This window comes from Ictidomys tridecemlineatus, chromosome 10 (genome assembly GCF_052094955.1).
Source record: "Ictidomys tridecemlineatus isolate mIctTri1 chromosome 10, mIctTri1.hap1, whole genome shotgun sequence".
In the NCBI taxonomy this organism is placed as follows: domain Eukaryota; kingdom Metazoa; phylum Chordata; class Mammalia; order Rodentia; family Sciuridae; genus Ictidomys; species Ictidomys tridecemlineatus.
Window position 1 is genome coordinate 49698985 of NC_135486.1, and position 144179 is coordinate 49843163.

Consider the following 144179-nt stretch of genomic DNA (forward strand, 5'->3'; position numbering starts at 1 on the left):
AATAGGCAAATGCCATCTAATACTTCCTGAAAAGGTGAGTCAATAGATTTCCCAAACTCAACTCCAATGCACTGACGTTCTTCCTACTTGCCGAGTGGATCTTGCTGGCTACTTGGGGATTAGAAAACATGGGTATAATCAAAATACACCAGGGTGTATAGTTTTTCTGTTTAGCAGCACAGTTTTCAGGACAGAAATGATAGGGGAGGGGTCTTCTGATTAGGTACAGAGTGGGGCAGAGGGCAGGCCCCCACCAATCAGCAGAGGCTATACCAAAACTGGACTGTGATGGAGAACACACCCCTCTTGCTGGACTTTCATCTGGAGAGCTGACCCAGTGGACTTTACCATTTTAGTTGCAATAAGAGATAAGGTTTAAAAAAGAAATAGGGCATGTGCTTATAATAGCCAATTTAGAAAAGACTAAAAATGGAGGCAAAATGACCAAGCATCCTGAGCTTTCTCACCTAAGATTTGTCAATTTTATCTATTTTACAGGGGGGAAAATTATAAACAAAGTAAACCTTCCCTTTCTGACCCTGTACAAACTCACCCTGAATTAAACCCTCATGAATTGCAATACTAGGCCCACCTCAGTCCCTCCATCAACTATACTCACTCCCTGTCTTCAGTTTCTTTTCCTACAGTAAATGAACCTATGTGCTTTCCACATCCCAAAGGACATAGCCTACTCCCATCCCTCCATCTTTCCTTCAAACAAGCATCCTGAGTGGCTGCCCATATTAGACCTAGTTCTCTAATTGTTTCTCATCGATCCCTTCACTTGGTACAATGTGGCTAAATAGCCTTTCACTTTTTAAATCCACTTTTTTTTCTTTTTAAAAAATGTGTTCATTTTAGATAAATAAGACAGTAAAGTATATTTTGGCATATTATCCATACATGGAGTATAATTCTGACCATTTACTTCCTAATGTCAAATACTACAAACACCTACCAGTCCCCCATCTCTCTGGGCCTTTCTGCTGCTTTTAACTCCACTCTCTATTCCCTGTATAGAGAATCTGTATTCTCCAGGTTTTCTTAATGTCTGCTTCTCTGGCTAACTCTGATGACTCCTTTCATGTGACAACCCCAGGCCATCTTTCACTGCCCCTAAGCAAAATTCCTCAATGGCTCCAAGGCCTTTAGGACCTAAGCATAACCTGAAGTTTATTTATCTCCCCCCCACCCAAGGCATGGTCCACTCTCCAGTTGGTTTACTCCTCAGCATTTGCAAAAATCTAAAAATTCCACTATCATAAAAATATGTCATTATAGTAAAAACTATTATATGTATACTATTAATGTATAATAGTATACATTATAATATATCTGGAAAGCATTGACACGTGTTCATCAGATAAATAATTAAATTACACAATAAAGTATTATGTAGTCATTAAAAACCCTGTTGATACTTATCCAATGTCAAGCATAAAACAAGACATAACTGCTTAACATATGCTCTCCATAATTCAAGAGAAAAAAAATTCATAGACAAGACTACAAAGTAACACATTCAAGTGTAATAGTGCCTCTAAAGTGGCCTTCCCCCCTTTATAACTTTTCTATATTTTTTCTATACTTTGATATTTTTCTTAAAAAAGTATTTCTTAGTTGTAGTTGGACACAATACCTTTACTTATTTATTTTTATGTGGTGCTGAGGATCAAACCCAGGGCCTCTCACGTGCTAGGCAAGTGCTCTACCGCTGAGCCACAATCCCAGCCCTATACTTTGATATATTTCTATAAGCTTCAATAAGGATACTTTGATAATAAATTAAAAACCAAAATAAGAAAATAAAACAAATGTTCTAAATTTAGGATTAAGGAATATAAAACTGAGATCATCATTGTTTCCTGGTTTTCACATCTTCCCTTTCCATACATTTACATAATTCTTTTGGGGTGGGTACTAGGGATTGAACCACTGAGCCACATCCCCAGCCCTTCTTTATATTTTATTTAGATATAGGGTCTTACTAAGTTACTTAGTGCCTCACTAAATTGCTGAGGTTGACTTTGAACTTTAGATCCTCCTGTTTCAGCTTCCTGGGCTGCTGAGACTACAGGCATTTACCACTGCGGCTGGCTGCATAATTCTTTAGTTTACCAAGCACTTCTCATATAGTACTTGGTATGATTTCCCTTTCAGCTCTGAAGTATGCATGAGATAGGTGGGCTCTTGTAGAGACTAACTAGACCTTGGTAATGGAGACCCAGATCTTCAAGCATGATTGTCTCTTTCATTAGATGAATAAAAGCTCCAGTGTATATCTGTATCAGATCAAGTAGGACAAAAACACAAATGTCACCAGATTCAAACACAATGTACCCACAACTGATTTATAGTTAGATTGTTCAACCAAAAGGAAGCACTCTGAACTCCAAATAATAAATGGTTGACATGAGATCTGACTTTCACAAAAGCTTGCCTGAGAACCTGTACATTTCTTCCCAGGAACATCATATATATTGTCAAGAGCTCAACCCTGGGCAGGTGACTTGTCTCAAGAGGTATGAGGCACCTGTGCCCTGCTTTTAGAGTGTGATACCTCTGCTCTCCTTTAATAAATTTTTGCTTGTGCCTTGCTTTTGATACATCCTGAAATTCTTTTCAGCAGCTGTCAGGAACCTGTCTCGGTTGAATCGAGGTCCCACTGCCTCCTCGAAGGGACCTCCTCAGACTCATGTCAGTGACAATCAAAGGCAATGGCATTAAACTCCATTATATCTATCAGGAAAATAAGGCACAGGATGATCAAGTGCCCTGGGCATGGTCATTTAATGGATTAGTTAAGAAGTCCAGCAGCCCAGTTCTAGAATGCATGTTGAATTTATTTCCTATTGCTATAATAGCATTTAATACAAATTGTTTTAAAAATACATAATAATGCACAGTTCTGTAGATCAGAAGTTCAACCCCAGTCCCATCAACACTTTCTTTCGGAGGGATGGATTCATTTCCTGGCAGGCCTATGCAAGTTGGCAGAGTCCAATTCCATGTGGCTAAAGGACTGACCTTCCACATTCCCTAACTCATGATCCCTTTGAAGAGAAGGGTCTCTTCTTGGGAGACCCTTGGGACTCCTGGCTTCCTCTCCTACTTTTGATGGCTCATATGATTACACTGCCCATTGGATAATTTACCTGGCTAATCACCCTATTTTAAGGTTAGCTGATTAATGAACTTATTTAAATCTGAAAAGTCCCTCACAACAGTACCTACACTGGTATTGGGTTGAATTACCAGGGGATTGTGATGCTGGGGGAGGGGAGGCATTTTTAGAATTTTTGCCTACCATGTATATTTTGGAAGTTTAGTTCATGTTGTTATTTTTTTCTTCATTTCTCTGAAGGATGTGTATGTATGGCTTTCATCTATTCCTTGTTAGAAGTTAGCTATTCATAAAAAAGTATTAAGAAAAATGACCATGGTTTTTCATTTGTGTCTTCTCTTTAATTATAGATCCAGTTGAGTATAATAACATATGCTTGTAATCCCAGAGACTTGGGAGGCTGAGGCAGGAGTTCACAAGTTCACGGCCAGTCTTGCAACTTAGTGAAGCCCTAAACAACTTGGTGAGGCCCTGTCTCAAAATAAAAATGGCCATGGATGTAGCTAAGTGGTAGAGCACCCCTAGGTTTAATCCTCATACCACACACACACACAAAATTTTATTTATATATTTATCTCCTCTAAGTAAAATGATTTCCAAGCAACTCATGTATTTAGTAACATAGTATTAAAACATAACTCTATAAAGAGAGTGAAATAAATGAGGGCACAGCATATCAGAGGCTCCAGGTCAAAAGTACCCATAGGCTTTTATCCCCAATGATCATCAAGATCATTAAAAAATTTCAGTTCTGTACCAAAGACCATCCAAACACAAAACACAAAATAGTTTTCTGTAAGCAAAGAAATACTTCTTACATTAATCACATGTCTGATAAGTCTTATTACAGAACTTTTTTCACTTGAGTAAGAGATATTGCAATAATTTGTGACCTTCAGACGAAGCTGTTTAGGACATCTAAAATGAAAACCAGTAAAACAGCTTAGAGTCAAAAAGTTTAATTTTATTACAATGTTTTTAAAGTTAGCTATGATCTTGACAAATACTATGGGTAAGTCTATACCAACTCCAAGGTACAAAAGACAATAAATATAGATTCATATTCAGCCTAAAAACAAGATTCTAAATCTAATTTAGATTAGGTAGTGTAGTTTAGTTTCAATATTTAAAATCCATGTATAATTCTTAAGATGCTAGAAGAACTCATATATAATAGTTATTGCTCACTGACAAACAACCAGCAGTTCTTTGCTGACAATATACAAGTGTACAGCACATTCAAGCCCCCACACGAGTCTGAGGCCTGCTGGTGCTAGAGGACTGGGGATGGTGCCGTGATGGCACTGGTCCTTCTTGCAGGAGGACTGGTACAGAACAGTGCCAAAAATGCCCACTAAACTGGACAGGAAGCCGATTTCACAAAAGCTCAAGGAATGGTCCTCTTTCTTGCAGAAAACGAGACTGTCACTGTGTCTTCCTGAATGTTCCGTGGAACAGCTGGGCCCAGCACAGTATGGTCTGCTGACTTAGAAGCTCCATTTCCTCATGCTGAGTGTCCCCCACTAGCAGTGAATTCTTCAATCCTTCATTTTCTTCCAGAGCACATTCTTCATTGCTTTCAAGCTACATTGTCATTAAAATAAGTCTTGCAAAATTTCTGCCAAAAACAGCTGTATTATTTCTTCTTGGTGATAATTAAGACTAATTCTTCATTAACTAAAATTCTGTTAAGTTTCAGGCCAAGCTCCTTTGTCTTGGTTTAATTCTCGGGTACAGCTGTAAGAAAGTTTAAAAAATATTTACATACTGTACATAGGTATAAGAGCAGAGTGAAACTTCATGAAACACTGGGAAGAGGGGCAGAAATATGACAGGAAAAAAAATCAAACTAAGCAGAGGTACCCAAGTGCACAAGGTTCACAATTTAGCAATGTTCTCATCAGCCACCCCATGAAAGACATCAAAGGTCACAAGGGTCCATCCACTGTGACAATATCACAAAGCAATAAAAACCTTCAGCAGCTCTAGGCATTAACTCAATCTGCAATTTACTGAACTGTAAATGAAGTCAGGAAGACAAACTGCTGATGACAGTTTGCAATATGCTACATACTCCAACATTTAGAGTTTTCATTACTATGGAAGAAAGATGAGAGATTAAAATCTCTTTTAATTTGATTCACAGTGGACATAACATTGTGTGATGGAACTTGAGACTGTCAAGAACAAAATGCCACAAAGTCTACAGATGTAAGAAAGGCTAAGTGGAGTGTGGTTTTTGTGTTTTCCAAAACAAAAGCTGAGAGGCAAAGGCTGCAAAGTACTGTCTTGAATTCCAGAGCAAGTTCAACTAGTGATTCAACTAACAAACTAAACAAAAACCCTTCTCTCTGAAACAACAGAAAAACAGGTTTACTTAAAGAGATTCAGACTTCCAGCCCAAACTGAAAAACTGATGGGTCACTATTATTTAAGGATTATCATTCTTCTTTAGGAAAAGATATTCAATCAACATAATTTTCTAGACTCAGGCTGAGCCTCTGATTTAAAAAGTCAACTTTTACATATTTTCCTTTTTTAAAATACATTAAAAATATTGTGCAGAGGACACTTGTATCTAAATTTGGAACTAAAATGAAAATCTTTAGTCAGGTCAGCTAATTTTAGAACCTTCTGAAGCTCTATAGAAGGCTCAACTTAAAGTGTCTTTGAACAACTGCTTCATACTTGGTAACAAATTCTCCCCCAACACACAGGATCTTTCTGATAAAACTGCTTTTAAAGAAATAAAGGTTTATTCTCACTGCACATACCAAAAATGCTAATGACATGAGGTAAGTAAAAAAATACATGCTATTTTGATTTAACCATTCCACAATGTATACATATTTTTAAAGACTGTGTTATTAAATATATATAATTATTTGTCAATTTAAAGAAAAGAAAGAATATTAAAACAGAAGTTTAATAAGCACTTAGTTCTAAGCAGCACTTTTCCCAGATAAGAAACTACAATATGTAAACTGTGCTTATTCACTGTTGATGTTTTATTAGGCAAAGTAGCCATATGCAAGAGATTGACTTCTCTGGTGCTAAAGACTTTACAGAAGCAAATGTGAGTGTATGAAAGAGAACAGCTTTCTATTTTTACTTTCCTTTGGTAATTTGAAAGCTTTTTTTTTTTTTTTAAACAGAGCTCCACAGTCTAATTTTTTTTATTTTCATTATTCTTTATAATCTATATTATAATCACAAAAATAAATGCCACCTAAACCACCAAAATTTTATTTCATAGTAAATGCAGCCCTGGGAAGGCAGCAGTCCAGGTCTATCAAGTCATTTATATTGCTCATTAAACAGGCAACACTGAGAAGGAACAGTCATGAGAGGGATAGTGGTCAGAATCCAGAGAGCCAGGTCCCAGCAATAGAGTCATTTCAAGGAACTTCACCGAAAGAAATCCCAGTTGTAGAATACTTGAGACAGAATTCTGCTTATGGCCTGGATGCCAGAGTAGGAGATTCAATGCAGGTAGAGACCATGTTTCTCCGACACTTGATGAAAATGCCTACAACAGTATCTCCCATTGCTCCATATTAGACTCCTGCATGATCCTCACAATAATCTTAGGAGGTAAGCTTCTCCGGCATCCCGACCTTCCTTCCACCACTCAGTTACCCAGATAATAAGTGCTCCAGGTAGACCTGAAGTGATGTTGAAGCCAGGGCTGGTGATTTACATGCCATATGCTGTTCACCACTAGTCGCTCTTTCTTCCCTCAAGTCTTTGCTACTTTCTCATCAAAAGCAGATTTTTCAAGCATTTTTACCTTTAAACTTTATTCAATCTCTCAATTATCCTTCTCATTTTTCTTTCATACACCCCACATTTACCCTGTGCAAATATAACCATGTGAGTCTATACCTAAATCTATGAGAGATCAATGCAAAGTTTTGAAGTATATCATTCTTGTTTTCTCTGGCAAAATTATAAATATGCTCCTGAGCATAAATAAATCATCAAAACTGTGGCTATAAGTCAAAATATAAGACTATCCGAAATATAAAATTCCACGTGTAATTAACAAAGGGCAGTACGGCACACTGTATCCACAACAGGTTTTACAAAGTCCCTCTATGACACACATAAAAACATCATGAAGTACTGGAATAACTTACTCCTAGCAAGTTGCGTGGAACGTATCCCTCCTTATCATTAAGGCGTGCCCACCACCATTCAATTTCATCTTCGTCCTCCCTGCGGATGATGGTCATGCAGTCTCCTTCTTTCATGGGCAGTTCATCATCATTCTGAGGCTCATAATCCCAAAGTGCATAAATGACTCCTTTATTCATTATGCCCATTTTCTCCTGAACCCCTATGATTGTGACAGAAAGACACAGCAAGAACATATCACTCAGAGTATACCATTCTGAAGAACTTTTCTCTATAATGAAACAAAATGGCAAGAAATAGGCACAGGATGGAGTGTTAGAACTACTACATTAAATAGTTAATAAATAATTCTGCAAGGTCAGGGCAAAGAATGGACCAGTGGTATATATAAAAGATAAAAAAATAATCAGTTTTCATATCTAAAATAGCTTTAAAACCTAGCACCTTATAAGTATCTCTCAAAACTGGTCTTACTCAGAAAATAAAAACTTTTGCCAGCCCAGGAACTAAAAAAAGAATTGCTTGAGCCCAGGCTATTAAAAAAGTAAATGATATGCTTGTCAACTTTTGACCTATTTCTAAGTGTAAGGACCAAGGAACTATGAATACATCACTTCATTCTTCATTACCTAAAACACAGAGCAAACAGAGAAAAAGATCAGAAATGCTTATTAAGGTGGTCTTTATCAATTCCCAAATGGGAAAAGAAAATACATTATTAAATACATTAGAAAGCAGAAATGTGGCACTTTAGACGTGACATAAAAGTCTACAGTCAACTCCAAAATAACAAAAATCAGAATTCTGAAAGATGTTGAAATTCCATAAACTGGGGAGGGAAAAATCCTCAACACCCCACTTTTCACCAGTTCAAAATCAATTTGCAAATTAAATTTTGTCTTTCTCCATTTATCCTATATATTCCTATCCCTAAAGGGCAACACTAATAAATAATTACTATCAAACGGTAGGTAATAGAAAAAGAAGAAAGAAAACTGAAAAAGAAGGTTCTTAGCAATTCAGTTAATTATTATTTTTTAATTTAATTATTATTTTTACAGTCAGGAAAATATATGCTTGCTTTTGAATAGATTGTGAGCACTGCACTACTAATTACAAACTTAATATTTCTTATTAATTAATGTGACGTAGAATACAGTATCTCTCTTCTGGGAAGAAATGAATCAAGAAATTAAACTGTTCCTTTCCATAGAAGGCTTTGCCAATATAAAGGAACAGGTAAATTTCCAACTTTTGCTTATTTAAATAAGACATATAAAGTACAACAGAACAATAAAACTTGATGTAGTTATAACCTCAAGAAGTTTTAAAGTTGGTCAGGTGTGTAAACTGTTTGGGACAGGGATGACAAAGAGGTAAGAGAGAAATTCCAGATATTTTAATATGCTCATAATAACAGCCTAAGTCCCAGTTTCTAAGAAATCATTCATGGAAAAAAATTTCTCGTTACTTTGCTATTATGAGATTAAGAGTTACAAATTAAGCCTTTTACAAAATTTTTGAGGGGCCTCAAAACAAGCTCAACATCGTTGATAATTTTGGAAATGCAAACTAAAGCCACTATGAAATCCCATTCCAAATCCACCAAGGGTCATAAGATGTGGGGCAAAAGGAACCCTCTACTAGATGTGTGCTACTCTAACCTGCTAGTTCCATTTGTAGATATAAACCAGAAAACAAATATGGAAAATAGGAAGGAAGGAGCTGAGGGTATACTTCAGTGACAGGGGCTGTGCTTAGCATGCACAAGGCCCTGGGTTCAATCCCGAGCACCAAAACAAATAAACAAATTTAAAAATACATTTTTTTTTAAATGAAGGAAGGAGCCCACATGTCCTTCAAAAGTAAAATGGAAAGTTAAGCTGAGATTTAGTCATAAAAAAGAATAGTATGACACAATGAAAATAAACATAATATACAAGTGAATCTCAAAAACATAAAATGTTTAAAGAAAAAAGAAGCCTACAGAATCACCAACACAATTTACTTTAAATTTTTAAAAAAGAATAGGCAAAACTAAAAGCAATACCTAATAGGTTTCACACACAAAAATATATAACTATTTTTAAAAACAAGGAATGCTGAACTTCCAGAGTGTTTACCACAGGTGTGCGGGGAGCCACATCAAGGCAGTCCAGATGATGTCAGAAAGTGTTCATGTTCTGTTTTCCTAGGTCAGGAACACAGTTATCCACTATGTTCAACCCATTAGTGACCTAAACACTCATGGTATCCATGATATATTTAATAAGTTTTTTAAAATCCCTGACCAAATGTCCCTATTGTTTGTAAAAAGCATATATAGTCCTGATGGCCAATAAAATTAATACAGCAAAATACATGTTAAGATACTATAAGAATTTTAAAATAATGTCAATAAATCAAAATATCCTATGGCTCAGAGTTCAAAACATAAACAAAAAGTAATCTGAGTATCAATAATAAAAATTAAGGCAGGTGCAAAAATGCACTCCTATAATCTCAGTAGCTTGGGAGGCTGAGGTAGTAGGATCACAAGTTTGAGGCCAGCCTCAGTAATTTAGGGAGATGCTTATCTCAAAATGAAAACTATAAAGGGCTGTGGATGTAGCTCAGTGGTATAGCACCCTTGAGTTCAATCCCCATTACTATTTACACACACCCCCAAAAACACCCTAACAGTTTAGGGGCTGGGGATGTGGCTCACTGATATAGCACTTGCAAAAATGAATGAGGCCCTGGGTTGGATCTCCAGTACAGAAAAGGGAGAGAGGAAATGGGGAGAGGAGACAGAGAAAACAACTAACAATTAAGGTCTAGGGTTCTCACTGACCCCTCTTCCTTCTCATGGAAAGCCTGAAAATAGACAAAAACACCAAGAGAAAGTCATCAAGCAGAGATGAAAGACATGTCTTTAAACTCATGGGTCTATCAGTCAACAGGTAATGCTGCTTCTGAGTGTCTGCATAGTATGGAGTCCTGAGACTCTTTATTTTTCTGTTTTCCCTCCCTTCCACCTCCTCTTAAGTCATAAAGAGAAAAATTAACCTCAACTACGAAGCCTTGTAAAGTAAAAAATTTTCCTTGTAAGTAAAAATGGCATGCATCTAAAACTTCAAGTCCATTTTTCTCTAGGTGCAGATCTGATGTTAGCAATTAGACTCAAACTCAAAATCAAGAAAACAAAACAAAGCCCCAAAATATGTGTTGCCTTTATTTTATTTAATGACAAGTTTGATTTGCAGGAAAACATGGGTCATTTGGAATCTTTTGTCAATGCTGTTTTTCTTATGATCATCTTGGAAGAATGAGGTTCTGTTCACTTATTTGCAAAGACATGCTAGCACTTGGTAAATGTTAAAGCCTTAATGGGGGTCTTTTGATGGTCAAAAGCCCTTTAATACCACTAGATCAGAAGCTGCATCACTGTCTTCGGTTGCTGAAGATTTCCCTGACAATAGTTGTTTCCAGGAATACACACAGAAGCTATATTATTTGTGACCCAGTCTGTTCTATTTTCAGCACCCAAGACAATGTAAAACACAAGAGACTTTCTTAAACTAAAAATACTTATTGAATTAAACCCCAGAGATAGACAAGTAAGTAAATGCAGTAATCAACACATTGATTTCACTGGCTACATACCATAAAGAAACTGAGAGCACTGTGTGTAGCCCTCCTCCATCTCCTCACACTTATCTGCGGCAGTCTGCATGTCACTGTAGGTCATGGCGAACACAGCTGCTCCTGACTCCACCAAAAACTTACACACCTGGACATTGTTACATGAGGCAGCACAATGCAATGGAGTCCTGTGAATAAGACACAGCAAGGGCTAAAAATGTGTTTTCTTCTTTTTCTTTTTTTGGTATTGGGGATTAAACTCAGGGGTACTCAACCACTGAACCACATCCCTAGTCCTATGTTGTATTTTATTTAGATTCAGGGTCTCACTGAGTTGCTTAGTGCCTTGCAGTTGCTGAGGCTGGCTTTGAACTCGCAATTCTCCTGTCTCGGCCTCCCAAGCCGCTGTGATTATAGGGATGCACCACCACGCCCAGCCTAAAAACATGTTTCTAATTTGAAAGACACCTGCTCTGATAAGACACCTGTAAGAAAATTTCTTGAGTTTCTCATCTCCCAAACCCTTTCTTCTGAAAAACTGAAACAGTGTTAAGGTCTCCAGATATAGCTCAGTTGGTAGAGTGCTTGCCTAGCATACACAAGGTCCTGGGTTCAATCCCCAGCACCATTTAAAAAAAAATATTTAAATAAATAAGATTTTTAGCTGGGCATAGTGGCACATGCCTATAATCCCTTCAGCTCAGGAACTTGAGGCAGGAGGATCATGAGTTCATAAGCCAGCCTCAGCAACAACTGAGGCATTAAGAAACTCAGTGAGACCCTGTCTCTAAATAAAATACAAAATAGGCCTAGGGATGTGGCTCAATGGTCGAGTTTTTAAAAGCCAGTACAACACAGATGACTCAACTCATCAAAGAATTCTACCCGCAAAGGAAAACACCAGACTTATGAACCACAGCTAAGCTAGGAGCCAAGCAAAGAGTGAACAAAATCAAGAAAACATTCCATACAGTAATCTAACAAGAACAAGATAAAATCATTTCCTTCCATGTTTGGATCCCCAACTCTGGTTATTTCTGTCAAAGTAAAAGACCTACCAATCCTTAAATTATAGGCCTTCATGTAAAACATGTGCCAATTTTGAAGGAACCAAGTTGTATATAAGCTACCTTTATAGTATTTTTTAAAACTCAAGTAAATTTTAATTGAAAATACTTGTCAATTCAATTCAGACTAGAAAAATGACCATAAAACATTTTAATCTATTCTAAGTGGTTAATAAGAACTTATCAATACCATTCAAGAGAATTTTTTTCCAGCATCTCAAAATGTTTTATAAAATATGATAAATTATCTTGAGTTAGCACTAAAGGTTTAAGAGCTGGTACCACTGACCAAACTCAGAAATTGGGTCTGAGAATGTTAACTGGGTTCTGAAGTACATAAGGTTTAATTTCTTTACCCTTACCTCTCCCCTCTGTTTTATTTTACTGGGATACCCCCCACCTCTTTTAATATTTTTAGTTATAGATGGATACAATATCTTTACTTTATTTATTTATTCTTATGTGATTCTGAGGATCAAACCCAGTGTTTCACATGTGTCAGGCAAGCACTCTGCCACTGAGCTACAGCCTCAGCCCAGGATATATCATTTTCAAAAAGAAAAAATATATATATTTTCTGTCCCCCATTCCAGAATACTATTAACAATTTGGTGAATGTTACTAAGACTTTTCACTTGCATGGTTTTTTAATAATGAAAAATTATATGTAATCTAAACTCCCTAAATTTGGGAAACAAGGGATATTATAACATGGTAAAAAATTTGTTTTGCTTAAGCTATAATACTAAACCAAAACATTAGGCAAAAATATTATGTATAAAAAATACATGTTATGATTTTAACAACTTCTTTCTTTTTTTGTACTGGGGATTGAACCCAAGGGCACTTAACCACTAAGCCACATCCCCAGCCCTTTCTATATTTTATTTAGAGATAGGGTCTTGCTAAATTGCTTAGAGTCTCACTAAATTGCTGAAGCTGGCCTGAAGCTGGCCTTGAACTTTCGATCTTCCTGCCTCAGCCTCCCAAGCTGCAGTGATTACAGGTGTGCACCACCACGCCTGGCTGGTCTTAACTACATTTTTTAAAAAGTATATAAAAAATAGTTTGAGGGCTGGGCAAGGTAGATAGAATGTATGCTTAAGATGCATGAGGCTGCAGGTTCAATCTCCAGCACCAACACCAACAACAAAAGAAGCTTAAAGGAAATATATTGAAATATTAATGGTGTTTATTTGCAGACTGCAGAGGTGCAGACAGCTTATTTTCCTCTTCTCATTTCTCTATTTTGTATATTTTCCACAGTGGACACAAATTTTTATATATCATTCTTTTAAAATGCAACCAAAATGCTTCTCCAAGTATTATTTATAACATTAATGACCAAAAAAAATTTTTAAAACAATCTAAATGTCTAACAAGAGGAAGACAATCATAATAAATGAACATATGGTTACTTAAATCTCTTAATGGAATGATCTGAACCTAATTCAAATTTATATATATGTTCTGCATGCAATTTATACATGCATACTTAATACCATAAGCACACATGTATAAATTACACACACACACACACACACACACACACACACACACATATTAGTTGTTGTTGGACTTTTATTTTATTTATTTATATTTGGTGCTGAGAATCGAACCCAGTGCCTCATACATGCTAGGCAAGTACTCTTCCACTGAGCTATAAATTACTCCAGCCCCATAAATTTTTTTATAATAACTTGTTTTTGACATTAAAAGTCTTTAAAACTAAAACGCTACAGTAAATATGGGATGATATAACCTCTTAAAATCTTTTGTGATATTTCTTATCTTGATTATTTATTAAACTTCTTAAAACCCCATCTGCTTCCGTTATTGGAATGAGATGACTGTTAATAAGAACATGCTTATTCCTCAAAAATAGCACATTTCTCCAGCAAATGACAATCAGCTATACAATACAGAGGAATGTAATTTTTGCCTTCCAACAGCACTAAAACAGTGCTTTTACCCCCAACTGTAGTTTGGAGTTTAAAGGAAAAATCTTACCATCCATCACTATCAGCAGCATTTACATTTACACCAAACTGTACCAGGAACTTAACGATTTCTGTGTGGCCTGCACATACAGCATTGTGGAGAGCTGTGATGCCTTCATCATTGGGCAGGCTAGGGTCATCAACCTGTAACGTCAACAAGAGGGGGAAGCATCACTCCAATATGTCTTGTCACACTAACTGGCTCCTCAGGGTCAAGAGAACAGAAATAGACTTATATGGGATTTTTTTAAATCCTATTTAAAACCTACTACAGGAGCCAAGAAATCTGTATTAGAAAAAAGAATAGCCACATAAAGTAGGCACAGCACTCACTATAAAGTTTTTTTAAAAAACTGAAGTAGTACCAGAAACTATATCCTTACAGTCATTTTTGTTTATTTATAGTCCCAACTTCCCACCACAAATTAGTTTCTAAGTAGAAGCTACATTTGCTATGGAAAGAAAAAAAAAGTAAACTAAAAATATTTTAAATAGTAGGCTTCTGAAAAGTAGGAACATCGGTAATTTAATACCACACAGTACAAATCCATACGTAAGCAATTTTAAAGGAGAATAATGATCTCCCCAAGAAAGAAAAAGTACCCTAGAGAAAACAAGTGAAAATTGAACTTCTGCATTATCAAAATTTTAGTCATGCTTTTAAAACAGAATAGGCTATTTTAGAGCATACTCAAAAGTTCTTCCCCAGAGCCCCAGTCTCAAAAAGGAAATTTAAAAATACATTTTCTCCATTGTAGCTTTCTATTTTGAGCTTTAAAACAAGTCACATTTAGGAAATTACTAATTATAGCCATACCTCATAAATAATTCTCTGTACAAGGTCAAACTCTCCCTCCAAAGATGAATCTAGGAGTAAAGCAAGAGGGTTGAATTTCACCCTCATTCCATGAGCAATCCTCTCTGAGCCAGTTTTACGTAAGTTTGTCCTTTTGCCCTGCAAAGGAAATGCATGGAAAATTAAGCAAGATACACCACCAAAAGGGTAGAATGAGCTCAGCTCTATATGTATATATATATAAGCACATTTTATTCAAGTATAACATTATTATTCAGGAAAGTACACCAATCAATATATATAGCTAAATAATTTTTCACAAAGTGTGAACACCTATGCAATAAAGTGGGAGGAACTTAACTCTATAAAACCTAATGGAAGCACATCTGTAAATATAACATGAACTCATAAGCTAAGCACATAATCTGAAGAGGGTGACTTTCCTCAAGTTTAAAAACTAGCCAAGATTGGTCTCTTAATAGAGTACATCAAGACCCACACCCTTCAATTAGCAACAATGCAGCTCAGAAATATATCTGCTAACATATACATATATAAAAGAAAACTAAGGCACACAGCGAGCAAACAGCAGAGCTCGAATTCAAATCCAAGTAAGTTGTTTTGCTGCAACCCTTCCCTTTTGTGTGTGTGTGTGTGTGTGTGTGTGTGTGTGGTGCTGGGGATTGAACCTAGGAGCTTGTGTATTCAAGGCAAGCACTCTACCAACTGAGCTATATCCCCAGCCCAAAACCCTTCCTCTTGATCATTTCATACCATAATGCCTCCTCAGGCAAAAGCCTATTAGTAAGCTAAATAATAAAGATTAATAGTTATTATACATACCAAGGAGGAATCCTACAAGTCTTAAAATATTTTAATAGGAATATTTTTTAAAGGCATTTTAAAGACAAAAACCTAACATTCTGTAAAATAGGTTCCTTAAGCACATCCAACAAAATGGAAATGTTTCCTCAAGTGTGATAAATATACTATACATACTTCTCTTTCATTTTATCTCAGATGTGAAAAACCATTGAGTTTTGAAAAACATAGGAGGCAAACGCTGTAACTCTCAAAAGTGTAATGGATAAATGTTGTTCTTTAAAATAAGTGTCACCAATATGACTTTGTAAATACCCTTCATAAGTTGCACATTGCAAGTAGCTAGCTACTTTTAAAGAATGTACAATATAGCAATATCTACTTCACTTAAAACAAGAAGAAAAGGGTAAGTCCCTTTCCTAGGAAGAAAATAACAATCTTCTAAAGAAGTATGATACTTTTACAAACTTTGGTTTCCTTTCTCTTTCTCAAAAATGTGAATTATACTGACACAACAACAATAAGGAGAGACATGACAAAAAGCTGGAGTATGGGTTGGTTGGGCTTAAATCTGGCTTAAATTTCCTCTTCCTTTTCTCACATTTAAAGCTCAAATGAGAATTGAGCCTTAGAAGTTTGAAGGTATAGGGTTGTTTAAAAAGTGTTAACTTTTAATTTTTATAACTTTTTTCTCCTAACCTCTATAGTAATAAAAAAAGTTACTACATTACATGTTTAAGCAAATATTTATTGTAAAGTAACTTTTGACAAAGCTTATCTTTGAATGCTATCACAGCTAAAAGAAATAATAAGGGGTCAAACATAAAGAACACTTACAAAAAATCATTTTTAAATGCTATTTTGCTTTTAACCACATTTAAATTTATGGCTCAGCATCCTATTTATTCTGTGCAAACAAAATGACTTCCAATTAAACTATGAAAAAGAAAACTTTATTTAGACTTTTCTGGAACTGTTATTCTCTCTCCCCTACTTCAAAGTGACAAGAAAACTTCCAAACAAAAGCTTAATATTTGGAAGGCATTTCTAAGCCAAAACAGAGTTTTAGAATAACTTAAAAGAACCTAAGGATTCTGGTGTTTGTCAGGTTCTTAAACTATACTGAAAGAGAGAAAAAAGCTAAAGAGGTGGCCACCCACCCCCTCCCCAGTTTCCTCACTTCATACAACCCTTCAATCTTTTACTATAATGAGAAAGTTTTACTGTCTGCCAGATCTCACAGAGCTAAGCCAGTGATCAAATTCAAATTTAGGTCTTTCCAGTCCAGTGTTACTTCCCTAATATGTGGTATCAGCTACAGGAGAAATAGCAGATGTGGTATCTGTAGGGATAAAAACAAACAAACAAAAAAAAAACCCAAACAAACAAAAAAACTGTTTCCTTCACAAAGAAACATGTTCTAAGACATTAAAATGTTCTTTATTCTTAACATATTGCATTTTCATAAGATCCATTCTGTACTAAGGGATTAAAAAATTAAAAGGCAAACTGAAGAAAAATACAACCACCTAGAAGAGAGTGACAAGGTAAGACTCCCAAAATGGTCATGAGACACCACATTACTCACAGGAGGCAGAGAGACCTGCCCAGTGATCTCAGGTGGGCGCATGCTCACAGAGTCTTCTCCAGGCCCTTCGGGCTCCCCAGATGGGTAGGGTGGAGGTGGGTATGGGGGGTACTCCTCCAGATACACTTCAAGCAGATGGGGAGCCTCTGGGTTTGGTTCCTCCGCATTATTCTGGAGATTTGGGCTGCTGTCTGTGACTCCTTCAGGCGCATAATCAAGGGCAGGGGAAGGAGATGGCATGTCACTGTTCTCTGTACTAGCACTCCCCACATCATCTGGGGATAATGCCTCAGGAACCAAAGAGACCACCTCATTCTCTGGCTCCACATGTAAATATGGATTCGGAATCTCTGTGGGGCTTTCTGAGCCGGCAGTCACTGAGGTGGATGATTTAGATGGGTATGATGGGACAGAGATGGTCTCCATTGCAGCTATTGTGGTCCTCTGATACAAAAGTTTCTGAATATTTGGTCCATTAGGACCCTCTGGCTCTGTAATAGAGCTGCGTTTCTTTAGTGGTCTGGGTGCATTAGACAGTTTCTTTCGTAGGGCTTCTAAGTCAGCATCACTCTGGTTTCGGTAAGGATTAGATAAGAAAGGCAATAATTTGGTTGGGCTGAGTGGTCGAGGAATTCTTTCATTTTCATGGTTCTCCTGAACTGAAGAAACAGGTTCTGTTTCAGGTTCAGGACTGCCAGGCTTGCCCTGGCTGTTGGAATAAATGTTCTCTGGATGCTGCTGTGGATTTTGGGCAGTGGCAATCACAGGCTTGCCATATACTAATGGAAAAGGGAAAAAATAAAAATCCTGGTTACTATTAATCACACAGAACTGGCAAGTAACAAATAACAACTAGGCCTCTTTTAATTTCACAGTTACATTATATTCTCTCAAGCACAACTAATTTATTTAAAGAACAAAGGACAAAGCAAGGGTTTCATCTTTGCATAATAAACCTATTATAGAATCAAAATCCCCATTAACTATAACATGGACCATTATTTTACAAAACAGTAAGAAAGAAAATATTGCCAATTATAAGAAATCACTGACTGGCAGTCAAACCTAAAATATTAAAATGTGAAAAAAACTTAGAACCAATGAAAATCAGTAATCCTCTGTGTCCAAACTAACTCTTAACATATAATACCCCATCTTTCAAAAATGAACCAATGTGAAACATCATACTTAGCTTAAAAAATTATTAAGAACCACTGTGTTTACCAAAGATATTCCCCCTTTAACATACCATCAAATTTAGTTAATTCCCAAATTATCACATTAGCAGTCATCAACAAAGATTTATGATAAGAGTAAGACATAGCATATATACAGATTTTTGGCTAATTTTTGTTAGGACATCTTAGGCCACAATTACATGCTTATTTCATGACTAGAAAGCCATTTTCAATTAATTAAAACATGGTCAATTTTATTCTAGTCCTATAAATAATGATTTAGAAAGAATAAACAAATGTCCAGCTTGTGTATGTTTAACACAAACCATCTTATTTTGTTTTTATTTAGTTTATTTCCTTTCGGTACGGGGGTCTTGAATATGCTAGGCAAGGATTCTACAATTGAGCTACACTTCCCGTCCTTGTTATCTTTTTATATTTCATTAGCGGTGTGTCCTCATAAAAATAACTTCAAATACAGTAGTGTTTTTTAAAAACACAGTGTACGGGCTGGGGTTGTGGCACAGTGGTAGGGCACTTGCCTAACATATGCGAGGCATTGGGTTCAATTCTCAGCACCACATATAAATAAAATAAAGGTCCGCTGACAACTAAACAATAAAAATAAATAAAAATAAAAAATTTTAAAAACAGGGTAGTTGTGTCATCTTCAATGCACCAAAAGCATGTAGCCACAGCTACAGTGAAGACACAACTTTCTGCATGCTCTCTCCTGTGTGTATATGTCTCCCACTCTCCTCTGAGCTCCTTCAGAACTAGGACTGCCCCTCTCATCTTCAGTGCCTAGTGCAGTAACTGACATATAGCAGTCACTCTGTTAAAACTCCCAATTAACAGTAGGAAACACAATTACAACTCAGAACACCAGAGTCAGTCAAAATAGAGACCAGTTATTTTACTGTATGCTGACAACTGGCAGCTCTGGTGGAGGATACAAGCACAACATCTATGCAAGTGAAAATAAGACCAAGAACCTTACCACTTGCAAAGTGTGGGCCTCTGGTATGTGTCTTGGTCAGTGCACTCTGCACAGCCTGTTGGAAGTTTTTTCCTGGAGCCTGATGCTGTGTATACATGGAATATATAGAGCTGGCTGCCACAGTCTGAGGTTTTCTGAAGGCTGGAAGAAGGGTATCTTTGGAAGGCTGGGGAGTGAAGGGCCGGACGGCTGCAGCAGGTGGACTTTCTTGCTTAGATCCTGGAGAAAGGGTTTGATCTTGGCCAACTGAAGGTACGCTGGGAGACAGCAGCACCCTTGGCTGCTGCCCTGCTGGTTTGGGTTTACTTCCCATGGATGTAACAGCTGTTGGCAATTGCTGAGGATTTCCATCTGGCTTAATGTCAGAAGGTGATTGATTGGTTTGTCCAAAATAAGGCAAATTAATCTGTTTTGGTTTTGTAGGAACAGGAGGTGGTACTTTCACCACATTTTTATTTGCAGTCTGTAATATGCACACACACACACACAGCCAGTTAAAACATTGTAATAGCTGAGTACATATGATATTCTAGATAATCTAATTTTAGAAATATAAACATACACTGTAAAAATATTAACTCTACATTTTAAAATCATTAAAAAGTTTTAAATCTGTATTTGATCATATTTAATAAGGGACCTCAGAAATACAGTCCCACTCTCCATGACTTCCTTCTTATTTGGGCAACTGTAAGTGCCCACCTGAAAACTCTTACTTACCACCTTTCATATTCATAGGCTGAACCAAAAAATTAGTCATTCTTGTTCATAAGAACTGCATGCAATCTATGCTATTGTGGTTAAACAGCACCCAACTTGCAGCATTCATCAATAACCTGCTTATCCAAGGTTAAGACCTAGGGGGTTGCAGTAGATTCACCATAAAAGCACTTGATATAACCTCAGTTCCAAATTTCAAAGAAAGATACTTGAATTAAAAAAAAAAAAAATGGTGTTCTTCAACACAATTATGATTTTATAGAGAATTACACAAAATATGACCCAAAAGTATATGTCAGCCATCCTACAATATACAGGGAGATCACAAATAATTCAAGCAATAGAATTTAAAAAACAGCATGCTCTATTTTAATACATTTTATTTCTTCTGCTTTCTCCTTCTTTAAAAACAGGTTATAGAATTACCATTAAGTTTTAAAAAAACAGAACATTCCTAAGTACCTGAGCATCCCGCAAGATATCTTCACTGCTCTGGTTTTTCCTCAGTGTGCCAAAGGGGGGTGGGGCAGCACACTGGTCCACTGTGTCAAACATTGAGAAAGGACGCACTTTCTTCTCTTTTTCCCTCAGTGGAACTTCCCCATCATCAGCTGAAGACAGAAAAAATACATGGTGATCTTCAAACTGTTAGCAATAAATGTGCTGATAAGTATCTATTGCCTAGATTTCTCTGAAATTCTGTACCCACTAAATGCTTTCCTATAAAGAATAAATTGAACACTACAATGATAGTGTCTTGGTTCCTCAGTTAAATGATGGTATCTGGAAATAAACTAATTACTGTTAAAAGTGTCCCTTCTCACAATGCTAGAAAATGAACCATCTGGAAAAAAACACAGTACCTTTGACATGACCAAAACATAATGTTCAAGAGCAACAGAAATAAACTTTCTAAAACTCTTTCATTTTTTTCCTTCCATTACAAAACTCTGGCATGCACCTCCCCAGGTATCTGAGGACTACACAGAATGCAAAGATTATTAATACAAGAAGATTATTAATGCTAGTTTTACTTTTAACCAGCATGTTTACCTTGGTCCAGGGCATTCCCAGCACTTTGAGGTACAGAAGAGCCTTGGCTCAGGAAAAGATCTGCATTTGAAGGGCTCCAATCAGGGCCAGCTGAATGGATTTTAGAGCCTAGAATGTACAAAAGCAACTACAAATAACTCCAAATTCTAAAAACACTTTTACTGCTATGAGTTTTAATCTCTAAAAACAGCTTTAAATTCCAAACTCAAAACATTCCAGTAAATTTCTTCAGATAGTATTGCATTAGACTTTATATTTCTAATTTGAGCTTTTCCCACCTTACTCAAGCAATTTAAAATTAGTTACAGCAAATAAACAGTCTACCTTGAATCAGCAAGAACTCATTACTTTTTAATGAGGTAAGAAAACATCATCATCACTGAGAAGCCAATTTCCAATCCAGCAACTTAAGCATCCAAGATTCACCTTATAGGCAGTATCTTAAGTGATTCGTGCACAACAGAAAGGCAAAAATATGGACTTTTAACCAATGACTTCAACCAGTTTTTCTCAAATCAGTGTATTCAAGTTCCTCTACACTGACTGGCATTTAAATTTCAAATGCCATGGCTTTTATTGTTTCTTATAGAAACAAAACAAATATAACTCTTCCTACAATAAAATCCAGAGTACCTGGCACTATTGCTTCATAGCAGTAATTACGGCAAAATAATCAATAATTATAGATACTGTTTGCATATAACAAAGGTTAGAGGAAAATAAAAGACAACACTGGTTATTGCTTTTTGCTTCCATATATCTGAATGATAAAGATGAAGGATGTTTTTAATCCTACTTCCAACAACTCTGTTCATTTTTTCCTTTCATTATAAAACTCTGGCTTGTACCTCCCATGTGTCATAAGAACTACACAGAATGCAAAGATTACTAAAGCAAGGAGCCTTGTTATTTTTATTTTTGAACTCCCACCATGTTTACCTTCTAAAAACTATCAGCAGGCAAATACCCATGCAAAAGAACATATGGACATCTAACACCATTCACCAAGAGCATGAATTCAAAATCTCAAATTCTATAAAGATGACAATAGCATCTTTATATATGATAGTTTGCCTTGAAAAAAAAAAAAGTTCTTGAATTATTAACATCTGATCAAAATTTCCTCAGTAACATGAAGGAACTTCCCAAAACAATTCTAGGTGTTATTTTATTTCATTTCCTGAATAGAACTATATTGTTTATGGTTTAAAAAAAAAAACGTACTGTACTAGAAAAGAATACAAAGGGATTTTCAAACACGAACAAGGATATAGACAACTCTTTTTTTAAAACTTTGGAAAAACAAGAGTGGTGATGGGGAAGAGCTAAGTTGTGTAAGAACTTGAAATCATCCACTTTTACCTTTAGTTTGTGACAAGGTCCCAGATCTCATATTGGGCAGCGTCTGTATCTTCATTGGCCCCTCTGAAGCCTGCATGGCCAAGGAACCATCAGGAAGGGCTGGCTTCACAAGCAGTTCAGGCCTTGAGGGCATCCGTGGCATGGTAGAGGACTGGATGTATGGACCTACTGCAGCCACTCGACTCGGGGCTGACACTGCTTGCTGAGGAAGATTTCCGTCAGATGAAACCTTAAGGAAAAAAGCACAGGCGTTTCAGTATTAGTATCACATGGATCAAACTCAGAAAAAGCTGTGGAATTTTCCGAGTTTTTCTAAACGAGCACTCTCGGAATTTGGCCATAGAGTCTACAAGAATGTCATAAACAAAAATACTCCACAATGAACTCTCACCACATTTTATTAGAAGTATTAGCGGGAAAAGCAAGATACACAGGTAAAAATGTTAAAAAGTAAAAAAGCAACAGATTATCTTTTAGGAGTCCAAGAATACCATCTCTTTTCTGAGGACACACTGTGGAATGATTCCGAAGAAGTTGCTTATGAAAGACTGACCTCTCTTGCCTCGTCATCTTTCTCCTCCTCCCCCAGCCCACGTCCCAACAGCCACTCACTGGTAGATTTTCTTTCTGCTGCAGTGCTGCCTTCTTCTTCCACAGCCGGTCCCTCAGCTCATTAACACGCTTATCCATGACTGCCACTTCTGAGTTGCGCTTATTCAAACACTCCCTCTGTTGTTGCAGCTTGGCATTCTGCTCTTGATTCAATTTGTTCCTTAACTGAATAAAACACAGAGGAAAAATACAGACAGACAATGAATAGAAGAAAATTTCTCCAACAGGTAATCACATGGTTAACTATTATATAATTTCTAAAAATGTAAGGTCCTCCACTTCATCTCCTGGTTTAAAATTAAGTGACATCTGTGCTAGACCACTGGCTGTGGTTATGCCTCAAGTTTCCTGTCTGAGGTACCATAAAGTTTATTCTGGATTCTTTGGGGTTTAGGTCCCCCTCCTCCCCTGACTTAAGGAAAGCAGCTAAAATCTAACACTTCCTGCCACTTCTATAGACAACTCTGTTTCTTGAAAGGAGCTCATACTGCATTTAGTAAGCAGCTATGGTGTACCTGCAGTTCCTTGTAGAGGCGATCCAGCTCAGCCACAGCTGACTGGTTGTCATGGTGGCCGTCAATCCTGCCACTCTTGAGCATCTCTAGCTGCCTTGTAAGTTCCTCTACTTTTGACACTGCTAGAACGAGTTCCCTCTGTTTTTGCTGGAACAGACTGTTCATCTGTTCAATTTCCTCCACTAGGAAGAGAACAATAATCAGAGTTGAAAAGAAAAAGAATGGACAACTTCCCAGGCAATCAGTCTTTATAATAAATTTTCTAACAGTAAGTAATCTTTCAAAATGCCGTAAAGTCAACCTATTTCTTTTCGAAAGCCACCGAAATCAACACAGACAACTCTAAAAGGTCTATGCTTCTATCTCAGTGCAGACATTTGTAGAATTTGCAGACTTCAGGACTTTTATTCTCAACTTCGTAATAGTAGATGAAGCTCCTGGACCACAAACATTTTAATTAAAATGGTATAGTAATAGATAGAGCTAATATATAAACAAAATTCCTGACCTTCAACAAATTATTTTTTTCTTCATCAAATTCTTAGTCAAGAAATAAAGAAAAAAATTACTATATTTTCCAGAGGTAATTTAAAAACTTTATTGATAACATCCAGTGCTGGATTCAATTGAGAGGAGCTTGCAATATCAAAACTGAAGTGAATTATGCTTTTAAAAAAAAATTTCTTTTTAAGGTTATCTACAAAGATTTATTTACTACAAATGTAAGTAAACTTTTTACACCAAACTGATTTCTTATGCTGAAACAGCTTAACATGTAGCCTTTGGTATTAAAGCAACCCTACTGTAAACAACTCACCAAGTTTCCCATTGCTTAGCCTCTTCTGTTCCACATGGCCTTTAAGTGCTCTCACTTTTTTTAGCTTGGCTTCCTGATTCTCAGCTATTTCTTTTAGCCTCTTTAGTTTCTCTTGCTCCGCAGCTTGTTGCTGTTGACGCTGATCTTGTTGTTTTAAAAACTTCAAGCGCTGTTCCTAAAGATGATTGAAAAAAAACAACAATCAGGCATATCATTTTAAACAGGTATGCCACTAACTTCAAAATCATCTAACCACAATCCTTGGATGCTGAGATTAAGGTGTACCTGTAAGACTGTTCTACCCTTACTATGTAAACTATATGCTGCCATCAAAATCACCCTGGAGGTTTGTTCAACACAGACACTCTTGAACCCACCTCAAAATCTCTAAAAACAACATTTTTTAACCAAGTGGCTCTAATATAGCAAACAAGCAGTAATCTTTGAACTAGTTTTCATAAAGTTTTGTTACAACTTTAAGAAGAAACTCATGCTGAATGGGAAGGCACTAAAAGAAAGCAGTTAAATGCACAGGATGTGGATTTGAGTTTAGATTCAAACCCAAGCTTAGCCATATTACCTGGGCAAATTATATAGCTTCACGAAGAAAACAAATCTGTTTCTTTCTGTATATAATAGATATGATAGATAGTAACTAGTTACTGTACTGAGGATTAAATTAAATAGAAAGTGTACATCTTTTGACAACTGCCTTGAAGAATCCCTGGCTAGCTGGGCACAACAGTACATGCCTGTAATGCCAGCACTTTAGGAAGCTAAAGAAGAAAAATTACAAGGCTAGTTTGGGCAACTTGCAAGACCTTGTTCTGAAGAAAAAACAAAAAGGGCATAGATGTATATCAGTGGTAGAGCACCCCTTGATTCAATCCCTAGCACTGCAAAAGCAAAGAAAAAATTCCTGACCAGGGCTGGGGATATAGCACAGTGGTAGAGAGCTTGCCTAGCATGTGCAAGGCGCTGCATTCAAATCCCTCACTTCGGGGAGAAAAAAAATCCTTATTACTTCAAAGCCTACTAGGTAACCTTTCATGTCAAACTACCAACTATCAACTTCAGTCACTGAAAGACTGGCTGGCTAAGTATACTGAGTGTGTAGACCAGGGGTTTGCAAACTACAGCCTGATGGCCAAATTCAGCTTGCTATTTTTGTAAGTGAAATTTTACTGGCACACAGCCACACCCATTTGTGGTTGCTTGAATAGCAAAGTTGAGTAACTAGTACAGAGGCAGCCATAGCTTACAAAGCCTAAGATATTTATGTAGCTCTTTTTTTTTTCTTTTTGGGTATCAGGGATTGAACTCCAGGGCACTCGAACTCTGAGCCATGTCCCCAGCCTTATTTTGTATTTTCATTAGAGACAGGGTCTCACTGAGTTGCTTAGCACCTTGCTTTTGCTGAGGCTGGCTTTGTACTTGTGATCCTCCTGCCTCAGCCTCCCCAGCCACTGGGATTACAGGCATGTACTACCGCACCTGGCTTAACTGTATAGCTCTTTAACGAGAAGGGTTTGATGGTATCTGGTTTAGACTAGAAGCCTGTGCAGGAGAAGCAGCAGTGAAAATGGTTTTGATGGTAATGAAGAAACTTCTTAAAATAATTTTCCTCATTCAAGTACAGGACTAAGATTAGTTTGTGGGTAATGTCCCCAAATTAAGGAAGCAGTCTCTTATTGGTGCCAAGCAGCATAAGGGGACAGTGTCAGCATCTGTAAAACTTACTCCTGCTACCGGCCAGGTTAGATCCTAGTGGCAAGGTGAAAAGCTCTTTATGACTTTCCTATGTTACTGAAACCCACACAAGATGGTTAACTTTGATCAAAATTAGGGATTAGGAAGATCTTTAATAACAGGGATGACACAAAGACTTCTGCAAAATGAAACACTTTGGATTTAATAGACCACAAGCAGCTTTTCATACACATTAACAATGGTAACCTATTAGATCTTTGAAAATACTACATTACCTTCGTAGCCAGCATTTGTTGCTGAGCCTCAATCTGTTGCTGCTGTCGAGATGCCATTTCTTGAAGTTCAGCAAGAGTCAGGTCCATTCTAGGACTATGAACCTACAAATACATATAATCCAAATTACTATTAGATGTTCACAAAGAGTCCTCCCCAAACATCTATTTATAAGCTTCATCTGAACCAATCATGACAAAATCAGTTAGCCATTTTTTTCATAATGTTAAACAGACCATTAATTTTTACATTCATATTCACCACAATGACTTAAAATGTAAGGCATACTAATATACATACCAACAATCTTTTAAGTTAGGAAAATAAATGGAAAATTTAGAATTACTTGTTCTATAGTTAATTTATATTAGGATTGTAATGTTTGCTCATTTTAAACACAGTACAGGGACAATGTCAGCAAACCTAGAATACAATCATCAGAACATCACTTAAAAAATATATTAGCAGGAGATCCAACATGGCGGCGGGCAGAGAGGCAGCGTTTTCAATACCCCCCCAGTGATGGGGTCATAAAGACACATAGAAAACGCTTAGATTCTACCAACGGAGAATCTCCTAGCAAAATTCCACTGAAGAGAGACCGGCCGGGAGCTACTAGGATTTTTTGAAGCGACAGATTGCCCCAGATGAGCGAATCCCTGCCAGGAGACGCAGAGGTTCAGATCCGCCAGCCACAGTCCGCGCGCCGCCCGTCCGCCAGCAGCAAACGTGACTGGGTCCCGCTAGCCTCCGAGATGCAGCTTGGCAGGAAGAAGTCTTTAGCCAAGCCTTCATGAATTATCGAGCTGGGAACTGAAGCCAACCGGGGACAGCCCAGTCCCACCCCTCCCTTCGGACACTCCAGAAAGGAGCCTGGGGCCCGCCATAGCAGAGAGGTGACGTATTCGGAGTTTGGCCGACGGAATTCCTTCCCAGCAGAATCCACTTTAGCAGGTGTGTGACTCCCTCCCCATCCAGATACAAGCAGCCAGGAAACTTCATGGACCTCTCAGGGGTCGTGTCTGTAGGGAAGCAGAGGGGATCCCCGACCCCCAACCCCCCATATCACCAGCGGTGACTCGCAAGGTCTTAGCCGCCAGTTTACCACAGCACTGGGGCTTAAATGGGACACGCGGTAGGGCTGCAAGTGTAACTAGATCTCTGGGGAACCACTTCTGGTGAACAGGACCTGGCTAGCTGGCTGACAGGAGGAAGGGGGGTAAGGGCCAGAGAAGTGAAACGGCTCTGGACTGACAAGTCTGAAAGACTCCCAGGTGATGCCTTACAGGGATTACTATGGGCAGGTAGAGAGCAAAAGCTCCACTCAGAGGGCACAGCTCCGCCTACTGGAAGAGAAGAAAATGGATCTCTAAGACTTCAATATTTTTTTTCTTCTTATCTCTCTGTTCCTTTCTCCCCTTTTCCTTCTCTCTTTCTTTCCCGTTTCAAGTTTTATTGTTCTTTTCATTCTCCTCTAATCCATCTATCTCTCTCTCCTCCTTTCTTTTTAAGAGCACCTTCATTTCCCTACCCCCCAAATTTCATCCCAAGCATTAGGTCTTCCATTACATGTAATTGTCTAAATGCAAATAGGTGAATGTCTCGAGGCTATCTATAGGGCTCCTAAATACCTAGCTACTACCAACACCCTGATCCAATCGCCTGTTAGTATCCACCTTCAGTAGAGCAATCTTCTAAAGTAGCCAAGACATACTAACCCTCGTACCATCATAGCACCTAACCTAAACATATAGTCCTAAGAACAAACAACAAATCACTATATGCATACAGAACCTGGAAGCCTTTTATGAATTGAATGAATCAGCTTTAAGGTACAATAAAGCCCAACATTTCTAGACATAATCTCCCACCTCAAAGGAGAGACAACAGAGATATATAAAGCCAAAACAAATGTATAGGAGAAAGCAGTTACAAAGTAGTCAAACAGAGCTGGAAAGTAACGTGAACAACATGAAAAAACAAGGGAAAAAAGGACTACAAACAATGCAGGACAACTTAAATCTACAGGAGGACCTAGAAGCATCAGAAACATGGACAGGGAAAGAAATCAAGGCATACCTAACTCAGGTGGAACAGAATATTAGAGAAGACATGAGACAGCAAGTCCAAGCATAGAAAATATATTTTGAAAATGAACTAAACAAACAAATTCAAACTGCAAAGAATGAGCTTTACCAGGAGATAGAGATTTTTTAAAAAAACCAAACAGTAATCCTAGAAATGCAAGAAACCATAAACCAGATTAAAAACTCTAATGAGAATATTACAAATAGACTAGATCAAGTAGAAGTCAGAACATCAGATAATGAAGACAAAGTTTATCAACTTGAAAAGAATATAGTCAACACAGAAAAGATGCTTAAATCTCACGAGCAATCTATCCAAGAGATATGGGATCTCGTCAAAAAAACAAATTTGAGAGTCATTGGGATAGAAGAAGGCACAGAGGTTCAAACCTCTGAATGGACAACTTATTAAATGAAATAATCCTAGAAAACTTCCCAGAGAAGAAAGATGGAATGGATTGCCAAATCCTGGAAACCTACAGGACCCCAAACATCCAAAACCGTAATAGACCAACTCCAAGACATATAATTATGAAGATAGCTAACAAACAGAACAAAGAGAGAATATTAAAAGCTACGAGAGAAAGGAGGCAGATTACATTCAGGGGTAAACCAATTAGGTTAACAACTGATTTTTCATCACAGACTTTGAAAGCAAGAAGATCTTGGAACAACGTATTTCAAACGCTGAAAAATAATGGATTCCAACAAAGAACACTGTATCCAGCAAAATTAAGCTTCAGATTTGACAATGAAATTAAAATCTTTCACAATAAACAAAAGCTAAAAGAATTCGCAGCCAGAAAACCAGCACTGCAAAGCATATTGAGCAAAATACTACAAGAAGAGGAACTGAAAAACAGTGCTCAAAACTAACAGTGGGAGGTATCCCAGTAAAGGGGGAGAAAAATAACAAAAGAGGAAAAACTAGCCAAACTAAAATAAATAAATAAATAAATAAATAAACATGACTGGAAGTACAAACCATATTTCAATTGTAACCTTAAATGTTAATGGCTTAAATTCACCAATCAAGAGACACAGGCTAGTAACCTGGATTAAAAAAAAAAACAAATCAATATGCTGCCTTCAGGAGACTCATGATAGGAAAAGACATACACAGGCTGAAGGTGAAAGGTTGGGAAAAATCATACCACTCACATGGCCCTCGGAAGCAAGCAGGAGTGGCCATATAAAATCAACTTCAAACCTAAGTTAATCAAAAGGGATAAAGAAGGACACTATATACTGTTAAAAGGAACCATCCACCATTAAGACATAACAATTATCAATTTGTATGCACCAAACAATGGTGCAGCAACGTTCATAAAACAAACTCTCCTCAAGTTCAAGAGTCAAATAGACCACAACACAATAATTATGGGGGACTTCAACACACCGCTCTCGCCATTGGACAGATCCTCTAGACAAAAGCTGAACAAAGAAACTATAAAACTCAATAACGCAATCAATAACCTAGACTTAACTGACATATATAGAATATATCAACCATCATCAAGTGGATACACGTTCTTCTCAGCAGCACATGGATCCTACTCAAAGATAGACCATATATTATGCCATAGGGCGACTCTCAGTAAATATAAAGGTGTGGAGATAAAACCATGCATCTTATCTGATCATAATGGAATGAAACTGGAAATCAATGATAAAAGAAGGAAAAATCCTGCATCACCTGGAAAATGAACAATATGTTATTGAATGATCAATGGGTTACAGAAGACATAAAGGAGGAGATAAAAAAATTCTTAGAGACAAATGACAATACAGACACAACATACTGAAATCTATGGGACACAATGAAAGCAGTTTTAAGAGGGAAAATTCATTTCTTGGAGTTCTTTCCTCAAAAAAAGAAAAAAACAACAAATAAATGAACTCACACTACACCTCAAAAACTTAGAAAAGGAAGAGCAAAACAACAGCAAATGCAGTAGAAGACAAGGAGTAATTAAAATTAGAGCAGAAATCAACGAAATTGAAAAAAAAAACCACTGAAAAAAAAAAATCAATAAAACTAAAAGTTGGTTCTTTGAAAAAATAAATAAGATAGACAGGCCCTTAGCCATGCTAACGAAGAGAAGAAGAGAGAGAACTCAAATTACTAACATACGGGATGAAAAAGGCAATATCACAACATACACTACAGAAATACAGAAGATAATTAGAAAGTATTTTGAAACCCTATATTCCATTTAAATAGAAGATAATGAAGATATCGATAAATTTTTTAAGTCATATGATCTGCCCAGATTGAGTCAGGAAGACACACACAATTTAAAAAGACCAATAACAAAAGAAGAAATAGAAGAAGCCATCAAAAGACTACCAACCAAAAAAAGCCCTGGACCGGATGGGTATACAGCAGAGTTCTACAAAACCTTCAAAGAAGAATTAATACCAATACTTTTCAAGCTATTTCAAGAAAGAGAAAAAGAAGGAGTTCTTCCAAATTCATTCTATGAGGCCAACATCACCCTGATCCCAAAACCAGACAAAGACACTTCAAAGAAAGAAAACTACAGACCAATATCTCTAATGAACTTGGATGCAAAAATTCTCAATAAAATCCTGGTGAATCGAATACAAAAGCATATCAAAAAAATTGTGCATCATGATCAAGTAGGATTCATCCCTGGGATGCAAGGTTGGTTCAATATACGGAAATCAATAAATGTAATCCACCACATCAATAGACTTAAAGACAAGAACCATATGATCATCTCGACAGATGCAGAAAAAGCATTCAACAAAGTACAGCATCCCTTTATGTTCAAAACACTAGAAAAACTAGGGATAACAGGAACTTACCTCAACATGGTAAAAGCTATATATGCTAAACCTCAGGCTAGCATCATCCTAAATGGAGAAAAACTGAAGGCATTCCCTCTAAAATCTGGAACAAAACAGGGATGCCCTCTATCACCACTTCTATTCAATTTAGTTCTTGAAATACTAGCCAGAGCAATTAGACAGACAAAAGAAATTAAAGGCATAAAAATAGGAAAAGAAGAACTTAAATTATCGCTATTTGTGGATGACATGATAATATATTTAACAGACCCAAAAGGGTCTACAAAGAAACTGCTAGATTTAATAAATGAATTCAGCAAAGTGGCAGAATATAAAATCAACACGCATAAATCAAAGACATTCCTGTATATCAGCAACAAAACTTCTGAAATGGAAATGAGGAAAACCACTCTATTCACAATATCCTCAAAGAAAATAAGATACTTGGGAATCAACCTAACAAAAGAGGTGAAAGATTTATACAATGAAAACTACAGAACTCTAAAGAGAGAGATAGAAGAAGATCTTAGAAGATGGAAAAATGTACCCTGTTCATGGATAGGCAGAACTAACATCATCAAAATGGCGATATTACCCAAAGTTCTCTACAGGTTTAATGTGATGCCAATCAAAATCCCAAAGGCATTTCTTGTAGAAATAGATAAAGCAATCATGAAATTCATATGGAAAAACAAAAGACCCAGAATAGCAAAAGCAATTCTAACTAGGAAGTGTGAATCTGGAGGTATAACGATACCAGATTTCAGACTGTACTACAAAGCAATAGTAATAAAAACAGCGTGGTACTGGTACCAAAACAGGCAGGTGGACCAACAGTACAGAATAGAGGACAAAGAAACCAATCCACAAAAGTACAACTTTCTTATATTTGATAAAGGGGCTAAAAGCATGCAATGGAGGAAGGATAGCATCTTCAACAAATGGTGCTGGGAAAATTGGAAATCCATATGCAACAAAATGAAACTGAATCCCTTTCTCTCGCCATGCAAAAAAGTTAACTCAAAATGGATCAAGGACCTAGATATCAAATCAGAGACACTGCGTCTGATAGAAGAAAAAGTTGGCTATGATCTACATACTGTGGGGTCAGGCTCTAAATTCCTTAATAGGACGCCCATAGCCCAAGAGTTGATAACAAGAATCAACAAATGGGACTTACTTAAACTAAAAAGTTTTTTCTCAGCAAGAGAAACAATAAGAGAGGTAAATAGGGAGCCTACATCCTGGGAACAAATTTTTACCCCTCACACTTCACATAGAGCCCTAATATCCAGAATATACAAAGAACTCAAAAAATTAAACAATAAGATAACAAATAACCCAATGAACAAATGGGCCAAGGACCTGAACAGACACTTCACAGAGGAGGACATACAATCAATCAACAAGTACATGAAAAAATGCTCACCATCTCTAGCAGTCAGAGAAATGCAAATCAAAACCACCCTAAGATACCATCTCACTCCAGTAAGATTGGCAGCCATTATGAAGTCAAACAACAATAAGTGTTGGCGAGGATATGGGGAAAAGGGTACATTTGTACACTGCTGGTGGGACTATAAATTGGTGAGGCCAATTTGGGAAGCAGTATGGAGATTCCTAGAAAAGCTGGGAATGGATCCACCATTTGACCCAGCTATCGCCCTTCTCGGACTATTCCCTGAGGATCTTAAAAGAGCGTACTATAGGGATACTGCCACATCAATGATCATAGCAGCACAATTCACAATAGCTAGACTGTGGAACCAACCTAGATGCCCTCCAATAGATGAATGGATAAAAAAAATGTGGCATCTATATACAATGAACTATTACGCAACACTAAAAAATGACAAAATCATAGAATTTTCAGGGAAATGGATGGCATTAGAACAGATTATGCTAAGCGAAGCTAGCCAATCCTTAAAAAACAAATGCCAAATGTCTTCTTTGATATAAAGAGAGCAACTAAGAACAGAACAGGGAGGAAGAGCATGAGGAAAAGATTAACATTAAACAGAGACGAGTGGGGGGAGAGAAAGGGAGAGAGAAGGGAAAGCATATGGAAATGGTAGGAGACCCTCAATGTTACACAAAATTACATATAAGAGGTTGTGAGGGGAAATGGGGGGGGGAACAAGGGAGAGAATTGAACAACAGCAGATGAGGTAGAGGGGGAAGATGGGAGGGGAGGGGAGGGGGGATAGTAGGGGATAGGAAAGGCAGCAGAATACAACAGTCACTAATATGGCATTATGTAAAAATTGTGAATGTGTAACTGATGTGATTCTGCAATTTGTATTTGGGGTAAAAATGGGAGTTCATAACTCACTTGAATCAAATGTATGAAAGATGATATGTCATGAGCTTTGTAATGTTTTGAACAACCAATAAAAAAATATGTATATTAGCACTAAAAAAAAATCCAAGATACAATGGGTTATCACTAGGTATCACTAGGTTATCTTTAGTTAACCTATCATGTCAAACTACCAACTATTTGGTAGTTAGAAATCCACTCTTTATTCACACTATCCTATAGTATCTAGCCTGTGCAATAGAAATGAGAAATAAACCGAATCCTGATTGGTAAGGAAGAAGTTTAACTGCTTTTACTGACAGACAATATTGAAAAAATTTAAATATCATTTACAGTAGCTTCAAAATGAAGTATACAGGGATACATTTAACAGAAGTACAAGACTTATACAATAAAAATTTCAACGCACTGCTGAAAGACCTAAAAAAATGGATATACATGTTTATAAACTGAAATATTCAGTATCATCAATATGGCAATTCTTTACAATTTTTTTTCCTTTGCTATACTGGAGACTGATCCCAGGAATACTCTACCACTGACCTATATCTCCAAACTTTTGTACTTTTTATTCTGAGGCAGAGTCTCACTAAATTTCCCAGGTTGGCCTTGAACTTGAACTTGCAATCCTCCTGCCTCAGCATCCATAGTTACTGGGTTTTATAGATGCGTATCACTGTGCCTGGCCCAAAACTGATCTTTATTTATTTTAAGAGAGAAAGAATTTTTTAATATTTATTTTCTAGTTTTCGGCAGACACAACATCTTCGTTTGTTTGTGGTGCTGAGGATCGAACCCGGGCAGCACGCATGCCAGGCAAGCGCGCTACTGCTTGAGCCATATCCCCAGCCCCCCAAACTGATCTTTAGAGCAACTGAATTCCAATCCACATGCCAGCAAGCATTTTTTTAAAAGTTGATAAACTGATTCTAAAATTCATATGGAAGTGCAAAGTACCTAGGAGAGCCAACACAAATTGGTAAGCAGGTTGGAGAACTTACACTACCCAATTTGAATACTTATGAAGTACCAATAACCAATACAGTACAGAACTAATGTCAAGACAGACAAGTAAATCAATGAAACAAATACAAAGAACAAAAACTGGGGCAACTGATAAAGGTCCAAAAGCAAATGAGAAAGGCTTTTCAAAAAATATGGCTTGTACAACTGAATATCCATATGCAAAAAGCAAATGAACACTGATGCTCATTCAAATATTAATTTTAAAGTGATAATAGATTTAAACATGAAACCTAAAAGTACAAAACTTCTAGAAGAAAACAAAGGAAAAATAACTGTAATCTTGCTTAGGTAAAGAGTAGGTACAACATCAAAAGTATGCTCCATTAAAAAAAAAAAAAAAGGCACTTTGGTAGGCCTATAATCCCAGGAGCTCAGGAGGCGGAGGCAGGGAGATTTCAAGTCCAAAGCCAGCCTCAGCAATTTAGCAAGGCCCTAAGCAACTTAGCAAGGCCCTGTCTCAAAATAAAACATAACAATGGCTGGGCATGGGGCTTGGAAGCGCCCCTGGGTTCAATTCCTGCTACAAAAAAAAAAGAAAGGAAATCAACTGTACTTCACCAAAATTAAGAACTTCTGTTCTTCAACAAGGCACTGGGGGGTTTGTTGTTGTTGTTGTTGTTTGTTTTAAAAAAAAGACAAACAACCATACTGGCATGCCCCTGCCGTCCCAGTTACTTGGGAAGCTAAAGTGGGAGGATCATTTAAATCCAGAGTTGAAGACCAGCCTGGGTAATAGCATAAGACCCCACCCCTGCCTCAAAAGGGGGATAGGAGGGCACAAGTATTTGGGTTTGATCAGAAAGCAGCACTATGAGAAGTGGGGAGAGGGAGGACAAGTCACTTGCTGGAAAAAACAAAATTGAAAATCAAACATCTGATAAAAATTTTGGATCTAGACTATAAAGAACTCTCAAACTCTCAAGAATATAAACAACTCAATAAGGAAAACAAATGAATAAAAGAGTTTAACAAATATTTCATCAAAGAAGATCTAAGGAGGGCAAATAAGCATATGAAAATATGCCCAAAATCATTATTCTTTAGAGAAATATAAATTAAAACCACAATGCAATACTATTACACATATATTAGAATGGCTAAAATTAAAGACTGATGATACCATTGGTTGGAATGTAACAAAATACAATCACTTTTGAGAACAATTTGGCACTTTCTTAGAAAGTTAATATACACCTACTATATGATTAACTATTCCACTAAGTATTTATTCAAAAGAATTAAAAGCATTTGTCACATAAAGACTTATACCCAAATATTCACAGCAGCTTCATGTAAAATAGCCCCAAACTGGAACAATCCAAAAGGATAAAAGAATTGTGCTATATCCAGACAACAAAATACCACCCTCAGCAAGAAAGAGGAATTAACTATTGCTACATACAATAATGTGAATAAACCTAAATTATGCTGAGTGAAATAAAAAAAGAGTAGATACCAGATGATTCCATTTGATAAAATTAATTTGTAGTGACAATAAACTGACCCACTAAAATTTCTTGAAGACTGAGATGGAAGCATAAGGAATGAATTATAAAAAGATATGAAGAAACTTTTGGGGGTTGGATACTTTCATTATCATCATTCTAGTGATGGCTTCATAGGTAATACGTATGCCACAACTTAAATTATGCACTTTTTTCAGCAGTACTGGGGACTGAATCTGGCGTCTAATGCATCAAATTGTACACTTCAAATATGTGCAGTTTATTGCATGTCAATTATATTTTAACAAGAGTTTTAAAATAATTTTTACATAATCTACATTCTAATGTAAATTTGCTATAAAGTGGAGAAAGGTAATTTTAGCTAATCCCTAATGGAATTAAAATTTTTGAGCTCTAAAACGAAACATCTTCCAGGTATACTGAGATACTCGCTTAAATTCATAAACAATAGCCAGAGCATTCTCATAAATTTTCTACTTTTCCAAAAGTGATTTTTAGCAACAACAACCAAAAAAAAAAAAAAAAAAATCAAAGGAAAAAAAATACTTCCTTGAACTTGTTCTGCATTTATTTTGTTAAGAATTTATAATATATTCAGCATCTAACTTATATGATAGCCATGTAGAAATCATTAAAAATTTCCATAAAATTTAAAATAACCTTTAAAAAGGCCCATTCTTAACCACTATTAACAAAGTAACAGTGATTAAGATTTAAAGGTTAAAAAAGTAATACTGTTGCATATATTATTTGTATAAAAACAACCACTTACGCCATTCTCCTTTCTTCGATGTTCCGCAGGAATTTTTACACCATTTCTTTTCAGACTTGGATCCTGAGATCTTGGTCCGATCACTAAGCACAAAATTCAAAAACTATGCATTAACACTAGTTGACAAATACTCTTTTGTCAGTATTTCATTTGAGAGTTCTATTATTGTTGTTCTTTGATACTTAAATTGAATGAACACTTAAAATATATTCTAATAACAATGGAGTTAAGATTTTACACCAGCCTACTTTGGAAAATCAATTACATAGAACTGTGAATAATTACTAGCACTAAGGAGTATCACACCTATTCACAAGACAAACAGTGGAAAAACAGATAAAATTAACATGCTTCAGACTATGGGTCATTCATGTCAACTGCTGATAGTTACTCACCTACTTCTCAATTTAGCTACTCAGTAGTGATATCAAAAAGGGCTTCACTCAAAGAAATAACTGAAAATTAAACTGATCCATCCTTGTACCTTAACAGTATTTATAACTCATGTTATAAGAATGCATCATAAAAGGAAAAATAATTAATTCATGTTATAAGAAATAAGATCAAAAAAGAGAACTTTTAAATAAATTAAGCTATACCTGTAATTCCCTGAATTAGAAAAATTATTAAATTACATTCCAAGAATTCATATTTCTTTGAATCAAATGTCTTTTGCCAAAAAGCTTAGCAAAAATTCTCATGTCAAAACATAAACATATTCATCCTCATAGTCAAGTATCACACACACACATAACTCTAACGTATTAGCTTTATTTTTTAAATATTGCTGATTCTCTAATGGAATAGCTCAGATAATCTATCACAATATTTCTGCAAGAAAAAATCAAATACAATTTAAGAATAATTATTTTCTTTGCTGCCTCAAAGAAGAAAGTACTTAACCAGTTTTTCCTTAACATAATCAGTTGTGTAATTAAAGTCAAAGCAAGAGCTTTAAAACTAATTTCATACACATTATAAGTCATAGGTCCAAGTTGAATTGAAAAAATAATAAACAATAACCATAAACATGGTTACAGTTTCCTAATCTTTAGTCTAGAAGTCAACAGGGTAAATTAACACCTTCTTACAGGAGAATGAAAAGCAATCCTGCTTTATCCCAATCTAAACACTGTGTGGCACTGGTGTTTTGCAACAAAGTGAAACATCTCTTTTATCTTCAGATTGCATGTCTCACATTACACACCACGCTGAAATTGCATATTGCACTATTGGGAGACTATTTAATAATTTACTCGGTACTACACAGCAAGATATTTCAACTGGAAGATGAACAGACAAAATTCGACTTATTAACTAGAAAAGGACATATGTAATAATGTAAATAATGAAAAAAATAAGATTCAAATGCCAATTAAAAAAAAAAAAAGCTTAAAGAAAACAATATGCATACAGATACCACTGAAAGGCATGTAAGTCAGCCTGGTCAAAGTGACTCAGGTTCCACTCCTGGCTCTGCCTCTAGGTGTATAGTCTCTGACGTCACTTAACCCCTAAGTATCAGCCTTCTCATCCAGAGTAGAGAAGACCTAGGTCAATTCTGTGCCCTCCTCTAAATGTAACCACTTTTAATAGTCAGGTGCCATATGGACACTTATATTAAAATAACAGTCCACTAATTAACATATTACCTACATCCTAAATCCCAAGAAAATTGTCCTTAACTTTCCATTTTTGTAAATTCTACCATTTTTGGAAATACTTAGTAATCCGGCTTTTACCCATGGATTCCTACTGAGAACAGTACTGCCTGATGATCCCAGAACTGAAGCTGCTCTTTTTTCCACAACCTACAAGACCTCCAAGGTCCTAGGGATGGCCATGCCCTCAATGTCTAGGACTATTTCCAGCCCCTATCTCTCTACCCAATGTATTATCTTCTACCCTCTCCTTCTTACTATCATCTGTAAACCCTGGTCACAACCCTTGGTCAATAAGTGATCACCTGACTCCACTTTCTTTCTAGCTTCAAGTTCTGCCTTTATTCTGGAACATTCTACTACCCCAAAACTAGCCTCTCAGTTCTATAGCCAAAAATTTTTCCATTCTAATTCAGGCTCATTTCAGGGTCCAACCCGAGATGATTTCACCTAAAAGTGTTGTACCTTTGAAATTTTAAATTCAAACTTTCTACCCATCTCGATTCCTTTCACTATGCCAGCTCATTAATCAAATTGAAACTTTCGATCTCTGGACCCCATCTACTCTTTCCCCACTGCCCCTCCTATTTTCACCTCTTCCCCACCCAGGTTAGATGTCACCTTGCCAATACCACATTCTCCCTTGTCCCATGAACTTCCATTGAGTTTGTCTGGCAAAACCCCAAATTTGGAACAATCAAACTGTCTTTTCCTCTTTTAAACCACTTGAGTTTTAAAGTACAACTAGAGAAAAACCACACATGGTCTCAGCATCTCTCATCTCAGTGGGCCTCAGGGCTGGTTTCCCAAGTAAACACACTCTTCTCTTCTCCACAATAGCTTCAATTGCTGCCCTAGGTCCACCACTGACACTTTCAGGTGACTTTACTTCTCATCACAGAGAAAAACCATTTTCAAGATGAGAAACCCCTTCATTTGCTCCCCCAAAATGCATAAATTTAACTGCAGCTGCCCCGGTTTTCTTTCTATTAGTGTTCAAGGGATCCCTCCTCTTGCCTAAGAGGAGTCTCTCCAGCAGCGCTGTGGAAGCACCTCCTCAGAAGTCTTGCTACCAGCTACTCCATCTCTCTCAGAACTTCAACCTCCTGCTCAACTGCCTCCTTCTCATGCACCTAAAAAACAATAGTCAAATTTCTCCCACCTTCAAACAAAACCATATCCTTTTGTTTTGTCTCCCCACTCACAGGTCTTAGAAAAGCAGTCTATCCCCACTATTTCAACTTTCTAATCTTTCCTTCATCTCTCAAATTAGCTGGCTTCCCATCACATGTCACCTCTCCCCCAGCTACTGCAATGCACAAAACACATGCTCAAATATCTGTTATGGTTCACAGAACGCTACCTACCCACGTCCCTGCCAGGGTGGCGTTCGTGACGAAGGAAGAAACGAACTTCACTTCTCTGACTTCCAAATCGTTGAAGAACATCAAACATTCTCTCATTATCAGCAACTGGACGTTCTAAAAGAAATGAGAAATCACATTTCTACAAGTAAAATAAAGATAAAACATACTATATATCATTGATACAAACTATACTTTACCTATATAGGAAATACCTGGCATCCTCAGACATTTTTTTCTTTCAGAAGCTCTTTGAAAATAAAGCTTCATAGATTTTCTACACTTACAATCAGTCAAGCCAAGATGAAAGACTAGAAAGAGGAAGGTATTAGGCCAGCTATCAAAAGCTTCAGTCTAATCCAGCAAGCTCTTATTCATTGTAGCTATGCCATTTAACCTCTGTGGATTTTGAACATTTCTGTAACCTATTAGAACAGGGTCCCTCCTAACATTAATATTTTGATTTCCTAAGTATACAAAGGTAAAATTTAGAAGCAACTTTCTAAAAAGCCTAGTCTTATTTTTTCAATTACAGTCTTTAATACAGGCTATTTCTAATTATAATTTAATGTAAAAAAGTCAGATCCATTTTCAAATAAAGGATATTCATTATGGTGAAAATATATCTATTTGGACCCTCTACTAGTGAGAATGCCAGTTTTCAGAACTTTTCTGGAAGCTTCCAGAGAACCCATCTGAGTTCACCTCAAAAAATCTTCACATCTCAGGAAAGGAAGCTGGATTAAAAAGGCAAATGTAGAGTTTGAAAAGACAACTGCTTACAAATCAATGGCAATATAATTTTTAAATATAAGAATGCTAAAATAGCCTAAAAATCTACACACACTTATCAGTAATCAAAGACAGTATCTCGGTGCCTTAAATAAATAACATGGACAGAGAATGGGGCACCCAAGCATTCAGCAGCCAATTTTGTGAATAAACCCTGAACTTAATCAGCCTGGCTGGAAAAAAACAACATGCAGTTCTAGTTTTACTTTCAGTAATGAAACATATCGAGTTGACACAGATAATCCTCTTCTAGAAACTATATAAATTCTAAGATGAAAACACCCACATCTGAGAAGACAGCCTCCAAAAGAAATTCTGAGTAGACTCTCCACTCTCCATCACAAAACACACACACACACACACACACACACACACACACACACACACACACCACACACACCTCTTAAGAAAGGAAGGAAAATCTTCAGGTCCCTAGAGCAAAGAGAGAACTCAGAGAAGTTAAATTAACTTCCAGGCCATATAGTACTGCCCTGGAGGATAAGGCCTTTTTTATGAGCTATAGGAACAAAGGTTCTGGTAGCCCTGTGACAGCAAAAGATCAGGTGCTAACCTGCCCAAACTAATAGAAACTTCAAAGGTTCTCAAAGCTCCCTATGAACACCTTTCACTCTATCTCATATCTTTGATATTTCTGCCTGTGTGACACTGGACATGCCATTCCTGACATGTCCCTGACACCCTGTTCAACAGATAGAGCACACCCATTTTGGCAGTTACTGAATTGTAATACAACTGTCATCTGATACTTCTTTCTTCTTCTGCACCATAAGACATTCAAAGGCAGAAACTTTCATCTTTGTATGTCTCAAAATTGCACACACAATAAGTATTGAAGAAATGCTCACTAATATATGAGTGAATAGTAAGAAAATGGAAAGGGAAGGAAGGAATCAAGAAGGGAGAGTAGGAGCTTTAACACTTACAGAATAAAATAATAGAGTACCTTTACAAATTTGGAGTAAGAGAGGTTTACTTCAAATTAAACACCAAAAAGCCTGAGATCAAGAATAGTTTTTTCCTTAAAGCCTACAATCAAGAAGGAAAGGCAAAAGCCAAAGGAATTATGAGCAAAATCTGAAAAAAAGAGAAACCCAAATGGCCAATAAACAAATGAAAAGATGGGCAACCTTACTGGTAATCAGAAAAATGCAAATTTAAACCAAAGACTTAGTATTCAGCTATCAGAAAAAATTAAAATATTGTAAATGTTGATGAGGAATAATTTTGAAAATAAGTGGAAAGAATATTCATGGAGGGAAATATGGTAATATATATTTCTTTGTTAAATATGTGAACCTTTAACCCAATAATTCCACTTCTTGGTATTCACCCTAGAGAAAAACTGGCACACGATCAAAAGAGTCTATTAAAAGGATTTTCACTGCAGCGTGTATAAAAACAAGAATAAAATTAACATAAATGTTCATGAATAAACAAACAGAGCAACTGTAGTTTATGAAAATTATGGAAAATTATGTGATAAAATAATGATATAAATTTATACATACTAATCTGAAAAGATCTTCCTGGCTATGTTATAAGGTAAAATAATATGCTAATACGTATCTACAAATGCTTATTTACATTAAAAAATAGAAACAACACAAAATTATTTCTACAGTTGCTTAATAAATGCAGAAAAAGGGTCTGAAAAGCTATCTGCTAAATCCTAAGTGATTACATCAAGCGAGCAGGGAGTAGGCTTGGGAGAACAGACATCCATTCTGTCTGTTCATTTTTCTCTTCTTATAAACAGAACACAGCCAGGTGTTCTCATTAAATTGTTTTAAATTAGGGTTGGAGCTAGGGCTCTGTGGTAGAGCACTGCATAGAATGCATGAGGTCCTGGGTTTCAACCCCAGCACTGCCCCCACAAAAACTCTTAAATTTTTGTAAAAAAAATTAATTAAAAAGTTATGAAAAAGAAGAACTTTACACATCAACATCACATAGCTATAGGTTACTCAACTCAACTGAGCAAGGCACCAGAGAGGAAAGGGAATAAGTAGGTAGAATTGAGAGCTTCCCCCAATACTTTGGAACAGAGAACACTTCTTCCCCTAAGATGTGAAGAAAAGGTGGGCACACATTCAGACAAAATCTGATATACCGAGGAAGGATGGTTTCAATTATCTCAGTAAAGCATAAAGCAAGGTTAAGGGAAAAAAAAAAAAAGGTATAAAGCAGCTGGGTGTGGTGGAGCACATCTGTAATCCCAGCAGCTCAGGAGGCTAAGGCAGAAGGATCATGAGTTCAAAGCCAGCCTCAGCAATTTAATGAGGTCCTAAGCAGACCCTGTCTCTAAATAAAATTCAAAAAGTGCTCGAGATGTGGCTGAGTGGTTAAGTACCCCTGGGTTCAATTCCCAGTATCAAAAAAAAAAAAAGAGAGAGAGAGTAATGTAAGGAGATTAACCAAGAGCAGTTAGAACTTCATTTACTCAATTAAAATATATTTAATGTGCTCCTACTAGGTGCCATGCATTCCCCTGGAGCAGGAGAAAAAGCAAAGAATAAGATAAGCCAGGTCTCTCTTCTCCAGGTAGTTGATACTCTAATATGTTTGGGGCTACAGAGATTATTAAGACAATAGACCAATACATACACACAAAAACTCAGACTGACATGAATTCTTTTTTGGGGGGGAAGAGTACAGGGGATTAAACTCAGGGGCACTCAACCACTGAGTCACATCCCTAGCCCTATGTTCTATATTTTATTTAGAGACAGGGACTCACTCAGATGCTTAGTGCCTTGCTTTTGCCAAGGCTGGTTTTGAACTCATGATCCTCCTGCCTCAGCCTTCCATGCAGCTGGGATTACAGGCATGCGCTACCATGCCCAGCATGAATTCTTCATATTAAATTAGAATGATATAACAGAGAACTAACTTCAAGGCTATTTTAACAGGATGTTCAGGAAAAGCCCCTCAGAGAAAGTCAACATTTTAGCTGGAATCAAAATGGCCATCAGAAGCCAGCAATGGCAAAATTGAGAGTAAGAGCAATAATGATGGTGGGCAATACAGGCACCTGGAGCCTACTGCCACTGGCTCTAAGGTGGAGTGGAGTTTACCTTCAAAGAGTATTTGAAAAGCTGCACGAGGGGACAAGAAAGGAAATGGCACCAGATGACAGCAAAGACAACAAATTCATAGGTCTTTACAATCTCAAGATAGAATTTGGATTTCATTCCAAGTGGAAAAGAAGAGACTAAAGAGCTTTAAGCAGGAATATGGTTTTTAGTGGGGGAAATGGGGAAGGGTACTGCTGAGGATCAAATTCAGTGACTTGAACCCAAGGCCTGTTGAACACTAGACAAGTGCTCTACCACTGAGCTACACCCCGCTCCCAACTGTTATTTTAATAAGAGATCACTTGGTCTTCTTTATGCAAATTGTCTATCTGGCTTCTATGTATAGGAAAAAAAAAGTAATTCAGAGAGAGGGCAGAAAGGCTTTTAGAACATGCAAATGTGGAAAAGTCAACCAAAGATGAATAAAAGGTCCTGCCTAATAAGAAGAGATGGCTAGGATGAATTCAGAGGCCATGAATGGAACAAACTCAATTAACACAGTGTGTACCTCACTCTGAGGACACCTGGCACCCCAAATAGGAGGAAAAGAAAAACCATGAGTGTTGACCAGGGCTGTGTAGGAACAAGGCAGAAATGAGGGAAAATTATTCTCATGGTTACAAATTCCTATGGGGCCAAAAGAAGGAAGGCTTCCCCATTTTAGAACTCCAAAGAACTACCCTGAAGGATTGATTTCAAGGCTTACAATACTGCCTATGAGATCTTCACTGCATCCTGCTCTACAGTTCCTCAGCACTGAATAGCTTTCCTAAAAATGAAAGAGAGGGCAAGATAATCAAGAAGTCTCAAATGTCTAAGTAAAGCCTAAACATGCAAAAAATACTTCTGAACACCATACATTTGACCAGAACATCCCAGAAGCTTTCACCTAGCATGTCAGCCATCTGTCCTATGACCTGTTAATTTTATACTGCAGTGTCTTCATCTTACTGCAGAAAAAGAAAATTTCAAAAAGACTAATATCACAACAAAGCTGGATGGAGAACACTACACCCAGAAGGACATGCTCTTCTACAGTTTATCTATGCGTGAACGTAAGTGTTCACACAGTGCCACTCCTAGAACCCCAAAATAGTAGACAGCAGAACTGAAGCACAAAGTTGGTCTCATACCGGAGCCACACCACACTTCAGCCAAATGGCAGTCGCTCTCGCCAGGCTCTTTGCACAGATCCACCACATCTCTGCATATCGTCTCTGGAGTAACTGGAACTTCTGTGAAGTGCTGCTCATTGTTACTAAGGTACACTGTCAGAAACATCTGAAAATAGAAATACAACAGTCACCAGTACTATCTACATGGGTGGGATTCACCTTAGAGTTCTTCTCTGAACAAATCCCAGTTGGAAACACAAATATGCAGCACAGCAGTCTGGCTGCTCCTTTGCCGAAGTAGGGTGGGGATCTGACATGGTCAACTGGATCCCCACCCTTCCACAGCAGTGCTTGCAGAACTCCTGGAACCCCAGATATAGTCAAAGCAATTCACACAAAACTTCAAATCAAATCTCTTCTGACAGTTCTATTTATACTAAATTGTTTACCCAATAATTAGATTTTGGAATGCCCCCAAACCATACTAAAAATAAATATTTTCATCAATTCTTTCAGAGTTGATTAGAAAATATCATACTTATATTTATTTATGTGCCTCTCTCTGGAAGAATACATTAGAATATATATAATATGTGCTGCTTCTGAAGGGAAGAATAGAAAACAGAAGACAGCCAGAGGAAAATCTAATCTTCCTATTAAGTGCATGTATTACCTATCCAAAAAAATTTTAAACTTAACTGTTTTAATCAAATTAAATACCTACTCTGGAGTATTAAGATTTCATTCATAAGTAGAAATGATGAGCTAATTATGCTTACCTGACCTTGTATGTAAACATTCAGGCCAACAGATGATTAAACATATTAAAAATCTTTCTTCAAGCAAAAATAAACACTGTATCTTTAAAACATTGCTACTAAACAACTATTTTCATACCTACTAAATCATCACAAATTTTAAAAAACCCGTTAATTCTCAATGCTGAAGAAACTAAGTAAAACATCAAATAAGCTTTTGATGGCAATTAATAAACCCTATGTTCATTCAATTCCATGAGTACCTACACTTCATGAAAACCAATATGTATCAGGATTAAAAATATATATTTTTTTGAAAGAATTATCACACGGTAAGAATTTATCCTGTAAAAATAATTACAACCAAAGAAAGGAATGCAAAGGCTATGGAACATAAACTTGATGGGCAGGACAGGGATTAATGAGACTATGATAGACATTGGGGAATGTGGGGCTTTTATGACTGCAAAAAAAGAAAAAAAAAGAATGAGTAGGATCTGCAATATGCTCATAATGACACAAGGATAATATATAGCAGTCACAGCATCTGCCAACAGTCACTCAATACCCCCTGCCACCTTAAACTTCTCAACCCATTACTGAGAACTGAGAAAGCTGTGTTAGGCACTTCTTTATGAAATAGCAGTGTCCAAGTAGGGATGATGATGAAAGAAACTATCCAAAACATCTGACTGGGGCCACAAGATAAGGTAAGAATAGAAGGAGACATGTCCCAGAGAAAAGCTAACATCTGTGGGTTTGGAGCTCCTCCTTATACTAAACCCAAATTTTCTTAAGGTGGTTTGAGTCTCCACTTTTTGTAACCAAATCTCCTCCATGCACACAAACATCTGAAACATACAAGGTAACCCAGAAAAATTAAGTAAATAGCATAACAACAAAAAATACAAAATACAGAAGAAAAGCTAGAGACTCCCATGCCAATTATCTCAGGTTTTTCACATTCTAATAAACTGTACTATATAGAGATACATAGTTCCAGGTCCTTCATTTAGCCAACAAGGCAGAACTTAAAACTGCTACACAAAAAAATCATAAACCCTTGATAATATCATTTGAAAAACTAAAGATTAACTAAGCTCACAGAATTCTACCCTTGCTGCTCCCCTGGTCAAAATACTTGGCATACCTAATGATAGAGACAAATAATTTACACACTGGTATTAAATAATACTTCTTCATACTCCCCAGCCACAAACTTTCTTTGAAGTTTATCACTCCAAAAATAGAAACTGTTTTCATTGTAAATATGAGACTTGAAGATGTTTATTAAATTACAGAAATACTGGACACTTAGTCCAAATACTAAACACGCTGTATAACAAATAAAAGGCTATTATGTAATATAATAGCCCCTTACCTTTGTACACTTCATCTTTCAGAGTACTTTCACACACAGTCTTACAAACTTACATCAACTCTCAGATAAACAGAGCAGGTATTATTTTCTCTTTAAAAATGAAGAAAAAGACTGAGAGAAGTGATCTCCCTAGCTACTGAAATGAAGAGGTCAGGGTACAATTCTGTTTTTCTGATCTTTCCTCTATTCTTTTCCCTTACAGCAGGAAATATTAGCCAAAGTAATTCAGACCCTAACAGTCATCTGGTCTTTTACTTTTTGGAAAACAAACAGCTTCATTTATTTAAAGGTATAATTACAAATAAGAATGATGAGAGATGCCATCCTACTTAAGGGTCCATTTCCCCATAGGATTAATACTGTTATGAACAGCAAGTGCACGAGCTGACCCGATTTCTTCTTTCATGTATGAGGACTAGCTCTGTAATGATTTTAGTAATTACACTGAAGTCTTCAATACAAGGCCAACAATGTGACATTTCTGTAGATTCCTAGGCAGATCTGACTCGAACCTCAAATCTGTTCATAATTTGACTGCCTCAAGGAAGTGAGATCACCTAAATAAGGCCACCACTCTGAAAGTCTTTACGACTTTTTCAGAGTCTTTTAAGTTCCATAATAGTTACCATTTATAAGTGTTTACCAGGTACCAGGGTCAAGGCAACATTGCAAGGTCTACAACAGACCCTTGGGGTCTGTCTACATCTGTCCACACCTGTGGCTGCCCCCCCCATTATCTTTCCCATTCCCACTCTGCTCTACCAGTGTGCTTCTTACTGTTCCACAAATATGCCAAGCATGTTCCAATCTTGGAGCTCTGCACTTGCTGTTCCTATTTGGAATGCTCTTCCCTGCATGCCAGCAGAGCTTACTTCCTTATTTGTCTCATGTCATTACACAGATGTCACCCTCTCAGGTAAGGCTTCCCTGCTTGCTTACTTAAAATTCCAGCACCACCACCACCCACACACACACATCCTAGTTCACTCTGATTTCTTACTTGACACAGTCACAAACATACCACGTATTTTATTTATTTAACTCATTTTTCTAATGTGACTCCCCTACTAGAGTATAAGCCCCATACAAAGGTCAAGGACTTCTTTGTTAAGTACTGGATCTTCAGCACCTAGAACTACCTGGCATATAATAAACACACAACATGTAAAGCCTGTAGACAGCATTGCATTTTACAGATGAAGACAATGAAGCACAAAGAAATTAAGTGGCTTACCAGGCCACATAGTCATTAAATGGCAAAGCCAATATTCAAACCTAAGTCTGATTTCCTCCATGGCCTGAGCTCTCAACCACTATTTTATCTTACCATCCTCTTCCTTAACAGCATACAGGCAAGGACTTTTCCAAATTCGGAGCACACAGTGCTAAGTGTGTCACTGCTACTAGTTCTGTCTTTAGGGTAATATTTTTGCCCAGTACATCATCTTATCTCTTTTCATTATAAGTTTTCTTTCAGGTATTGCTAAATGGTCTAGCATACAATCTACAGCAAAGCCATATACTCTGAAATCAGAGCATGTCCTCTAGTTTCTTCATGTTATACCCTGCTAGTTATTTTACTTCTGTTCAATGTTTTTTTCATTAATTTAACATTTATAAATTATATACTGCACAGTAGATAATTTTTGCTAAACAGCTATCACAATGGAAAATCCAAAAAGAGAGAGCTATGTGGAGGAGGGATGCAGTGAACACAGACAGAAGAGCCAGGGGAATAAACAACCCAACCTGGCTGCTTCTCTCTCATATCCCCCTCCTACTCCCCACTGAGCAAATCTGAGGTAAAGCCAGCTGGCAAGGGAGCACAGATGCAGTTTATAGAAGTCATCCTCCTGAGGCACAAGGCAAGGAAGGTAGATGAAGGTAGAAAGTAAATATGGAGAAGAAAAAAAAAATCAAAGTCTGCACAAAAGCCCTCCTCTCTGTACTATGCAGAAAGGGCTCTTGAGCAATGTGCAACTATCTAAATGAAATGATGGCACAAGCCCTGCTAAGTTACGGGAGAATAATGCACCAAGCAGAGGGAACAAACATGTAAAGGCCCTGAGAAGGGAACAAGTTTGTCACGTTTGTGGAAAAGGAAGGTCAGTGCAGAACAAGTCAGAGGGAACAAGAGGAAAGGATTACAGGAGATTAATTCAATGAGGCAAGTGGAAATCAGACCATGCAAGTCTTTATAAACCAAAGGTTCTCCAACTTTGGCAAGGACAGAGGGTTACTGAGCACAGACTGTAGGCCCCACCCTGAGAGGGTCTGATTGGGCAGGTCTGGGACAGGAACTAAGAATTCTCCATTTCTAACAAGCTTTCAGGTGCTGCTGGCACTGCTGGTCCAGAAACCATGCACTGAGAACCATTGTCTACGCCACAGCAATGAGTATGAAATTTAATAAATAAGGCCACTGCAGGTAAATCATCAGAGACAGAAAGTCAATTTGTGGTTAACAGGGGCTTCAGGAAGGGGAAATAGGAATAACTGCTAATGAGCACAGGGCTACTTTTTTAAAGTGATGAAAATGTTCTGGAAATAATGACAGTCACAGAACTCTGTGAATACATGAAAAGTCACTAAGTTGATACTTCAAAATGGTGAATTTTATATCGTGGATTATAACTCAATTTTAAAAAGAGGTTACTGGAACATTTAACAATATAGTGAAGCGATTCACATCATTAAAAAAAAACACTCTGACTACTGCAGTAAGACTACAGGAGGAGAGGCAGGGAAGACCAATTAAGGGGCAAATATAGCACACAGCATGAGTTACAATGGAATCCTGGGAAGATCGAAAATATGAAAAAGGGTAAGTTTGAGTTACATTTGAAGGTTGAGCCAATAAGAATCACTTGAGGGATAAGATGCGCGATATGAAAGTAGAAATTAAAGAGAATTTGGGTTTATTGCCTAATGGGTAAAAAATGGTCCAATTTACTGATGAGGAAGGAGGAATACACCAGGAAAGGGCCCACAAGACAGGGGCCTCCATCTCAACTTTGAGATGCCTGCCTATCAGACATTATGTAGAAGAATTTAAAGCCACAGGCCAGATGAGAGCAGCTGGGAACAGCTTGGGACAGAAAAGAAAGCTGAATTCAGTGCCTTGAGCTAGTCAACACCCCCAGAGGTCCCACAGAGATAAGGATCCATCAATTAAAATGGAGAGAAAGAGAGAGAGAAGCCCAAAGAATGGTGTACCAAAACCAATAAAGAAAGTGTTTCAGGAAAGAAGACACAATAAGCTGAGTCCAATGAGATTTAGGGATCTACAAAACGAGGAAGAATATTGGTGATTAGATCTGGGGAGCTGAAGGATGTCAACTGCTTTGACAAGCACTGAATAATGGGGATAAAAGTCAGATAGGAACAAGCTGGAGAACCTGAGGGGAGAGGAGACACAGTACAGATAACACTTCCAAGGAGTTCTGTTTTAATGCAAGTCAGAGAAAGTGGAGGCATACATGGAAGGAGATACACAGCAAAAGGAGTGTTTTGTTTTTATCTCAAGATGGAAGTTTCTACAGAATGTTTTAATGGGTGGGAATGACCTACTGAATCATATTATCTACCTCTTGTGTTCTAAATGGGTTTTTATTAACTGTCCGGTGCTAATACCTATCTGGAGAACCCACAAACACTTCAGTTAGTTGAACCCACAAACACTTCACAGTTGAATGGTCAAATGGTCACCAACCCACCTCACTTTTTTTTATTACAGTGATTAGTCTACATTTTTTTAATTACAAGGATAATTTATCAACTGTGATAATTTCTTGATTGGACACTATAACACAATGGCAACAATATGGTTAGAAAAGGTATCTGTAAGATGAGGCTATATAACATTTCACACAAAACTGAGGGGCAAAGTTCCACCTGTCCATACCACAGGAGGAAGTGGGGTAGAAAAGGGCCCCGTAGTGTTCCAAACTGATCAGTGGATTACAGTATCCGTAACTGCTACTTCTCCCCCCAGAGACATATGATTATAAGAACAAAATGAAGGCATTACACCTTTTGAAACAGACATTTAAAACTCATTTCATATACTCTTTAAGTTTATAGACATAAGTATGTCCTCAAGAAATAAAGGTTAAATAAAGCTTGCTTCAGATCTTTTAATTTATAATCTAGCTACAATAGTAGATTTTTCACGTGCTAACTTAAAATTATTTATAATTTTATGGAGAAAGTGAAACATGAATTTTTTCCCCAATAAATATCAATCCCCTTCTCCTTCCATTAATTGGAAGAAAACAAAAAAGGTAAAGAAGAAAAAAGAGAGAAGTGATTAAACTAAAGAAAACATGCAAGCATATGTTCTTTACATTGCTTCTTTTATGTTTTGTTTCATAAATCAGCTCTCCAAATCATAAAGAAATACTTCAAAACTGCAATTTAATTCCCTGAATAACAAAAATAAAAGCAAGAGGAGCAGCTCCTTCTTTTGGGTGAAGTAGTTTTATTGGAATATTGATAAATATAATTTACTTAAAAGAAATTTTAGGCTACTCTATTAACTAAGTCCTTCAGAAAACAACAATCTTGGCCTAGAATCATGACCTCTAATAATAAAAATAAACTAAACAATATCCATTATCTAACACCAAAACATTTCACAAGGAAAAAACAAACACCAAAACTTTCAAAAATGTATCCGTTTTGTTAAGAAATGGTACTCATCATATCCTACTATGCAAATGAAAAAGAACACAGAAAAGACACACACACACACACAGAAAAAAAACCTATATATTAAAAAAATATATATAGAACTCATATATGTAATACATGTAGAAAAAAGCCCGAAGTTATAACCATCAAATTAATAGTTGTTATACTTTAGAGGTGCGATTATAAAGTGAATTTTTTAAAATATTTATGCTTAAATATTCTAAAATGACTACATCCTACTATTTTTATGATCAAATTTATTTTTTAATATTTATTTTTTAGTTATAAGTGGACACAATATCTTTATTTTATTTTTATGTGGTGCTGAGGATCAAATCCAGTACCTCATGCATACTAGGCAAGTGCTCTACATCTGAGCCACAACCCCAGCCCATCAAATTGATTTTTTAATCAATCAGTGATAAAAACACTAAGATAAATATAAGGTGTCATTTGTATTCACACACATTAGTGCTTCCCTGGATCTTTGTTATCAGACAAATATTTGATAGTGCTTTTCCTGGGTTACCTTGCTGTCTCCACTTTAGTTAGGGCCAATAAAAACAAGCAATCAAGAAATGTATCTTCAAAGTACACTACTTTAGAATGTAATGAAAGTCATTACAAGATATGAAAGTACTGATACATGCTACAACATGAATCTTGAAAACACTGTACTATGTAATAGAAACCAGGCAAAGACTACATAGTTTGTGATCCCATTTATGTGCAATGTCCAGCACATGCAAATCCAAGGATACCAAAAAAAAAAAAAAAAAAAAACCAGATTAATGACTGCCAGGAGCTGAAAAGCAGAGGAAGAAAAGGAGTGATTAGTAAAAAGTGTGAGTTTTTAGGAGGTGATGAAAATGTTCTAGACTGAGGTTTCAACCAAGAGGAATAAACTAATGGAGAGCATAAAATAATATTTTTTAAAAATCTGTAGTAACCTTACTTCCAAAATACCATCTTGTCTTATTGATATTTTATATTTTTTAAAATGGCATATTCTCAAGAAAATAAAAATGACATCAGTAGCTGCTTTTCCACATGGAAACAAGCAAAATGGGGCTCCCTAGAGTTAAATCCTCTAAAATGCTGTGGCGAGAAATTTATTCTGTCTCAAACCACAAAAGTGCTTCTGAAAACCCATGAGGTAAATTATTTCTTCAAGAGTGCAGCAACCAAAGGTCAAAACAACACATCAGTCTTTATAGATGCACCCATACTGCAAAGACAATAAGTTGCTGGGACATCTGAAAATGCTTCCAATGTCTAGCTTAGATAGCAACAAAGAGACAGCTTTTCTTCCCTTTAATAGCAGCAGTGGATGTCAGATCAGCTCTTCTCCGTAACCATATAAACCAGGGGGAGGCATGGGAAAAATGGAGGAACTCTGATTGGGCAAAGGAGAGGGAAAGTTGGGAGGGTGGTGCATGGTAGCAGGAAAGATGGTGGAATGAGATGGACATCATTACCCTAGGTACACATATGTATGACTGCACATACGGTGTGACTTACAGTGCGCACAACCACAGAAGTGCAAAGTTGTGCTGCAACTGTGTACAATGAATCAAAATGCATTCTGTCATATATACCTAATTAAAATTAATTAATTAATTTGAAAAAATAAGTAAATAAACCATACATACATTAAAATGTTAACTTCTTTTCAAATTGTAAATTAGGAATGTCTTTTTATTTTTTTTCCCCATTTTTGGTATCAGAAATTGAACCCAGGGGCACTTAACCACTGAGCCACATTCCCAGCCCTTTGTATTTTTTATTTTGAGTTGCTTAGAGCTTCTCTAAATTGCTGAGGCTGGCCTTAAACCTGCTATCCTCCTGCCACAGTCTCCCAAGTCACCAAGATTACAAGCCCAGTAGGAATGTCATTTTTTGTAGTATGGTCCACAAGGAAAAGAGATTAATCAATAAACAATAAATTCTAAAGCATATTTCAGAGCAGTAGAGATAAAAGAGATCACACAGACAATACAAATGGAAAAATATGGGGAGAAGATGTAAATTAAAGCAAGGTACCACACTCACAACTATTCTCTTCAACTGAAAGATTAGATTAAAGCAACATAGGTGAAGTTTTAGGAAAGTGATTCACTCAAAGATACAATGGATAGTACTATAAACTGTTAAAAATTCAATTCAGAAAATGAAATGAACTATGTAACAAAAGCTACAGATTATGTAGCTTTTCCAGGAAATTTATCCCAAAGAAATACTGAAGTGAAGAAAAATTCTAAAGGCCTTAAATTTTCACTACAGTGTTAGATCTATAAACAATAAAGTGGAAAAGTAAATGTCCAGCAACATGGAACAGAGTAAGTTAAAATACATGTGCTGGCAAGAATGGAATGACCCAGCTACCAATTACTCTAAGTATAAAAAGTCAGATAAAGTTACATAACACAGTATTAAACTGTAAATTATAGCCCCTTTAAAACAGATGTACATATGAAATGACGTGAATGGAAAAAACAAAAATTAAATCAGTAGTATAAGAAAGCAACTGAAGTCTTTTAAATTTTTTCAAATTTCAAAGCTGAAATACATTTACAATAATTTACAACCTAAAAGTCTACTTAACATAATGATTACTACTTATTTCTACCTCGTACAGTGATCAATTTTAAAAGAAAGAAAACTAAGGTAAAGAAAAGGCAACCCCTACACATACTGTACAGTAATTCATGCCAGTCACATCCAAATGTAGACTTGCCCTTCCAAAAAACCAAGGACATAGATAACTTTTATTTAAAAAGAATGGGTTATAGATTTATTTTTAAGCACTCTATTGTTATAGAGTAAGTATTCACTGTAACTGTTATGTCATTGACATAAGAATGATTCTTTTTCAAAGAAGAGTTATTTTAGATTAAAATTTGAATGACTTTTACAAGAGGAAATTTAAAAAATGGCTAGGGCATTTTTACAAGAAATTTGCTTTGTCAGAGGCTTAATTATTCAATTGATTTTTTAAAAATCATATGAAGTTCCATAGAAAAAAAAGAAAGGAACCAGGAGTGTAAGATGTTCCTTATCAGAGACAGGAAATTAAAGCTCTGCAGTAACACCTTCAGCTTTCTAATTTACAAAAACTCAAATCCCCTAGGTTTGCCTAAGAGAAAAAAGGGCATAAGGCGAAAAAAGTATCTTTTAAAGAAAAATGAACTATCTATAAAAAGAGCAACAAATTCTCAAATATCACAACTCACAGGCAACTCCCCACAGATTGGCCAGCTAATTATCCTAGTAAAGAGATTAGAGAAACATCTGAAGGGTTTCTGGATTTGATAATTCCTCTGTGGAGAAATAAATGTGAACTATTTCTTCATTTTTATATTTTATTGTAAACACTCATGAAGGAAGGCCCCAGAACACTTCTGGAAGAGAAGGAAGCCACCAGGTATCCTTTAACCTGAGCAAGCAAAAGCAACATCAACCAAAGCCTCTCTGAATCTCAAACTCACACATTTAGCCTAACCATGACTTACTTATAACGCTGAAGGTGCTTAGAAACAAGATGCAAATCATTCTCATCTTCTGGGATATTGTGCCTGCTGCTCCATACAGACCTGGCTATATGCTCTGATGGCCACTCTGCTGGCAGACAATGCACACAGGGATGAGATGGTCAGTTTTGCTCTCTAATTCAGTCATTCCTGGCCCTCGTTGTGGGCTAAGATGCCATCCTTCTGCACACTTGTTCTGCTCAATACCTCAGCCTGGACTGTCCCACATCTCCCCAACTGCTTTCTGACAGAGCATTTCACAGGGTCTCTGTGAAGCCCGCCTCTCAGGAGCTCCAGTACTTTACCCCAGAGACACTCCCCAGCCTCCCAGATGATATGTTCCAACTTTATTAGTTATCAGAAGATAACTGCTTACAAAGGCCTTATATGATTTCTAAGCTGTTTCTCCCACCTAGAGTTAACTCTTGGGGTCATTAAACTTTTACAAATCTTCCATCAATTACCATGAGTTATGTCTACCAATGTTCTATTAAGGCCCAATGATAACTTTTATACCAAGTGTATCACTTTTTATTATGGCATTAGCCCATTAGCCATTATCAGTCAAATCTGAGTTAAAGCAAAAATCCTAAAATCATACCCAATGGGATTCTTTTTTACATCACAAACTATTTCTTTGGTCACTTTTAGCAAATTGGAATTTGGATATCAAAGTAGTCTCAGTATCAATTTCAACAATATTCTGCTAAAAAAGTTGATCACACATGGAATATTCTGGTCATTCATTCAGTAACATCTAGAATCAATCATTATCTAACATAATCAATATTCTGGGGAAAAAGGATACAGCAAAAAATGATTACTTTAATTGTGGGGGAAATTGTTTGCACATTAAAAATTAGTGTTCTAACAGCAAGTAACCTCTGGTCTTAGCTGTCTGGTAACATAACCACTTCATATGTGGTAACAGAAGCAACTGTCACTTCTACACTGTGACTTACAGGCATAATGTCTTATCAATGTCAGTTACTAATAAAGTTGCTCCTGGTTCCATGTCTTCCTCTCAATCCCAACTCTTTGCTGACATTAATGTCTTTGATTCACTCAACCATTAATATTTACTGAGTGCCTATTATGCAAGCACAGTTTACGTAATAGGAATAGTGATGAAAAAGCTTGCATTCCTTTGGGCACAGAGAAGAGACTGATAATGGCTAATTATGATTAAGGAGAAGCCAGCACTTGAATCATCTTGAAGACATTCTATGAAAAGGCCCTGAGGTAGGGATGAGCTTAGACTGTTGCACCACCAGAAAGAGCAACACATCAGGAACAGTCACATACCAATGAAAGCAGAGAGAGGGAACCAGGTCCTAGCTCCTGTAGGGCACTGTAGGTCAGAATGAGGGTGGGCTTTATTACAAAGGAAAAGTAACTAAAGTACTGATTCTTAAAGCATGGTCTCCAGACCAAGAGCATCAGCATCACCTGGGAACCTGTCAGAAGCACAAAATCCAGGCCCCAACCCAAACCCCCTAAATTAGAATCCCACCCATGCAAGCATACTTAAGCTTGAAAACTACTTCATTAGAAGATTTTATGTAAGCAACTAACATAAAATTACGTTTCTGAGTAAGTTGCTATAAATAATGTTCAGACAGTATTAGTGGCTTGATAGATAACAGCAGTGTGTGTGTATGTGTGTATTTTGGGGGGCAGTGTACCAGAGATTAAATTCAGTGGCACTCAACAAATGAGCCACATCCCCAGCCCTATTTTGTACTTTAGAGACAGGGTCTCACTGAGTTGCTTAGCACCTCACTTTTTGCTGAGGCTGGTTTTGAACTCTCAATCCTCCTGTCTCAGCCTCCCAAGTTGAACAGCAGTATGTATAAATGATATCTAATATAAGCTATTATAATGTCAATAGTTATCTCAATAACAATATCAAAACATCACAATCCACATCCACTTGTATTTATCTTTGCATTTCTGAATTTCAGAGAATTCCAATTCAATTATAAGAAACATAGAATGGGGGGCTGGGGTTGTGGCTCAGTGGTAGTGCACTTGCCAAGCATATGTGAGGCAGTGGATTCAATTCTCGGCACTGCATATAAATAAAGGAATAAAATAGAGGTTCATCAACATCTAAAAAATATTTTTTAAAAAAAGAAATATGAGTTTCCCTTATCAAAAATGCTTGGGCCGGGCACAGTGGTGCACACCTGTAATCACACCAACTTGGGAGGTGGAGACAGGAGGATTAGAGTTCAAAACTAGCCTCAGCAAAAAGTGAGGTGCTAAGCAACTCAGTGAGATCCTGTCTCTAAATAAAAATAGGGCTGGGGATGTGGCAATGCTTGGAACCAGAAGTTATTTCTGATTTAGGGGAATTTGGGGGGTTTTGTTTGTTTGGTGTTTTTTTTTTAAAAATATCTGCACATATATGTGGGAAATCTTAGAATCAGTACCCCAAGTCTAAACACAAAATTCATATGCTTCATATACACCTTATACACACAGCCTGAAGGTAATTTTATACAATAATCCTAAAGCACCTGTGTTTTGACTACAACCCATCACATAAGGTCAGGTGTAAAATTTTTTCTCTTTTGGTATCACAAGATATGCTGCAAAAACTTTTAATATATAAAACTTGCTTTACACACACACACACACACATACCCATACACATACACCAAAAAAAATAAAATAAAAAAAGTTTCAGGTTTTGGAACTTTTGGGTCAGGGATGTTCAGCCTGTACTAAGAACATATATTTTAAATTATATGTTCCATGTATAATTGGAACATATAATTTCCTCCTCCTCAAATCACCAAATAAGAAATCCCCAAAAACATATTTTTCCTCACTTCTCACATCAGAATAGGTTCCCTGCTCCCTAGACCCTGTCCCTTAGTGTTGAAGTCATCCCCATTCATCTAGAATAATTCAAAGAGCATAAAACTTGCCCTAGTCCAGGTCAGAATGAGGGTTGGCTTTATTGCAAAGGAAAGGTCATTAGAGTTCTGAGGCAAGAAGACCACAGAACACCCAACACTCCAGCAGAAGTAAATTTTTTTCTTTGCCACTCTGCAATCACTCCCACATAGGTGTCTGTATCTGTCTTATCTATCCCACTGGTCTAAAAATTTCTTTAAGACAAAGGTTTGGGGTTTGAAATACTTCCCGTTTTTCTCCTCCACCATTATCCCTCACTCTCCAAAGAGCACTCTGATTTTACACATAGTATATATACAACACATACCTGTTCAAGTAAACCAATGATACTATAAGTCAGGGATGCAAAGTTCCATGGAAGAAGGGAACAAGAACAGGAGACTAGAACATGACAATCAGTACATTCACATCAAGAAACATTCATTTATCCATTAAACGCATGGCATAACTTCAGAGCGTGCTTTTTCAAAAGGCAGACAATGGAATGAAAAAAGACAAAGCATTCTGCTACTCTGGGGAAAGTTAATAAATCTCTCCTTTTCAACTGTGCCTACAGCTAAATTTAGACAGATTTCAAATTCCAAACACATTTCCCAAAGCAACTCACCTTGAGGCTACTTCTACTTTCAAGAGTTTTCATAAACAATCAACAAATAAATTAAAAGAACTAAAAATATACTTAGTTAATTCTTCCCCTCTGCCCTTCTCCTTATAAAATTAAATTTTGTAAGTTTAATATTGGTAGGCTTTCTCCTAAAATTATCACTGCTTTGTGGGCCTGTGACTCATTTTATATAAAAATAATGTTATATATTTCACTTTTTTTTTAAATTTTTATTCTCTAAGCACTCTATTTTTAAGACCGTCCATGATGCTACGAGTACAGCCAATCCATTGCTTCTAGTTCTTTCCTTTCTACCTCACACTTTGCTATTTAGTGTAGGCAAGACCTATCCTCACCACAGAAAATTTAAAAATATTTATTCATTCACAAAAAGTCCAATGCTGTGCTAAGTGCGAGAAACACAGATGGAAAGGCATGGTGCCTACACCCTCAAGGAGGTTTATTGAACAAGGAAGAAGCACTGCAAACAATGACTCCAAAATGAGAGAACTTCCTAGTGGAGGTACACTTAAGGTCCAATGAGAACAGGGGGAAGAAAAGCCCTTCAGGGAGAAGATGACTTCACAACAGGTCTACTGAGCTGAAAACTGAAGCATGCGCAAGACAAGCAGGAAGAGGACCATGCAGATAGTGAAACATGTATAAAGCACAGAGACAAGAGAAAACCCAGCTTGCTGTCTTAAGTAATCCTCAATCCACGAGCCACAAATGTGCTACAAAAATTTTAAATGTATAAAATTTGTTTTACACACACACAAACACTCTCACACTGTTGGCAAAGTCCAATGGAGCAGAGTAGGTTGTGGAGAGCAGGATACAACGGGGTACAACTCACTGTGAACAAGAGGAAGCCCTAACATAAGCATAGGATCCTAATGAGATCCCCTGAGGACCCTAGAGGGGGAAATAAACAGATCTTCCTGAGCGGCAACACAACTCCAAGGAAAGCAGGGGAAATGCCGGTGACCAGGGGCAAGGCACACATACTACTCTTCTGCCTTGGCCAGTGCAGCACTTTAATCGCTAACACTGGTGTTTTAAGTCTTTTTTGATCACTTCCACTCTGTGGCTATAATTTCTGGGGAAATGTATTACACAAAAAGGCTGAAATCCACTAACTTAGACAACAAAGGAACTTGATACCTAAGCTAAGGAGTTCGTATTTAACGCTATAACAGAAGTCCATCTAGAGGAATTCCAGGGAAGGAAAAGATAGTGCTGCTCAGAGAGACAACCAGGGAAGCAGAGTATTGAATGAAAACACTAAAGGCAAGAAACCTAGCCAGCCATGGTGGCGCACACATGGAATTCCAGTAACTAGGGAAGAAGGCCAGCCTTGGCAACTTGACAAGATCTGTCTTAAAATTTTAAAAAGAGTTGAGGATATGGCTCAGTGGGAGAGTCTTGCCTAGCATATACAAAGCCCTAGGTTCCATGTCTGGGATCACTCTCTGATAAGATGGAAAGTTGTTTCTCTTCAGTCTCCCGGGAAGGAACTTAGGGAGGGATATGGCAGAGACATTCCACTATTCCTGCCTCTCTTACTTGCAACCCTGGGTAAGTGCTACTGTTTTTTCTCTCACCTTTGGGGATTCCAAATTGTCACTCAGACCAAGTTAGGTAAGCAAGTGGCAAACTCAGTTGATTGAATCCACCACCAGTTCCTACTATCAGCTGGCCCTGAATGTAATTAAACAATTACATCTTTTACTCTTTTTTGACATCTATCTGCAGACTTTCCTGTGGTGGAGTTTAAGGGGCAGGGGTGGAGGGTACTGGGGACTGAACTCAGAAGTGTTCTACCTCTCAACTACCTCCCCAGCCCTTTTGTATTTTTTCATTTTTGAGACAGGGTCTCAGGAAGTTGCCCAGGCTGGCCTCAAACTTGAGATCCTCTTTCCTCAGCCTTCCTAGTATTGAGGATTACATGTATACATCACCATACCCAGCTCCTTTGACAGAGTTCTAAACCTTCGTACACTTCCCACCTATCCAAGTCTTTATTGGCAGCACCTCTAAGATCCATTTTCCATACAGCAACAAAATCAATGTTTCTAGTTAATCAAATTATGCCATTTTTACTACCTAAAACTCAACTGGCTACCACATCCCTTCTCACACCACCTACTCTTGCCCTTAGCCCAAGAAAATCTATATGCTATCAAGTCCTCTCACTTCAGTTCTTGCCACTCTCCCAACTGCCCACTAAGTAATGGCCTGCAGGGCTTCCTCCAGGTCTCTGAAGGAGTCCCTAGGAATTGTGCCCATTTGAAATGTCAGTCTTAGGTATAAGCACATAAATTCCAGGATGTTTCCTTGCCCACAAGACGGCAAACACATCCATCTTATTTGAACCTTGATAAGAGACTGTTCGTTCTTTTTATCCAGTTTGGATTTCAACAGGGAAAGATGTTTTTCTTTTTCTACTCCAAAAATAATTATTCTCTAAATGGCAATATCTGAATTTACCATTAGCCAAAAGAATATTATGACTACTGTTTGTCCAATCGAGTATATAAAAATATTATAACCTAGACATTTACAATCTTGAACAAAACATGTATTTGTACATGAACCTGGTCCAAATCTCATTTCTCTGGAATGACCAGGAGCAAATTACTTAAACCCGCTGAGCCTCAAAGTCCTTATCTGCTGAATGAGAATGGGAAGATCAACTTCACAGTATAATAAGGGTATAAGATAGGATGAGGAACCTAAATTACTGGGCACTGTTAGAGTGAGGAGTTCTCAGTAAAAATCTCTTTGTCTGCCCTGGAAGGAAAGTAAGACAGCAGGGCTTCCAATCCCCTGGGTTTTTATATAAACTGCTCCTTCTACAGTGGAAAAAATGTTAATCGCCTTTATCATTTTTTATTATCACCACTAACAGTTTAAATTAGTGTTCTACAATAGTTTATTCTTATGGTTTTCTACTAACTTTTCTACGCTTTCGTACCCTAAGGAATTTTTAGGAATTCATTGAAACGTTTGAAATTTAAATGACATAGTACTAAGTTATGAATTTTACTCTAGAAAAACAATTGATGTATGTTTTGAAAGTTTGGTACTTACCGAACAAATGGACATTTTCACTGAAGATTTATCTATTATCATCCAAATAAATAATTTGTTTCATATTTTATGGAAGGAAAAAAACTAAAAATGACCACAGTTGCTAAGTCTGTGAAACTAGTTTTCCTAACCATCATCTAACAATGTGTGAATTTCCATTTCTTTGATAAGACAGTTTTCCTCTGATAAGGTAATATGCTATTTGTTTTAAGAATCTGCCTCCTTAATATTTCATGCTCTCTGAAAGGACCTTTCAGTAACCAAGACTGCCCCACTTTACTCCAGTAAAATGGAGGATTTCACCTACCACAACAACTTAAGTATATGCTCATGCCTACTCATATTACCTATTGTTTTCTTTTCTCATTCCAACTAAGAAAATGTTCTGTTAAATACCTAGCACACCATCAAAACACAAATATTTAAATAATGTTCAGCTTGATTAAATGGAAAGAATTGAAAAGAACACTCTGGATTCCTAAATCTTTATACCTCAATCTTCTTATTCTTTGAGACACTCCTTATAGAGAAAGCTGGGGAAAAGTTTATAATACACGACAAACCATACTAGCATGTGTTGGTATGCAACTATTCTATCTTAGCTTAAAAGAGACTGGAAAACATGCAGGCTTCAAGAATGGATGGGTGGGGGGGTTAAATTAGCTTTAGAAAGACTTTTGGAGGAGTGCCACACACTATGGTAGATCACCAAAAGAGATAAAGGTCTACCGTATTCCTTAAAAGCTCCAGAAGAGAAAAGTTTGTTTTATTGTTTTCACTGCTGGTAGGAGAAGGGAATGAAGAGTAAGGAAAGTAGTTCTTCCTAGAAGTAGAATATAAATAAATGACCCTCGGGGGTCCCTTCCAGATAAATTCTCTTCACTTTTTAAAATATAAGCAGGCGTATACTTGTACAAGTTTCTTTATAAAGTCTAAACCTGGTTTCTCCAAACCAGGTAAAAATACAGAAAATTCCAATGTCTTTTCATTAATATAACTAAAATCACAAGGCAACTAAATTAACTATATAGCACATGAAATGTGAGATGTTTTGCACATTTTTTAAAAATAGATGTTCTGCCTAACAGCCTTTCAGAATTACAATCTATAAAGACAGGAACCAGTCTTTAAGAACCTAATCTAAACTTGATTCTGGAATCAAATCTGATCTAAGTTAAGTTACCACATTATTATTCAATAGAAAGGAATTTTTTCAGAACATAGTATATCATATAAATCTAATGTTCCGGGCTGGGGATGTGGCACAAGTGGTAGCGAGCTCGCCTGGCATGTGTTCGGCCTGGGTTCGATCCTCAGCACCACATACAAACAAAGATGTTATGTCAGCCAAAAACTAAAAAATAAATATTAAATTAAAAAAAAAATCTAATGTTCCACAGCTATAGCTTCAAAAATTTTTAGTTTCAAAACACAATTTCAGACTGGAAAATATGTGCAAACAAAACTAGATAATACTAAGTAATAACATTAATATAGGCAATAATTTGATTCATCAAGTGTAAAACTGTTAAAGAAGACACTGCAATATCCTATTTATTTGTCCTAGATGCCCAATATCAGAAGCTTAAACAATCAGATTTTATTTTACAATATTACAAAATAACTAGAAATAATTATAATGTCTCTATAGCACTGAAAGATAAAATACCATAAGTTCAAAAATTAACACATGATCATTTCAATAGAACTTTTAAAAATTATTGTTTTCTTGACATATTACCTGCATGGGCCTAAGGGTATAGTTCAGTGGTAGACCATGTGCTTAGTGCGTACAAGGTCATAGATTCAATTCCCAACACTCCATCCCCCCAAAAAGAAAAACCGTATATTATTTGTAATCTGTATAACGCCTAAGTGATAACTTTGATTTGACTGCACTTCAGTAGCCATCAGGCACATACATGTGACTATTTAAACATAATTAAAACTAAATAATTATTTTTTAAAGTTCAGTTCCTTGGTCCCATAAGCCACATTCAAAGTTGAGTAGCCACATGTGCCTGGTGACTACCATACTAGACAATACGGATACAGGACATTTCTATCGTAGCTGGACAAATACACCAAATATGATGTGGCAACATTTACCACTAAGTGATACAGGCAAAGTCAAGCACCCTGGCCTTAATGTGGCACTGCCAAATAGTGTGTGTGGTTTTGGTATGAAGTTTTTTGTTTTGTTTTGACCATTTCAGCAGTAGGTACAGAAATTTTTATAAAACTGTTATATGAAAAGAGCAGCAAATGCTTTTAGAGTTAGCCAAGCTCTTTCAAAAAAATTTGAATATAACACTTCACAAATGAAAGTAGTCAATAAAAGATACCTAATGTGGTTTTAAAATGGTTAGAATTTTTGTTTTCGATAACTGACTCTATTCGACAATCAAATACAATGAGTGGATCACTAAAAAGCCAGTCTCTCCAAGTGCAAATAACCTATTTTTTAATAAAGGAAAAATAAGAATGTTTTAAGTACAAAAGATTAATCAGTTTTCTCCTCACCAACTTGTAGAAATATCATAAAAACATAGATATTAGCTATGGCAGGTATCCGAAAATGAGAGTAATTATCACTCCAATTTCTGCAGTACCCTATCATTATCTCTGTGATTCTCAGTGCTTGCCTGTTTATTTTTAGTTAGCCTACTAAACCCATCTTCCACTTCTGGTTGGGACCAATTATCACTTCATGTCCCACATAAAAGAAAATCACTTGATTCTGTACCATTTGGTGAGAAAACACATGAAATCCATTTATCTGCACATTTTTAATATGATGCAGTCTAAGAAGCAAAGTTATCTTTAGAATGCCCTTAAGAGCATATCAATTAATGTACTCTATGCCACAGAAACAATTTAACACTTAATGGTTATAATGATAAATTTTAAGTTATGTACATTTTACCACAATAAAAAAGTATATCAAAGCAACTGTCTACATTCTGATTATCCATTTTTATATTAGTAGGCATTATAATTTTTCCTGAAAAAAAAAATTGGTTTTAAATTTCCAAATAAAATACAACATGGGGCTGAGGTTGTGGCAAAGCGGTAGAGCGCTTACCTTCAATCCTCAGCACCACATAAAAAAATAAATAAGTGAAATAAAGGTATTGTGTCCAACTACATTTAAAAAAATTTTTTTTAATTAAAATAAAATACAACAAATCTTACTCATGTTGGAATAAAAATCCAAGCATATTAAAAGCTAAAGATGAAGAACACTTTTTAAGTTTTAAAAATACTTTTTAAGTAAAAACACTTTTTAAGATATCACAGTGATGGACTGGGGTTGTGGCTCAGCAGGAGTGCTTGCCTAGCATATGCGAGGCACTGGGTTCATCCTCAGCTCGACATAAAAATGAATGGATAAAATAAAGATATTGTGTCCATCTACAACTAAAAAGACATCACATGCGGCTAGTAAATGAAAATTTTTTTCATTTGTTTATGTATCTCAAGTTTAAGAGTCTTCTGTTTACTCAATATCACAAAATCAGTAGTAGCTTTTATCTTGCACCTCTTACAAGCTAAGCACTGTACTACTGGCTTCCATCACAAACAGTAACTCTAATCCTGAAAAACATTCTAAGAGCTGGATACCATTATCATCCCCAATTTACAGATGATGAAACTGAGAGACAATTTTTTTAAGTGACTTGTGATCACTAAAAGTGGTAGCTAAGCAAACACTGAAGGGTTAGTCTGATTTCAAAGTTGGTACACATGCATCATACAGTCTGTGAAAGATAATCAAGAGGAACCACACCTGCTAAACTGAATGTAATCACAAGAGCACATAACTTTTAAGAATTCTGATTACACAGTATGTACCTGGGAGAAGAAAAAACTCTCTACCTTTTGTAGAAACCCCAAAGGATACCATGACATAAAATTAATCTTTAATAAAGAGACCATATTGCAACAACCAACACCTTGTCTCTTTACTTCTGTGTTCAGGAAAAAACTCAGACACCTGGAAAAATTACTTAAAGACAAAGAAATGTAAATCCAAGGAATAAAAATCTTAAAATCCTTCACCCTTATCCACAATCCATATTTTAATACAGGACATTCACATTACAAACCTAACTTCATAAATAAATATCAAACTAAAATCAGATGCGAAATGCTATTAACATTTCCAATTCCTTGAATTCTGGCAGGACAACCTATCCCAAGCCATCTAAACCCAATTAAGCAAACTGCTATGTTTGTTCAGTATGTGCAAGTTTCGGGCGTCCTCCAGGAAACAAGTAAGGGGTCAGGGAACAGCATATTATATTCTGCGTGTGTAACTTCAGAAAACAAATTGTTATCACTTCATTCTTCAGGTTTTGCAAAAGCAAAAGAAAGGTTGTTCCTTTGTTTCAACACATGAAGCATAAGAACAAGGGATGACTGCAAGATGGTCCCGCTTCAGTGGGAGAGGAGCAAATACAACTTTCAGGAGGCCATGCCACATGCCTGCGAAGCTCCCAAAGAACCAGCTAATCCTCTCCAGAGGTCTTGCTTGAACAATCTGTGGGAATCAGAAGGAGCCGGGCACAGACGTTTTCCTGCGATCTAAAACTTTTGAGGTTGTATTTACTAAAACCCGATTCCACAAAGAGATAAGAGTGACTTGGTTGCTATCGCAGACATCAAGCTCGAAATTGCACTAAAAATAAAGCCAAAGTACCCTTCTCAAAGTGTGTTATGTTCCAATCCGGTAAAAAGTTTGATCAATCAAAAATAGAAAGACAAAGCAAAAAAACAAGGTTCAAGGTTTCCCTAGTCTTGACCTTCAAAGAATCGCAAAAAAGTCAGGTCCCAAAGAGTAAAAGTTTCGAGCGGCGGCCCCAACCAGCTGCTCAACTAACTCCGGAGCAGGTGAGGGACCCCTTCTGGCAGGGACGGTGTCCTCGGGCCCCAGGCTGGGGGCTGGGAGGATGGAGTTCGGACCCTCCCCACACCTCCAGAGGCTCGGGTGGCGGGGCCCGCGAGGCTGAGCCCCCGACCCACAAGCGGCGCGGACGCCCCCGCCCGCGAACCCGTACACTTCCGGCCCCGACGCCCCGCGCCCCCCGCACGTCTACCCACTTACCGGCATCATTTTGGACCCGAACCGCATCGAAGCGGGGGGGCCAGAATGCAGCCCCGGCAGAGCGGAGGCGCTCCGGGGGTCGCGGGCACGCAGGAGCAGAGCGGAGCGGAGGGCGAGGCCGCCAGCGACGCGGCGGACCTGTTGAAAGGCGGGGGCGCGCGGGTGCCCCCCGCAGTGCAGGGGCGCCACCGAACCACGGCCCACCCCCCGACCGGTCGCCGGACACGGCTTTGTCTTCTCTGCGCTCGCGGTGGCCCGAACGCCCTCCTCCGCTCCGAAACCAACTAATCCCCGGCCTGGCCCCCGAGCCCAAGCCCGCCCCGCCCCCGAGCCCGCGTCCGCCCCGCCCGCGACGCGCCGGACGGCCTGGGGGAGGGGAGCGCGGGGCCCGCTGCGGCGCGCGCCTGCGCGGACCCGCGGGGCGGGGCGCGCCCCGGGCGGCGGAGCCAAAGACCTTTTCTCGCCTCTGGTCGAAAGTGCAGTCGGGGGCGCGCAGTGGAGCGGCTCGAGAGCGCGCCTCTGGCGGAGCCGCGGGTGTTGGGAGGCGGTGCCTCCGGAAACAATAAACGTGAAAAACTTGCAGCGAGACGGAGGGCTGTGACTCGCACCTGCTTTGCGGCTCGGAATTGAGCAAGAGTCCAACCCTCTGCCTTCGGGAACGTGGGCTCGAGGTTCGACGCCTGGGCCGGGCGGAGAGGGGCGGCCCGTCCCGACAAAATGGAGATCCGCGTGTCGCCTGGGTCCGCAGCACAATCCAAAAGTTCCTGACTTCTTCACCCTTGGGCTCCTTTATGATTGTCCAGGCCTGTCCTGTGATACTTGCTATAATGTTAAAAAAAAAAAAAAGATGGGGGGGACTTCAATATGACAAAGGCAGACTTTATGTTACGTATATTTTGCCACAATCAAAATGAATAATTCAAAATATAAAAGCAACCAGGAGCCTGCGACTGGACTCGCAAGGGTAACGCAGGAGGATCGCAAGTTCGAGGCCAGCATGGGCAACACAAATAAAATAAAAAATGTAAGAAGAGCTGTCTCGAGCTGGGGTTGTGGCTCAGCGGTAAAGCACTCACCTTGCACGTGCAAGGCCCTGGGTTTGATCCTCAGCATCACATAAAAACAAATAAATAAAACAAAGGTATGGTGTCCAACTGCAACTAATAAATAAGTCTTTTAAAAAAAGAAGAGCTGTCTTAAAATTTAAAAAAAAAAAAGAACTGTAGATATAATTCAACTGTAGAGTAGTTGCCTAGCACGCTGGAGGCTCTAGGTTCCATGCCCAACACTGTAAAAGGGAAAAGGGGGAAAAAAAATGTCAAGCAGCATTCTGAAGAGCTTTTCGGCTTGTAACATCCTACAAACTTGCCTGATGGAGAGGTAGAATCTTTTTGTAGGCAGGGAAGCAAAGGCTTAGGAAAATTGCAGTGGCTTACTTTAAAAGAAAAACAACTGAACAGTTACCCCCTTCCACATTCTAGGAAGTCCTTTAATTTCTCATTAAGTTGTCCACTTAAACCCAAAATCACTTTCCTCTGTCATTATACATGAATATTCAGTGGAACACACCTAGGTTTATGTAGCTCCAAGAATGGATGGCTTTTTATTAGTCTAGCATATCCTTTACCAGAAAGTCCATTAAACTCCCTATTGCACCACCCCAGCTACTATATCTGGAAATATTGTTATGATTGTAACAGGGGTCTACTTCATGCTTTGAACATAATCCTTGCTGCTTTGCCACTGCAGTATATTTTAAAACTGGTGGATTTTTTTTTTTCTTACTCTTCTTCTTTTCCCCTCTTAAGGCAATTTATCTGTCCTTCAGCTCAGAGACCAGCAGAATGAAGGAGTCCATACTTCAGAATTGACACCTACAAATCTAAGAAATGGCTATCTTTTAAGGTTACAAATGAATTATGGCTCCTGACAGGGCAAAGCTGGAGAGTAGCCTTTGAATTACCTCTTTTAAAGCCTTCTGTTCCCCTTCACAGAATCATAGCCCCTGGGACAGGAGTTCCCTGTGTTTCTCCTTTACAAGCAAAGCAACAAAACTTCTTTTTGTTTTTATCAAAACCTAGTTCTCTTTATTCTATTGGCATTGGGACAAGAATCAAGCTTTCAGTTTCATGACCAATTGAAGTGGAATTAAGCTGTCTCAAAAAATAAAATGTAAAGTCTAGTTATTTTAATAAAATTTTCTTTCCAGGCATGGTGGTCCACACCTGTAGTCCCAGTCAGTCAGGAGGCTGAAGCAGGGGGATCACAAATTGGAGGTCAGCCTGGGAAACTTAAGGAGACCCTGTCTCAAAATAAATATTAGAATAAGGGAGATTGAGGATGTAGCAGCTCAGTGGTAGAGTGCCCCTTGGTTAAATCCCTAGTAATCAATGCCCACCCCACGCCACCCTCCAAAAAAGAGAGTTTTCTTTACTAAAATAAGGGAAATTCATCCTTTCATTCATTTGGTAAATATTCATCAAATACTTATCATGGGCTGGTTGTTCCTTACTGGAGATCCATTAATGAAGAGAATAAAGCTCAATGGACAATAAAGCCAAAAGTTTAGTAAGTTAATAATTAATATAAACTAATTATAGTCGTTGGAAAAAAATAGAAGATGGTAAGGGGATGAAGCTTACAAGTACAATAAGGTCATGTTTGAGCACAGACTTATAGGAAATGAACAAGTGACCTACATGAATATGTGAGAAAAGACTTCCAGGGAGAGCGAACAGCCAATGCTGAAATGGGAATCTGCACCATCTCACCCATCTGCAACAACAAGGAGGGCAAGATTGCTGGCAAAGACTGAATGAGAAAGAAATTAGTAGAAACGACAGGAAGGGTAAGATAATGCAAAGCCTTGTGGGCTGTTACGGTACGGACTTTGGCTTTTACTCTGAAATGGGATCCATGGAAAGATTTTAAACAGAGGAATGCTCTGAGCTGACTTATATTTTAGTAAAGTCACTCCTGCTGTTGTAGAAAACAAAATAAATTTAGAGAACCCAAAGGAAGCTCTCTTTCAATAATCTAGATGAAAGTAGGGGCTGGGGATGTGGCTCAGTCATAGAGTGTTGCTTAGCATACACAAGGCCCTGGGTTCAATCCCCAGCAACACACACACACACACACACACACACACACAAATGAAAATGGCTTAGGCAAGTGTGTAACCATGGCTGTAATGATTACAAAATTGGTTAGGTTTTGAATGTATTTTGGACAGCTGAATATACAAAATTTCCCAAAAGATTAGATATGGAATATGAGAGAAAGAAGTCAAAGATAAGTCCAAGATTTTTCACCTGATAAATGAAATTATTCACAAACCAAACTGGATAAGACCCTGAATGGAACAGTTACATGAAATAGGAGCTCTGTTAACTTTTAGAATTTTAACAAAAATAAGAGAAACTCTGATCCTGAAGTCTAGTACATTTGTGGAAAGCAAAAAAAAAAAAAAAAAAAAAAAAATCATTCTGGGAATTTGCAGTTCATAAAGAAACAAATTTGTACTAAAAAAAAAAAAAAAACAACTGCATAGGATATCATGGTCCACAGTCATCTAGATAAAGAATTTTGAACTTCAGTCTCTCCAGTTACCCCCGCCCACCAGAAAACTGCTCACACAAAATAGTAAATTATCTTTAGTATGAGCATTGGCATCCCTGGATTAACAAAAATATTATTACAATGGAACTGGAAACAAGGAGAGAAGAATTAGAATAAAACATTTCTGTTCTATTTCTTCACTGCCTGTTTTCATAAATGCCCTGCCCAAGGGAAGGGAGGGGAAAAGGGACAGCAGCTGGCAATTTGTCCTGAAACTCACTTCCAGCCAATTGAGAATTCTCAGCTGCCAAATAGCAGGTATGTTTATTTTAAGGTCTGTTTTGTTTTGTTTGCTTATTTGTTTTTTAATCACAGAAGCATGAAATCCAAGAAAACTTTTTTTTGCTCTTTTCCTCAAATTCTGTACCACTCACATATGGCTCTCAGATGGGTTGTCAGTTCCCTTCTAAGCTTCACTTTTTCTTTCCTTCCACCCTCACCTACTTGTTTTTTAAAGAGTCTCTACTTGGTTCTCCCCACCCTATAATTCTGTATTCCACTCCAAGAAAGATAAGTCAAATTACCACAAACTGTGTGGGGAGAAACTGTCTTCTCTCTTAGATCTCACCCCACCCCTAGGCACAGTACAATTAATGATATGTTTGGCTTGAGTTCAAATGTTCAAGTTCCCAACTTCTTCCCTATGTTACTCTTTCCCATTTCCCACAGATGTTCCAAACCCAGAATCCTCTCCCTACTCCCCAGAAGATGAACTCCCATCTTTCTTAGTTAATAAAATAAAGACAATTGAGCTTGCACTCACTCCTTGAGGCATTCCTCCAAAGCCATGAAGGATCAGTGCCAGGACCAATCAGATACTAATATCTGCAGATGTTCAAGTCTTTTATGCAAAATAGTATAGTATTTGCATATAATCTGTGTTCATCATCCTGTGTACTTTTTGTTGTTGATGGTGGTAGTGGTGGTTGTATCAGGGATTGAACCCAGCCACTTCACCACTGAGCCACATCCCCAACTCTTTTTTTTACATAGAGACAGGGTCTTGATAAGTTGCTTAGGGCCTTACAAAATTGCAGGTGCTGGCTTTGAACTCTTAATCCTCCTGCCTCAGCCTCTGGGACTGCTGGGATTACAGGCATGTGCCACCAGGCCCAACCATCTTGTCTACTTTTAAAAATCTCTTGATCACTTACACTACCTGAAACATTGTAAATACTTTGCAAGCTGTTATACTGTATAACGCTTGTTACATTGTATTATTTAGAGAATAATGACAAGGAAAAAAGTCTGAACAGGTTCAGTTCAGACACATTTTTTTTTTCTGAACATTTGATTGAAATAGATTGGCTGAATCTGCGTATGTGGAGCTCACAGATATGGAGGAATCAACTGTGCTCTTGTGACCTATGTTTTGTCAGAGACTGTTCTAGACTCTAGAAGCAACAAAAACTCATCCTTGAAGCTTATATTTTAGTTGGGAAGCTAGACAATAAGCAAATGAATGAGGTAATAATAAATGCTATGAGGGAAAAATCAAAAAGCAACCAAGTAAACCTAAAAGAGTAATGTCTATTTTAGAAAGGGTGGCCAGAGAACATCTCCCAGGAATGAAGCAGGGGAAGGAATCAGACTCTAGGCATTCGGAAGAAGGGCAAAGGGCCTGAAATAGTCTTGTGTTGACATCTTAAAGAAATAGCAAAAAGGCTAATGTGCCTGGAGCCAAATGGCCAAGGAGGAGAGTAATAAGAGACGTGGCGGTTGTAACTGGAGCCTGGAGCATGCAGCACCATTTAATGTGCCAATTATCTTCCCCAGATATTTCTTCTTTGAGCTTTATTTTTAAATTTTTTAAAAAAATTTTAACTCACATATAACAATTGTACATTTTTATAGGATACAGTATGATATTTCAATGTATGTATACAATGTGTAATGAATGATCCAATCAGGGTACTTGGTATTACTTGGTGTATCCATTATCTTGGACATTTATCATTCCTTTGTGATAGGAATATTCAAAATTCTCTCTACTGGCTACTTTGAAATATGTAATTAATTACTGTTAACTATCATTATTTTGGGCTTTCTTAGGCTACAAATTTATTCACTTCTCTTTTGCATTCCCCTCAAGTTAGTAGTAATCAGGAAAAAAGAGATGGAGGAGAAGCTCGTTTTTCGTGCCTTAAATACCTTTCCTCCTTAAGGTATGTGGCAAAATTCTACTCATCTTTCAAGTTCCTACCTAAGTCATGTTTGATATTTCTCAAGCAGAACTAATCAATACCTCATCTACATTCTGTTGCCCTGTTGCCACATGGTACCATATGACATAGAAATAAAGACATTGCCAGGCAAGGTGGTGCACCAATCCCAGTGGCTTGGGAGGCTGAGGCAAGAGGATCCTGAGTTCAAAACCAGCCTCAGCAAAAGTGAGGCATTAAGAAAGTCAGTGAGACTTGCTAAACAACTCAGTGAGACCCTGTCTCTAAATAAAATACAAAATAGGGCTGGGGATGTGGCTCCATGTTCAAGTGTTCCTGAATAATCCCCAGTACCCCCCCAACAAAAAATCTCTCCAACGAGATTTAATGACAAAAATGACTTCTTATTCATTTGTGTACCTTCAGTCCTAACACTGTGCCTAGGGCAAAGGTACCCAATAAATGCAAAATTGGCAGTATGCAATAAATGTTTACTATGCTCTCTTCTCTTTGCTAGGTTTGTGAGGTTTGGCTTCTGATTCCTGCAATAGCTTTGGGCAGTTCTTCCTTCGACTTCTCCTTCCAAAGCACTCTCTAAATTCACCTAGGGATTGGCAAACTAGAGGCCAAATCTGGACTTCTGCCTGTTTTTGTATTGCCTATGAGCAAAAATGATTGACATTTTTTTAATCGTGAAGAAGGAAAATCAAAAGCAGCAGTAGATTTTGTGACACAAAAAAATTCCATGAAATCCATATTTCAGAGTTTATAAATAAGATTTTACTGAAACACAGCCACACTTGCTTATTTACATATTGTATTGTCTGGGGCTGCTTTCTGGCTATAACAGCAGAATTTATCAGTTTTTTGTTTGTTTGTTGTTATTGTTGTTTGGGGATTTAACCCAGAGCACTCTACTACTGAGCTATATCCCCAGTCTTAATTATTTATTTATTTACTTGTTTGTTTGTTTATTTTTAAAATTTGAGACAGAGTCTCACTAAGTTGCTGAGGGTCTCACTACGTTACCCAGGCAAGCCTTGAACTTGCAATCCTCCTAACTCATCCTGACACCTGGCATGAATTAAACCATGGTGACAGAACCCGAGATCTTTGTTATTTGTCCTGGTGCTATGGCTCTTGTTTGTAGTCAAAGCTACAAGGCTGAGGGAGGAAAATCACTTGAGAACCTCCTGGGCAACATAGGGAGATGCCAATCAAAACAAAGTCAAAAAAGTATACATTTATTTTCTGGAAGTTTGCTATTGTATTTGCTCTATCCAGCAGCAAGAATAATCTGTTCAGCACACAAGTAATCATGTCACCTCCATGCTTCCAACTCTTTAGTCAAAGTGGAAGGGATGTAGATGGGGCAGGACTGAAGGTTGAAGGATATGAAAGCCAGGTGAGTAGTACATGGACACATACACTTTTCCATCTTCTTGTGTATACTCTAAATTATAATGACAAGTCTTTTAAAAAAGAAAGGCTATCATTTGCTCTCTGTTGGATTTCTTTTTTTTTTTTTTTTTTTTTTTTTTTTGGTACAAGGGATTGAACCCAGGGGCACTTAATCACTGAGCTACATGTCCCAGCCTCACTAAGTTGCTAAGGCTGGCTTTGAATTTATGATCCTCCTATATCTGCCTCCCGAGCCTCTGGGATTATAGGCTCATGATTTCTCATCTGCTTTAAAAAAAAATTAGTTGTAGATGGACACAATGCCTTTATTTATTTTTATGTGGTGCTGAGGATTGAACCCAGTGCCTCACATGTGCTAGGCAAGCACTACACCACTGAGCCACAACCCCAGCCCCATATTGTCTTATCTTCTATTGTCAGCCCTCTCCCTGGTTCCTCACCTCCCCCTCACTCATAATGCACCATTCAGGTTTCACTATTGACAAGCAAGAGAAGTCTATCCTAAAATACTGAAAACAGTCCAAGGCTTCCCAAAAACCTGTTGGTCACCAACTGAGTCTGCTGCAGCTTCCATTTTCCCTGGTACAATGAGGAATGTACATGTATTTCTTCCTGGACTCTTAAAACACACTGTGAATGTGTCTGAAGAACTTTGTTCTCATCATTTTTTCAACTATTTTTAAACCTGGGGTTTAAACAATTATTTTTCAAGAGTACTGATATAGTTTGGATCTTAAAAGTCTCTCAAAGACCCATGTGTAAAAGTTCAGCCCCCAGCCTGTGTTGCTACTGAAAGGTGATGGAACATTTAGTAAGTGAGGCCTACTGAGAGGGGGTTAGTTCATGAGTAGTGTGCCATTGAATGGGGTTATTGGGACCCTCTCTGTTTCCTGGGCACCATGAAGTGAGCAACTTTTTCCATGATGTGCTTCTGCCATGTTACGCTGCTTCACCACAGGCCCAAAAGCAATGGTGCCAACCAACGATTGATCAAAAGCTCCAAAATTTCTTCTGCGTTTATTATCTCAGGTATTTTGTCACAGTGACTGAAAGCAGGCTAATACAAATACCTATGAAAAATACACAGGTTCTATAAAAAGTGTACAAAATTCACTGGGGCAAAGGCCTAATTCTTAAAATTCTTGATATTCTCTGTAGCCTAGAATACAGTGTTTCACTATCAATTGATCATTAAATGAATATAATCATGTTGCTGCTTTGAAAAGTTTTTTTTTTCAAATAGCTAAAGAAAAACAGAGAAGAAAGAAGTTAATCATATAGTCTTCTATATTATCATTTAAATCTTACTTATGTGGAGTTCATAACTCACTTCTAATAGCTGTTATGTGTAACATTTAAGTTAGTTATTACTTGACAGTTTAGAATAATCCACCGCAACTTCATTATTGCCCAATGGGTGTTGAAGAAGAGTAACATCTATAAAAGTCTTGGATGAATACAAATTTTATTTCTCTAGTTAAAGCCCAGAGGGAGCTTTAAAAAAGTCCTCAGAGAAGGCAAATTTAGAAGACTACAAAATCAAAACAACAGAGTAGTATCTGTTAGGAAAGAATTTTCACTTAAAAATATTGAGTCCCTGAGCTGTAACCTGTAAAAGCTTTTGCTATTTTTTCCCCCTTAGAGAAATTTGTTTTCTGAAAGTGTTTCTCAATAGATTTGGGGGAGAGCATAAACCTAATCTCAAACATACTTCACATTTACCACAGCTAATAGAAGGATTTGGAATTGAAAAAAATCAAAATCAATTAAAGCATGTTTATACACATTACATGTGTATGTGACAAGATGACTTATGTAAAGTGAAATAAGCAACAAGAGAAATATATTATCTTCCATTCATCATGTTAAAATAGGAAGTGTATTTTTCTAAATTTTTTATTTGTTCTTTTTAGTTATACATGACAGTAGAATGTAGTTTGATGTATTATACACACATGGAGAATAACTTCCCATTCTTGTGGATGTACATGATGTGGAGTTACACTGGTTGTGTATTCTAGATATGCTGACTTAATTGATTGATTCAATAAATTCTAAAGTACTTATTTTGCATGTGCCAGGTACAATTCTAAGCTCTAGGGACACCATTGTGGAAAAGACAGATAAGTTCCTGCTCTGCTCATTAAAAGTTTTTATTCTTACTGAGATGAAAGGTGATAAGAAAAGTTTTTATTCTAATTGGGATTAAGGTGATAAGTGAATAAGACAACTGCTAAGAAAAAAAAATTAAGATAGTGTTGTAGAGATGGGGATGGGCATTTGGAAAAAGTGGTCAAGAAAGTCCTATCCAAAGATATGGCATTTGAACTGAGATCTGAATGACAGGAAGAACAATCCTCAGAAGAAGTGGATACAGAGGGACAGCAAATGCAAAGACACTGAGAGCAGTGTGTTTGGCATATTTGAGGAACAGAAGAAAAGCCAGAATGTCTAGAACAGAGACCCTAGCCCCAAATCACACAACTAATAAATAACAGAGAAGATGTTCAAATCCACATCTGCCTAAGACATTTGCCCGTATTCTACCACTGTGCAACACTACCTTAAAGAACAGAAAGATGACTTAGCTTTCATCTCCTTATGGCTTGGATGTGAAAAATCTCCCAAAGTCTTATGGATTCAGAGGAAGGACTTTTGGGGTGTGATTGGTTCATAAGGGCTCTGACTGCATCAGTGGAAAAATACATTGCTGGATGGATAGACTAGTGGGAAGTGGGACCTAGTTGGAGGAAGTAAGTCACTTGGGGTATGCACTTGAAGGATTTATCTTCTCCCCAGTCCTCTCTTATTTCTTTGTGATCCTCCTGACTCAGCCTCCTGAGTTGCTGGGATTGCAGGCATATACCACCACACTCAGCACTGAGTGTGTTTTAAAGTTAACTTGAGCAACATATAAAGAAAGCATGAAATAAAAGAGGCAAGTCTCACAAGCAGAAAGTCCTCCTCCAAGAGAGGAGATACACAAACGAATAAATCATGGCATGCACCAGCTGTATCAAACCCAGCTTCACCTAACCCTCATGTCTCAGCCTCAACCCATGATACATTCTCACGTCTTATCTTAGACTGGAATGCAGCTCTGATGCTTTAGATTAGGGGATCAGATAAGCCGCATGTCAAAGATTCTTGTAGCTTCTCACAGATGCTGGCAAAGAACTATTCAGTCTGAAGAATCCGTACTTCTGGTGGTTCCAAGGGAACCATGCCAGTGAGCAGTTCTTCAGGAGACAGTGCAGCGTTGGCCAGTGAAACTGTGATTAAACTGGTGTTCATATGAGAAAGGGTGGTAAGTTCAGACAGGAGTTGTTACTGAGATAGTAATCATAGGTAAGTGGCAGATGACCAAATTGTGGGCAGGGCAGGCTCAAGTTGCCAGACAAGCTGTCATAAACAAGGAGGACAGAAACCTTAGCGAAATGTAACACCACAGATGAATCCAAGAGAGACATTTTGTTCTGGTGCTTACCTGGGACAAATACGCCCATTTTAACTCAAGCCAGTTATATTTTATTTAAAAAGCCAAGCTTCTTCCTATATCTGGGCGTACAGGGGAATAAAGTATAACTCCATTTCCCAGCTGCTAATTGCCACAAAAGAAGATAATTTTCTAGAATGTGATGTTATAATTTGGATCTGAAATGTCACCCAAAGGCTGAATGTTAAAGGCTTGATCTGCAGAGTGGCACAACTGGGGGAGGTAGAAACTTTAATAAGAGGTGGAGCCTTAATGGAAGGAGGTTAAGTCACCTCTTCCTCTCTGCTTCCCTGCACCATGAGGTAAGCAGATCACTCTGCCACGTGCTCCCACCATGATGTGCTGCCTCACCACAGGTTCAAGAGCAAATGGGCTGAAAGGATCAAGGACTGAAACCTCCAACACTGAGAGCCAAAATAAACTTTTCTTCTTTTGAAGTTGGTTTTTACAGCAATGGACAGCAGCAACTTGTACATTACATGTGTAACTTGTACATGCTACCTATGTGTTATGTGGGTGGTGGGAAAGGGGTACATTTTGCCCTTAGATCTGTAGAAGCAGCTCCTCTAAACTATTCAGATGAATTATGAGCCAAATTCTTTCATAATATGATTAGGGGAAATCCATGAATATTAGTAACAAGAATTACCTTTGATTTTTAAGTTTCATGCCAAAACATGAAATTGTACAACATGTAAGTATCTTATTAAATACACCAAAAGTACAAAATTGATACTGTTAATATTCCCTTTTATAAAAAATTTGGACTTTGATAAGTAACTTGTGCAAAGTCACATATTGATAAGAAATAGTGACAGGTCACCCTGATGCAAAAATTTTTCAGTTTTATTTTCTATATCAACTTTTTTAGGTATAATAACATACAATATAATGCCTCTTAAGGGTATGTCCTGCTAGCTGGCGGAGTTGACAAGATGAGCTGGGTCCAGAGGAGCTGGCTGCAATAACAAACTATGAAAACTGAGAAGAAACCACTCAACACATGAACATGAGTTTTGAGGGTGGGACTGCTCTGTGACCCCAAGGGTCAGATCCACACTAGATAGCACTGAAAGGAGCAAGAGAGAAAGCACACTCGGAACCCCTCTATTTATTCGGGAAAAGACATTCAATAGAATATTCCACCCAAATAAGTCAAGGGTTAGGGTTCCGAAAGGTGGAGTCTTGCTTGGTGATGTTTGTGGTCAGCAGATCCATCTACTTCTTGGCAAGTCACGCCCATCTCAGAGGAGAGGCACACTTACCTTGCAAAGCCCCATAATCGCGCAACACTCGACCAGTCCCCTCCTATTCTCAAATGTGAGTAGCTCACACACACAGCCCAAAAATGGCTTGTGACAGGCATGGTTATTTGAGACTTGCCAAATACATAAACTCTCTCAAATACCACGGAATCAAGCTATGTGACATTCTGTTCACCCTTAGGCCTGTTGTACCAATCTTTCCTACTCTGGAAACTACTGGCTTGATATCTGACACTAGAGTAATATTTGCCTGTTCTATAATGTTATATAAATAAAATCAAATGGTATGCATTCTTTTGTGTTTGACTTATTTTGCTCAGCATAGTGGTTTTGTCATTGTTGTATTCTTGAGGGAGTTATACTTTGGCATACTGTACTCTGCACTGATAACCTCAGTGAGTACAAAATTCAAAAGAAAGATTTCAACTTTCAGTCTCATTTTTATATACAATTTTTTAAAAAGTAGTATTTTTTAATAAGATGAAATTTCATTTATATTGTATATAAATAGATGAAATTTCATTTATATTGTGTTTACATCTTACATTACCTTTTTTTTAATTTGTGAGGTTCCTCTAGCTTTACTGAGACATAACTGACAAAATTGTACGACTTAAGGTGGTCACCATGATGCTTTGATACTTATATATGTTGTGAAATGATTATCATGATCAAGTTAGTTAACACATTTATCACCTCAGTTACCATTTTTGCATTTGTATAGTGAGAACATTTAAGATCTACTCTTTTAGCAAATTTCACATCATCAGTTTCTTTTTGAGATTGATTCATATTATTGTAATATATTAATATATTTTACTTGTTATTGCTATGCAGCATTCCCATTGTTTATGTGTACCACAATTCCTCTCTCCATTCACCTGCTGATAGATAGTTGGGTTCTATCCTATTTCTGGCTATTATGAGTAAACATGATACAAACATCTATATAAAAGTTTTGTAAAAAATATTTATTTATTTATTTTTAGTTGTAGTTGGACACACTACCTTTATTTTATTTTTTTTATATGTGGTGTTGAGGCTCAAACCCAGGGCCTCACATGTGCTTGGTGAGTGCTCTACTGCTGAGCCACAACCCCAGCCTATATAAAAGCCTTTTTATGAACATATTTTCATCCCTGCCCCCTCATGTGGTACTGGGGATTGAACCCAGGGGTTGCTTTACCTATGAATCACATCTCCAGTCCTTTCTTTTGTTTGTTTTTTTGAGACAGGGTCTCACTAAATTACTCACACTGGCCTCAAAAACAATCCTCCTGCCTCAGCCACCAAGTTGCTGGGCTTATAGCTGTGCATCACTGAGCCTAGCTTAATTTATCTTTGACAAATACCTAGTGACAAGAATTGCTGGGTCAATTTATTGGTCAATTATTTATAAAAAACTGCCAGGCTGTTTTTAAAAATGGTTGTACATTTTATACTCTCACTGGCAATGCATGAAAAAGTTCCAGTTCTCCACACACTCACAAACACTTGGTGTTTTCTGATGACTTATGATAAGCATCTTTTCATGTGCTTATTGGTCATTCATATATTTATTTTTATGAAGCCTTTAGCCCATTTTTAATTGAGTCATTTGCCTTATTATTGAATTGTAAGTATTTTAAAATATATTTTGGGAAGCTGTGCACAATGGTATACACCTGTAATACCAGCAACTTAGGAGGCTGGGGCAAGAGGATTGCAAGTTCAAGACCAGCCTCAGCAACTTAGAGATCCTGTCTCAAAATTTTGAAAAATAATAGTAAAAATGGTTGAGGATGCAGCTCAATGGTTGAGTGCTCCTGAGTTTACTCCCCAGTACCACACACACACACACACATATAAACACAAGTATATGCATGTATACATATATATTCCCATCTGTGTATGTGTGTACATATACACACATATGTGTATGCCTACATATATATGTATATTTGAGGGGAAATTTCCTTTGACAGATATGTGTATTGAGAATATTTTCTCCCATAGGTGTCTTGTCTTTTCATTTTCTTAACATGAGTTAAACATTCCTAGTCCACAAATCTAAAGCATGAAAATCTCCAAAATCTAAAAGTTTCTGATGCTGACATGACACCCAAGTGAAAGATTCCATATCTCACCTCATGTCACAAACCACAGTCAATACAGATGAACTAAAAATATTATATAAAATGACCTTCAGGTTATGTGTACAATGTGTACATGAAACATAAATGAACTTCATCCACAAGATATCTCATTATGTATATGCAAATATTCCCAAATCCATAAACATCTGAAATCCAAAACACTATGGCTACAAGCATTTCATATAAGTCATACTCAACCTGTGGTATCTTTCAAAAAGAAGCAATTGTAATTTTGATGAAGTTAAATTTATCATCTTTTCTTTTGTGCTTTTTACATCCTATGAAACCTTGCTGAATCCAAAGTATCAGAGGTTTTCTCCCAGGTATTCTTCTAGCACTTTTACAATTTTAGGTCCATGATCCATTTTTAGTTACTTTGTGTATATGTTTGAAAGTGTAAAAAAAAAATTTTTTTCTTACCTGAAGATCCAGTTTTCCCATGATAATTTGTGAAACACTCTATCCTTTCCCCCACTTAATTGTCTTGGTTCCTTTATAAAAATCAGTGCTAACAAGACACACAAGTGAAAAATTTCATATCTCACCTCATATAAACAGACCACAGTAAACACAAATGATAAATATTATATATATATCTTATATAATAAATGATAAATATTATATATACCTTATATATCTTATAAATTATATAAATATATATTTATAAATATATAAATTTTATAACCTGAAGGTATCTTATATAATATTTTATATAATATATAAATACTTTTATATAACAAATAAATAAATAAATATAAAAGTATTATATAAGATTACCTTCAGGTAATCATAAAATTTATATATATATGAAATTTCATTTATATTGTGTATAAATATAAATATATAAAATATATAAATTTCATGATTACCTGAAGGTAATCTTATATAATATTTTATATAATTTATATATATATATATATAAAATTTATTTTTTGGTTCTCCATCTTGTCCCATTCAGTTATATGTCTTGCAAAGTGTTCCCTTTTCTCTACTGTACTGCCCCACAGATTCAATCCAGTTCAACAGCCCCAAACTCTCACCTCTGTCTCCTCATTTCAAAGAGACTCCCCTCCCCCAAACTCTGAGCTCTACTTGATGACATAGTCTAGAAATTGTTCCCAGGTCAAGAGCCAGGGTCAGTGGTGCTCACCCATCAGCTTCCATTTCTCCAAAGATCACCTGTGCTCTGTTGCTAAATGCCTGAAAATAGCTATCTCATATTTTGTCTAGCGCTCTACTTGTTTGTGGCAGGAAGGCTAGTACTGTACCAATTACTCCATCTTGATGGAAGTAGAAGTAAAGTCTTCTCCTCCTAACCCTAAGTTATAGTGCCTCCCAAACCTAGAAGAAAAAAAAAAAACCTGGAAGAACACCTTACCACTGCAATTGGCAGCAATTTCAGAAGCAGCTGTTAACTCTCTGCAGCTGCAATTCCCCCGCAGCAACTAAGTGTGCCCCTATTGGCAGTATGCTCACTGCCAAAATTGAAGTGAGCCATTAGGATGCAGTAGATGCACTGAAAATCCTCAAGAAGGGGTTCATTTGTGTCTGAGAATTACATGAAGACTGGAAAAGGTTTCAAAGTTCAACTTAGCAGGTTCTTTATGTAGACACAAATGCATAGGTGTCCACTAACTAGTGGATTTCTTCCACTAATTCAAGGACACCAAAAAAGTCTAAGCATAAAGGGGGTTACAAACCACTGTGTCCCAAGATGAGCCCAAATACATCATGGGGATCTAAATGTCCCAGCAAGGACATACACATAATCAACAAAGAGTACCTTCTTGGGCTTAAGCTAGCTAAGAAGATCCAGATAACAACCTAACTATCTGGTGGTAGCAAGGTTGAGATGAACTGGGCCCTCATAGATACATCCAGAAGTAGCAAGCAGGTTAGTATAATCACCTCTGGGGATATATGTGAGGGTTTGGAGAAGACAATATTGACAAGCAGCCTGTGAGAGAGGGAGCTAAAAATAACTGAAGCTAAAAATTAAACCAGGGTAAGTTAAACCTGTGAAACTCAAACACACATTTGCAGATCTTGGTGGGCAGTGATACGGTAAATGGTTCCTTTTGAGTAATTCCAATACCCTCAACCATGGATTTTAAGTAAGTCTAAGAATAAATTTTGAAAAACAAAAACAAAATGAACAGAAGGATTTTCCAACAGGCTGAAATAAAACTTCTCCCAAGTATGTTTGTTCTTGGGTGCCAAGAACTGGAGGACAGCAACTTCTGTCAAGAGATTAAACACCTGCTGAGTCTGTTAATAAACATTTCTCAGACACAAGCAGAAGAAAATTGGTCCCTACCTTTAACTAGGGACCAATTACCAAGTGTCTAACCATGCTCCTGAAATAAACTCTATTTGATGTTCAAGAAATTCAGTCTCAAAAGTATATATAGAGTAGAGTAATTAAAATCATGGACTTGCAATGTCACACAAAACTGCATTGGAAGCCAACCCTGTCACATAGTGGCTGTGTGACACTGGACAATTTATTTAATCTTTGGACGCCTCAGTTTCCACATCAGCAAAATAAAGGAAACAATACTTAGCTCTCAAGTGACTATGAAAATTAAGAGAGATAGTGTACACAAAACATTTATCCCAGAGCCCAGCCCATGCCTCCATAAGAAGTAGGGACAATTATTATCACACAATAGCAAAGTCATTTTCCCCAACTTGTCCACTTACTGTTGGTGTGGATTATATAGTGCAAACCCTCTGGAAAAGTCGGAATCTCTCTATCCAAGATCATACTCTCACTTGGGTCAGAGGTCCAGGTTCCCAGGATCTTCTTCTTTAGACTCTTTATTCTCCAAGCAAAGTAGCTGTCTAGTTTGACCTCCATCTGCTGTAGTTTGAATGTGTCTTCCAAAGTTCAGATATCAAAATGCAATAGTATTATGAGGTGGAGTGAGTGGAATTAGCAATCTTATGAAAGGATTGGAAGGAACTAGTGTTTACCCTTCTGTCCTCTTCCTTTTGCCATTTATCCCCTTCAGAGGATGCAGCAACAAGATGCCATTTTGGAAGCAGAGAGACTTGAACCTCACTAGACAATGAACCTGTTGGTGCCTTTATCTTGGACTTCCCAGTATTTAGAACTGTGAGAAATAAACTGCTGTCGTTTATAAATTACCAGTCTGGTATTTTGTTATAGCAGCACAAACAGGATCTTTGACTCAAGTCATTTCTATATAGGTCTTTGGTTCCTCAAAGCCCTACTTGACTATTCACCAGTCTCAGTCTTGTCTTTGTGGATAATCACAGAATTGCCTGGAGGTCAGAATATATATGTTAGTGAAACCTCACAGAGAACATGAGCTTTAGCTCAAAATAACTGACTCAACCCAAGAACCAGCAGCTGGTGAGACATGGGAAAGAATGAAAGAATGCTTTTTCAGGAAAGAGCAAGTGAGTGAGCAAAATTCAGTGAAGAGGCTGGCCACCTGTCATAGCACTGGAAAAGAAAACAGAACCTAGTTTCCAACCACCAAAGAGGCCCGAGACTAAGATAGGATGTGTAGGATGTGGTCAGCTTTGAATCAGGACTGAAGCAGCTAGCCATAAGGTGGGAGAATGAGATCACCTGCTGCTCACTTGCTGTACCTCAGAGCAGAGGTGCCTTCCCCACTAGAGGGGCTGCAAAGAGGGCAGACAGAATCTCTGGATGTAGGTATCATAGCTGCAAATGACATGTCACTCAGACCCTTCAAGCAGCAGTAGCTACATCACAAATCAATATAATCTGGGAGCATCCAGGCCCCCCACAGAGACCTGACTGCAAAGAGGGATGTCAAGATGTACAGGACATGAAAGTTTGCAAAACAACCCCAGGGAATAAAAGAATTACTATTCTTTCAAAGGGAAATGACTGCTCCATTTGTGGGAATGTTGCAAATTATATAAGATTATACAAATAACTCTAAGGAGGTTATCAAAGTTGAATTGACGATTAACTTGTAACTTAAATATTTACAAAACTAAGCTTTTATTGAATTAAAAAGTGACATGTTTTCATGACTTATTTGTGAATTCTGTAAAAGGCACTCATTTTTAAATTTTTACATTATTGTTTTGCAAGCCTGAATATAGTTTTTATCACTTTCCCAAGTGAGACTGTTTCTATAATTATTATATACACAATAGTTATAACATAGGCAACTTGAAGGTGAATCCATATACCCTTCTTCTGAGTATCTGCTGTTTTTTAAAAAGTTGTGAGAAAAGTTCCCTTTATGTAAATCACTTTCCCTTAAAAAAGATCATATAGCAACCAAACTACCACTTCTGAGTAAGTTATTGGATAGTTGATGATATCATATAATTATTGAAAATTTAAGAATATAAATATTTTTGTAGTTATATTTTAAGTCCTTAACTTCTAGATATCAAAAAATACATATGGATTGAATGATATGAGATATAGAATTTGCTTCAAAATAATACTGAATGGAGGATTTATACAAGGGTGTAAACATGAAATGAGATTGGTCTGGACTTTTGAAGGTGAGTGATGGGACCCAGGGGCACATTATATTATTCTCTCTCTCTTTTTTGTATATGTTTAAAATTTTCCATAGTAAAATGTTAAGAAAAAAACAGGACATGACTTCAAATATTTAAAGGATCATTCTATATATAGAAGAGGGCTTCGATTCAATGAGTAGAAATATCAGGAGGAAGTTTGGTTGAATTAAACAAAGAGGGAATGTCCTGCCTTGTGAGACCAGCGCCAGGAGGTGATGATGATCTAATGGTTCTAGGCCATGATCATTGATGGTTGCCCACGTCACAGAGCGACAAACAGATATATATGCCTCCTGACAGAAATACGCAACACTGCCTGTGACGCAATGTCTTTTAAAGTTTTATGGAGTCGTTTTAGTTTTCTATTGCTGCAGTAACAAACGACCATAAACTTAACTACACCACAATCATCATTTTACCGTTCTGTGGGTCAGAACCCCAGTATGGGCCTTATTGGATTAATATTAAGGGGTCATCAGTTTAGGTTCTATTCTGAAGATTATAAAAGACAATCTATTTCCTTGCTAACTTGGGTGTTGGTAGAATTCAGTCCATTGTAGATGTAGAGCCAAAGTCCTGTTTTCTTGCCAGTTGTAAAATGTAGCTGTTCCCAGCATCTAGACACTGCTGTATTCCTTCACTCATGGCCCCCACTTTCAAATCCACCTCCAATGGTCCCATTTCTTTAAAAAGGACATTGCAAAGAAAAAAGAGAGAGAGAAGAGAGGAGAACCTTTAGATCAAGAGACTTAAAAACGTATCAACCAATGTATGTGTTTTCTAAGAATCTTGATTTGAATACCAAACTACAGAGGGGGAGAAGGGAAATGGAGAAATTTAAACACAAATATACGATGACTTTAAAATTTAGTACACAAATACTTTCATTGAAAATTTACCAAGGATAGAAAAGAAAAAAGGCAAAATGTAGAAAATGAAAAGTAAGAGTAAACAGAGAGATTGGTAATAGATGTAAATAAAAAACATTTAACATTGATGATCAATTAATTATAATAATAGTTTTTGCATGTCTAAAAACAATCTAAAAAATCAATTTCAAGCTAAATATGGAAATATGTTCGGAAGGAAATTGAAATGCACTAAATTCTCACCTCATTCAGGAGGGGCTATAAATGCTAATTAAGTTTAACTTTGTAAGAAAAAAGGTGTGCATGTTAAAAATTTAGGGTAGCCACTAAAATATTGCATCTAGAATTATAGTAGGAAGAATTTTAAAAATATTAATTCAATGGAGGGCAAGAAAAAAAAGGTATTTTTTAGAAAGCATGGAAAAAAGAAAACACAAAATTAGATAGTAATGACAAATCTAAATATATTAGTAATCACAGTAAATGTAAATGGTAAAATGCAGCAATTTTTTTTAAAAAAAGACTCTTAGATCAGAGTTTGAATTCCACCTAAATGTTCTAAAGTATATATACCTTACCATCTATTAAAAATTAATATCACAATAAAAACATAGAATTTAAGGAAATAACAATAAAAGAATAAAGAGGCTATTACATAATTCACTAATATAACAAAACTGTCCTAGAAAATGCTCATAGAAATTCAAGAGATTCTTTCCAATAGACTTCATTTACTTCGTTGCTGTGTACAATTCTTTTAACAGTTTTAGATTTTATCTTTCATGTGTCTTTATGTATTTAAATAGTGCAGTTTCAAAACATCTACTGGCACAATAGTCATTTAGGTACTTTGAAGAACCAATACTAGGAAAGACAAATGGAAGGTAAGCAAAGCCAATGAGCTCTTAACTCTTCAGAGCAAAAAGCAAAGAATCATAGCAATTCCCACGAATGTATAATGAGTTTATTGTCATAAAGGGCCATGATGTGCAGAGGAAGGAGGCTACTCTCAACCAGAAAGAGTTGGAACAGACTTAAGAGATGGTATGGCAGGCAGAATTCCAAGAGCGATTCCCAATATCCTCTCACCCTTTCGTAATCTCTTCCCCTTCTAGTGGATGGAACCTATAAATATGAAGTGATGTTATTTATTCCCATTATTATGTTGGGCCCAGTCTAGTTACATGAGCCCTTTCAGACTGTTTTCTCCACCTAGTGGTAGATGAAGTCAAGGAAACTCAAAACACAAGGAGACAACTTCAGAGAGGCTGTCTGGTGCTAAGATGGAAAGGGCCCCTGGAAAGACCTGAGAGCAAGCAACCCCTAACCAACAGCCAATAAGAAGACAACTATTATATGCACAATAGTTATATAATAGTTATTATATAACTATTGTGCATAAATGTTTCTGTATAATTATAGAAACAGTCTCACTTGGGAAAGAACTGAATTTGACCAACAATCTATGTGATCTTAGAAGATTCTGCCCCAGAGTCTCGGATAATCTCCCATTCCCAGATGGCACCTTGATAGAGAAATAGAGGGCACCTGGCCCTCTATTTCTACCTTGTGTGACCCTGAGCAGAGAATCAGTTGAGCATGCTCAGACGTCTGACTTGCACAACTATGAGGTAACAAATGGCTGTTCATTTGAGAGAATGTATTGGTCCATTTGGGTTGCTATAACAGAATACTTGAGACTGAGTAATTTATAACAAACAAATTCATTGACTCACATTTATGGAGAAGTGGAAATTTAAGGTCAGAGCACTGGCAGATTCTGTATCTACTGAGGACATTTTCTTTTTTCCAAGATGACCTCTTTCAGGCTGCATCCTCCAGAGGGGAGAAAGGCTGGATGCTCACATGGCAGAAAGTGGGAGGGCCACGAGAGAAAGCATACTCCCCAAAGCCCTATAATTAAGGGATTAAACCTGCCAAAGAAGATGGAGCCCTTGTGGTCCAATCACTCTTAAGACCTACCTTCCAATACCACTACATCAGCGATTAAACTTCAATGTGAGCTTTAGAGGAGACAAACATTCAAGCCACAGCAGCCACTATGTGTGGCAATTTGTTAAACAGCAATAGAAAGCTAATTCAGGAGGCTTTTGAACTGTCCTTGGAAGGATGGATAGGATTTCAAATTCTAGAGAAGAGGAAGAGGAAAGTCTTCAGGCAGAGGGGCGAGTGTAGCCAAATGTGGAGCTGGGCATGCAGGGGAGCATTCAGGGAGCAGGCGATGATGCTGGCTAACTGGGTTTCCTATAAAATTTAAGAGTTTGAAATAAACTCACAGGACCTGGAGTGTCAGCCCAAGAAATTCAGCTTTTCTGCAGGATATCATGAAGATATACTGAAGACTTTCAAGCACAAGGATTACAACAAGAGCTGTGCTTTAGGAAGATGAAGTTGACATTTGATGTAGGAAGGATGCGAGCCAGAGATAAAGGAATAGGAAGACTTATTAAAAATCTACCAGTTTCCCAATACACCAGACACTGAAGCAGTGCCAGCCTCACATTCCCTCAGCCTACCTGTGATTCCAGGTGACATACAGTGGTCTTTCAGTGGACTGCCACAGGGCTTCTCTAGGACTCTGCAGACCTACTAGGTCACAGGGCAAGTGCAGCTCAGAAGCACAGGGTTCCCCTCAACTAATGATAGATACCAGTATTGAATAAATGTCTGCCATTCTTTTCAATTCATCTGTTCTGGGAGCCATTCTGTACTCTTCTTGAAAGATTCCAGTGCAGTCACATCTCCACTGCTTCAAGCAATTTGGATCCTCAGTAATTCACCCAGGTGATGACTTTTCCTCCTTCTCCATCTCCCTCTCCCCATTCCCTCGCTCCTGCTTCCTGTACCCAGGTCCTATTTGAGATGCTGCTTTGGAGGAAAATCCACACTAATCCATTCTGCCAAGAAAGCCCAACCTAGGCTGGTAGTATGGATAAGAAAGAGATAGAAATGTTGCTTTGGTACACTGGGCAGGGGACAGGGGACAAAAAGAGAAGAGCCCAAGAGGACACCAAGGTTTCAAATCCAAGGGTTATTAGCAGAAAAAGGCAAGTATTGAGGGGAGGTATATTTTGTACAGTACTTAAACTAACATTTACCTGAACATTAACAGTATTTTTGCAGATTTGTTTCATTGAGTTATGCATCATAACCATTAATTCATATTCTATGTTCTATATCCCCTTGTCCTTTGTCACAAAATACCAAGTTATAGTTGCCAATTGGTACTTGTGTAAAAAGGTGAGCAGCTCAGAAAAACATCCCCAATGGTGACCCACAGCTCTTACAATATCACATGCCCTTATGGGTTCCCTTGGTGGCTTTGTGTCTGAGGGACACAGGCCTTTGGCAAAGGCACCCACTGTCACATGTTCAACAAGACTTTGCATGCTAATATGCTCTGCACCTGAGTGCTCAAAATCCACAATGCACAGTTTGCTTTCTGGGTAGAAAGGTGCAAGAGTTCACCTTATACTACCCGCAACCACACAAACTATATTTTCTGAGCTTCTAGAAAAACTATAATATTCATAACTTAATCTCCAAAACTATAAGATTAAGTTATTACTTAATCTCAAAAATGTGAAAATAAAAGCAAAATCTAGGAACCACGATTCTAAAAGAACTAAAGAAGAGACTCCAAGATACATCAAATATCTTTTCTCCTACTTGACTAAAAAACCAAAATGACACCATTCTGTCTTCTAAACAAGGACTTCACTTATTGAGTGCTTATCATTTATTGGGCACATCTACAAAATAGCTTCTTTAAATTCTCACAACACTATGAAGTAGTTATTATGTCTCCATTTTTTTTTACACAGAAAAAAAAATCCAGATTCTCAAAAAGGCAAAATAATCTGAGCCAAGTAAGTGGAGAAGTTGTAATTAAAATCTGAGTTGGCTTAATTCCAAAGCCCACTCTTTCTATTGTGTAATCCTGACCTACTTGGGGGCTTGATAGCCAAAGAGTGACATTCCACAGAGAAGATGACAGGTTAGCACTATTTCCTTTGGGTCAACAACCCTTAATCTCTTACCTCATTGTTGTGATTACATCGGGTTTTCCATATTGATTTTCCAGAACAGAGCCAAATGATTAAATCATTAGGGATCGATATTAATTTAACTCTAAAACAAGTGTGCACAGTGTGACACTACCTCCCGTCTCCACCCATGTATTATGTTTCCTAAAATAATTCATCCTATCTGGTCCTCACGGGTGGATCAACCTATCAATAACCATGAAGTCATTCATTCACCCTGAGCTGTATCGATTTCCACTTGAAATTTCTTCTGCCTCTGTGTGTAAACATTACAGGCTCAGGCTCACTCTTTGGCACTTGTGAGGGGCTGAAAGGGGCTTTCCACCATGTGATTTCCAGTGTTTTCTTGGTGAAAACACACACACACACACACACACACACACAATTCCTGCAACATAGTGTCATGCTGGAAGTAGTTTCAGATGTCAGGAGTTAAATGATTCACAATGAAAGCAGTTGTCAAAGAGCTGGGGGTGTAACTAACACAGAGAGCCCTTGCTGGCTAATTCTTGATTACAAAGTTACCTATTCCTTCCATGAAGGAAGAAACTGGAAATCAACAAAAGGGAATGCAAGGTGTGCTGTGGGAGTTGTGTAGACTACAGAGTGTTTCATCTGTGTGACCTACCCCTCCTTATTATAGCTGCAGAAAATAGTCAGGGCTGCTGGGAAAGGGAGTTGTGTGGATTTCCCAACATAAATAACAGACTAATCAACTTGGAAAAATTCAGAGAAGCTGAAATCCTTCCCAAACTTCAGCTTCAGTAAACACTATCAGCTGAGATACTAATCCATCTCTAAAATTCTGGGAAATCTGACTATGTCATCAACCAGGCCAACAGAAATAACCCTTGATTGTGGTATTAGTCAGCGATACTAAAGCCACCTAAAGAAAGAATGTGTCATAGAGGAACAGTTCTGGGGAGAATGGGTGAAGGGAGACAAAAGTAGCCAAAAGCATCTAGCCCCTTGCATTCAAGACCTTGCATCAGAGGTCATTGAACAGAAAGCACAGTCACTGGAGAAGCATTCTACGATGAGAAGAGGTTTTCTGTTTGTTTTTTTTAAATCAGCTGCACAGGAATAAAGGTGACATGTACCTCACAGCCACAATGCTCTCCTTGTCCAGGTTCTAGCCTTAACAAAGAGCCTTCTGATTTAATAACACAGCCACTGAAGATCCTTTCACTAGAAATGATGGGAGCACTCTCCTAAGACGTGGACTGGAAACCTAGGCACTCTGGTACCTGGAAATGGAAACCTCCTATTACAAATCATTCTCCTGAAATTCTAAAGAACATGTCAATCATGAGTTAACTCAGTAGGCGTGAGTGCATCACCAGGTCGTTGGAGAAAGTCCAGGTGCTGGACCCAAAATTCTAAAGACTAACTAAACCCCAAGCTCAGAAGCCCCTCAGAGGTGCAGCTTGAAGACCTGTATGTGACCCACTGGATTCCCCTCATTGACAATATTCCCTCAACAAAAGTCCTTTACACACCAGAATGCTAGAAATTATACTTGTGTTATAATGACACCATTTGTAAAGTCCTTCTTGGAAATCATTTTTAAATATTTGGTTGGCCACAATATACCTTTTTTTTTTCTTCTATCCACAATGAACATAGTATATAACATAAAAAACTACACACATTCTTTCTGTCTTCTTCCTTATCACCTCTTTTTACATTTTTCCGCATCTGGACCCAGAGTTGGGGGCTCAGACTATCAACCATAGTCTCTACCATAATTCATTTATATTGGCATTAGTAAAAAAAAAAATGCAGACCAAGTTCCAGATGATTCAAATGAGACCTTGTCAAGGTCTTTCCTATTCTCAAGTTTGCAGGTCTCTGCTGTCAGGATCAGGCCCCTGTTCCATCCTCAGCTCATCCTTTGGAGTTGGTATCTGTGTATCTATTAGCCTCCTGGGCATGCTTTTGCTTCCTTGATAATCAGGCTGTCAGCCCATTCCAGTAACACATCCTGATGCTTCCTGGCTTAACCAGGATGTGGCTCAAAATCTTCCTAGCTTGAACCCTTACCCAGCACCAGGGAAATCTCCCACCCCCTTTTCTTTCTCACATTGTACTTGTGGCTTGGTGAAATGAGCGCCATAGACTCTAAGTACCTATAAAATATGGATTCTGTACTTCCTAGGAGGGTGATGGTAATCAGCTGTGACTACAATAAGTATTCTAGGCATCCAAGACCCTCCAAAGCTACCAAAGTCATGGGGCCAGGGGTCATTGTCACACAGCTTCCAGAATGACCTGCCCAGCACAAATCAGAGATGCATTGAAAGGAGTCTTACTGCCCTCAGGAAGAAAGAAATGACCAAAGTACCTTGCCGGATATTCAAGGTCCTGCATGATTTCATGCCAAACTATTATCTACATGTTATAGGTCCTGGTTCCCCTGTGTACCATTGATGACCAAGCCAAGTGCTACTCAGGGATCCCAAAACAGATCGCAGACAATCCTTTCTTAGACCTTTATTCACTGGCTCCTTTCTCTTGGAGTGGTCAGATAGTAGTTTTCATATGAAGCTGGTCCCTTGAGGATACCTACTGTGCACCAAACAGTAGCAGAGACAAGCAATCACAAACAGCCCCGACAATCTGTTGGTCACATCTAGGGTCATTCCTTCAGTCACTCTTTGATAGTACACCCTCAACTGTCCCAGCTACTACCAGTAAGCATCTTCTTGTTTTCCCTTTTTAAAATTTTGATTTTTATAGAAAACTTCCATTCTTGGCTTGGGCTCCACATTTTTTACTTCTCTTCTACTCTGCCTATCTGATCTTCAATACGGGACATTCCCAGCTGCCACTTGCACTGAGAGTTATGACAGGAATTCCTGTTCCTTGATTTCACATGTCTAAGTTCTTCCCGCTCTTCTGGGACCTGCTCAGATACTGTCTCTGCATAAATTCTTTCCAAATTTTTTAAGATAGGAGAAGCTCTTCCTCATCTGGGTCCCCAGTACACTTGATTTATTCCTCTTTGGACACTTCAACTTTGTTTCCATAGCTTTCTGTGTGCTTGGCTTAACCTTTTTTAAGATATGAAAATTCAAGCTTGGCAAACCTAAGCTTTACTTTTAATTTATCTTTGTTTCCTTCCAGACCTAGAAGCACAGTACATTGATCGCAAGAAATTCTAAATATTTTGTTGAATGAATGAATGAATGAACGATCCTCTTACTTTGGAGCCAAATTTCAATTCGCCATTTACTTTTTACCAGTCACAGATGGGTGGCCCAGTCTTTCAAGAGTAAGTCCATGAAAAGTCATGCAGTTATTTAAATACAATTTAAATCACCAAAAGATTTGGGCTATTTTTGATTGTTGAGCTCATCAGAATGCTAGTTTGTGTTTTATGTAGATCTAGGTGGGAGGAAATTTTGATCCCAGAAATTTGAATCCAGCCTGGGCAACACAAAAACTTGTGTGTGTGTGTGTGTGTGTGTGTGTGTGTGTGTGTGTGTGTAATTTTTTTTGGTTGTTGATGGACCTTTATTTTATTCATTTATTTATATGTGGTGCTGAGAATTGAATACAGTGCCTTATACATATGAGGCAAGTGTTCTACCACTGAGCCACAAGCCCAGCCATATATATTTTGTAACTTTTCTCCTAATTATGTAAGACAGAATGGTAATCCAGAATCTCCCTTTTTAAAAATATCAATTGTCAGTATAATTAAACATGCTACACTCCAAATGAAATATAATATTCACATAAATGAGATATAGTTTATGTCCACTTAAATGGAGAACCCTATATATCAAAAATCCTTTGTCTGACTAATGATTAGGTGGAAAGAGACCAATTTCAGTGGCTGCCTTCCATATCAGCAAAAGACCACTAAAGCTGGTCTCCAAAATAAAGGTTGATATGCAGAGGTTGAGGAACTGCAATCCCAGCACCACCTTCCCACTAGCTCATCCACCTCCAAGGTCCCTTTCTACTCTGGAAACCAACATCAACCTTTTAAAGACCATGCAAGGGTGACAAGAAAATGCAATTGATAACTTCCTTGATCCCCTACATCTGGGATCTCACATTTGCTTGGCAGGGTAACTTTCTGTCATAACAAATATTCTTTTAATTGGAAATCATGTATTTTTGTTTGCTTTTTATGTAACCGGCTTATTGGGATTGCAACTCAGGCCTTAATCAAACTCTTGAAAAAAAGACAAAACCTGGGGCCGCGGTTGTGGCTCAGTGATAGAGCACTTGCCTCGCATGTGTGAGGCACTGAGTTCAATCCTCAGCACCACATAAACATGAATAAACAAAATAAAGGTGTTGTGTCCATTTACAACTAAAAAAATATATATTAAAAAAAGACACAATTGTGGTTTGAGGGTGAGAGGTAGAAAGAGGTCTAATACTAAATCCGAGCTTAAATTACTTTATAGGTGGCCAAGAATAAAAAGAGGCCACATATGCTACTAAACAAAGACTCCTTTAGTGGCCATAAACTAATTTAATGGTATGTGAAGAAGTGACCAAGATTCCAAGATTCTAAATCAGAGAGCAGTGCCAAAATGGTTTTGACCTAGAAAGTTATTATTTTTTTTAAGACCTAGAAAGTTTTCTTTTTTAATGTTTCCTGTAGAACATTTAGTTTCAAGCAACATAGTTTTCAGAGCATCTATTAGTATGAATTAGAAGGAAAATATCATGTCTGTGGGCAAAACAACCTTGGAAAACCTTTGGCAATTTCTTCCACATCTGAACTCGTGCATACCCAATGACCAAGCAATTTCACTCCTAGGTAAATGCCCAATGGAAATGCAAATATATATTCACAAAAGGCATGTGCAAGAATATTCATAGCAGCGCCATTTCTGATCAAAAACTGGAAAGAACCCAAATCCTCTGCAACAGTAGAACAAAAGTGAAACACTGTAGCCTGCCGAATGAGCATGGCCAACTATGTCACAGACCCAACATAATGTTGCAAAACCCGGCAGACAGCAGTGCCTACTGCATTATTCCATTTATATGAAGTTAAAAAACAAAGGAAAAGCTAATTCATAGCTTTCAAAGTTGGAAGAAGTAGTCACCCATGTAGGGATGGGAAATAAAAGGGAGGGAGCAAGAGGAAAGGCTCCCATGACAGCTAATGCTCTCTTTCTTGATCCATGTGGTGACCACATGGAGATGAATTGATGATGGCTACAGTTTTCTGTGTGTATGTTATGCTTCAATAAAAATTTTACTGTAAGACACACACTCCCACCCAAATAATAATCTGCTCTATGGCGATCACAGAAATTACATTTCTAAAAATACCCACAAAACATTGTTTTAATCTTTGATTCTAAATTCTTATTTCTGACAATAATCCCAGAGCAGAACAAATTGTTTAGAAGACGACTTCTGGCTTGTGACAATAAAACTGCCCCCTCTAGGGTATAGGAAGGTCCTCCATGAGAAGAATGAGAACAAATACCTCAAGCATCTGAATGCAGTATCTAATCGCCAAATCCCCTATGATGGTACTAAAGCCACCTGCCAGGAGGACCTGATTTCCCCAGGCTTTAAAATGAGTCTGTGATAAGACAGTCGTATAGACACATGGAATAGCTCAGATAAGCTTCACTGATACACCGGTTTTTGTATGTCTTGCAGGCCTCCTCTGACCCATTCCCGGGACAGAGCTCCTTCCCCATACACCTGTTCCCAGCTGTGAGAACCTGTCTTCCTTCCCATTCGAGGGATCCTGTTGTTGATGCTGTTGTCATCCTGATTCCACCAAGACTAGAGCCCTGCCTTGTTGCTATTTTTCTTGTAGTTCTTTGTAATGATCTCTCTCTCTCTCTATTACTCATCTGTTAAATTTTATTCCTGGTGCCAGTTGGATGTGAAAAAAAAATTGTTAAAGTACTTAAAAAATGTGAAATAAATTCTCTATAATCTTAACATATGACACAAAATCCAAATCCTGTTTTAAAATCACTAATAAATAACATTTAAAAATCTATTTCATAACCGCACAAAGGATTTTATTCAAATAAGTTACTAACATAACGCAGCATTAGTAGGACATATTTTAAAGACGGAAAGAATGAGGAAGAAATATTGAGCTTGACCTAGTAGATTTATTGTCAATAGTGGCATTGGTGCTACAGGTCCAAAACTATTTTGTGTGAACTGCAGTAAAAAGCAATAAGCAAATTAACTGGAACAAGGCTTTCAGCAGAGAATTGGGAGAAGTGGGGAAGAAATATCTTGTGTCAGGTTTGAATAGGAATGTTGCATGTATTTGATTTTATGCCTTTTAATTCTGCAGGGAAATGTAATGAACACAAAAGATGAGAGAAATGCTGCACAAAATATTTATAACACACATGACAAAGAGATAATTCTCTTAATATGTAAATACCTTCTGTATCCTAACAAACCTAACAATGTAACAAAGCACAGAGGATCTGAACAGGTATTTTTTTAGAAGATGAAAAAAAAAAGATGGCTTATTTTTTTGTTTGTTTGTTTTTTTGTTTTGTTTCTGAGGTACTGGGGATTGAACCCAAGGCCTTGCACATGCTAGGCAAGTGCTGTACCACTAAACTATACCCCCAGCCATTTTGAAATTGTATTTTGAGACAGGGGCTCCCTTAGTTGCCCAGGCTGACCTTGAACTTGTGAGCCTTCTGCCTCAGCCTCTTGAATAGCTGGCATTACAGGTGTGCACCATCATGCCTAGCCACATGGATTCTTATATCAAAATAGCTTGAGCTGAAAAGAATAAGGTACCACTACATACCTATTAGAATGGCCTAAATGTGGGTGAAGATTTAGAACAACAGTCACTCTCACTGTGCTCGTGGGAAGGCAAAATGTATAGCTGCCTTAGAAGACCATTTGGTGGTGTCTTATAAAACTAAACATACTCTTGAACACACAATCCAGCAATCACACCCCTTTGTATTTACTCAGAGGAGTTAAAGCTAAGATCCACACAAAAACCTACACATGGATGTTTTTTGAAGCTTTATTCTTAGAACTTAGAAACAGGCAAGATACCCTTCCATAGGTAGGTGGATAAACGGTGGTAGCACTTGCAATCCTCCTGTTTCAGCTTTCCAAAGCACATAGATTCCAGGCATGCACCACCACACCCAACTGATACGCAGACTTGATGTATATGGTATGTTAGTCAGCTTTTATTACAGTAACAAATACCTGAGATAATCAGCTTATAAAGAGGAAAGGTTTACTTTGACTCACAGTTTTGGAAGTTTCAGTCTATGGTTAATTGGTCCCCTTGCTTTTGGGCCTGTGATGAGGCAACAAATCACGGTGGAGCAAAGCTGCTCACTTCATGGCCAAGATGAGAAAGAGTAAGAAAAAAGGGGCCAGAGTTCCACTATCCCCTTCAAGGTCTTGCCTCCAGTGATCTGAAAACCTCCCACTGGGGCCCATCTCTTAAAGTTCCCAATACTTCCCAATACCACCACAACGGGCAACTAACTTTTAATACAATGAGTCTTTGGAGGTGATTTCTAGATTCAAACTACAGGGAGTGGTCAGTACTGTTAAGTAGTTTTCAGAAAAGTAAATCTAATCAGGTAATCATTGCAGAGGGGAGCAAAGTAATGTTACTACTGAAAGAAACATCAAAAGCCATTATACTACTGAAAATACAATCTGATAAAACTTGGAGCTTTTCAAATGGTTTTATTCATTTGGATGGTGTGTGAGCACCTTTTCCCAAACAATGTTGATACATAGCTGCTGAAATACATTAAAATACAACTTGCTCTTTCAAAAGGAGCAAGTTCACAGGTCCACTGAGTAGTGAAGAATTAAGTGATACAAGAAGAGGAAAGAGGAAGGGAGGCATACAACTTATCAAGATACTAAAAGTAGAACATCAAACAGTAGATGAACCCTTGTGACAATTATATAAAGTCTATGCAAAGACATCATGGAAGGCAGAAAACTAATCTGAAGGTGCTAAGGGTTGACTCAGTGGTAGATCATTTGCCTTGTATGTGCAAGGTCCTGGGTTTAATCTCCAGCACTGCAAAAAATACAAAAAAAAAAAAAAAAGTGGAGCGGAAATTGTTTATAATGAAGTATTCATTAGGCTTTGCATGAATGGTTGTTTAAGAGAAGAACCTATGCATCTGGCAGGCATTACAACAGAACAAGGAGAACCAGATGGTCATAGTAATAGGTCAGTACAGAAGAAAGAATACCTAGGATTGGATTGATTACTGATGGCCCACCTCTGAGGCCCAGGGCAGTCCTTGTCCCATGAGTACCCCAGGGAATTAAAGGCCACCTGGTGGTTATACCAGAGAATTACAGCTCATATAATTGCTGGAGGTCAACAGCAGCAAGAAACCCGTAACAGAATCTGATCACAATTTATTGGTTAGCTTCACCTATACAAAAAAGCATTTTTAACTGGCTCCTGGTTTTGCATCACTATTTCCTATGATACTCCTACTTTCTCTCTCTCTGCCAGGGTCCGCAGTCATGCCTTTTCTTACCCTCAATCAACTTAATTTCTCCTTTTATTGTCTCTCCTCTGAAAATGCCATGTTGCATAATATATTTCTGCTGTGTGTGAGTGATCAAAATTTGGCTTTGAAATAGTTAAAAACTTTCTCTCCACTCTAGTACACTCTCTAGTTCTTCTCCAGAAAAAAACAACAAAATGTTGTGTTCATAAGCAATAACAATAATAGAATTGCTTCATTTACAAGGACAAATGCATATTATGCTTCGATATCCTTTTATAAGTGGCTCATTCATTATACAACAGTATTCCCACCATTCAGTCAAGTCTTAATTATCTTTTAAGATAGTTTGAGTAATTAAAATAGCAGCATTTAATTTCTGGTCTATTTTTCAGAGAATTATTATTAACACCATCAACAAAGAAACCTATCTGCCCCAAAAGACGACCTCCCAGATAAGAAGCCCAAGTGTGATGGTAAAACGCCATTTAAAAGGTAGGAAACATTTTTTTTGGAAAGGAACCTCTGGATGCTGACACCTCACTCCTTTGACTTTTGTTTAGTTCCTTTACTGTTGGCCTCAATTTCCTCTTGACTCAGTGGGCCATTCCTTATTTATTTGTCATAAAAGCATGATCATAGCAGGAGCTCAATAGACATCCTTCTCTTCCCTTTTATCCTTTTGGACCAGCATGTTTGTGTAAAGGCTGGAAATGTGACACAGGATGGCAAGTGCCAATCATATAGTTAGAATGCAGGATATGAGTGGGTATAGGTATCCAGGGGGTCCAGCTTTTCCTTCTAATCTCTGGGTCAACCGTGGTCTTGGGAAATCCTGGGGCCAGAGTGCACTCTGCTATGCCGGTCATCTTGACATCTGCCATTCATCCCTTCAGTCAGTTTCTCCCACCCAAGGCCGTCTAGGCTTAGTCAGGAAGTGTTGCAAATCCACTGTCTTTAAATCCTTCTTGCCACAGCACTACAAATGTTTGCTGTCCATCAAACTAATAAAAAAAAATTAGAAGGTGTGCACAAAAAGAAACTTGAAAAGAGTGATTTTGGGGAAAAAAAAAACTTCAAAAATCCTTCTGCTTAACTGTATTCCAACATGTTGGTTATTCTTTGTTCCTCCAGTCCGACTCCATCAGTGATTGAAATGTCTGAAAATAATGAACATCACCATTAGAGAGACAAAATGACAGTATGAGTTTTTCAAAGTAAGGCACCAAAAAGGGCTACACTCACCAAAAATATACAACCCAAATCCAATCATGAGAAAATAAACCCAAATTGTGAGGTATTCTACAAGACTACCTACTGGCCTATACTCTTTAAAAAAAATTTAAATTGTAGATGGGCACATAACCTCTTTGTTTATTAATTTATTTTATATGCAGTGGTAAGGATCGAACCCAGTGCCTCACACATGCTAGACAAGCGTGCTGCCACTGAGCTACAGCCCCAGCCTCTGGCCTACCATCTTAAAAAACAGGAAATTAATGCTAAGCAAAGACTGATGGGTTGTGACGAGTTAAAGGACACTAAAGAGTCATCTCAAGGACATTATTGAAAGAAGTGGGAAATCTTGAATACAGATTGTATATTAGATATAGATTAGCAAGTTTAAATTTCCTGAATTTTATACTTGAATGATGGTTATACAAAAGAAAGTTCTTGTGCCTAGGAGATTTCTGCTAAACTATTTGAGTAGAAGAGGGCCAATTGTTTAGGGAAAAAAAGTAAAATGAATGCATAGAAACTTATAATATAGGAAACAATAAAGTAAATGTGGCAAAATGTTAATAATCAGGGTAAACTGAAATGTGGAAGTTCTTTGAAGTATTCTTTTAACTCATAAATTTGAAAATATTTCTGAAAAAAGAAAGGGAAAACCCAAAAATAGAAGAACCTTCAATAATCAGACCCTCTTCTGCTTTTGGTAGACTTCAAGTGAGTAATTTGCCTATAACTCTTATATCAGTTTCCCCACCCCAACCCCTGGGTACTAGGGATTGAACCAAGGGCACTTAACCACTGAGCCACAAATCCCCAGCCCTTTTTATTTTTTATTTTGAAATAGGGTCTTGCTTAGTTGTTTAGGGCATTGTTAAGTTTCTAAGGCTGGCTTTGAACTTGTGATCCTCTTGCCTCAGCCTCCCAAACTGCTGGGATTATAGGCATGTGCCACCACACTGGCTATCAGTTGCATTTTTAAGTTGAATAGTAATTTTGATTCTGGGGAATTAGGTTATTTTCTATGTGGATCTAGCAAGATTATATTCAGGGAGAGGGCACCAATTTGCTTGATAGGATTTCCTAATTAATCCTCAAGTACTCTACCCATCTAGTTCAAGGGAGGGTTTGATCACAAATAATAATTGTTGATGCATATCAAGTGCTTATGGGTGAAGTACTATGCTCTCCTTTTTAAAATTTATTTATTTTTTTAGTTGTAGTTGTACACAATACCTTTATTTATTTTTTTATGTGGTGCTGAGGATTGAACCCAGGGCATGCACATGCTAGGCGAGTGCTCCACCGCCCAGCCACAACCCCAGCGGCTATGCTGTCCTTTTGATAACACTAAGACGTTAAATTCTCACACAACACTCCTATCAGCCATGTACTTTATTATACCCATTTTTACAAATGAGGAAACTAAGACACAGAGAAGGTGAAGAAATTTCGTGATGTCACAAAGCTACTTGGTAAAGGAGCCAGGAATTTAAATCAGGTCCATCTGGCTCCACCAGAGATACTCTTAAATCTTGATGCCACTACCAGTGTTAAGGAGCCATGCTAAGCCAGCATTTTGTCTGGAGCTCCATATGCCTAGGGTGGCTCCTCTTAGCACTAGGATTGGATACCATCATAGGTCTGCATATCTAACTAACTGCATGCCAGAGATGGTTCTGAAATCTTTAAGAACAGAGGTAAGTTCTTCCCCATTCACCACCTTCTGCCATCTATATATTCCACCAACTGAAGGAGGTCTTTAACTCAAGGCTTATAAAGACAAACAAAATGATGAATGTGCCCACACTATGGAAGGAGAAGTACATAAAGTTTTCGATAGGTGAACTTTGGTGTTGATATATGTTCATCTGGAATTTTTCTCCCTACCTTGCCTGGTTCTGAACACCTCCTTCCTATTTCTTGCCATTTCTTTATCCCCCGTGCATCCTTCAGTGGATAAACACCCACTTTCATCCCAGTTCTCCTGTTTCACTTTGTTCCACACCAACTCCAAGCTCAACTTAGGTCCAATATGGACTGTTCATTTCCCTCACACACACCATTCAAAATGCACACAGCAGTTTCAACTTCCGACCTTCTGCTCTGAGTATTTCTTTCTATGAGAATTCCCTGGCAGTGACCTTTGTGCTCAGCTGTCCTATTCTTTGTTTGGCCTTCATTGCAGCAATGGGAGGGGTATTTTACGTTCTGCTTTTGGCAGGAAAAGTAAATTACATAAGGCAGGGGTGCACACTGGAAACAGATTTCTATGTCAGAGAGAAAGATGGATGCCTGCAGCACTCTGGGTCACACCATTCAAAATCCAATCTCATTATACAAACCTGTAAACAAAGGGTGGGGAGTAGGTATGGAGTGGGAGAGATAGGGGAGAGCAGATCCCCTCAACTTCCCGGAGGGGGGAATTTTTGTAATGACCTGAAAATAATAAAACTATTGGAAGCATGAGAAATCAGTTTTATAGAAAGTTTACTATTTCTTAAGATGTGGTCCTCTTTGTACTGCAATGTCACAGAACCCACAAACCATTCACCAACATAGACAATATAGACTTAACACTGCTCCTCTGGTATTCTTTATTTTCATATGATTATTATCTCATATTCTCATATGACTGAATCACACTATGTTCATGTTCAGGGGTCCACTGGCTATTTTGAGTGCTAGAACTGCAACATGATAGGCAGATCTGGACTGATCCTGTCTGTGGGCTATAGTAGGTGCTTGAGGAATGAAGAGTAGCAGGTGATACATTTGGCCTAAGAGAAGTCTCCAAGAAAGGCAAAACGATGACTCAGGCAGCATGCAAGCCACAACTACTATCCATGGACTAACATATGTCTGGATGCCCTGTGACGCAGGTGAAGCCCTACCTGTAATACTCAGAAATCCAGGTAGTTATCATCAGGTAACTGTTAGCTGGTTTCAGGGCATCAATCACAAGGCCATGGCTCTTGGGCAGACTCTGATCCTTGGAAATAGGATGATATTTGTGGGAAGAAGGCAAATGCCCAGGTTTGGATGTGGTGAGTACTAGGCAGACTTAAACACATCAAGACCACAACAAGCCAGTGATCAGAACCAGCTCACAGGCTCAGCATAGGCTAGAAGGAAGGGTGAGTTGGGAGTAGTTCTAGAATGTTGATCTATATACAAGGTCAAATGCCTCTCTGTCCAGGGTCAGGATTTGTTTTAGAGACCAAGGCCTGCAGGTTACACATGTCAAGGTTACTAAACCTAAGGAAGTGGTTTCAATTTGGGTTCCCAATGTCAAGCAGAGATCCTTCATTCATGTAGTAAATATTTTCCGAGAACTCAGTTTGAGCCAGTGGCTGGTTCACAAGAAAGAACAGTCCCTGCCTTCAAGGAGCCTGAGACACAGACTCATTGGACCATGGTGAGGAGTCATGGAAGCAGGATTCTTTGCAGCACATCTGGCACAATCATCACAGACTGGAGACCAGCTTCCATATAAGACTGCAGACATGTTTTGTTATGCCCTGCAGAGCACAATACATACACAGTAAAGTGTGCAAGTCTTAAGAGAACAGCTTGAGGCCCTTATATACTGATCAGCAGAGTGTTTTAAAAGTTTAGTCATCATAATGTCAATCCTGAATATACAGAGGAAGTAAAATAAATCTGTAAGATGGCCTAATAATCCCCCAAAACTATCTTCATCCTAATCCCAGAACCTAAGAATATATTTCCTGACACAGTGAGAAGGACTTTGCAGATGTTTGAAGTGGAGAGATTGTATTGGTTTGTCTGGATGAGCCAATCTAATTGCATGGTCTTCAAAACCAGGAAATCTTTCTTACTGAGCTCATACTCAGAGATGAGACTATAGAAGACTGGTTGGGAAGATGTGACATTGTTGGCTTTACAGGTAGTGGAAGGCAATATGAACCAAGAAATTCTAGCAGCCTCTAAGTGTTTGAAAAGAAAACAGATTCCCCCGATATCCTTCAGAAAGCCACAGAGCCTTGCAACACCTTGAATTTAGCCCAGTAAGACATATTGAATTGGAGGCCTACAGAATTGTGAAACAATAAAACTGTGTTGGTTTAAGCAACTAAGCTTGTGGTCATTTGTTACAGCAGCTATAGGAAAACTAACTTAGTGGGTCATATGCCCAATTTTATGAAGCTAAAAATATTAGCTGTTATCTTTCTATTCATATTACCCAAAATTTGCTAAATCCTCATCTATCATAACAGAAAATTAGCAGTGTCCAAATGAATTCATAAAATTTTAGTTTAATATATTCTTCACTCATGGAAGCAAATACCAGAAAAATGTCTAAAAGAAATGAAAGTGGTATCTTTAAGGAGTGAGATTACAATGTAGAGCAGCAGTCTACTGTTTTTAGTGTTATTAGAGTTATTTTTAAAAATCAAAGTGCATTAAAACTTGGATTTAAAAAACGCTAAGGCAATGTAATTAGACAAGTGTCATCCTTGTTTAAGAGCAGTTATTAACTAGAGCAGTGCTGCTCTATATAGTATCCACTAGCTATAAATGGCTTTTATGTTTTAAATTGAAATCAAATTAAATTGAAATTTTAGGGGCTAGAATAGTGGCTCCATGGTAGAGCGCTTGCCTAGCACATGTGAGGCCCTGGGTTCCATACTTAGCACTACTTACAAATAAATAAATAAAATAAAGTTATTGCGTCCACCTACAACTAAAAAATAAAAACAAAAAAAGTTGAAATTTTAGTTTCTCAGCCACACTAGCCACCTTATATGTGCTGGAGATTATATTGGAGAGTACAGATTTACTACTTTCTGCCAAAACATTCCAATAAGAGGACCGATCTTTCCTGTACTCTGCTCTAAATACCCTCACCATCATTTGGGTTTGCAACTCCTGCTTAGAGGCAAGATAAGTCCAGAGTTGTGAAGTATGCAAGAGACCACAGGCCAGTTAAATAATTACACCTGCCAGCCAGGATAAAGCAAAATGGGACCAAGAAAGGAATGGACTGGCTCAGTTCCAGTTATGTAGGGCTGAGTAACAAGCCATCTGTCCATCCTACTGGAACTGACTGGGTGGTAACTGTAGGCAGGTGGGACACATCCGGAGGAGGTGGCACCCTGGAGTTGTGCCCTGGAAGGATTCATCTTCCTTTCCTATCCCTCTACTCCCAATCCAATCCCATTTCCTGGCTACCATGAATGGAGCAGCACTCCTCCACCATGCCCTTCCACCATGATGTTCTGCCTGATCTTGGACCAGAGCAGTGGAGGCCATCTGGGAGCTCCAAATAAACTTTTTCTCCTCTAAGTTGTCCCTGTTGGGTATTTTGGTCACAGTAATGTAAAGCTGACTAAAACACCACCTCAAAATGTATGCATCCCAGAATAACCATTTGTAATTACAAAATTTGTAGGACAGAAAATGGCAGGGTATGGTGGGGGATGTTGTCCCTATTCCATAACACCTGGGGCCTCAATCTAGAGATTCACTGATGGGGGCTTGTATCATCTGAAGTCAAGTCTTCTGACACATCTGTCTATTGCCTGGGAACTCAGGCTGGAAACCGGCTGGAACATCACATGGTCTTTTTGTGTGGTCTGGGGTTCTTCTCTGCATGGTGGTTGAGGTCCCAGACAGAAAATTCAAGAGATGGGAAATGGAAGGTTCTTAAAGCCTGGACCTGGAGACTGGGCCCTATTCATTTCTATTACAGTTTGTTTTGTCAAGTAATCCAAAGCCCAGGTTTAGGGAGAGGGGACATCATGGACCCCACTTCTCAATGGGAGAAGTATCAAAGAATTTTAGGGTCATGCTTAAAATTTCTGCAGCTTATAATTCTCCTACCTCCCTTATAAATGCCTGGTTTTTTTTTTTTTTTTACTTTTTAAATGCAGTACTGTGAACCCAGAAATACTCTATCACTGAGGTATATCCCCAGCCCTTTTTATTATTTATATTTTGAGACAGGGTCTCACTAAATTGTTCAGGCTATCCTGGAACTTGCAATCCTCCTTCCTCAGCCCATGAACTACAGCTACAAGCTCAATGCCTTCTTTTCAAAGGGGAGAAGTTTTTGTTTCTCATATAACAAGACTCTATAAAACCTTTATAAATGCAAAAATCTTTACAACTCGTGTTCATTTAGTATTTTAAAGATATAAAATGCCCTACTATTTGTCAAATAGTATAGACTATTGCCTTTTTGAGTTATGATGTGAAGGAGAAAATTTTTAAAATGCAATGTGGAGAAAGTTTTTTTTTTTTTCCCAGATGGAAGAACATTTGCATATGTTTATAGGTCAAGGGGAAGAAGAATGTTGTAGATATAGAAAAAGAATCCAGATCTGGGCAGAGAAGGGAGGTTTGGATGAAAAGCCCCAGGGAAGGAATGTACATAAGGCTACAGAAGCCTTGCAGGTCCTGTGTCCCTTTCGAAACTATTTCCAACCTTACTTCCATTGGTGCTATACATTTCTCCCTCTGAACACTTAAAAACACATTTGGACAGAACAGTGTGTGGGCCTTAGCAGAAAAACCCAAGAGATACCAAATGCCATTATTTCTATCCCCCCATACAGAAGAGGTGAGTCTGTGTGTGTGTGTGTGTGTGTGTGTATGTGTGTGTGTGTGTGCGCGCATGCATGTCTGTTAAATTGTTCCTTCCTTGTTATTCCATGAAGCAAAGACACTAGGTAGCTGCGATGGGCTCTCGAAGCAATTCTGATTTTATGGGAGTTGCAAATATTATCCTTGTTCTGTGAGGTTTGGTTTCCATATTCAAGAAAAGAACCTTTTACCACTTTCCAACTTTCTTACCTGAATCAGCCATTCCAAATCCATAAATGCAAACAAGGCATTCATTAAATGTCTAAATCATCCAGAGTATAATCATCAGATCAATTTGGTATAAGGTTGCACAATTGTCAATATTGTCATTCTTGATATTGATTAAAGCCATTTTATTCTGCAGTTTTTTGACTGTTGTCAATGATTTTTGTTTTTTAAATAGGCCATGTGATTTTCTAAAACTACCAACAAAGTTTTCTGTTTTTTCCCCCCACCCAGTATTGGAGATTGAACCCAGTGCCTTGTTGATGCTAGGCCCATGCTCTATCACTGAGCTACACCCCAAGATCTCACTTTCTGATTTTTTAGAAATATGTGGACATTTATAGGCAGTACATTTAGTTACCAATGGGAATCAAATCTAAAAACCATGCAAAATCAAATGGACCAGATTGTGAACCTGTGCTTCTTTCTTGTGTCTATTCCTATCTGTTGGATTAGAATTGTCAACAGTCCACAGTAATAAATTCATGGTATTCCAGCTCTCTGAATGAATTTCTATTTGCATTTTAATAAATATCTACAAAGCACCTGTTAAAAGCAGCATTGCAGAAAAGCCAAATATGAGGAAGAAAGTGGTCAATGAGAACAAGGGAGCAAGAACTGAACTAAAGAATCCAAGAGGAGAACTCTTCTAAGTCCAGTGACGATGTGGGAAAGAGAAAAGAAAATTCTTATTTGGACATGAAGTTTATATAAACATGAGTGGACAACCGGAGGACAGAACTGAACTCGGGAAGCCAAGTTAAGACAATGAATTCTAAGCCATTATTTTTTGAAAGGACAGTTCTGTGGCGAGTCCCCCACTGAGACCCTGCTGAGGAAACAAAGGAAGGGATGAAAGCTGAGAAGAAAAAGAGGGCTAATCCAGGGCCCCCACCTCCCTGGGTAAACCTGACTGTCAATGCCCAAGTTAGACACAGGAGGAGAAAGGGTGTTTTCCCAGGCTCCTGTTTGTGTTGTCTGAGGCTTTCTTTTTTCTAACAATCTAATCTAATGTATCCAGTATCTGATTAAAAGACAAATCCATTGACATTCCTGGTTAATTTATAGACTCATTTCTGCTAATATTTGTTAACTGTTGCTTGACTTCATCCATAGCTTATGTTTCTTAGTTATGCATGAAAAGTCTTTAAATATTTTCTTTTTTAAATGGGGTAGATATGTTTCATTTAGTGTTTGCAAGAAGTATTCTAGCCATAGGACTTTGGCACTTTTGCTACATGAAGGGAATCCTGAATGAATCAAAGTCAATTGTCTCTGTGTGTATGTGTGTGTGTGTGACTCAGTTTGTTTATTATGAACTTTTTTAAAAATTTTAATTTTTATATATGATAACAGCATGCATTACAGTTCATGACACACATATAGAGCACAATTTTTCATATCTCTGATAGTACATAAATTAGAGTCACATCCTTTGTGTCTTCATACATGTACTTGGAGTAACAATGACCATCACATTCCACTGTCTTGTCTTTTTTAATTCACACAAACATTGAGGAACCTAGGAAAGAGGCTGGGGGTAGGGGATAAGATATAAAGTCAGGTTTGGCATGGGGCTTGAATGGTGAATAGCAAAGCCTGGAATATTGATTCTAAAGTGCCCAGTGGCAAAGAGCATGTGCTAAGCAATCACCAAAGTGTCAGGGGTCATTATTTGTGTTTTCTTTATGAAGCATGCTAGTTATAATCTCAGACCCATAACTGGAAATTCTGTGGCTATTATTATTACTGTTATTACTTTCTTGACAATAAAAGTCATGAGATTTTTTGATTTTTTTTTAAACTCCAATAATGTGCTGTGCAGAATATAAACTAAGACACAAAGGAGAGAGACTTTTTATTAAGTCTGTTTTTCAAGCTCTTGGCTCATAAAATACAAAATTATATGGATCAAAGCAAAAGCTCATGGGTCAAGATAGGAAAAGATAATGGGTCCCAATTGCTTCAGAAGCCTAATTCTAAAGGAAATTTAATTATGTTTGTAAGAAACAAATCACCAAAAGTAAACAATGAGTGTGTTCTCACTGCCCAGAAAGCCCCTCATGCCACCTTTCTGGCAGGATCTTAAAGTAAAAGATGAAAGAGTGTAAGGAAGTTGCAACCTAAGCCAACTGCTGACTGTTCCTCCATGCAGAAAGTTGATACATGACAACTCCAGTACAATGCACTCATTCCCAATTGGTCCCCCAAAGGGTAGTTTTGCTTCCGTCCTAAGGACTTGACTCCTCACATGGACTATGAGGAAGTCATGTGGTAGCACCAACAGATCTAAATCAGGGTGGGAAGGATCAGTCCTTGAGGGCTTCATGAGATGGATTCCTGATCACCTTGCTGGGAATGGCCCAACTCAATTCACAGGTAACACATCATTCCACACAGTTTGGAAAGCACATAGACCTCTAAGACACTCACTTTGGAAATGTCCCTGACAGCTGTGGCTTTTACTATGTTTTGCATGAAAAACTCACCCCCCTCCCACGGTGTGTGTGTGTGTGTGTGTGTGTGTGTGTGTGTGTGTGTGTGTATGTGTGTGTGTGTGTAAGAGAGAGAGAGATACTGGGGATCACACCCAGGGCTAGGCAGGCTTTCTACCATTGAGCTACATCCCCAGCCCATGACATGGGCTGGAAATTCTCTGGCTATTATTATTAATGTCCTTGTTCTTGGGCACACATTGGTTGTAATCTTTGCAGAAAATAAGATGCATGTGATGGTGATCTTTTTTAGCAACACTATTGTTCCTTCCTCCTCCTCCTCCTCCTCCTCCATCATCTTCTTCTTCTTCTTCTTCTTCTTCTTCTTCTTCTTCTTCTTCTTCTTCTTCTTCTTCTTCTTCTTCTTCTTCTTCTTCTTCTTTCTTTTCTCTCTCTCTCTCTCTCTCTCTCTCTCTCTCTCTCTCTCTCTCTCTCTCTCTCTCTCTCTCTCTTGGTGTGGGGCTAAGGATTGAACCCAGGGCCTGTGCATGCAAGGCAAGCCTTCTACCAACTGAGTTATATCCCTAGCCCTCATTTTTTTTTTCTTTTTAAATGTCATCTTGAAAGTGAGAAAGCCCTTTTCAGGGCTTGATCATTTCTGAGGGTAATTTTCTTAACTTTTTATTACTTAATTTTCAAGCTTAGTGATGAACCTTTCTCTTGAAAAAATTCCCAGAAATATAAAAATTTATTCCAAGTAACAGCATACACGAAGTCTCACAAATCACCACCAAATTACATCTTAAATTCTGATCATGCACAGTAGATGAAAGGCTGAGGGCTCCACTGGAATTCATTTTCCACTTGCAGACACTATCTGGATAAATTTTTACACAGAAAAGGAGCACCATCTCTGTCCCCAAAGCAAGATGATCTCTAATAGTGTATCAGCTCTCTGTAGCTCTGTTCCTGTATCAGTAATTGACACACATAGTTGCCACAAATGCCCTAGTACTGGTTTTTAAAGTATGTTACCAGCTGGGCACAGAGGCACACGCCTGTAATTCCAGCTACACAGGAGGCTTAGGCAGGACAATGGATCACTTGAGCTCAGGAATTCTGGGCCAGCTTGGGCAACACAGCAAGATCCCATTTCAGAAAAGTTTACTACTCATATTAAGGAAAATTTGAATCTGATACCTGGTATGTTCAATTAGAATGTTAATAATAGAAAAATGTTCATTTTTCTATTGAATATGTTATTATTGAATACGTAAACCAAAACTGCTTTGCAGAGTACCACTGGGTTAATCCTTTATAGAAGCAAGAAACACCAGGATGAGTTTAACTGGAAACCAATTCTTAAGTGCTTTCCAATTCCTAAGTGTCTAGGTTGCTTTAAATTCTTTTGGGAGAATCTTTAAGAAAATAAATTCAGTTTCATGAAACAGCTCAGGCTTCCAGTGGGGCTATTACTCAGAAGAGTTAAATTAAATAACCTCCCAAAGTTTTTCCAACAAAGGTTTCATGGTTTTTCTTTTTTCTTCTTCCTCTCCTTATGCTTCTGTTTCTGCCTCTCTTTCTTTTTTTTTTTTTTCTTATGCTTTTCCCTCTCTTTCATCTCAAAGATAATCAGGAAGCCTCCTAAGATAAGGTTATTATATTCAGGTCTTGCCAAAAAAAAAAAAAGTAAGAAAAGAAACTCCTATTTGATTGGATCAAGAGGAATAATTATACTTCCTAAAAATAAATCGAGGCTAAGCTAAGAAAATGAAAAGGTTTATGAAGAAGGTCAGTTCTGCTCTTTTGGTCTCCTTTCATCACTATGTGATTTACTTTAATAGTAGCCTGTCATTTCTAACTAGATGACTCAGTGGCCTGGTCACAGCTTACAGAACATTCATCTATGGTCACCCATCCTGCCTAGGAAGAAATGAATATTTAGTCACTACAGGGAAGTGTTACTGATTATTATTCTGCACAGTAACCTCCTGACCTTTGCCCAATCAAAAAGATTGGTGCCAGTCTGCTTTAATCTATCCAGAGAAAAAGGAGAAGATTAGATACGACCTTGATTTTAGGAGATCGTGGTAAAATAGAAAAAGGTATTTCAAATTTTGCCTCTTCAGTTCCTAAATCTGCAACATGAGCTTTTATAATCATAACTGTCTCTTATCTCTCTCCAAAAAATGAAATTGCTCTCCACAATAAAAATTTAAGGGAATGAGTTAATTGGTGTTTTGGGTTTTGTTTGTTTGGATTTTTTGCTGTGCAAGGGATTGGATCTAGAGTCTCACGCAAGCACTCTGCCACTGAGCTACGTGCCCAGACCTAATTGATGTTTTTAGCCAAGTATTATGAGATCATCATACAATTTTTTCTTTCCATTGTTAATTAGAAGGAATTATGGCATACTCAGAGCTATTTTCTAATTAGGTCAGCAGACCCTACCAAGAACATGATCCCTTCTCTGTGTAGATAATCATAGTGACAAGTGACTTTTGGGTTTAAGCCCTTGTGCTCCAGGATTTCTGATATGCCCCAGAAGGCGGTTCCCCATCCCAGCATTTTGAGTGCTGGCCCTGGGGCCTGGCTCCCCTGCCTGCTTGAATTTGGGAATTTTACCTCCCTCTTAACTTGTGACTCCCCCCCCCCCCTTCTGACCTATTTTTTTTTTAACCTCTAGCAACAGCATGCTCCTTAACACTTGCTCTGCATACATAGAACCTTGCCTTTTGCTTATTTCCAATATTTTGGACTCTAGGACCAAACCACTCCATACAAACTGGGAAGAAGGGAGACAGACTGAAAGAACCAAGCCCAGAGTTCGTGATTAATGAAGACGGACCACCCCAGGAGGGAATGACCATACCAATGTTCACTTGGAGGACACATGCTTTGCTATAAGGCCTTAGATTTCATACATGTGAGGTCCGCATGTTATAACTAGCATTGGGAGTCTAGCAAGTGACAGATTTTTCAAACCTAGGTCACAACATAGAGCATAGTCCTCAAAAGGCATGTTGACTCACAGGGCAAAAATATCTAGTCACATTCAGGTCACTATTGCTGGGCCAACTATGTAGTTGTGCCCCAAGGACAAGAAGCTCAGTGTTCGTTTAAGGCCTGAGCACTGAGAGGCCACAGAGAACTGTACAAGTTTAAGGAAGGTCTTCATCCTTTACAAACACAAATGCACAATATGTAAAATTACGTACATTTCTCTGGGGGAAATTCTTATTCTACATGTTCAGATGCCTTAGGGTATTATGATTTGGATATGTGTTGTCTTCCAAATGTTTCTGTTAAAGCAAAAATATTCATAGGTAAATCATGGGCTTATGAAAGCTAGGGTAGCCTCATTAGTTTATCCTAATTTGAATAGACTAAGTGGTAAATGTTGGCAGATAGGGTGTGGCTGGAGGAGATGGGTTACTGGGGGCATGCCCTGAAAGGATTGTTCTTCTTACAATCCTTTTCTTTCTCTTTCTTGCTCTCTGCTTCTTGAACCTGCCATGAACTGAGAAGCCTTCCTCCACCAGGCCCTTTCCTCATGATATATTGTCTTATTTTGGGCCCAGAAAAATGGAGTCAGCCATCTATGAATTGAGACCTTGGAAATTGTGAGCCCCAAATAAACTTTTCCTTCTCTAAGTTGTTGTTGTAGTTGTTCTTCTTCTTTTAATATGGTGTCATTTCTAAAATACCCTTATTTTGTTTATTTATTTGCTTATTTTTATGTGGTGCTGGGAACCAAACCCAGTGCCTCAGGCATGCTAGGCAAGCGCTCTACCACTGAGGCACAATCCCAGCCCTCTAAGTTGTTCTTGTTGGGTATTTTGGTCACAATGACAAAAAGCTAACTAAAACATGTATTTAAAAAAATTAAAGTAATTTGGAAAATAAAAGGCTAGTGTGAACTACAAGGACTGCTCAATGGAGTATTCGGAGGCTTGGTTGGAGAACTTGCTCAGTCACTCATCAGCTGGCTCTCGAATTCTTTGTAAAAAATAACAAAGGTGGGGCTGGGGTTGTGGCTCAGTGGTAAAGTACTCACCTTGCATGCATGAGACACTGGGTTCAATCCTTAGCACCACATAAAAATAAAATAAAGGTTTAAAAAAAGAAGGTATTTTTGTTTTGCTTTGCTTTGCTTTTTTGGTACCAGGGATTGAACCCAATGGCACTTAACCACTGAGCCACATCCCTGCCCTTTTTATTTTTTATTTTGAGACAGAGTGTCACTAGATTGCTTACAGCCCCACTATGTTGCTGAAGCTTGCTTCAAACCTGCAATCCTCCTGCCTGGTCTCCCAGAGCCACTGAGATTACAGTCATGTGCCACGACACCCAGTCAATGAAGGTGTTTCTAAATCACATTATAGCCCTTTCATTTCTATAATTCTTTGACCCGGTAAAAAGAATCAGAAGATTGGAAAGGAATTTATAAATCATTTAATTGTGAGGGAAGAAGATGGCAGAACAGATCTAGGCAGCAACCCCTAACCCCTTCACAGCCCAGAAAGGAAACTGTGAAAGAACAGCTGACCAGAGAGAGCATTACTACCATTTAATGCCTAGACTAGAGGAACAGTGGAGAACATTATCAACAAGTTTTTGGTTTTCCTGAGGTTGATTATTATGTAACGTTGCCCTGAAATAACTAATAGTAAATAGAGTTTAACATCTTCCATCAAAGTGGTGCTGACACTGAGAACAGCAGAGAACACACATTGGGTGAAAGTATCAATACTGGATGTTTGCCCAGCCTGGGGCTCTTAAGAGAAAGAAGCTCACTAAATAGTCCCTTGAATAAAAGTAGAAGCAATAATCATCCCAGCAGATGAGTAGACATACAATCAGTACGAAAAAGCAAAGGAACAACCACCCCAAATGGTTCAGAACACTTCAATAACTGATCCCATTGACACCACAGTGGAGGAAATGTTAGATAAAAAAATCTAGAAAGTTCACAGCTAAAATGTGAAATGAGCTAAAAGAAAATGTAAGGAATGAATTTAGAAAATGCAGGAAGAAAAAGATTATTTCAATAAAGTCAGAAAGATTCTGAAAAAAGAACCAAACAGAAATCCTGGAAATGACTTAATGAATCAAGTTAAAAATTCAGTGGAAAGCATCATCAATAGATTAGACCACTTTGAAGACAGATTCTCAAGCTTTGAATACCAATTATATAATATTTAGAATAAAGTCAACAAAGAAAAGATGTTAAGAGACCATGACCAGAATATTTAAGAAATCTGGGATAACATAAGAGATCAAATCCAAGAATCATTGATGCAGATGAAGGCAAATACAAACTATGGAATACACCATATTTTCAAAGAAATAATATCAGAAAATTTACCAAACCATTTTTTAAATTTTATATTTTTATTTGTTCTTTTTTCTTCTTTATTGGTATTGGGGATTGAACTCGGGGACACTCAACCACTGAGCCACAATCCCAGCGCTATTTTTTTTTTGTATTTTATTTATAGAAAGGGTCTCACTCAGTTGCTTAGCACCTCACTGTTGCTGAGGCTGGCTTTGAACCCATGATCCTCTTATATCAGTCTCCCAGGCCACTGAGATTACAGGTATGCATCACCACACATGGCTATTTGTTCTTTTTTGGCATACATGACAGTAGAATGTATTTTGACATGTTATACACACATGGCATATAACTTATTCTAATTAGGATCCCATTCTTGTGATTGAACATGATGTGGAGTTACACTTGCCTTGTATTCATGTATGAACATAGAAAAGTTACATCCAATTCATTCTAATGTCTTTCCTAGTCCCATCTCCCCTCCCTCCTTTCATTTCCCTTTAACTAATCCAATGAACTTCTATTCTTCTGCCACCCCTTCCTTATTGTGTGTTAGCATCTGCATATCAAACATTCGGCCTTTGGTATTTTGAAATTTCCCAAATTTTAGAAATGAGATGAAAATCCAAATACAAGATGCATGTAAAACCCCAAATAGGCAAGATAAAAAAAAATTATGTTCCAGTACATATTATAACAGAAATGCCTAAAATACAGAATAAAAATAGAATTTTTAAAACTGCAAAAGAAAAATAGCAGGTCACATTACAATTAAGCCAGTTTGGACTTCAATTGATTTCTCAACCTAGATCCTAAGAGCCAAGAGAGCTTAAAATGATATATCCTAAGGTCTGAAAGAAAACATGTGCCAATCAAGATTACTATATCCAGCAAAACTATTCTTCAGAAGTGAAGATGAAAAAAAACTTTTCCATGATAAGCAGAAATTAAAAGAATTTATAACTACTAGCCTACATTATAAAATATACTCAAAGAAATATTTCATGCAGAAGAAATTTTAAAAAAACAGCATATGGATGAACTACATTAGAAGAGTAGTCAAAGGAGAACCAAGTCTCAATTAAATATAAGAAATAAAAATGGATGTGATTCAGCAATCTGTATACGGGGTAAAGGTGGGAGTTCATAACCCTTTTGAATCAAACTGTGAAATATGATATATCAAGAAAGATGTAATGTTTTGAACGACCAACAATAATAAAAAAAAAAAGAAATAAAAATGGCAGGAAATTAAAATCTATAATAATATTAAATGTAAATGGACTAAACTCTTCAATCAAAAGACATAGAATGGCAGATTGGATTAAAAAACAAGATCAAGTCATACGTTGTTTACAGGAGATTTGCCTTATAGGCAAAGACATCCTTAGACTAAAGATGAAAGGATGGGAAAAGAAACACCATGAAAATGGAGACCAAAAGCAAAGGGGGTAGATACTCTAAAACCAGCCAAAGTAAACTTTAAGCCAAAATTAACCAGAAAAGATAAAGAAGATCACTTCATACTGGTTAAGGGACTCATCCAACAATAAGATATAATCATTGGAAATATTTATGACCCCAAAATGGTGTACCTACATACATAAAACAAACTCTTCTCAATATAAAAAATAAAATAGACCTCAAAACAATAATACTGGGTGATTTCAACATACCCCTCTCAGCATTAGGTAGGTTATCCAGACATAAACTAAGTAAAGTCTCTTCAGAACTAAAAAAATACTATTAATCAAATGAATCTAATAGACATCTATAGAATATTTATCCATCAATAACTGAAATCATTTTCTTCTTAGTTGCAGATAGAAATTTCTCCAAAATGGATCATATTTTAGGGCATAAAGCAAATAAATATTAGCAAATATAAAAAATAGAGATAACTCCTTGCAATCATATTAGATCATAATGGAATGATCTTAGAAATCAATGACAAGATAAAAAACAGAAACCATTTTAATATTAGAGATTAAATAGTACACTTCTGAATGAGAACTGGATCACAGAAGAAATCATGGGAGAAATTTTAAAAAATTCTTCGACACAAATGAGAATAGAGATATGACATATCAAAACCTCTGGGACAGGGACTGGGGTTCTGGCTCAGTGGTAGAGCACTCGCCTAGCACGTGTAAGGCCCTGGGTTCGATCATCAGCACCACATAAAAGTAAATAAATAACATAAAGATATGTGTCTGACTACAACTAAAAAATATTTTAAAAAAATCTCTGGGACAGTATGAAGGTAGTAGCAGTTCTAAGAGTAAAGTTCATAGTACCGAGTTCCTACATTACAAAAATAGAAATATGCCAAGTAAATAATATAATGTTATACTTCAAAGCCTTGGAAAAAGAAGAACAAACTAATTCCTAGATCAGTAGAAGACAGAAAATAATTAAGATAAGAGCCAAAATTAATGAAATTGAGCATTAAAAAAATTCAAAGGGTCAATGAAACACAGCGTTGTTCTTTAAAAAGATAAACAAGATTGATAAACCCTTAGCCAAAATAACCAAAAGAAAGAAGACTGAAATCAACAAAATTGGACATGAAAAAAGGAGAGATATCACCACAGACACTTCTGAAATACAGAGAATCATTAGAAACTATTTTGAAAATGTATACCCCAATAAACTAGAAAATTTTGAAGATACTAACAAATTTCTAGATACATGTGACCTACCCAAATTGAAACATGAGAATATAGAAAACTTAAACAGATCACTATCAAACAATTAAAACTTCAGACCATTATTCCCGATAAACATAGATAAAAAATCCCTACTAAAATATTGGCAAACAACATTCAAAAACACATTAAAAAAATAGTACACCATAATCAAATGGGTTTCACTCAGGGAAGCAAGTTTGGTTCAACATACACAAATCAATAAGTGTAATTCACCATATAAATAGAGTTAAGGACAAGAATCACACTATTATCTCAATAGATAAAAAAAAGCATTTGACAAAGTTCAGCACCCATTCATGTTTAAAACACTGAAGAAACTAGAATTAAAAGGAACTTTCCTCAACATTGTAAAGGCTTATATAGGACATACCCAAGGCCAATATCATACTGAATGGAGAAAAACCGGAAGTATTTTCTCTAAAATCAGGAAAAAGACAAGGATATCCATTCTCACCATAGTCCTTGAAACTCCAACCAGAGCAATCAGGAAAGAGGAGGAAATGGTGCTGGAAAACTGGATAACCATATCTAAAGGATGAAATTGGATCCATATTTCTTACCCTGCACAAAAGCCATCAAAGTAGATCAAAGACCTAGAAAATACACAAGAAACTTTGCAACTGCTAGAAGAAAACATAGGCTCAACTCTGTAACATATTGGCAAAGGAACCAACTTCCATAACCAGACCCCTAATGTGCAAGACGTAAAACCAAGAATCAATAAGTGGGACACCATCAAATTAAAAAGCTACTGCACCGCTAAGGAAACAACTAAAAGTGTAAAGAGAGAGCCCACAGAATGGGAGAAAATCTTTGCCATCTGCTCCTCAGGTAGGGGATTAACATCCATAATATATAAAGAACTCAAAAAACTTAACACCAAAAAAACAAGCCAATTAAAAATTGGGCAAGGGCAAAGGAACTAAATAGACATTTCTCAAAAAAAGAAATCCAAATGGCTAACGATTTAAAAAAAAAAAAGTTCAACATCTCTAGCAACCAGGAAAATTCAAATCAAAACAATTTTAAATTGAGATTTCATCTCACTTCAGTCAGAATGGCAATCATGAAGAATATAAATAATAATAAATGCTGGTGAGAATGTGGGATCAAAGATACACTCATACATCATTGGTGGAAGTGAAAATTAGTATAGCCACCCTGAAAAGCAGTATGGAGATTCCTCAAAAAATTTGGAATGGACACAACATATGACCCAATACCTCACTTCTTGGTATTTGTCCCCAAAAAACGAACATCATCATATTATAGAGATACAGCAACTCACAACTACCAAATTATGGAACCAGCCAAGATACTCATAAATAGATGACTGGATCAAGAAAATATGGTATGTATATACAATGGATATATTCCCAGCCATTTAAAAAAACGAAATTATGGCAATTACTGGGAAATAGATAAAACTGGAGAAAATCATGCTAAGTGAAATAAGCCAGACTCAGAAAGTCAAGGGTTGAATATTTTTTCTCATATGCAGAAGCTAGACCAAAATAAGGGAAAAGGGATGGGACCCACAAAAATAGAAGAAAGGTCAGTGGAGTAGGGGAAGGAGATTGAAGAGGAGGAAGGAGAGACGGGAAAACAGAGGAAGAGTGAAATGAAATTGACCAAACTCTCCTGTGTGAGAATATATGAATAAACCACTACATGTATCTATCACTAATTTTAAAACTATAAATAAATAGAAGAAAGACCAGTAAAATAGAGGAAAGGGAGCAGGGGAAGGGAGGAAGGGAGGGAAAACAGGAATGACTAAGGACTGAATTGGAGCAAATTACATTCCATGCTCAAATGATTACATCAAAATGAACTCTAATATCATGTGTAACTCTAATGTGCTAATTTTTAAAAAGAAATTACTTAATTCAGCCAATAATTTCTCAGACACAGAGAGATAGGGAAAAGAGAGCAGCTTCCTGAAGACCAGCCCATGCCCAATACCAACTCCTTGGGGAGCTCTTAGAAAGGTCTTTTTGATCTTGAACTGCCACTCTCCTCTCTATATTGTCTACCGTTAGTTCAAATTCTTGCCTCCCAGACAATATCATCCAAATTTAGTCCTCCACCCATATGATGGCTCCTTATATTCCCCTCTTCTATTCTCAGTCTCAAACGAACCATTGTTAGATGTTTCAAAATTCCTCATACGTTGAAGTTTTAAGTCCCATCTCTACCCCTTCACTTTTGTCTGTTTTAAGATGAGATCATCCTTGTTGAAGTACAGGATAGGTAGGGAATCCCAGGGTATCCACAGACAAATACCAAGGACACAGAGAATATACCTCCCTCCCCTGCTCTGAGCATTATATTTCTATACTTTTAGTATATAAACTAGTATACTACATAAGAATTAGCATTTGAAAGACAGTCATATCACATCAATATATTACATTGATATTACAGTCTTTTCCCATGTGTGGGCATTAATCAATACCTCTACTATTTTGGGTTGTTTTAAAGGAGACTTTCCCAGTGTATAAAACCTTACAGTTTATCCCTGTTGGATTTTATCTTGATAGTTGTTGGAAAATCCTTTAAAAAGGGACCAGGGCAGGGCTGGGATGTGGCTCAAGGGTAGTGCGCTCGCCTGGCATGCGTGGGGCGCTGGGTTCCATCCTCAATACCACATAAAAAAAATAAACATATTGTGTCCACCTAAAACTAAAAAATAAATATTAAAAAAAAAGAAAGAAAAGACCAGAGCAAAAGGGAATAAGTAATGGACCTTCATGGAAAAAGGAATAAAAAATGGACCCAGGAAAGCAAAGAATTAAATAGGAAGACTCACCATGGGACTACTAAGAAGGCAGACTATTTTTGCTTCCTCTTAACCACTCCTCCCCCACCAACAGATTGACATAATAGTGATTTTTTTTAAAAAAAAGGTACAAATTCACAAAGTAAAAGGGAATGGAAAGGTCTGTAACAGCACAAAATTTTGGAATTTAAAAAAGCTGAATGTGCCAGGTGCTCTGGTACCTACCTGTAGTTCCAGCTACTCAGGAGGCTGAGGCAAGAGGTTCATAAATTGGGAGATTTGCCTTGGCAACTTAGCAAGACTTTGTCTCAGGATAGCATTTTTATTCTTAAAAAATCAGGAAGTGGTTGGACATGTAACCCAGTGGTAGAGCACTTGACCAGTATGTGTGAGGCCACGGATTCCACATCCAGCACTACAAAAAAGAAGAAGGAGGAGGAAAAGGAGAAGGAGGAGCTATTAAATCCCAGAGCCACTTCCCTGCTTCTGTAGTAGGAGGTATATTATCTGGACAATAAGGATCTGTTGATGGTTGGGATATGGTTTTCTGGAGATTAAAGGGAATATATTCAGCTCAGCCTCTTTCCTACAAAGTATTAAAAGGATCATTGTCTAGAGAATTCAAGCAGTCCAAGAAGAGAGACCTAAGAATTCAGTGTTGAAGGGCACCTCAACAACAGAGAAGCCTACAAACAAGCCCCAACCACTATACAAACAGGCTACAGGGTGCCTCCCCCAAACGTGAGTAGACAGCTAAGATTCCCCAGGTCAGGAGGAAAATCTGTGGCATGGAAAACAGATCCCAAAGAACAAAGAGAAGAAAGAAACATTTAGAAAAGACACAATAAAACTATAATTAACAACTTCAGAAAGATAAGAAAATGCTGCATTCATGAAATAGGAGTACTTTAGAGACCATTAGTAGAAATGAAAGTCCCAATAAAAGATTTGGAAGACACTATTGAAGAAATTTCCCAGAAAGTAAAGAAAAATGACAAAAGGATGGGAATTAGGAGAATATCTAATGCTTGAATATTAAGAGTTCTATAAAGAAAGGCTAGGGAAAATGGAGGGGAGGAAACTATCAAAGAAATAATTCAAGAAAATTCCCCAGAACTAAAAGGCTTCTTTTCAGATGGAAAGGATCCATTTAATTCCAGCACAATATTTGAAAATAAAACCACAGAAAAACATATATATATATATAGAGAGAGAGCGCCTGCCTGGCATTTGTGACGCGCTGGATTGATTCCCAGCACCACATATAAATAAATAATAAAATAAAGGACCATCAACAACTAAAAAAAGAAATGGTTACTTAAAAATAAAGAAAGAAAGACTAGTTTAGTGGTAGAGAACTTGCCTAACATGTGTGGGGGTCTGGGTTCAATTTTTAGCACCAAAAGAGAAAGGAGAGAGAGAGAGAGAGAGAGAGAGAGACAGAGACAGAGACAGAGACAGAGACAGAGACAGAGACAGAGACAGAGACAGATACAGACAGACAAGAACACTGGACACAAAGGAAAGGGTATAAAGATTTCTAAAAACGGGCCACATATAAAGCATCAGGAATCATAATGCCTGGAAACCAGGGGGAGAAAAATGAAGCATTGCTTTCAAAATTCAGAGGGAAATTTTTTCCCAGCCCCAAATTCTACAGCATATTTCAATTAAGTACAAAGGCAAAAATGGAGTCATTTTAAGACATGAATTATCTAATGAACTTAACTCCTGTGCATAGTTCCCCAGGAAGTTTCTGAAGGATGTATACCACCAAAACAAGAGAAGAATAAAGGGAAAGAACGACACAAGAAGGGAAAATCCTGATGCAAGAGATACGCAAAGGATTTCCCTAGAATAACACTGAAGAGATGTCTTGGGAAGACAGCTGAGCAGCAGGCAGAGAGCAGCCAAGTCAGCCCTGGGCAAGTCGAAAAGCTCAGGGAGAGATTCTCCAAAAAGATGAAGAGGGAGAGCTTGTGATGATGAGTTTGAAAGTGTTCAAAGGAGATTTAGACAACCTTGGAGCTTGTGGTTGAATTAATTAGACTATAGTGAAAACTAAAGGGAGAAGAAAACACAATTATTAACGTCAGGGAAAATTACAAGTTGTACACTGGAGGGTAAATAGTCATAGCAAACCACAAAGCTCATGTACAAATGGTGTCTCCACAGTTATTACAATGAAAACATGGAATCCTTGCCCTAACCAGAATAGGATGGAGCAACGGTAAGTGTGAGAGAATTCAATCTTTGTCTATCATGGTAGACAGTCAATTGATAATGTCTAATACTGAAACGACATGAAGTAACAGTAGAAGTACATTATTTAGATGTGGCTCAGCGGTAGAGCTCATGTTTAGCATGTGTGAGGCCCTGGGTTTGATTCCCAACACCACAGAAAGAAAAATAAATAAATAAAGGGAAGGAAAAGAAAAAAGAAGCAAATTTAAAATACTGAAAGATTTGAAAGTTGAAATTTAAAGATCTGAAAATTGTTGCCTCTGAGGAAAGAAACAGGGTGGGGGATAAAGTAATGTATTTTGTAACAACGTCTTGGAGGGTTATTAACTGAGACTATGTGCACAATATCTGGGAATAAAAATAAAGACTAATTGGAAACAAGAATGAATAAATGCATGAAGAAAGCAACCAAGAAACCTATTTAGCCCTGCCGAGAAAATCCTGTGGTGGCGAGTGAGGAAGGAACAGAACTAGTCCAACACTTCAAAGCCAAGTGGGAAAGGGACCAGCAATGAAGCCTAGGAGGAAAGACCACTGCTTGAGTGTATAATTAGGTTGGTGGGAAGAAGGAAACATGGGTGAACCACCAGCACTATAAATTTCACCTTCTGGCTATTTCCTGGTTTCATTCACTTCTCTCCAACTCCATAACTGCCTTCTCAATCAAGGCAACCAGTACCACTCTCTTATGTGAATTCAACAGCCTCCTGCCTTTATTCCCTCCCAGTCCACTGTCCACAGCAGCCAGATTGCCCTTTCTGGTTATATCATCCATATGGCTTAATGACTTTCCATAGACTTCAGCATAAACCAAGTGATCTGACAGGAACTACACATTTTTAAATAATCTCTACATCTTATCTTTCCTTCACTACCCCATTAGCACAAAAGGACAGGGCCATAAGCAAACTTCACGGATCAGCTCAGCTCTTTTATTCAGGAATGAAGTTTCCTGCAGGGATCGGGTGATGCGCCTCTGATGAACCTACTTTCCTGGGTGGAAAATGAGCCACTGGCCAAAGGAGGAGTCTGGTCTTATTTAGGTTCTACAGAGAGGTGATTTAGTGTGTCAGTTTGGGTACTCAGGAATTGGAGGTTGGGGGTTGTGACCGCTTGAGAGGATTTATCTTGGAAGAGATTAATGTTTCCCAGAGACTATCATTCTAGGTTTGATGAAACACTTTCTCCCCACCTGTGGCCAGCATCTGAAAAGGATTTATCTTGAAAGAGATTAAAACTGTCAATGTATGGCTTTCCCAGGCCTCACTATCTTGGGGTTTTTCGTTTTCTATATCTAACATACCCCACCATGTGAACATGGTGTCCTTCCTCTATTTTGCCGTGCTCATTCTCCACTGAATCTTCCCAACCTTGCCCTTTCCATCTGCCTAGTTATTACATATTCTTCAAGATGTGACTCTGCAAAACCTTCCCTGACCTCCAAACCAGAATGGTTACCCTTCTGAGAGTTCTGTAACACCCCATCGTACAACTGAGCACGCTAGACCTCTCTCCTAAACAGCAAGCTCTAAGAAAACGGAGACAATGCCAGTCTTAATCTCTCTATTGGCCATGATTCAACTGGTCACCAATGTTAGCTCTTCACTCACACTAGCTAACACAGGTGGGAATTGATTAGCTCTTAGTGTCCAGGAGTGGAGGCAGTCCCACCTGTGCCCAGGGCCATCAGCTCTCTCTCTTCCCCTACCGGGTCTGATTTTCTCTGTGAATTAATCTTACTCTCTCCTATGACACACAGACTTCCTCCACCATCAGTTCTTATTCTTCCAACCTTGGGATTCAAAATAACAAGGTAGTCTTCCTTACCTGATCTGGAAGAAGAGTCCTGGGAAAGACAGATTCACTTTGCTGGAGGCTGTGCCAGTCCCTCAACAAAGGAACAAGGAACTTGGGGGCAGCCTTGAGTTCTCAGGGAAAAACAGATGGATTGGGCAGTCTCACTGGCCAGGTATGGGTCTGTTACCAGAAGATGGAAAGGACATCCGTGATTGGAAAAATACCTACCACATTCACCTTATATTCCCGGTGCCCAATAAGTGGCGACTGACCCTATAATGTTCAAAGGATTATTTGTTGAATACACCCACATATACCCTGAGTGCATGATACCACATCTGTTCTCTTTGCTGGGGAAAATTTAGTGAAAGTGTGGGATTGCTGCAGCTAATTAGTCAGAAGAAAACAACAATAATAGCAAATGCTTATGTAACTCTTACGGAACTGTTCCAAGTGCGTTGATTTACATCAAGCCACAACAACAGATACTCCTTGGTAATTTGGAGGTTGAAGAGGTGGGAGGAGCAGATAATTGTTGATACTAAAATTAGGTCTCATGAGGGAACTGGGTTGTCCTTGTCCAGAAGTTGCTACAGGACTGGGAAGTGGCTGGACTCTCTGGAGGGTTTCTAAGAAAATAATAAATGTTAAGACCATGATCAGGTCATACCAGGCTTGTTCTTAGGAACCAGATCCTTGTCAGGCAAACAAAGCCTCCCCACACAACAATTCTCCCTTGCACCTCTTATTTTTCCATGTCTTGCTCTGGGTTTCAGAAGAACTGCAAGTGAATGTCCAAAAACTGAACCCCTCTTCCCACTTCTAACCAAGGTCATAGGAAAAATGAGACAGAACAGTAGGAAGAGGGCAATTGAAGTAGACAGTGAATGGAAATTAACCAATTACATTTAATTTTTCATTTTGGCCATAATTATTTATGTATTTATTCATTCATTCAACAAATACTTATTCAGTTTCCACCATGGACAGTTGTGAGTGAAACAACAATGACAAGATATTCCCCATCCTCAATAAGCCCAGTCTGTTGGAAGTCTGCTTTCTTCATCATTTTTTCAGAATGTTGTCGCTTTAGAAATGGGGGACAAGGAGATGGGTGCAGAATACAGTGTCTAAATGGCCATAGAATTCTATTGGGTGACCCACACTCCACTGAACTTGGCTCTGGGCAGCTCTCCTGTGAGTATTGTGTACTTTCTGGCCTATCATCTTTACCCAAGGAATGACTTCAGCCATACACAGATGGCCAGTGATAAAATTCAGCACAAAATAGAAATTCAACAAGCTGAGATAAAGGGCAACTAAAAATGAAACCTCAAAGGATTCTAATTCTGCAACATTTGGCGAAATTCCTGATCTTATTAAGGGAACATGATATGGTTCAAAGAAAGAAATAAAGAAAGAAAGAAGCCCAAACTGATAGCAAGCAGGGGAACATAACAATTTCAATAACTGTCTAAGCCTAGAACAAAATCTTTCATTGGCTCTTGGCTTACTCAAAAAATAGGATGTTTATATACATGTTCCTATAAATTTCTTGGAGAGTTCATCCTTGCACCACCATTAGTTTGTTTACTTATTTGTTAGCTTGTGTGTTTAGAACTTCCTTTTTCCAAGAAAGATTTCAGATTGCAACTACTGTAATACCTTCAAACAGAAATTGAACCAATCTATGTGGTTTTCTTTACCTTCATAAAAAGGGATTTCTACTGAGTGGAGAAAAAATTATCCCAGTAGCAAAGAAGTATAATAGGCTAGTCTGCAAAAATAACATCCAGAAGTCCTCTGAGTCAAATGATATTCAAAATGTACATATTGAAGCCTGGTGTTGGGTGCATGCCTGCAATCCAGTGACTCAGGAGACGGGGCAGGAGAGTTGCCAGTTCAAAGCCAGCCTTAGCAACTTAGAGATGCCCTAAGCAACTTAGTGAGACCCTGTCTCTAAATAAAATATAAGAAAAAGGCTAAGGAGGTGGCTCAGTGGTTAAGCATTCCTGGGTTTAATCCCTGGTACCAATATGTGTGTGTATGTGTGTGTGTGTGTGTGTGTGTGTGTGTGTGTGTGTGTGTGTGTATGTGTGTATAGAAATCACAGTTTTGTAAAGAATACTGTGCCTATGTAAATTCTTAGAGGGAGTTAGATTATTAGTTTTCAAGCTATAAAGTGATGCTGTCAAAGCTGTCAAAGATACTGTTGTGATACAAGAGCATGTCAAGCTTTATGGCAGGAACCATTTATTACAAGAGTTTAGAATGTGACCATGAAATAACCCATTAATAGTGTACCCTTGACCAACAATTGTCACTAGATAATGATAAAAGCACATTATTTTTCGCTAGAAAAGATGATTCTTTTTCTATCTGGATAAGTGTACTAAAGATTTTTTTAGAAAAACTTTATTATTGTAAATCTCTTTCACTCAGAACATTACACCGATAGATTTTGAGGCTTCTTATAGAGATAATGGTCACTGCCTTGGGGACAGGCTAGAAACCATGTCCTTAAATGACAGCAACCCTTCACTGCCAACCCAAATTTCAAGCTTCAATGGCATTTCAGAAGACATAGGAAGTATTAAATGTAAATAAGAAGAAAAATAACTTAGGTTTTAACACTTCTAACTCTATTGCAAGTTTTTCTGAAAGGTAATAGAAATCTCAATTTCAATTTTCAACATTTGGATTTTGTTCAAAGATAATGTTGCAGATGATTTTACTAAACCCTGAGTATCCTTTTGTCCTCCACCAACCTATGCAGGTGGAAATGGACTGGTAGAAATGGACCTGAAGATCAATTATCTATTCCATGAATACTTATGGAGGAACAATTGTATAACGCCATACTAAATGCCAATATTTCAAAGTCCCAGCTGTTAAGGAGCCTCCATGCCAGTAGGAAAATAAGATAATGTTATGTGCAAAATTGAAATAAGAGTATGGGGCTATGTGTTACTAAATGATAAATGGGGAAAGCATTAATAGCTGCTAACTTTCTTGTGTTTTTTTTAAATTTAATTTTATTTTTTTAATTGGTTGTTCACAACATTACAAAGCTCTTGACATATCATATTTCATACATTAGATTCAAGTGGGTTATGAACTCCCAATTTTTACCCCAAATGCAGATTGCAGAATCACGTCGGTTACACATCCACAATTTTACATAATTCCCTATTAGTAACTGTTGTAATAGCTGCTAACTTTCTGAGAAGGAAGGTTAGTCTAGAGAACAGAGAGGTATTGTTGCCTGGTAGAGCCCAATCGCCTGCATTTAAATCCCAATTTGACCTTTGCCAGTCCTTTGACCTCAAGCAAGTTACTTCACTTCTCTCTGCCTCAATGTCCTGATCTGTAATGAGCAAAGAGGATGCAGGTAGATAATGTAGAAGCAAAAACTGACACTTGGCCTTGTTTCCATGTGACTAAGGTTTTACATTCCATAATCAGGGGGAAAAAAACCAGTACCTTGTGATTCATAGATAAATCTAAAATAACAATCACCCTGATTCTCTTTCCATGAATAATTAAGTCCTCTATAGTTCTCATAAACTCCCTTTTATCTCTAAAAAAGCTTATCTCTTTTTTGTTGTTGTTATGTTGGTATCTGAACATGTCATAACTTTTTGTGAAAATGATAATCATGTGGGAAAGTTGTTGCTTTTTCACCCTAAAAAAATATGTTAATTCTAAAGCCAGGCACATTGGCACACACCTGTAATTCCAGTGGCTCAGGAGGCTGAGACAGGAGGATCACGAGTTCAAAGCCAGCCTCTTGCAAAAGCAAGACACTAGACAACTCAGTGAGACCCTGTCTCTAAGAGAATACAAAATAGGGCTGGGGATGTGGCTCAGTGGTCGAGTGCCCCTGTGTTCAAATCCCTGGTAAATACCCGCACCCACCCCCTGGCCCGAAAAAAAGATATATCAATTCTATAACCTTAACAATTTTTAGGTTTGGGCCCTTTAAATCCTTCTGTATGTATTTGGCAAACAAGGCTTCTGAAGTCTGACTCTCCCACATTCTTTGCCAGTCGATTTTCTGTTTCCTTTTCTAGATGTTCTGTCTGAGTCTCTTTTTGGCAGTAATCATACCTACCTCCTAAAGCTGTTGGAAGGATTAGCTGAGTAAATATTTATAAAGCACTTAGCACAGTATGGGGCTTTTGTTAAGTCATGAAATGGCACAGTATGAGAAGACTTCCCAGAGAAGGGCAAACTTGACTTGGTGGAGGGAAATCATTTAGAAGGAGAGAGGGACTGGTATGAGGGTAAAGATGTGAAGAAGCAATTGAAGAGCAGAGAGGCCACCTCCTTGGATGGGAACAAAAGACCGTGTGGTGAGAGAGAGAGAGAGAGGGGGTGGGGGGAGAACGAACCCAAGGGAGTGTCCCGTTTTGAATCATACATTGAAGGGCCTGTTCTTGTTGAGGAAAATAATAGGGAGTGAGGGACACTTTTATATTCAGTGTCACGACATGGCCACAACTCTGCCAGAAGAAATCTTTTCTTCCAAAAATGCCTTCAAGGCCAGTACCACCATTATCATGAATCACTGAAGCTTAACTTTTCTCTTGCCAGTTGCCTACTGCTGCTGCTGCTGCTGAAAATGGATCTCAGCGTGGCTTCCTGCCCACTCCGCCAACCCCGCTAATGTCAGGGGCTGCTGGGTCCTGGCAGTCTGCTTGGAGGCCACAGCTGAAGTTATTTTGTAAACCAATTAGAGAAGCCACAGTGAGCTTCTTCAGTAGGTTCTAATGGCTTTTTGTTTCTGCCCATCCTATTTGAGGTCAAGCCACTTCAGATCAGCAAATAATTGCTGCTAGCACACTGTGTCGTGTCCAGCCTTCCTTCAGTTCCTTTAGAACTCCCCCTCCACTGATCATGAATCTAGAAGTGGAACATGTGATCTAGAAGAACAAGAACAAAGCTCAAAACCTCATCCTACCTGGTAGGATTTGGGTGAGAGACCATAAAGGCCCACATGTCAAAGATTTGGTCCCCGGGGTGTTATTAGGAGGTGATGGAACCTTCAAGAGGTGAAACCCATTGGATGTCTTCTGGTCACATGAAGGTGTGCCCTCCAAGGGGATATTTGGACCCTTCTTCTCTATTTTCACTTCACCTCCCTGCCATGAGGTGATCAGCTTCCTCCAACACACAGTCCCGCCATGATGTACTTTCTCATCACAGGTCCAAAAGCAATGGGCCAATTGACCATGGACTAAAACCTCCAAACTTGTGAGCCAAAGCAAACCTTTTCTCTTTTTGCATTGATTATATCAGGTATTTTGTTATAGTAATACAAAGCAGATTAGCATACTATGTAACTTCAAAATATACTACAAAGCATAGTAATGACAACATACATGGTACTGGCATAATAACCGACACGTAGACCAATGGAACTACACTGAGAGCCTGCAAATAAACCTGCACATTTATGGTAAATTGATTTTCAAAACAGGTATTAAGAAAACAATGGGTAAAAGGATAACCTGTTCAATAAATAGTAATGCGAAAACTGGATATCTACATGCAGAAGGATCTCATTCCATACACAGAGATCAACTCAAAATGGATCAAAGACTCTAACATCTGTCTAGGCAATGATTATTTGGATATGTCACCCAAAAAACACAGGCAATAAAAACAAAAATAGAGAAATTGGATTATATCAAACAAACAAAAAAAAACCTTCTACACAGCAAAGGAAACAATCAACAGAGTGAGAGACAGCCAGTAGAAAGGGATAATATATTTGTAAAACATCTGATAAGTAGTTAATATCCAACATATATAAGAAACTCAGACAATTCAATAGCAAGAAAACATAACTTATTTTTTAATAGGCATAATATCTGAACTGATATTTTTCAAAAAAGACATACAGAGGCTGGGGTTGTGGCTCAGTGGTACAACGCTCCCCAAGCATGTATGAGGCCCTGGATTCAATCCTCAGCACCACATAAAAATAAGTAAGTGAAAAAAGACATACAGCTAGGCTCAGTAGTGCATGCCTGTAATCCCAGTTATTTGGGAGGCTGAGGCAGGAGGATTGCAAGTTCAAGATCAGCCTGGGCAACTTCACAAGACCCTGTGTCAAAATAAAAAATAAATAAAAGGCCTGGGAATATAATTCAGTGGTAAAGCACCCTTGAGTTCAGGTATTAAGAAAACACACACACACAGCCAAAAGATATATCAAAAAATGTTTCACATTACTAATCATCAAGAAAATTCAAATTAAAGCTATAATGAAATACCATCTCACAGCTGTTAGGTTGGCAATTATCAAAATGATGAAAAAAATCTAATAGTCCCATATCTTAGCCATATAATAATTTTTTTGTTCTTTTTGCTGTAGAAAAAAAAAGGATGAAGGATAACAAGGGTTGGTGAGGATGTGAATAAAAGGGAACACTAGTATACTGTTGCTGGGAACATCAATTAGTATGGCCATTTTGGAAAAGAGTATAGAGGTTCTTCAAAAGTTAAAAATAGAACTACAATATGATCAAGCAATCCCACTATTGAATATTCCAAGAAAATGAAATAAATGTGTTAAAGACATATCTACCCTCCCATGTTCATTGCATGCTACTCACAATAAACAAAGAATCAATGATGATGAATGAATAAAAGAAAATATAGACTATATGCACAATGAAATATTAGTCAGGCTTTAAAAAGGAGCTTCTGTCATTTGTCATGAATGGACTGGGAAGACAATATGCTAAGTGAAATAAAGCCAGACAAAGAAAGATAAATACCATACAATCTCACTTATATATGAGATCTAATAGCATTGAAGTGGAGAGTAGAATGGTGATTACAAGGATTTGGAGTTTGGGGGCCAGGAAGATATTAATCAAAGGATACAAGATACATGAAGATAGGAAGAATAAGTCCAAGAGATCTATTATATAACAAGGTGACCAAAATCAAAATCAATGTGTTGTATTTTGAAAATTGCTGAAAATAGATTTTGAATGCTCTTACCACAAATAATGATAAATCACTCACAATGGACCCATTTCACAACATATACATATTTCAAAACTGCACATTGTATACCATAAATATGCACAATTTTATTTGGGAATTTAGCAAAAAAAGCATTTTTTTGGAACTGACTTATGGACCATTCAGAGAGTATTACAAACATTTTGCAAACATTGGTTTGACACCTAATTCCCCTTTGCCTTTATATTTTCTATCCCCTTGATTCTATACTACCTTCTAACTTTTAAAAAATCAATGGAACATGTGCAGGAAATCCAAAGATTTTTTAATTTTCCTGCCAGTTAGAAGAACTGCCTGCCAAAATCTTTGATTCCCACCAGAATCTTCTAATCTCAATTTTTTTCTGCATCTGCAAAGGAGTCCATAGTTTTGTGGTTGTGCTTTAGGGAATGTTATTATTTACCTATAGCAGTTCCAATTGCTAGATTAAATCATTTAATTGGCATGGTGCTGGGAAAAGAGCATTGGATTCTTATCCTCACCTCAATTCATGGCATGCTCTCAAATAAGATCTACACTCACTGAATTTGATTTTTTTCACCTGTAAAACAGAAGGGTAGAACTTGTATAGACAATATCTAAGGTTCTTTCCAACATTAAAATTCCATAACTTATTATCTCACGTGTATCTAATCAGTAAAGATGCCCTAAGACTTCCATCTCACTCCAGTAAGAATGGCAGTTTTTAAGAAAACAAACAACAATAAGTGTTAGTGAGGAGGTGGGGGAAAAGGTACACTCATACATTGCTGGTGGGACTGCAAATTGGTGCAACTGCTCTGGAAAGCAGTATGGAGATTCCTCAGAAAACTTGGAAGGGAACCACCATTTGACCCAGCTGTCCCACTCCTTGGTCTATACTCAAAGAACTTAAAATCAGCATACTATAGTGACAAAGCCACATCAATGTTTATAGCAGCTCAATTCACAATAGCTAAATTATAGAATCAGCCTAAGTGCCCTTCAGCAGATGAATACATAAAGAAAATGGGATACACACACACACACACACACACACACAATGGAATATTACTAAGGCATAAAAAGAATGAAACCATGGCATTTGCAGGTAAATGAGTGGAGCTGGAGAATAACATGCTAAGGGAAATAAGCCAATCCCCAAAACCCAAAGGCTGAATGTTTTCTCTGATATGTGATGCTGATCCATAATGGGGAGGGCCTAAAGAAGAATGGAAGAACTTTGGACTGGGTAGAAAGGAGTGAGGGGAGGGGAGAGCATAAAGGGGTGGAATGAGTCAGACATTATTACCTTATGTGCATGCATGATTGCATGATTCTGCATCTTGTACAGCCAGAGGAATGAGAATCTGTGCTTCATTTGTGTACCTAATGTCAAAATGCATTCTGCCAGCATGTATGACTAATTAGGACAAATTTTAAAAAATAGTTATTTTGAAACAAACTCATTAAAGGATACCTTAAGTATTTTTAAAAAATTCCCTAAGTCACCAAACTCTGTGGACTAAACTGTTTGTGATAGAAAACCCCTGATTTGACTCCCAATGTCCCTCACCTCCCTCCTATGTCCATGCTCTTCTGTAATCTCCTCCCTTTCAATGTGGGCTGGACGCAGCATCTTGTTTCTAACTGATAGAATACAACAAAAGCAATGAGATGTCACTTTGCTGATTAAGTGCAAGGCTGCAAAACTAAGTGATTCTAACTTGATGCTAACCACCTGGAGTTAAAGCAGACACATAGATTTAAGGACACAGTCCCCAACAATATCTGCACATCAGAAACCAGACCCAAGTTTTGGGGATTCCGCAGGCCACTGGCATTTCAGAGCAACTATCTACAAATTTGGGGAGTTTTCACAGTCTCCTCAGGTTCAAAAGTTCACTAGAACAACTCACATAACTCAGGAAAATGCAATACTTACAAATTATAGTTTTATTGTAAAGAATACAAATTAGGACCACCAAATGCAGAAACACATAGGGCAAGATTGGGAAGGGTCCCACATGCATAGTTTCCATGCCCTCTCCCTGTGGATTCAGGACACACCATGTTCCTGACACATCAATATGTTCACCAACCAGGAAATGTATACAAACTTCAATGTCCAGAGACTTTATTGACATTTCAGTATGTAGGTAAGATTGAATGAATCATTGGTCATGTGGTATGATTGAATTCAATCTCCAACCTCATCCACTCTCCATCCAGAGGTCAAGTTAGAAGTTTCAACCCTCTAATCACATGGTTGGTTTTTCAAGCATAGCAACCACTATCCTGAAACTGTATAAACCCCATCATGAGTCATCATGTTAACACAAACTCAGGTGTGGTTGAGGGGCTAATGATGAATAACAAACACATTCCTATGACCCAGGAAATTCCAAAGATTTAGAGGTTATTTCCCCTGAACCAGAAGCAAAATTAAGACAAATTCTGCACCTTTCAACGTTAAAACATTACCAGACTGTGACCTTTGTCTTGCTAGTAGAATGCCCCTCATATTGACCTTGATGAAGCACGTGAGATGGTACTGAAGCTCTCAGGTGAAAATGCTGGAGGAGCTGAATTTCTTCAACAACTCCATGAGTTATGTTGGAAGTGGCTTTTTCCCCAGTTGAGCCTTCAGATGAGGAATTCTGCAGATTTATGAGGAATTCTGAAGCAGAGAACCCAGCCTAGCTCATCCTGTGTCCCTAAATCATGGTAACTTTGAAATCATGAACATAAATTGTTTTAATCTGCTAAATTTTGAGGTAATCTATTACATAGCAAAACATACACACACACACACACACACACAACTAATGTATTGACCACATTATGACCAAAAGCCAGTGATGTCCCAAACACAGATAACCTAGAAGATTAACCGATGGATCTCCTATAGAAATATTTAGTAAATGACAAAATAAAATGGATGTGTTAAGGAGAAAACTACTACCAACTGGAACTTCTTGTCTTAGAAACAAAGTTGAAATTGCTTGGCAATAAATCCTAAAAGCTAACAATGTTCATTTTAAGCTGTGTGCCAGGCATGGTTCTAAGTATTTTGTTTATAGTCTCTCATTTAATTCTCACAGAAATTCTATAAAGGAGTTATCTTTATGAATCCTATTGTAGATTAGGAAACTGAGGCACAGAATTAAATGGCTTAACCTAGCTCAAGTAAGAAGTTAATAGAGTGAAGATTTGAACCCTCAGTGGCCAGAACACAACCAATGCATTAAAACATTACCTACCACACATTTCCTCCAATAAAAACTCAAACTGTAAAAAGTGAATTGCCTGTTAAACTGGTTAAGGGTCCATATTCTTATTAAAAAGAATTGCTCCCCCTCAAGTTTTTAACTACTTATTTATGTGACATTGTTTACAAAGATATTATAAAGCATCAAATTATTCTACAATACCCCATGATATCTTATAATCAAAATAAAACCAAGGACTAAATCAAAATAAAGAAAATATAAAGATAGAGGGGGAAAAAGAATGAAGCTTGGAACAAATTGAGAGCTACAAAGTCTTTTTTCATTGGGCAACAATGAAAAACCACAAACTTAACTCTGAATGTTCAAAGTTCCAGTACAAAGAAAAAGTATATATGGTCAATTTTACATGATGCATAGTCATCTCAAAAGATTAAAGCAATTAGTTGCATAGGACAAGAATAATCATTTCTACTTGAAACCAAAGGAAAATTTTTCTTGTATGCTCTCACAAAGGAAATACTATGCAATATAGTTCTGACCCACCTCAAGCACATAGGAGGCTAAACAGTGCTTCTCAGCTTTCTGCTGATGGCTCAGCTCATGCACAGATTAACTAGAAATGCCTCGCCTCTCCTTTTTTTCCTTTTCTAATTTCTCAAAATAAATTTTTTAGTTCCTCCTACTCTCTGGTACCTTCTCTTCTGTCATTAGAGCATGGTGACAAAGACCGAAATTCAGAGCTGAAAGTGAAGACCAAATACAAAATCACTCTTCCAATTATGGTTCTCATAAAGAGTAAGAAGACAGGGAGGGAAAAGAGGACCTAGTGCCCTAAATAAATAAATTGCTTCCTTCTTATTGTCAGCTAACTCTCCTCCAAAGTTATAGGCCCTGTGTTCTGCTATCCTGCCAGTCAAGTTTTAAATTTGCTCTTATGAAACAGTAGATTCCAGCATATATCTTCTCCTTTTACAGTTGCAATAAGATTCTTTTTAATCTCTTTGCTGTGAAATCTTAATCCTCCAACACTATCTTCAACAGCCAAGCTGGGAAACGTCCTACCCTGTGCAGCTATTTGAAGTCTCTGGCCAACCTATTTGAATGCTCATTATTTCCTGGATCCCAATGACCTTATAAATGAAGCTATTATATGATTATGGAAGAACTGTTAAAAATAATATCAGGAAGCCAGGGGATATAAAACAAAGACATGAGTAATTGCTTTGGTCTGTGATCGTTAAATGTTTGGTATCCATAAAAGGCAAAGCACTTAAAGTGGGGCAGGATGAGGCAAAACACTACCCAACTTCTTCCCAGAGTGCCCTTTTGCAGATTGGTGCATATGGTTAGCCTTCTGATCTGCATGTGATTATTAGACTAGACAAGTGATTCTCAAAGGTAAGTTTTGTTTTGTTTTTTTTTTGGGGGGGGGAGTACTGAAACCACTGACCCAGCCCTTTTTTATATTTTTCTTAAAGATAGGATCTCCTTAAGTTGCTTAGGACCTCACTAAATTACTGAGGCTAGCTTTAAACCCACAATCCTCCTGCCTCAACCTCCCGAGCTACTGGGGTTACAGGCATGCACCACTGCATCCAGCTGGAGGATATGGATTATCCCTCTCCCCACCTGAGAGGGATTTATCAGAATCTAGAGAAGTGAACTCTGGAAATCACATTACCTTATAATATTTTGCATTGGGAAAAAAGGAAAATGCTTATTTTAGTTGCCAAAACTTATAAAAGTAGTGCTCAACAAGATCAGAGAATATGGAGAACAGGTGAATCTCAAGAGCACTTATCTGTAGGGTATATAAAGAACTCAAAAAGCTAAACACCAAAAAAACAAATAACCCAATCAAAAAATGGGCCAAGGACCTGAACAGACACTTGACAGAAGAAATACAAATGGTCAACAAATATATGAAAAAAATGTTCATCATCACTAGCAATTAGAGAAATGCAAATCAAAACTACTCTAAGATTTCATCTCACTCCAGTAAGAATGGCAGCTATTTTTAGTACAAATAACAATAAGTGTTAGTGAGGATGTGAGGAAAAAGGCACACTCATACATTGTTGTTTGGACTGCAAATTGGTGCAGTCAATATGGAAAGCAGTATGGAGATTCCTTTGAAAATTGGGAATGGAACCATCATTTGACCCAGTTATCCCACTCCTTGGTCTATACCCAAAGGACTTAAAATGGCATACTATAGGACACAGCCACATCAATATTTATAGCAGCACAATTCACAATAGTTAAATTGTGGAACCAACCTAGATGCCCTTCAGTAGATGAATGATAAAAAAATATATATATGGCATTTATACATAATGGAATATTACTCAGCAATAAAAGAGAATAAAATCATGACATTTGCAGGGAAATGGATGGAGTTGGAGAAGATAATGTTAAGTAAAGTTAACCAATCCCAAAAAAAACAAATGCTGAATGTTTTCTCTGATATAAGGAGGCTCATTCATAGTGTGGTAGGGAGGGGGAGCATGGGAGAAATAGACAAACTCTAGATAGGGCAGAGGAGTGGGAGGGGAACGGAAGGGGCATGAGTTAGAAGTAATGTTCATCATTATCTGAAGTACATGTGTGAAGACATGAATTGGTGTGAATATACTTTGTATACAAAAAATGTTTAATAATCATGGTAACAGAGAAAATCAAATTAAAAATTTGCCATAAATATTAAAAAAAGAAAACCATTATGTCAGACAATGGACTGCCTGATTCAGTTTTCATTCTCCCAGTATTTATGATTTCTTTTGTATAATCTCTAGGACAAATAAATCTAATCCATGGTGATGGAATAATATTAAGTGGTTGCTTGGGACAGGGGGTGGGAAATGAAGATCAACGGGAAAGGGGCACAAGGGACCCTTTAGGGAAATGGAAGTGGTCTTTATCTTGTTTGGGATGGCATGAGCATATATATTTAATATCACATATCACACTACCCAATTAAAATGTGTGCATTTTGTTATATGCAAATTATACGCCCATAAAGTTTATTTCAAAAGGAAATGTAACATGTTAAAAACTGAATTTGTGGTACCCTTCACACCAAAATCACTCCTCCTGGGCTTCCCTACCTCAGGAAATGTCAACTCCATCCTTTCATTTGCGCAGATCTTAAAGTCATCTTTGATTCCTCTTCATTTTGTCTATAATTCCTTTATTTTCATCTACGTATGGTGCTTGTATGTCTCCTTTGCTCAAAACCCTGTTAACAGTGTCCTTGATCATTCAGGATAAATTCCAAAGTGCTTACACAGCCTCCAGGACACTCCATGATCTTTCCCCAGTCCTCTTCCCACATAGAAATAGTCTCCCTTTTCTCCACACACATACCTGCCTTTTGCTTTTACACTTACCCTCCTCACTCACTAGGCTCCAGGCCCGCTCTCCTCTATGCTGTGTTTGTTTTGTTTTGTTTGGGGATACCAGGGGTCAAACCCAGGGATACTTAACCACTGTGCCATATCCCTGGCCCTTTTTATTTTTTATTTTGAGATAGGTTCTTGCTAAGTTGTTGAGGCTGGCCTTGAACTTACAATCCTCCTGCCTCGGCCTCCCATGCACACTTCTCCCTCAGGAGCTTTGACTTGTACCTTTGCCTTTGATTGACATTCTTCCAAATATCCTAAAGCCTCATCAGAAAGGCCATCACTGACTGCCCTACAGAATAGTGTTCCCTGTCAATCTTTATCACTTGATCCTACTTTTTTCCTCATTATAATAATCACCACCATCTTACATATTACACTTTGGGGTTCTTTTCCTCTCCTAACTAGAATTTATTTATTTTTATATATTTTGGTCACTGATATATTCTAAGAGCCTAGAACAATACCTGGGATGTTTAAAATGATTAATACACTTTTGCCCAAGGAGTCCATTTTTCTTTCCTTTCAAGTCTGAAATCAATCTTAAAATTGACATGACTTGGGTTGGGGCTGTAGCTCAGTGGCAGATCGCTTGCCTAGCATGTGTGAGGCACTGGGTTTGATCTTAGCACCACATAAAGATAAATAAAATAAAGGCATTCTGTCCATCTACCACTACAAAATTGACATGACTTTTCCATCCCTTAGTCTCTCCTCATTAAATGGACTCATCAGTCACCTGTTGCTCCCAAACCTAGGAATCAGCTTTGATTCCTCTCCTCACCTCATCTCTCACACTCAATCCATCAATCCTTTTAGATCCATCTCCAAAATATAACCTTAATCCATCTATTTCTCTTATATTTCTACTGCCACCATCCTAGTCCAAAACAACATTATCTCTGCCCTGAATTATTAAGAGTCACTTGAATGCAAGTGGTCCAAATGTCCATGTTCCCACTCCTACTATATGGCTTTCTCTAGCTTGTACCTAGGACCTCATGGGGGAGTTCCCTAAGATCATTAAACAGAGAAAGACAAAATTCAGGCCTAGTTTACCTCTGGTTCTGCATGAGTAAGTGGATAGCAACAGCATTATACATTCTTTCTAGGATATCCCCAGGGGACAGAGGTGAAGGAAGATGCAGAACTTCAAGTTATATGCCAGCCTGTACACTTTGCTAAAGAAGAAATGGCTAGACCTACAATATATAATGAGATATATAATGATATATATATATAATGAGATTATATATATATCCAATGATTTGGCTAGTTGATCAAGAACTTGGCAAGAATATGATGGGAAAATTGGTGCAAGGAATATTGGGAAAGAGGTATGTGAATAGACTTTTCTGAATGGATCAAAAAGAAAAAAAGTGGAGATATTGTGTTCCATGGGAATGTTCACCAAAAATTGACTTCAACAAAGGAAAATTTTAATAATCAAGAGGATAGGTTGACTTGTTCTGTGGCCACGAGTTGGTATCTTTTCCCAGTCACCCTGTCATTGCTCAGTGGGCTCATGAACAAAGTATGTATGTCAGCAGGGGTAGAAGTTATGCCTGAGCTCAGCAAGTGGGACTTGCTTTCACCAAGGCTGTCCTGGTTATAGCCACTGCTGAGTGCCCAATCTGCCAGCAGTGGAGACAACACTGAATCCCTGATATGGCACCATTCCCCAGAGTGACCAGCCAGTGGCCTGGTGGCAGGTTGATTATATTGGACCACTTTCATCAGGGGAGCAACAGTATTTTTTTTTTCTTATCAGAAGAGACACTTACACTAAATATGAATTTCCCTTTGGGTCACAGTGCAACTTTACCTCTTCATTACCACCCTCCAAGATCATATAATATGAATTACACTTCACATGCATCTTGTTACACTCAATGTCATTGCTATCTAAAATTACCTCATTTCATTTGTACAATCATTTACTGTCCATTTTGTTCCACAATAAGTTTCATAAGAACTCTTATCTTTTGCTCTCTACTGCCCCTTGACTAAGAACTACTTAGTAACTTTTTTATATCTTTATTTTATTTTGTTATTTTTATATGGTGCTGAGGATCAAAAAGTTACTAAACAGTTATAGAAGCCGGGTTTGTAGCTCAGTGGTAGAGTGCTTGCCTCACACAAACCTGGCTCCTATAACTGCTTAGTAACTTTTATATAAGAGGTACTCCCAGGGGCTGGGGTTGTTGCTCAGCACTGGGTTCGATCCTCAGCACCACATAAAAATAAAATAAAGGTATTGTGTCCAACAACAACTAAAAACAAACATTTAAATAAAGAGGTACTCACAAAATAATTATCACACAAATAAAGGAAAATGCACTTTTAAATATAAAAAGATGGAGGAGATTTATTATGGAAACTTTGCGAGCATATTTAAACGAAACTAATAGCTGGGTAGAGTGGTGTACACCTGTAATCCTAACTACTTGGGAAGCTGAGGCAGGAGAATGGCAAGTTTGAGGCCAACCTCAGCTACTTAGCAAGACCCTGTCTCAAAAGAGAAAATAAAAAGAGCTGGGAATTTAGCTCAATGGTAGCATCACTGGGTTAAACCCCCAGTACAAAAGAAAGAAAAGAAGGAAGGAAGGGAGGAAGGGAAGGAGGAAGGAAGAGGAAAATGACAAAAATAAAAACTAGTTGACTGATTTCCAGCAGGGGTAAAATATTTTGCATTTCAATATTAACCATTTGACCTTAAAAAGTTCAAACTCTTTGATTCATTAGTATCATGCCTGAGGAATCATTGAAAAAAAATTACAGTAAAATGTCTAAGTATAAACTCTTTATTACATTGTCTATACGGTAACAAAAAATTAAAAACACCTCTGTGTTAAACACTTGGTAAATGGCTAGGCAAGTTGTAGACATTTAACATTAAAATTACCAACTGCCATGGTCTAAATGTTTGGGTCCCTTTAAAAGTCATATGCTGAGGGACTGGGATTGTAGCTCAGTGGTAGAGTGCTTGCCTCCCACATGTGAGGCACTGGGTTCAATCCTCAGCACCAAATAAAAACAAATAAATAAATAAATAAAGATATTGTGTCTATCTACAACCAAAAAAAGAAAAATTTTAAAAAAGTCATATGTTGGGCTGGGGATGTGGCTCAAGTGGTAGCATGCTCGGCTGGCATGCATGTGGCCCGGGTTCCATCCTCAGCACCATATACAAACAAAGATGTTGTGTCCGCCGAAAACTAAAAAAATAAATATTAAAAATTCTCTCTTAAAAAAAAAGTCATATGTTGAAACCTAATCTTCAAAGTATTAAGTATTTGGGAGCTTTAAGAGGTAATTAGGTCATGAGGGTAGAGCCCTCAGGAGCAGCATTAGTAGTCTTATAAAAGAGGCCCAAGAGAACTCATTTGTCCTTTTCACTGTGTGAGAACACAGAAAGACAGCATCATCTATGAAATAGAATAAGCTGTCCCCAGACCCTGAATATGCTGACATCTTGATCTTGGAATTTTGAGCCTCTGAAACTATGAGCAACAAGTTTCTGTTGTTTACAAACCACCCAGTTTATGGTACGTTAGTTATAACAGCCTGACTGGACTAAGTTACCAACCTTATATGATATCAAGGGGAAAATGTTTCTGGTATGTTGTGTTTTTAAAAAGCAGAATCTAAATTTATATATTACAAACATGTAAAATATGAGTTTAGCACATAAAGAATTGCAGAAAAGGGAAACATCTATATTAGAATGGCAGAAACATAGGAAACTTATGTTTTTAAATTGTTCTTCATGCTGATTCATAAATTTTTATAAGAAAAATTTTGTACCAAACAAAATGATGTATTTTCTCAGATTTGGAGGCCACTATTCAACTTGAAGACAATTTTCCAGAACTTCTAGTACATAAGAATTTCTTGACATTCAAGATAAGTTCCCTGGACCCACCCAACCAGATCCACTGAATCCAAATCTCCAGGGAGGTACCCAAGAATCTTTTAATAAGCACAGATGAGTTAACAACCACTAATTTAGGGCAACAAATGACGTCATTGTAACTTAAAAGAGTCAATGTAATTTTCAGTCCACCAATTGATTTGCTCCCATAAGTACATGTTTCTCATTCCTCCTTATTCTCTCTTATTAAAAGCCTCGACCTAGTTCTTGCAAAAGCTCACAAGGTAGCAATGTTCTCAAGTAATGCATGGTAACAGAAAAGAAATCTGGAGCCTGACCTGGGTTACTCAGTGAATTACAGGTAGAGAGTAGACCAAGATATTGTTTATGCCACCTGGAGTCAGAAAGAAGGAAACTAAATTTTTTAAGCAGCATTAAAGTGATTGCAATGATACATTGGGGAGAGGGCAATGATTGAAGAAGGAAGTAAGTGAGAATACAAATTTTATTTTCAAAGGTGACAGTTGCTTCTTTCTTTCAGAGATGACAGTGTCTCAAGAAGCTCAGAAGCTGAGCAGGAGGGTGTGCATCTAGCTCTTTAAAGGCCTTCCTTCTCTAATCTATATGCACATCTGAGCCACAGTTGTTAACTCCAGAGCCCCATTTTTCATTCAGAAATATTTCAGACACCTCAGGTCTACAGCCCTGGTCATTTCATTTTCTCCAAACACTTGTCTCATTCCATGGCTCCAGTTCTGCAATCCACCCTTCAGCTCTTGGCATCTCCTATTGTGACATGTGATGAACTGGCTTTGCTTGACTCTGCTTTCACATCCTAATCTGGCTCTCGTGTGCTCCTGTTGCACCTGCTTACAATACTGATGACTTAAAACAAGCCCCCTCCAGGGAGTACAGGACAATGACCAATGGACAGGAAAGACATTGGAAATGCTATTTGCAGGCTTATCTTCACTTTAAAGCTGCAGATTCATTTTGGTCTATTATTTATGACTTAGAACCCCAAACCCTTATGTCACATTTAGATGAAAGCAAGAAAAAAAATAAAGAATTTTTTAATGAGATTTATTATCTCCAGGACCACGATTTTTATCAAAAACTCCACAGTCAGTAGTGTCTAGTGAGTCTTAAATCAGGAACACTGTGATCCTGAGGCTGTGTCGATTAGAAGAATTTAACTTGGGGAATAATATCTTTCAGACTATAGATCATCTGTCACTTACACTGCTGACAGCTCTTCTATCACTGCCCAACCTGTGACAATGGAAGGAGTTGCTGCTGCATGTGCCATTGCTGAAGAGCTGAACACCCATCCCCATTCCATTCCAGACCAATGACTAATAAATCCAAACACGCCCCACTGTGTGCCATCATCACTTTAGCTAATTCACTAGATATTCGGAAGCATCAACTATGCCAATGTACCATGCCACATACTTGAGGAATACAAAGACAAATGAGTCAAGTTCAAGTTCTTAAGAAGTACAAATCCAAATTTAGAGAGAAAAAGAAATCAAACACGTATTTATCAAAAACATTTAGACTTATTTATCCCCACAAAGCTTCATAAAAATCACTGACGTAGAGGCCAGTGCCTGAAAGCAAGAAGAAAATGGTTGTTAAAAAAAAGTTCTTAAATAGTTAACTATTAGTTAACTACTCAGAAAATCTGAGTTCTCATGTTACTATGAACTTGAGTACAAAATTATGCAATCTAAAAACAAGGGCTTCCTCACTGATTGTGGGGGAGGTGAAGAACATATAAAACCAGAAATTCAGATGCTGTAGAATGCCTAAGGAACAAGTTTGGGGCTTATTTATAACAGAGATTCTCAGAGTTTCCAATATAATAGATCTTGAGTAGGGCCTGAAAACCATAATTTTAAATGAGCACTCCAGATGCTTCTACAAGGTTCCACAGTGTCGAGAAATACCAAACTTTAGTAATAGGAGACAGGGGCAGATCATGCCACATTGATCTGAAACTAAATCGGGATATTGAGATTCAAATATCCAAATGCCCTGGATCTGTCAATTTGTCATCTCTCACTCTCCTCCATTAAAATGTTCTTAGCACTGTAAGAAACAGGTCTGTTTTTCATAAATTACCTAGTCTTGGGTATTCCATTATAGCAGCACAAAATGGACTGATAAACATTCAATAAATTGGAGCTATTACTATAATTCTCTTTAAACAGAAGCTTCACAGACACTTAACCCC

The 144179-nt window shown here is 37.7% G+C and overlaps 1 protein-coding gene across 1 annotated transcript; it reads right to left on the bottom strand.

Annotated features, from left to right (window-relative positions):
• Positions 1–4067: 4067 nt before the first annotated feature.
• Tp53bp2 (tumor protein p53 binding protein 2) lies at positions 4068–67295 on the bottom strand. The gene is made up of 18 exons (XM_005326514.5): positions 67001–67295; positions 44929–45076; positions 39912–40025; positions 36884–36966; positions 26401–26502; positions 24416–24590; positions 23599–23780; positions 23084–23248; positions 22472–22700; positions 21110–21217; positions 20519–20667; positions 19337–19799; positions 17159–17937; positions 14770–14907; positions 13963–14096; positions 10907–11073; positions 7264–7463; positions 4068–4861 (listed from the first exon to the last, which is right to left on the bottom strand). Exons 1-18 carry the CDS (start codon positions 67025–67027, stop codon positions 4820–4822), a joined length of 3405 nt encoding a protein of 1134 aa, XP_005326571.1. The 5' UTR covers positions 67028–67295; the 3' UTR covers positions 4068–4819.
• Positions 67296–144179: the final 76884 nt, after the last annotated feature.

Bases quoted from the DNA above. Each gene is read 5' to 3' on its own strand.
- Tp53bp2 (XM_005326514.5), bottom strand. From the start codon at position 67,027: ATGCGGTTCGGGTCCAAAATGATGCCG. The intron at 24,591-26,400 runs GTAATGTAGTAT...AATCATCTTTAG, and splicing joins AACAAATGCTGGCTACGAAG to GAACAGCGCTTGAAGTTTTT. The intron at 19,800-20,518 runs GTACTTAGGAAT...TGCATATTACAG, and splicing joins ATATCTTGCGGGATGCTCAG to ACTGCAAATAAAAATGTGGT.